This window comes from Hippopotamus amphibius, chromosome 11, assembly GCF_030028045.1.
Source record: "Hippopotamus amphibius kiboko isolate mHipAmp2 chromosome 11, mHipAmp2.hap2, whole genome shotgun sequence".
NCBI lineage: Eukaryota > Metazoa > Chordata > Mammalia > Artiodactyla > Hippopotamidae > Hippopotamus > Hippopotamus amphibius.
This window is the reverse complement of record NC_080196.1, coordinates 22035493-22164357: the sequence shown is the minus strand read 5'-3', so window position 1 is coordinate 22164357 and position 128865 is coordinate 22035493. Positions and strand designations below refer to the sequence as shown.

The following is a 128865-nucleotide window of genomic DNA, read 5'->3' as shown; positions in this document are numbered from 1 at the left end:
TCTTTCACCTCCTGGGTTAAATTTATTTCTAGGTATTTTATTGATTGGTTTTTAAAGATTGAGTAAGGGTGAAGGTCCAAAAATAATAACTTCAAATATTTTGCTTTAACTGAAACATCACCAATCTTTTGAAAAGGCGGAGTAGAAATTCTTTGTATGTTTCTTTCATTAGACATTTAAAATGTGTCTTGTACAGATTCCAGTTTCTATTTATTTCAAGGGAGTGGGAACTTCAAGATGTTTTGAAACTCAGCGGAGAATCCTCTTAGATTTTTACATTTCCTCCCTTCTTTGTTCATGATGATATTGTGTCTTATTAATAATTGCTGCCTTTTTATGCAATCTTTGAGGCTTTTAAAACTAAGATTAAGGTACTAATGGGGTTTGGGATATGCTACCTCAAAATATGGCACCTTGGTATATTGAAATTTAAGCTGAAGGTGTTTGAGAAAACAAGTTATAAAACCCTCACTCAGGTGGAGGTGCCTTCCCTAAACCTGGAGAGAAAGAGTGTCCTTACGTCACATCCCCTACAGATAGGACAGCAATTTCTCTGTTCTTTCTCTGTAATTCTGATCTTTCACCTGTTGGTCCATTTTACCTAAAGTCTCTTTCTTGTTCAAGGGCAGTTACATTTTTATTCTTCCAAATACATGTCTTTTCTATCATTTCTATGGTTCCTTAGAAGGGGGAGAGGTAATACCTAGCTGTCAATCTCCTTCCCCTAGCCCATGCCTTCCCTGATCTGTTTTACTTTTTCTCCATCCTTCTCATCCCCCAATTTTAATTTCTTCAAAAACTGAAGGCATTTTAAGGGGTTATTGTAATAGTTCTTTGGTTGATGAATTCACAAGCAACAATTGTTGGGTGGAGTATAGATTGTGAAAGGGTATGCCGGCATGGGACATTAACATGGCAGGGAGGGAGTGTCCTGTTTTCAGCACTCTACTTTCCCAGGATGGGATGGCAGCACAGGCTGGCTGATTTTTTACCCAAAATGATTCCAAGCAGGGAAATCATTTTAATTTAATCACTTTAAGCTCTGTCCAGCAGTTCTACATAAGATCATTGTTAGAGATTACCTGGGGGTGGAAGATGTGACTTCTGTTTCTCTGAGCTGGGTGCCCCTTGTTTCAGGGTGAAGGTGATTCCATGTGCTTTACCACATCTACAGTTACTCCCTCCAGTGAAGTCTTGAATTCCTCGAAGTCATCCGTGAGAGTTGAATCAACTTCTTCCAAACTCCTGTTAATGTTGATCTTTTAACCTCTTCCCATGAACCATGAATGTTCTTAATGGCATTTAGAATGGTCAGTCCTTTCCAGAAGGTTTTCAATTTGCTTTGCCCAGATCCATCAGAAAAATCACTATCTATGGAGTGGAATCTTAAACCATTCAATCTGGAATTACCTAGTCAGCAGTAGTGAGATAATCTGCCTGATAGAGCCCCCCTCCCCCCACTATCCTCCAAAGGAAGGTGACCTTGCCACAAACAATCCACTCTTTGCTAGTAACATCCTTGTCCTGCCCCCTTCTGTCTGTAAAAGTCTTTCTACCTGCTAGGTGGGATGCTGCCTGATTCATTAATTGTTGAATAAAACCAATCAGATCTTTTAAGTTTACTCAGTTGAATTTTGTTTTTTAACAATGCCTAAGTTCAGAAATTTTGTTTTTTTCTGAAAATCTTGTAAAGCACATGCATTTGTCTGCAGTCTGTCTTCTCATCCCCTGTCTGGGAATCCCAACCAAACATAAAAACAAGCAAGAAAGCAAAGACAGTATTTCCCACTGCTGTCCCAGCCACCCAGGTCTAAATAGACAGCATCCTTCCTCAACACTCAACTCTGCTCCCTGACAACCACACAGATTGACTTCCCTGCTGCACTTTGGAAAGACACCTATATATGGTTACATAACTTCCAACTGTATGGGGAGGAAAAATAACTTCCCCTCTACCTTCTAAGGTCTCAGCTGAGCCCTTTAATAAAAGACAGATTAAGGAGAGAAGAGCAAACACGTTTATTAACATGTATATCTCATATACATATGGGAGATGCCCAGGGAAATGAACAACTCTCAAAGAAGTGGCTTAGAATGTAGGTTTAACTATGATCTTCAGCAAAAAACAAACAAAAAAATGTGTAAGGAGTTGATCCTGAAAAGCACAGTAAAGGAGGGTACGGTTTGTGATGCTGATGTAAGTCAGGGCCTTCTCCATTAATGAGATTCTCTTATGATTTAGAGTCTACAGAGGTTGTGAATTTTGGCCCCAGGAACCATCAGCATAATCTGGAGACCTGTTAGAAATGCAAATTCTTGGGCCCCATCCCAGACCCACTGAATCAAATTCTGGGGATAATATCCTCAATTTAGATTTCAATGAGCCTTCCAGATGATTCTGAAGCACCTAAAGTTTGTGAATGACTGGACTAGTAGAACCAATGCCTTTCCGCTCCTTCATCTTAAAGCAAGGGGCCTTTTTTCTCTCCTACCTAGAGAAAGTGCAGGAGAGATAAGGATCCCGGACGTGTCTACTATTCTGTACATCCACATCCCCAGCGTCTTGAAGGAGCCGCTCTGCTGCATTCTTCCTCCCACCTTTCTACCTCCCACTCCCAGGTCCCCTCTCTTCCCTTCTGTCTTTCTCCTTCTCCTGTGTTAACTTTTCCAGGATCCTAGTTCATTACAGTTTCTGTCTCTAAATTTTCAGGCCCAGTGTTTCCCAAACCAGTCTATCAGATTCAATTGAGGGATATTTATTATTTTTTAAAATTTATTTTGTGGAGGTATAGTTGATTTACAATGTTGTGTTAATTTCTCCTGTACAGTAAAGTGATTCAGTTATACATACATATACATTCTTTTTTCATATTCTTTTACATTATGGTGTATTACAGAATATGGAATATGGTTCCCTGTGCTATACAGTAGGACCTTGTTGTTTATCCATTTTATATATAATAGTCTGTATCTGCAAATCCCAAAGTCCCAATCCTTCCCTCCCCGCCTCAAGTATGTTCTCTATGTCTGTGAGTCTGTTTCTGTTTCATTTGTGTCATATTTTAGATTCCACATATAAGTGATATCATATGGCATTTGTCTTTCTCTATCTGACTTACCTCACTTAGTATGCTAACCTCTATGTACACCCATGTTGCTGCAAATGGCATTATTTCTTTATTATTATTTTTTATGGCTGAGTAGTATTCCATTGTATTGGTATATATGTACCACATCTTCTTTATCCGTTTGTCTGTCGGTGGACATTTAGATTGCTTCCATGTCTTGGCTATTGTAAACAGTGCTGCAATGAACATAGGGGTGCAATTATCTTTTTCAATTACAATTTTGTCCGGATACATGCCCAGGAGTGGGATTGCTGGATAGTGTCGCAACTCTTATTTTTAGTTTTTTAAGGGACCAACATTGTTTTACATAGTGGCTGCAACAATTACATTCCCGCCAACAGTGTCTAGGAGGCTCCCTTTTCCAGTTGAGGAACTCTTAAATAACATAAGAATCCCAAGCAGTGTCGGAGATTCTGAGAGCGCTCAGTCTAGGGAGTGGGGCCATGGAGTCCATAGTTTTATTAAGCTCCTCCAGGTGATTTTCCATCTACAGGGACCCCTGCAGTGTTGTCTAAAAACACTATATGTCCCTTTAACCTCTGGGTCTGAGAGTCGCCTGTGGCCCATGCATTGTATACCCTATTTCCCCTTGTCTATCAGACACCCTCCCGCAGCGTACTAGTCCCCCTGGGTCTCTGCAGGGTCTGATCCGCTGGCATAGCCAGGTCCGGAGTTGGGGAGCAGCGGAAAAGGAGATGGTGATTTCAGGTCTCCAAGAGTCCCACAGCGGTAAGAGAGATTCAGAAGAAAACTGAGATGGAAAAGGACTTAGGATTTGCTCCCAATACTCTTTTCTGGATCGACCCTCTACGCAAAGTCAGAGAAAGGCGGGAAGCGCCTGATGGTTGCACCTCCGAGAGTAAGGGGTCTAAAGACTGTAGGCACACGGAGGGTTTACAATAGTTAACTCGTTTTGCAGATCACGCCTCTCCCTTAAAACACCTTTCTTCTACGTACTTCAGTCCGTGGAGGATTCTTCCCGAAAGGGGGCGCTCTAAGGCTTCTAAGGTTTCTTTCGCTCCTCTTCCCCGTGCGCGCGTCTCGGTGGTGCTGGCGATCCGAGGCTCAGAGCCCGGGAGACGCTGCCGCCGTGCGGGTTCCCGACTCGGAGGCTGAAAGCGGGAACTTATCTGAGGGGGGGGGCTGCGACCGACGCGAGCCTGTCTACAATTCGCCTCCAGTCCTTTTCTACCTGGACCTAAATCCCCATGGCACCGTCTAGGGCTTTCTTCTTTTTATCCTCCTGTATTATACTCTCGGTTTTCTGGCAACTTTTTTAAGCGGAGGCCTTATTCCAGGCCTCTCCCTGGGGGAGGCCAGTCAGAACTGCCCCCTTCTCCACTGGCGGGTGGCGGTCGAGCAGGCGTCCGAGAGGGTGACCCGTAGTGGGAGAGCTCAGGACCAGACGGGACTTTCGGTATAATATTTAGTTTTCCTTGTTACAGCTTAGCTACAAGACAGTATTCAGTATAGAAAAATTCGAAGATTGAATTTAATGTAAAATTTTTTGTCGAAAGTGTAGTAACGGGTCATATGAATATTTCGGAGTCGTCTTAGGCAGGAGGGGGTGTAGCTCAGTGGTAGAGCGCGTGCTTAGCATGCACGAGGCCCCGGGTTCAATCCCCGGCACCTCCAGTTTTTTTTTTCTTAAAAAAGCTATTTTTGATTCTAAATCTTCTCTGGACGTTTGCATCCTCGTGTGCTAAGAATGTCCACCGCCTGGCCGCTTTTCTGGTTACTTTGTTCTCTTTCAGATCTTTTTAAGTCCCACAAAAAACAAGGAAAATAAATTGACTCTGTTTTTAATATGGATGCATTTTTGCTCTAGGGCCTTGGCACCACGCTGAGTGGCTGAGTCAACTGGCAAAAGACGATTAAAGAGGCTGGGGGAGCACCAAACCGCTCAGGATTACAGAAACCGAAAAATGAGCGAGGTACCAAATTAACAAGCCCAATTATAATAGTTACATTTCTCAGTATCATCTAAGAGCAAAAAACACAGACAAGAACAAATGTGAAGTCTACAGGAAATTTTCTTTAGATCGCTTCGTTTTCTGAGCTGTTTCTGGTCAAAAATTGAACAGAGGGGAGGAAAGCTTTCCTATGGGTTTCCCTACTATTCTCTTCCCATTTACAACCTCTCCTTTTCCACATCCCTCCCTCTGTTATTTTTTTTTTTTAGAACTTTTATTGAGATACAGTTAACATTACAATAAACTGCATATATTTAGAGCGTACAACTTGGTATCCCAATCTCCCAATTACAACCTCCCCTTCTTCTCCACATCCCTCCCTCCGTTTTTATACTTTATATGCACTTATTTGACTCATTGTTCTTGACTTTAATTAGAGTAACTTTTTAAATTTAATTTATTCATTGGCTGCATTGGGTCTTTGTTGCTGCATGCGGGCTTTCTCTCTCTAGTTTCTGACAGCGGGGGGCTATTCTTCATTGTGGTGCGTAGGCTCCTCATTGTGGTGGCTTCTCTTGTTGGGGAGCACAGGCTCTAGGCATATGGGCTCCAGTAGTTGTGGCACACGGGCTCAATAGCTGTGGCTCATGGGCTCTAGAGCACAGGCTCAATAGTTGTGGTATATGGGCTTAGTTGCTCTGTGGCATGTGGGATCTTCCCAGAGCAGGCTCGAACCCGTGTTCCGTATATTCCCAGGCGGATTCTCAACCACCTAGGAAGTCCCTAGAGTAACTTTTAGAGTATAATGTAAGCTTCAGATCTAGATACAAGTTCTTTATTGTGTTAAATAAGTTCTGCCCTTTTCACCTGACTGACTTGAAGTAGCATGTGATTGGCTGATTTTAAAAAATTAGAGGAATCAATCAGAAAATAAACACTTCTACCCTCATTCTTACCATTTCTGTCTCCATCCCATAGTCTGAAGGGCCTCACACTTGCATGTGTGAACATCTCAACACACACTTCCAAGAATCACACATACCCTTGGCAATGAGTCACTCCAGGGCCACCTCCAAGCCCTAGGACCATGCACACTAATGTCATGGTCTGTCCCCAGAAGGATATATTCAGAAGGAGGTCTGTGCAGGGCCTTGAAGAAGGGAGGATCAGGGCTGTTTGAGGAGAGAATTCTGGGAGCCCTAGTATCATTGGGGAGAGGCCCCAGGGCATAAGCACTTTTTGCCCAGGCTAAACCTGATAGTGAGTGTTTGCTCCAGAGTTTAAGGGAATATTTGTGTTTAACAATACCTGAGGTACTTCCCTGGCGGTCCAGTGATTAAGACTCCTGGCCTCCACTGCCAGGGGCACTGGTTCCATCCTTGATTGGGGAAATTAAGATCCCACTTGCCGCAAGGCATGGCCAAAACAAACAAACAAACACAATACCTGAAACAATCCTTTCCTAATGTAGTTCTAAGATTGACCTTCCACGCTGTCTTTTCCAAAATACTCAGTTTCCTGACTCATGTATGTGTGGGTCTGGTAGTATCTCTTGCAACTGTACCTGCTGGACTGTATACTTGACATTTGATTTTGACAATACTTGCAAAATTGGAATGTAACGTAGGAAGGAAAACATTTTCCTTGACACTTTTAGGGTCCCTGACTATTGAAACGATAGAGAAAGTTGAACATTGAAACAATAAAGACAGATTAACAGGAGAAAAGCACACGGATTTGTTTAATATAAGTTTTATTATGACATGGGAACCCTCATAAGAAAATGAAGACCCAAAGAAATAGTTAGACTTCAGTATTTTACACTAGGTTTGAGGCATAGTGGATCGTCATGCAGGAATATGATTGATAGATGGTGAAATGAAATTCGTATTTTATGGCAAGATAAGAAAATTTTAAACATGAATTTTTTCTCTGTCCTTTTGGGTGTCCTCTCTCCCCTTTAGTGTGTATCATGCATCTGCATTAACCAGACATCCTTAGGAGATAACATTCCTCCTTAAACTTGTAAGGGGTCTGGATGACCCACTGCTCACTTTATACATGTAGATCTGGATTGTATAAATGTCAGTATGTCATTTGACATATTCATCAATGACATATTGTCTCAAAAACTTATATAACTATACTTTGACCTCTGATGGGTAGAAGAGTCCTCAGAGCTGTCTGAAAGACTGTCTTCCAAGTTATAATCCTCAGGTTGGCTCAAATGATATTTTCCATTTCTTTCTTAGATCAACTATATATTAATTTTTCATCGACACTGGTTAAGGACATTGTGGTAAATGGGGGAAATTTAGCAAGGCGCATGTCTTTAGGGGTCTTCTTTCTCCTTGGCATCCCTTTGTCTTTGGAGGTAAGGATGCTTTTTTCCTGCATATGGAGAATACCTGTCACAGGTACCTTTTATAACCTGTTTCAGGAAAGAAAGGTAATGGAGGAAGGTCAGAGTGACCTTTCTGCTTCTGCTATTTTCTCAAATTCCTTCAGCTTAAAATATCCAATATGCTAAAGTGCCATATGTAGGGGTAGTACGTCCTGCACTCTGTCAGTAACAAGATAGAATCTGCCAAAGGAAGAATTAGTCTAAACTTTATAGATTTCTCTAACAATGTTATATGTTAAAGGTTTTTTGTTTTTTTTTTTACATTTGTAATGTGCTTTATTGTCAATGACTGTAAAGTTGAAACTCAAATGATTAATTCAAAATTTTTGTTTTGATTCTAATGCAATTTCAATTACCTACTACTTTACTGAACAAAGTTATACACGAGGTAAGTTTTAGCTTAAAAAAAAAAAACCACACAGATAAAGTTAACCATTTTGAGAGTAAACAAAAATCATAATGCCCGCCTCAATTTCAGAGTTTATAAATTTATGTATTAACTACTATGTAGCCAAGGAAAGTTTACTATGTAATTTAAAAGCACATACTTTTTGCACTTTCAAATCAAATTATGTTGGAAAATAGGGCAAAAAAACCTTGGCAAAATTTGTTTTTGGTAACAGAAGATAATTCAGTAATGAATCCAGATGGTACCTAAGACTGGTGTTTAAAATTTCTAACTTCTAAACACACATACTTATATATCTAAAAAATATTTTGGTAACAAATTGGATTGATAGAGTAATTGTTTTGCTGTAAATAAAAAGTACAAGTTTCCAATTATAGCTTTATAGCTAGCTAAACAGTCTTTAAAAACATGCTAGCCAGCTAACAGTTCTCTGAAACATGTATAAGTTGCACTGATAGATCCCTGCTAAAAATCAACTGCATTTAAATGGATCTTACTGAAGTAGGACATTCATGATACTAGATATCCTTTAAAAAGTGAGTACAATAGGGCTACAACAATAACATTACTATTAATAAAGGTTACAGAAGAGATTATCGCTGTACTTTCCCCCACAAACACCATCAAACTTGGTTGCAGTTACAAAAAGTACAATCCCATGTTATTTTTTCTCTCACCGAATTTCACATTTCACATTTTTATTCAGCAGAGAATAATTCTTAAAAATCTTTTCTGTAAGAATTCAAAGTATTTAAATGTGTAGCTTCACATTATACTATCATGTTTTGCCCTTCTTGTTTCCCAAATACACAAAAACAATATACATTTTTTCTCAAAAAAGAAATAAGATGTCCACATTAAAAAAATAAAGCCTACAAAAAAGTTCCAGAGCTAAAAAAGATTATTTATATGGCACGAAGTGATCTCCTACTAGTCCAAAGTCCAAAACATTAAATGAAGTCCATTTATATATATCTTCCTTGTTTTTCAATGGAATACTACATTTATTGAGCTGAAATCACATTTTTGTTTGTTCTTGAGTCAACAGTGTACCCAAATGTCTTTTTATACAGTTATTAAAAACAGGAGACCAAGTTGAATGTGCCAAAGATATATCATTCAGTTGACGTTTTTAGAGTCATTAGAAACAAACTTATAGAATGGATTTCCTTGGTTAGTTTCCATAGCTTGATAGACCAAAAACAAAAAAATGGCCACAACAACAAAGAGGAAAATTATTATCCACATGGGAATGGAGCGCCCCTTTTTTGTCTTTTCTGATTTGACATCTGCCAAGGGAACATACTTAGGAATATATTTAGATGAAAAAGATTCCTCCATCCTGAAATCACTGAGTTCTAATGGCCGGCCAGCAGCGCCTTTGATTGGTCTGCAGCAACTAGCACTAATTCCCGTTGGTGTAGCTGCTTCGAAGGGAAACATTTCCTTAAGAATATCCCTTTCTACTCTTCTTTCCTTGTTTTTTCTCCCACTTCAGCTCTGGTCAGTGGTTTCTTTGGTGTTCTTCTGGATATGTCTGAGAATTCAGTGATTGGCAGAATAGGAGCTGCATGCTTGAAATTTCCAGTCACCCTATTGACAACTAAGGTTTTGTTGCTTGAAGCCATTATAGTTTCAGCCATGGGAGTACTCTCTGAAATTATTGCACCATCTATACGAAAATGTTCTGAAGTTTCCACCCTTCTCCTCGGAGTTCTTCTCGACCCTCTTGTAGATTCCCTAGTTAATGCCTGCAGAGGTCCGCCTTTTGAAGATCCACTTGTCCATTCAGTCTCAGTTACTCCAGCTTGAGAATAGCTCTGATTATGCTCAACTCTTCTTTGCTTGAGTGTTACCGGAGTCTTTGCTCTGCCCTTTAGTGGTTCTCTCTTCTCAAGCTTGAGATCTATTTTAGTCTTCTTCATTGTCACTGTATCTGTCAGAGTCGTTACTTCCATTCTGTCTTGTATTTTCCACTGAAGAAGAAATTGTTGGCAGAGGAGTAGAAGATCTAGATTCTGTTCCTTGTTCCCTCAGTTTCAACAGCTTTTTCTCATATAGCTTCCTGGTTGTTCCCACAATAGGACCAGGGTTTACTCCATATTTCACAAGCTGATCCAGAAGATCTTCATTAGAGAGTTCGGTTACATCTAGATCATCTTTATCTTCCAGTCTGGGTTTATCAGTTTTCTTTGTGGCTTTCCTGCCGACGGCGGCGCGGCTGCGGCCCACGGCGGCGGCCCCGGAACCGAGGACCGGGGTGGGCTCGCGCTCCTCGTCGCTGGAGAAGTCCGGGGGCCCCTTGCTGTTGGCGCCGGCGGCGAGCGGCGGCCGGTTGCGCGCCGTGAGGTGCTGCAGGTGGAGTTGCACGTACACGTCTTTGCGCTGCTCCCCAGCCGGGAGCGTCACGTTGTTGGCGACCAACTCACTCTTCAACTTCTCTTTCGTCAGGACCGAGGGGTCTTCCAGGAACTGCGGCATCTCGGCGGCGGCGAATCCCCTGCCCCGCAGCCCTCACACCCGCCGCTCACGCCGGCGCGCTTGCTCCTCGCCCGTGGCGCGGGGGGGGCCGCGCTGCCGCCCCCAAGCCTCACAGCTCCCGGCCGGGACTGGTGCCGCGGAGCACTGCCTATGTTAAAGGTTTATGGGGATTTTGTGGCATAGATCATATTATCTCAGTGAACCTGAAAACTGAGTTCACCTCTTGGTGAGTGTTGAGCTGAAAGATACAACCAAGCCAAAGAGTGGGAGAAGGAAGGATTTATTACTTACAGCAAGGAGAACACTGGGATATTTCTCAGAGCTGTGTGTCCCTGAACAGCAGAATTGGGGAAGTTTTAAGCTAAGGGTGCATGCATATTCATGCAGGGGCTTGAGCAGAAGAGAACTGGCATAGAATTGGGGCAAAGGTTAAGAGAGTCCAGGCTGTAGTTGACTGAAGTCATGAGGGTCAGCAAAGGTGAACATCATCATTCCTTAGTTTCCAGTTAGTCTTATGGTTGAGCGTTTGAGAAGGTTTGGACCGTGCACAAAAGCGCAAGAATGTGCTTCAGGCCAATCTTTACCTTTGAAACAGAACTGGGAGTCTTTATAACTGTTATATTGTCTCTGATATGGTTAAGTTATTTCCCTGGTCTGGTAATAGCTGTTTGTTCTTATATGTTTTGTTCCCTTAAAATCGTTAACTACTGAGACTTCTTCTGCAAGGGCAAGCATTGTGGCCAGGATCAGATCACAAAATGGCTTAGGCTTAAAATGGCTTCTCTTATGTCAAGAAAGCTGTGCCTGGTTCTCTTTCTCCATGGACCCCCTACCGAATCTGCCTACGTTAGGGCTGTTAAATTAATTGAACAAGGAGGCCAGTAGACTGAGGTGGCTCTAAATGCCCACATAAGCAAACTAAAACTAAGGCGGTAAATGCTTCAAGGTTACAAAACAGAAACAATAAGGACCAATCACAAACAGCCAACTAGGCTTTGAGTTATAGCCAATCAAATAATTTTCTTTCTTTGCTTCTGCACCTTCTTTATATAAGCTCTTGTCAGAACAGCTCTCCTAACCATTTCTGGCTTGGTCTGCCTGATTTGAATTGATTTTTGCTCAAGTAAACTGAAAGTTTTTAATATGCTTCAGTTTATCTTTTAATACGACTAAAGGTAGAATTGTAGGCTACAGAAAGCTCTTTTGAAGACTTGAAAATGTTGTTTTAAAGAAGACATGAATTTGTACTACTTTCTCAAAGTTTTGAGAATAAGGACAATGAAATGTATGTCTTAACGGGAGAACCTTAAGAATCTCACCTCTGAAGTGTATTTCTCTGTCAATTAAGAGTGCTGAAGGTATTTCCCAAGTAGAGAAATAAACTCTGTAAACTTTAAATGATACTATATTTTGGTAACAGAGCTGTTGCCCTAGTTCCACTTCAAGTGCTCAGTAGCCACCTGTGGCTAATAGCTACCATTTGGACAGTGCAGATATCCAATATTTCCATTGTTGTAAAAAATTCTATTGGGCAACACCAAGTTAAAGTGTTAGTCTTTTGGAAGAGAAAGCTTCACTCCAACCAAAAATTACACAATTTTACTTTTGAAGATATTATTGAAACACATTTAATTTTTAAAACATTTGGACAATTGAATCAAATCTATTTGTAAATATCCAAAAGGTCTTTGAGATAAAGGATTGAAGTCTTGCCATAACTTTAGTTTTTCTTTTCTTTTTTTGGGAGGGGAGGTATGATAAATACAGATAGAAAAGATTCAGCTACCCAGAGAGCTTCTTGGGTAAAGTTTTCCTGACAATGAATTTGGAAAGTTCAGAGGAATTAGTCTTCGCCATTATAGGTGCTTTCATGTAATTTAAGCATCAAAGTTCTGGAAAATGAATTAGGTGCCACCAGATGGTCATCTTGGGAACACCAAAGTCCTTTGCTACGTATGAGAGTTTTGAGATGGCCAATATCTTTCTGTAATGGTAGACTGTTGTTCTGGATTCTTAAAATCATATTGAGAAACTGTTTCTTACAATATCAATAGTAGTTGTCTAGGGCATTTTTCTTTAGCTTCAAAGTTCTGCCTCTAGAATAGGATTCAATATTCATAATTAAGCTATTTTTCAGATGCTATTTTTCCTCTAATAAATCATTAACATTTTCTTTTTTGTTTGTTTGTTTGTGTTGTTTTTTTCGCTGTGCCAGACGTCTTACAGATTTCAGTCCCCCAACCAGGGATTGAACCAGGGCCACAGCAGTGAAAGCCCAGAATCCTACTAGGTGACCAGGGAACTCCCAACATTTTCTAATTTTTTTTTTGAATTATTATTTTTTTATTTTTTTGGGTGTACACCAAGTTCAATCATCTGTTTTTATACACATATCCCCGTGTTCCCTCCCTTTCTTGACTCCCCCCTCCTCGAGTCCCCCCCACCCTCCCCGCCCCAGTCCTCTAAGGCATCTTCCATCCTCGAGTTGGACTCCCATTTTCTGATTTTTAATTGAGACTCCCAAACAGATAAAAATCTCCATGTTTCTATATTATAGCTTCCAAAATCACAAAACCCCCGAAGTTATGTGTACTTTCAGTATAGAGGTTAACTCTTAAATCTTTAGCAAAGATGCTCATATTAGAACAACTAGTCAAGTCATCGAGTAGATATTGGCAAAGGAGTAGCTTCCTTTACAGAGTGTTAAGAAGTTGCAGTGTCTCCAGCACAAAGTATACCCTGAATTTTTAAAGATATGAACCATTGACAAATCAGAGTTGTCTGGGGGAGTATCAGTCAGCACAGGGAAGTCAGGATATACTCCACCTTTCTCTATCTGACAAAGGGATCAAAGGAGGCTTGTTAATACAGTCATATCAAAAGATAATTCTGGTCACCTCAGTCTTCTTCACCAGCTTTTAAATACACTTATATCTGACCTCACCAGACCTCTTGCCTCTGAAAAGCTTGGCAGTCAGCACAGTCAACAGCCTCCTCTAGCCTGCATCTTAATAGGATTCTGTTTTAGAATTTCCACTTTTGTATATTCTTGCTCATGGGATGGATGTCTTTTCATAGCCTACAAAAACTGATGAATCAGAGGGAGCTTTTTTCTCTGCTTCAGAATTTCCCTTGTCCTTTCCCCTGGATGGTGTACAGGGTGGTTTTCCCGAAAGCTTAGGGAAAACCACCCTGTACACCATCCATGCCATGAAAGAGAAGTAGGTGCTGTCTACAGCACAGAGGGACCACTGCTGAGACTAACAAATGTGCTAACATGAGACAAAGAACTATCAGTTCTAAGTGAATATGACTGCTTGGTCTCTAGGACAATGAAGTGAGAGGGACCTAGTGTATTAAAGCAGTTCCCCACTTACTTTAAATCATGCTTCAGAGAAAAAAACCTAAAGAAGACCAGTTGGGATTTAATCAGAATCTCCTTTCAGTCCTTTAACCAGAAAATAAAAAGGCAACAGAAATCTTGCCACCAATGAATATTTTTTCTCTCATTTTTTGGTTGAAAATCGCTGCCTCGTACCAAGTACAGCACATGTAATCCATGATTTTTCTCTCTTCAACTAAATTTTTTTACCTTCTACTCTCATTCTTGATTTTCAGTACAGGCCCAGAGACATGGAGGCTCAGACTCAGAGCAATAGACCCTTGTATTTCTGGCTCCCCTATTATCTGCATCTCTCATCTGTTCCATATCATTATTTTGTTTCTGATAACTTGAGTCCCCTGAAGCCAACAGACTCAATGTAAAGTGGAATGAAAGGGGCTTATTTTTGAATACATGAGGATTCTGTTATAGCTGCTGCAGCTGATTAAGATAGAGATATTTTGATTTCCTTCTCATTTCCCTTTGTGTATATTCTATAGGTATTTTCTCTGTGGTTACCATTGCACTTACATATAACATCTTCAAGTTATAACAATCTCTGTCCTCCCCTACTTTGTTTTTGATGACACCAATTATCTTTTTATATGGTGTAGCCATTAACTTAGAGTTATAATTAATTTTAATGCTTTTGTTTTTTAAATTCTATGCCAGATTTAAAAGTGACTTGTACACCTGCGTTATAATTTTACAGGATTCTATATTTATCTATGTTTACCTTTACCAGGGAGTTGTATATTTTCTTTCGGCTTTGTGTTCTGTTTATCATCTTTTTGCTTCAATTTGAAGGATTTCCTTCAGCATTTCAGCTAGGGGCAGAGACAGTGGCATACTTCTTTCTGAGTGACACTCCTGTTATAGTAGCTTTTGGTGCTGGGCAAGAAGCAATAGCCTCAGGTCTTCTTGGCATCTCTCTCCTGGCCTAGAACCTCTGCCTCATGCTGGGCATAAAGGGGCCCCAGTATTTTCAGGACCACAGTAAAATAGAACCTCTTTTCCATGAGTGGGGAATGGGTGAAAGACCGGAGCCCTTACTTCTTGGCTGCGCTTGTCCAGAACATAGCCTCTGCAAGAAGGAGCTGAGGGCAGGATTAGAAATGGAGGGAAGATACTATAGCCCTCCAAGTGGAAACTGGGTGGGGGTTTGGGGAGTGGGGGGTAGGGGGGTTGGAGCCCTGTTTTCTTGTCTGTATGATTTGGAGTACAGTTTCCATCATGCTGGCCTGGGGAGAGAGTTGGTTGAGATTCAAATGCCACAGATTCTCATTGTTATTACTGAATTTTAGTATATTTTCCTGATTTAACATTTCTTGATATGATGCATGCCCTTAGAAGCATTTCCAGAGAATTTATAAAATTTCCACAGTTTCTCCGGTGAGCACATCCGTGAAGTTCTTCATGCTGCCATGTTTCTGAGTTTTTAATTAGCCAGATTTATCTTACATCTGTATCTCCTTTCAAATAATGAAAAAAATTAGTTTTTAATGACAGCAACATAATTACTTATTTGATTAACCACACAAGCACAAAGAGATCGTAATTACAGTACCAACATCACAATTAACAAATGATTACTTAAAATAGTATAGGATTTTTTTTCAGTTCTTTTTGTCCTTAAGTTATTACCTTTCTCTCCATATAAGTAAGGGTTTTTTTTTTTGTTTTTTTTTGTTTGTTTGTTTTTTTTAATTTTTTTTTATTATTATTTTATTTTATTTTTTTGGGGGTACACCAGGTTCAATCAACTGTTTTTATACACATATCCCCATACTCCCTCCCTTCCTTGACGCCCCCCCCCCCCTCGAGTCCCCCCCACCCTCCCTGCCCCAGTCCTCTAAGGCATCTTCCATCCTGTTTTTTGTTTTTTGAAAAACAAATTTTGGTTTATCCTTCTTATTTTTCCCCCCCATTTTCTCATTCATTTATTCATTCATTCAACAAGTTTAATTTGAGTGCTTACTATGTGCTAGGCACTGCTGTAGCCCTGGAAATACAGTGTCAAGCAAGACAGAGTCCTTGTGCCCTGAGATCATGTATTTTTATGGACTGATAATGTCTTCCTTTACTTCCCATCATATGGTATCAAATGTCCCGTTTATGTGGGGGGGGGGGGGCAGGGGGGGGATGGCAACTGAAATGTGGGAGGAATTTTGAAATGTGGCCAAAGAGGAGCAACTTCTCTTGTCCCAGATTTCCTGAGAATGTCCATTTTGGAGCAACAGAGGAGATAATTCCTGTCTTGTTCTGGCTTGTGCTGGGGTTGGGGGTTGAGTCAGAGCTACAATATGAAATCAATAAACTCACCTAAGAATCCACCAGCTGAGCCAGTTCTTTAAGTTTCTCCAGGGTCCCAAAGGGCTCCAGCTACCAAAAATGATTCCTGGCATTAGTACTGGCAAATGTGTTAAGAAGTTCACCAGTGGGGTGATTTTCTAAACCAAAATCACGTCACGAGGCCTGAGAAGTCCCTATTCCTATGGTGTCCACCAAAACTGAAAAGTTTTGAAATTAGAACTCTCCCCAAATACAGATTTGGAGCCTATGACATTATATCATACTAGCTAGGCCCATTGCCCTGAAATCCTTTTGCTGCTAGAAATTAATAAATCTAGCAGCTCATTGCAACACTATTCACAATAGTCAAGGTGTGGAAACAACCTAAATGTCCATTGACGATGAATGGATAAAGAAAATGGGGTAAAGGCATACATGGAATATTATGTATTAGAATCCTTAGAAAAGAAGGAAATTCTGCAATATGTGAAAACAAGCATGAACCTTGAAGATATGCTAAATGAAATAAGCCCATCACAGAAAGACAAGTACTGCATGATTCCACTTACATGAGGTTTCCAAAATAGTCAAACTCTTAGACTCAAAGAATGGAATAGTGATTGCCAAGGGCTGGAAGAAGAGAGAAGTGGAAAATTCCTAATCAACCAGCATAAAGTTTCAGTTAAGCAAGGTGAATAAATTCTAGGGATCTGCTGTACAACATCGTATTTTGGTTTATCCTTCTGTATTCCATTTTACAGTGGCATCGTATTTATGTACCATAGTTGTCTCAGTTTTTCCCTATGATGGATATTTGGATCATCTCTCATCTTTTGCTTTATAAATAGTGATGTGTTATAAACAGTGATGTGATAAGTAGTCCTATGCATCTACTTACCTTTTTATTTTTTATTTTTGCCGCTATATCTTTGGATAGCTTCCTAAAGAGGGACTTATGGGTCAAAGGATAAATAAATATGTAATTTTTCTGGATGCTGCAAATCTGCTTCCCTTAGGATTGTATTCCTACCAGCAATCCACTGATGGACTAATGTCTCTGCAGCCTTGAACAACAGAATATGCTATCCAACGTGTAGATTTTTGCCAATCTGATAGGTGAAAAAAATGGCATCGTAGTGTTAATTTAGTTGTATTTCCCTTATTGTGAGTGAAGTTGAGCATTTTTTTCGTATGGTTAAGAACCATTTGTATTTCCTCCTCTTAACTCTTTATTCATATCTCTAAACTACTTTTTCTGTGGATTTGTTGGCATTTTACTCTTTTTTAAAATTTTATTTATGTAGAAAGAATAGTATCCATTTATCATAATATAAATTGCTAATAATTTTTCAGCCTATTGTAATTTTTTTCTTTGATTATGGTGTTTTTGCAGTGGAAAAGTTTTTCCTTTAATGTTTATATAATCATATTTATAAATATTTAGATTTGGGGCCATATTAGGTAATTTTGCCACTCAGATTATAGAGGAGTTCACATATGTTTTCTTTTCATACTTGTATAGTTTCTTTTTTTAACATTAAAAATTTTAATACATATGGAATTTATCCTGGTATGCAAGGTGAGAAATGGATTCAATTTCAGCCTTTTTCATGTGACTATCCAATTATCTCAATGATACAAATATCTTTGTTGATATGAGTTATTGCCTTTATTGTAAGCTAATTTTCATTTGCAACTGGTTTTGTTACCGGATTTTCTATTCTCTGTGTCAATAACAAGCAATTCCAATTACAGAGGTTTTATGGTATGTGTTATGTCTGTTGGGCTTAACTCTCTCTCCTCGCTTTTGCCCTTATTATTTTAGGGGGTTCCTGTCTATAATTGATGGTTTGTTCTTCTAAATAAACTTTATAAAAACTACTCAGTTCCAGAAAAATTGATGGCATTTTTATCGGGATTGCATTAAATTAATAAATTATCTTAGGACTAAGTGACATTTATACGAAGTTGTGTCTTTATTAGAATATCATGTTTTTACAATGTTCAAGTGTATTTTTGTGACTTCCAGGAATGTATTAGAGTTTTCCTCATATAGATTTTTGGAAAATGTTAGTTTATACCCAGGATTTTTTTTCTTTTTCTTTAAAATTTTCTTTCCTTTTCCCTTTTCTCCCCTCCCCACCCTCCCTGCTTCCTTTCTCCCACCCCTTTTCCTTCTCTTTGCTATTGTTAATGGCTTCCCCTATTGTCTTTTATATTTTAATTTTTTTGGTATATGTGAAGGGTATTGATTTTTGTGTGCTATATTCCTAACCTACCGCTTCACTAGACTCTATTAGTTTCATAGTTTTTTTCTTTTTTTCTTTTTCAGATATATAATTTTAACTGAATCATAACATAGTTTTCCCTACTTCCTTCAATTCTTATGCCTTTAACTGTCTTGTTAATTGCTTTGACAACTGTCTCCAACCTAATATTTAATAGCAGTGAAAATACTGAGCATTATTATTTTGTTCCTGCCTTTAATAACAAAGCCTATAGTGTTGCCCAATGAACTAAAATGCTAGTTTTGGGCCTGAAGTATTTTATCATGTTGAGAAGGGTCCACGAATTCTTATTTTATTGAGTGCTTTTGGCACATTTGTATCAGTTTCTTAAGGCCATCATAACAAGTTACCACTAACTGGGTAGCTAAGAACAATAGGAATTTATTCTCTCATAGTTTTCTAGGCCAGAGGTCCAAAAGCAAGGTGTCAGCAGGGCCATGCTCCCTCTGAAGTCTCCAGCGAAGAATCCTTTTTTTCCTCATCTTAGTTTCTGGTGGTTCCTGGACAACCCTTGGGTTGGAGCTGCATCACTCTAATTTCTCCCTCCATCATCACATGGCCTTCTTCCCTCTGTGCATCTCTGTCTCTGCTTGTTCTCCTCTTATAAGGACATCAGTTGTTGGATTTAAGGCTCACCCTAATTCAACATGATGTCTTTTTAACTAATTACTTCTTCAAAGACCCTATTTCTAAATAAAGTCACATTTTCAGGTTCCAAGTGGACATGAATTTTTGGAGGACACTATTTAACCCACTACAATGTTAATATATGTTGGCTTTTGTCAGTGTCTATTGTGCAGCTCTTGGAGATGATCATGTATGGTTTTTCTCTTTCCTCTATCAATTTGATGGATTATATTAATGTTGTTAAAGATAAACCACAGCTGGACAGTAGCTGGAGTGGTAAAAGAGTTCATTCAGGAATATTGCAATGGGGAAAAGACCTCAGTATAGAACTAGGATCAGTTCCAAGTACAGCATAGGCAAGTGGGAATTTATAGCTAAGGAGCAGGGTGGGGTGAGGGTGAGGGTCAGTGGATAGAAAATTACTAATAAGAAACATCAGAGGTAAGGAAGAATTCTGGCTAAACCAACCAAACAGGATTCTTGCTGAAAGTAGGCCAAGGTGATCAGACATCACCCAGGGGATGGTAGAGGGTGAGGAACACAATTGGATATCAAGGGTGACCAGATATGGGGCATAGACGATTCTAGCCAAACCAACTTAACAGGATTCTTGCTAAAACTGGACAACACAGAGATGAAAACAGAAATCCAAAAGTCAAGGACTATTTGAAAAAGAGTTCAGGGAACCCTGAGTAGAGATTGGTAGAGGAGAGAATCTTTGTTAATATTTTCCTTAATAATGAGTGATCTTTGCATTTCTGGAATAAACCCCACTTGGACATTCTGTATTATGTGAAATTAGATTATAGCTTTTATTTTTGGTGCAAACTGAAAATGTTTGTAATGAACGTTATACTCACTTTATGAAATGAGTTGGAAGGGCTCCTTCTTTTTCTATGCTTTGAAAATTTAAGTAGCATCATGATTTTCTGATATTTAACAGTTTGGTAAAATTTATTTGTGAAAGTCTCTGTGCTTGCTGCCCTTTTTGGGGGGCATGCCTATTCAACTGTTTTTCTATTTTTCTCTAGTAATGGTCTGTTTAGACTTTCTGTCTCTACAAGAAGTAATTTGGTTATAATGCATTTATAAAATCGACTTCGTCTAACGTTTTCAAATCATCTGCTGAGCTGTGTCATGATTTTTGAAAAGTTTTTCGTTTTTGATAGTTATTTCCTCCTGTCAGTTCTGATTTTTTGTATTTGCATTTATTTTCTCTTTTCTTGATTTAGGATGGTTAGAGATGTGTCTATTTTGTTGACTTTTAAAATATCCAGCTTTTTTCTCTACTAGTTCTACTTTAAAAAAACTCATTTTCTGAGTTTGTCTTTATCAGCCCTTCCTTCTGCATTCTTTTTGGCTTATTTTGTTCATTTGCTAACATCTTGATCTGAGTAATTGATTCATTATTTGTTATTGTTATTAACATCCTTTTCATCTCTGGAGATGTATTATTTACCACATTGCCTTAGTGTGTCTTTTGCGCATATAAGCGACTTCCCCAATATTATCTGAGGCTCTGTCGGTTTCTGGGGCTGGACCCGAGAGGCTCAGAGCCTCAGAGGAGGATGCGGTTAGTGAAACAGTCACACCATTAAAGCCCATCACAGGCGTAGCCTTCTTCAATGGCCTTCTGCTCTACCCCTAAGGGGGCGCGACCATAGCCCATGCTCCCTCTCTCCTCGACGACCAAAACAAACAGCTCTCCATTTGTCCTACGGTCTTCTCTCCCCTCCTGGAGCTAATAGTGTCTCTATTTTTGCATCCTCCGCATTACACTTTGTGGCTTTCTGGCAGCGCTTTAAAGCAGCAAGGAGTGAAGAAAGAAGAGAAAATGTTTAATCCCGGTCTCTTCCAGCGGCCGCAGAGAAGTGACTTCAGACTGACAGGACAAAAAGGTCCCAGGACCACCAATAGGGGCTTTCCGTCTAGAATGCAATTTACTCTTCTTTTAGGAAAGCATGACATAGGACCTAGATTTAGGTCCCAAACTTAAGATTTAGGAAATAAGCGAAATTAGCTAGAGTGGACTTTAGACTGATATTAACTCTTGGTGAAACCTACCCCAAGTGGCTATGTCCTGTCTTGATTATATTCCCGAGGGGCCTGTGGCACTGAGGGGGTGTAGCTCAGTGGTAGAGCGCGTGCTTAGCATGCACGAGGCCCCGGGTTCAATCCCCGGCACCTCCAGGTTTTTGAAAGTGCTTTTCCCCTTTTACTTTTTCTCCTGCTCAAAAAGGAAGTAAACCTATTTCACAACTATTTGCTATTAGTATTAATGCTGCTCTGTTTCTGCTTCTCGGATTTGGCAACACCCAATGTGTCTGCGTAAGGAGGAAAAGATAGGACGAGAAGACAGTCTGGGCTCACTCGGCAGCTCGAGATTCCGGAAACAAAAGCACGTCACCAAATTGACGAGCCCTTCTGCCTTTGGTTTCACTTTGCAGTATTATTAATAGAGCAGGAAAGAAGAGATAAAGATGGAAACATTTAACAAAAGAAAAATACATGGTCGCAAGCCAATTTTTCTTAGTTTATTTTGTTTTCTGAGCCGTTTTAGTCATGATTAGACTTCAGGATGAGCAAGAAGAGAGCGTTCCGAAATGGGAAATCAAGAAATTTATTTTCATCAGTGAATGTAGGGAAGTCACACTTAGGCAGGAATAGCTCCATTGGGAATACATTGAGCAATACATTGGGCTGAAGATTTCAGAAGTCATGGATTAATTTCCAGTTTTGTTGTGTCTTTACTCTTACCAGAGAATAGGACTTAACTAGATAATTTAGATGAGATACGCAAGTAATTTTATCTAAGACTGTTGCGCCCTCTATGGGAAAGGAAGTTTCCAGATCCAGGGTCAGTGTGGTCCTTGGACCCAAGCCGTCGGTGGTACCTGAGAGCTTGTTAGAGATGCAAGATGTGAGTTCCATCCCAGACTTACTGAACTAGAACCAGCATTTCAACAGGATCCGCAAGTGTTTCCTTTGCACGTTAAAGTTTGAAAATCACTGGCTTGAGTGCTGTGACGTGGATTTAAAGGATATATATTGTAAATATATGGCTGTATTTTAATTTTTTCCAACTTCCTACTCTAATGTAGAAAAAACAATTGCAAAAAATGTATTTCTATCTTTGAACTATTTTTGTATTCTAATAATTGACAGTGTGTTCCCCTCATGGTAATATGATATTTATTAATATTTTTGAATCAATATACATAATTGAATTAGATGTGAAGTTTCTTTTTAATAAAATGTTTACAAGTTTTGCAATGAAGATGGTGTTAATTTCCAATATGAACTAGGAAGTTTGTATCTTTGTTTCTGCTTGGCAACATTTTAAATAGGATAAGATCTTTCTTAAGTTAAAATGCCTTCACTTTGGAATTTACCTCTTCAAAGAAAGAATAAGAGCTAGCACTCGGGAGCCAGACTTTCTTAAATAGGAGTAATAGGTCATTTTCTGTTCTATTGACATATTTTCTCTCTTGTTTTCAAAGTACAGTTTTACAGTGTCTTTTTGCCACTTGTATCTACTGTGTCAGGAGAAATGTATTCACATGTTCCAAAGATAGGAACTCATGAAGTTTCAAAAGGTAAATAGACTAAACACGAAAAAGAATATCATGAATTCTTACCATTGCTTTTATGTATTTTTTTAGGGCCCAGGTGCAAATGAAAATTTCTTACCCCTTCCAATGGTAGACTTCTCTAAGGAAATTCACCTCTGTAATTTAAGGGAGAAGAGGATAGAGTGGGAAAGCCAGGAACATAGTGTGAGAAAACCATAGGAAATATAGGGTGAAAAATTTCAGAAAATTATGTGCCAATAAAAGCAACATATGACGAATGGAGGTACTTTGAGGGCTAGCTGTGTCTAACTTTGGCCCAGGACAAAAAGAGCTCATTTAAAAAGTACATTGTAGATGAATTTTGGAACTTCAACTATGTTTTATTTGGGGGCTCTATCCTTCAACAAACTCATGTTTTGTTTAGCTTTCTTCAGGGAGGAATTAAAGATTAAGGAACTCTGAGAGGAAAGGGGAGATGACCATGTGTGTGAGACCCTCTGTGAATGTGTGAGAGGTAGCAGTTGGGCAGGAACCACTGGCTGTATAGGAATATGGAAGCAGACACTATCCACTAGGCCATGCAGTCCTCTGACTCAAAAGGTAGTGGTTTATTTTTTTCAAAGACATATTTAATAGGAAAAAATAGATTACTTAATTCTTTACTGCCTACTCTAGGAACAGTTTCTTCATATTCAATCAAAGTGGGAAACTTAGAGCAATATAACTAAACCTTTCTGTCCATGTCAACAAACTGAGATGTTATAAACACCAAAGAACATCATGAGTGTTAATTAAATTCCAGAGTATAACATAAAAGCTTTTTACATGAGTACTTTACCCATTTTGCTCTGTCAACTCTGTGTGTGTGTGTGTGTGCGCGTGCGCGTGCACACACCACATAATTATTTCTTTTAACAATTAAGATCTAGTCTCTTAGCAAGTTAAATGTTTACAATACAGTTTTGTGGTCTGTAATCCCTGTACTGTGTATTAGATCTCCAGGACTTATTTATCTACTAGTTGCGAGTGTGAACCCTTAAACAACAGCTCTCCAATTCCTCTCCCCTCAGGTTTTGGTAACCACCATTCTACTCCGGTCTACTCTTTTTTTTTTTTTTTTTGACATTCCACACATAAAGGCTATTATAAAGTATTTGTCTTTCTCTGTTTGACATCTCACTTAGCACAATGTATTCAAGGACCATCCATGTTTCCATTTAATATGTATATGTATCACATCTTCTTTATCCATTCATCCTAGTATGTCATTAAAAAATGGCACCCAACCAGTTACAATTTTCTCCCTGGTTTTAGATGCATTAGAAAAGCACTTCATAGTCTGCTGATTGTTGTCAAAGAAAATTGGTAAACAATTTTGGTGTTCAGTGTACATTGGAGCAAACAGAAAAAAACAAAATGAAGCCAAACTCTTTGTGAGGACCTTCTGGTAATCTAACTGGTAGCTAGGCTTCTCCAATTTCCATGAGTCTGGAAACTTTCATATTTGTGCTTTCACCATCAAACAGCCTGGATAATTTCTCACTCATCCTCCTGGACTCTCCCTCTCTCTCTCTCTTTCTCTCTCTCTCTCTCTCTCTCTCTCTCTCTCTCTCTCTCACACACACACACACACACACACATCCATATACCAAGGCTTGTGGGATTTTGTGGGTGCATCTTCTCTAGCATTCAATTTCAGGGAAACCTGCCACTTTTGTTTCCTCCTATCTATTCTACCAGCCCCGTGAGCCAACTGAGACAGAAGTTCTACCAAACCAGTAAGGTCCTCTCAATTTCAAAAGATACTCAATGATTATTTATTAATATAGGCAAAGACATAAGATGAATGAGGAAGAGAGAGCACCTACTAGGAGCCTGGTACCAGAAAATGAGTCTTTATGGGTCTTCTATGGAAGTCTCAAACCCATAGTGCTAACCAGTGTGACTGCTAGGGTTCAAGATCAGACTAAGAAGCAGGTTTTTGTTTGTTTGTTTTGTTTTTTCATTTTTTGTTTTTTTGTTTGTTTGCTTTTGTTTTTGTTTCTTTGCTTTGCACTATCAGTAAGAGTTCCTGATCTCTAAATCTCAAAGGACACTTTTCAGTTCTCATTCTGCTCACTCTCTGTATGCTTGTGCCTTCTGATCACTCCCATTCCCATGTATTCAGATCAGAGCACTGAGCTGAGTTCACTGTGCTACATTGACAGGCCGGAACCTATGGACGGATGTTAAATTCAGCATGTCCAAAACCTCTGCCATCTCCTCCTCATAACCTCTCTTCCATTCTGAAGAAGAAGCAGGAGGAAGAGGAGGGGGAGGAGAAGGAGTAGAGGGAAGGGGAGGGGAAGAAGGGAAGGGGAGGAGGAAGAGGAGGAGGAGGATTCTGTGCTTTCACTGCCAGGGCGCAAAAGAACAACAAATTTCTTTTTTGCTTTTCTTTGTCTTTCTTGAATGACTGCGTTCTCCTTTATGTGCCTCCCGCTTTGTTTCTTGCTCTGTAAACCCAGTAGGTCTCTCCAACCTGGGTCTAGCTACCTATTAACTTGCTTTTAAAATTCCACACTTCTTTCCATCCTGAATCTGCTGTTTAGTTCATGTCTTGAGCACTATTCTCCTAGACTATTCTATGAACCTTCTTAGTTGGCTTCAGGATGTAGTAAAGACGAACAGACTGTTAGGAATGGATTGCTGAACGAATTGCCCGTGGTTTTTATTTTCACCTGGGGTTTTCCCATTAAAACCTTGCCCTTAACATTGCTATGGAGCAAACAGCAAATAGCAAGAAGTGTTTTATCCAAGGAAAAGTCGGACAATTTTCTGACACGTTTTCAATATTTTTTGTCCCACTTCAAATTTTATTTGCTAAAGAATCAGTATCCCCCACAACTCCCTGGCCTCCTCTGTCTTAAAGCAGGCACAAATTCTGCTTCAACACACAATACTGCTAAAACAAACAATTGGGGAGACGGGCCCACGGAATATAGTGAGATATTTCTTGAAGGACCTGAAGGCCTAGTTTGTCAACGAGGGGGTGTAGCTCAGTGGTAGAGCGCGTGCTTCGCATGTACGAGGCCCCGGGTTCAATCCCCGGCACCTCCAGCAGTTAGTTACCCCATAGCAAGGTTTTTGAGGGCCCAGGTTGGCAATGTCTTTCCTTTGATTCCTTTACCCATTGCGTGCTGACAAGAAAAGTAAACACATGACCTACATTCATTTTAATGCTACACTATTTACACTTCATGAGCCTCAAACCCACTCAAGGCAGCTGACAGAGTGGAAGTCTATTAGGTTCCTACGGAGGCTGTAACAAATTAGCACAAACTTGGTGGCTTAAAACAACAGAAATTTATTCTTTTACCCTTCTGGATGCCAGAAGTCCAAAATTAACATCACTAGACCACATCAGGGTGTTGGCAGAGTGGTGCTACTTCCAGAGGCTCTAGGAGGAGAATCCGTTCTTGCCTCGCGCAGCTTCCGGTGGCTGCTGGCATTCCTTGGCTGTGGCAGCAATACCGCAATCTCTGTCTCAGTGGTCACACTGCCTTCTCTCTGTGTGTGAAATCTCCCTCTGCCTTTCTCTTTTAAGGACACTTGTGATTACATCAGGCCTACCCGGATAATCCAAAAATAATCTCTCCATTTCAAGATCCTTAACTTAACTGCACCTGCAAAGACCTTTTTTCTGTATAAGGTAACATTCACAGGTTCTGGGGATTGGGACCTGTTATCTTTGGGAGTGATTATTCAGTGTACTATTCATAGGATCCCCTAAACCCAAACCAAGTGTGCCATCACATGAACAAACTTGTCACCTTGGCTTCTATTTTCCACTGTTACTGAGAAAAGAGAAAAGGAGAAGAAAATAAGAGGCTTGAGGAAAAATTGCTTTAGTTTCCTTTGTTTTATGTGAGGTTTTAGAATGAGAAACAGAAAGTCTTCCCTCTGATTTGTCTACTCTCTCCATTGCCAAAAGTTTAGTCCAAAAACAAGCCAGAGAATACTAGGTGAATGAGCAGGTGATGCTATCCAAAAGGACAGCTGTCAAGAAGCTAAAGTCCTGCCAAACATGAAAAAAAAAAGAATCAACTTCACACAATTCAGATAGCTTATATGTGCCAAAGTGCTATTTTGTACTATCCAATTTCCTTTTATTTTATCACTCACCAATTGTTCCTTCTTTTCAAATCTCTAAATAAGATTATGCCTGGAAATATCAGTTAACAACAAGTATGCTACCATGAAGAAGTGACAAAAATTTTTTTCAGTATCTATGTCAAAATGGAAACTATTAACTGCCAAAACAAGAAGACAAATAGTTCACAGATGTCTACTGACATTTTCACTGTAGTGAAAGAATAGCCATTTCCTCTATTGTTTCCTGTACATACAATCACTTCTGCTTTGTATTTTCCAGGCACTCCTCAAAATTTCTAGTCCACTGATGACCCCATTAAAGGGCCGTTATGGTTTCAAATCCATCACTGTCTCTGCCCATCTTCACAGCTGAATAATAGAGAGGGACGGGAACTCTGTCTCCCAGCTTTACTCTTTCTTTCCTTACCCGGGCAGCCCCTCCTCACCTCCCAGTTCTGAGAAAGAGATTCAATCTTTTTCAAATGTCCTTAGTTGACTAACTCACAAGCAAGGAGTGTGAATGGAAAACAGAGCAAACACCTGCTAAATTCTAATATAAATTGCGAAATTTGGGTCTTTGTCTCTGCTTAGCAACAGTTTTAAATATGTTTAAATATGATGGGAACCACTTGAGAAGCATGTAGTGTCCAAATTTTGGGATCATTTCAGAATACTGGGTTGCCTCTCCCTCAATAACCAACAACCGTGAAATATATAAGTACTCAGACAAATAATATTTTTCTACACTATTTGAGAACAATTTGCAGATATTATACCTTTTTATCCACAAATCTTATTATACACTTCCATCATAACCTTTTTATTTTACACATCAGTATATATTTCTTAAGAGTAAGGACATTTCCTTACCATAGCCCAATGATCAAATTCAGGAAATTTAACACATAAGAAGTCTTTTCTAATTTACAGTGCATATTTAACTATTTTTACCAATAAAATACTTCATAGAAATTTCTCTCCCAGACTAGGGTCCATTCCAGATCACATATGAATTTAGTGACTCCTTAGTCTCCTTTAATCTGAAATGGTTTCTCAATCTTGCCTTTTGGGAGATTGACATGTTTTAGAAGAGCATATGCCAATGATTTTGTAGAATGTTCTTCAATTTATGTTTTGATTAGATTAAGTTCAGGTTATGAATATTTGGAAGGAATATCACGGAAATTGTTTCCCTCTATTTCACCAAGGGGCATGTGTTGTCAGTTTTTCCCATTATTCCTTATGTCAGCTTTGATTACTTGGTTAAAGTTATGTCTAATAGGTTTCTTTCCCCATAAACTCCTTCCCTCTTACAATTAATAATTAGCCAGTAAGGGATACTCTGAGCCAGTATAAATATTCTGATCCTCATCAAAACTTTACCTATGCTTTTAGCACTGACCTATGAATTTTGCCAGAGTCTATTATTACTCTGATGGTGGCTAAATGGTGATTTTATGACTTTGTTATTACCTCTGCATTTATTAGTTGGCATACCACTGTAAGGAAAAATTTCTCTTCTTTCATATTTACTCACTTAAGTATCCAAGGATTGTAATCATTTATTGTCATTATTCATCTCACAGTGTCCCAAATTTGACCAGTGAGAGGCCCTTCACGTTGGTTTCTGGATCCTTTCTAATTGTCCTCATGATTTTTGAGCACTTATATTCTAGCACAGAAAGGTGTGTTAGATTCATCTTGTACTTTCTCTAATCCAGTCCTAGAGTCTGAGAATCCTACAAGTAGCTCTGTTTCCTTTTAGTGGGTATTGGTATTCAAAAATCAAGATATGGGGCTAGCATTGCTTATTGCTACTGAGGTATCAGTTTTTGTAGGCCCTGTTAGCAGACAGATCTGGAGGGAAAGTCACAGATACACTCATACACATACACACACACAGACACAGATACACACACATATGTATTTCCCATCCAGAGCCAACAGGGCTATTCATTACTTACCTCCTCCTCCCACAGCGAGAGCCCTGAATTCCAACAGCAATATATGTATTCATTTTCCCAGTCACACAAAAGTAAATTCACACACACACACATAAAAATAAATAAAATTGACACAAAATATCAGAATTGACATACCCTTAACACTATGAAAAATAAGCCTGCTACATAGAGGTTACTATTTGTTTGCTTTTTTTTTTTTTCCTTTTCTTTACAACTGGGATAAAGTACCATGTAAAACATTTACTTGGATGTGTTCTTTTTTTTTTCTCTTGAATGAGCTTATGTTATCCTTTTGAAATGCAGTTAGATTTTTTTATATTCATATTCAATTTTCACACACAGTTGAGTCCATTTTACTTTTTTGACTATGTAAAACATTAAAGTATCCAAGGGTCAAAATAATACAGAGAGTAATATTCAGAAAAAATGCAGGAGAATGTTGTGTCCTGGGACTCACCCAAGTGATGGAATGGAAGGGCAATCCAGGCGATCTAATCTGACGGGAGCCCGACTTTGAGGTGGGTTGATCACAAGCTGACCATGAATCAGGAACAGTGCCTTTCTTCCTACCATTAAGGTTCTTTACTCCTAGAGTAGCCCGTGCCTGAGACAGCATAAAGTGTAAGGAATTTAGAAATAGCGGAACTGAACTTAAGATGGCTTTGTTTTGATCACTTGGTCTTCAAAGATGCAATGCTAGAAGGTCACAGAAAGTCTTCTGAGAACATAGCAGTACTGAGGGAGTATAGCTCAGTGGTAGGGCATGTGCTTAGCATGGACAAGGTCCTGGGTTCAATCCCCAGTACCTCCATCATTGTAATATCTTTCCATCCACATACCATAAGACCTCATGCTGCCTGAAATATCTTTGTCAAAGTCAGTCATCTTGGCTATGACAATTCTTTCTTAACCTTTTCCCGACACAGGGAAGAGTTGTGCTCCTTTACTAAAGCTAAGTTAGCTCTATTACTGCATGTCTCCAAGCACTCTCAGCAATCACTAGTACGTGGGCCACCATCAATATGTTATAAAAAGCAGGTAGCAGTTTTCCCAACCACCCAATTTCCAGTTGTATGGAAACTGGAAGCATCAGCAAACAAAGGTCTGTACTGGCCTAATGGGCAAGCCATCTGATTCCTTGTCAGAAAGTTAATCACTCGGTTTCTTTTGCGGTTCTTTTATTCTAGCTCCTTCCTAACCTAGTTTGCAGGAGGCTAAGATTTCACTAAAATATTTCACTAGATTTCACTGCCGGTGGTTGATGACTTGATGTGCTGGTGGTCACTTTTCCACTCAAAGACCCTCAAACTGTGGAGCTTATGTAAAAGTCATTTAATTACAAACGAATGACAAATGAGGAAAAGATAACATTCATCTCAGTGGAAATCTGTAAAGGGAAATAGTACTTCTCTGGGTGTACTAAGAAAGTTTCCAGTCTGAAATGGCAAACATTCTGAACTCCTGCGTCCAAGAGTAATCTAGGGAAAAGCTCATTTTTCCCCCCACAAATAGAGAATGAACTCTTATTCTTCCAATCCCAATAGATCCTTTTCAACCTCACTCTATTTACTATCCAGCGACACCCTCCTTCCAAACTACTGAACAACCCATATCTCCAGATCTGAGTTCTTTGCACAGTTTCAGATTCTGGTATCAGAATGCCTAAGCAGATATCCACAGGAGGATACACCACCTTGGTTTTGTTTGTTTGTTTTGTTTGTTTGCTTGTTTGTTTTTTTATTTATTATTATTTTCAGCCACCAAAGGGAAAACCAAGCAAGCAAGCTGCTAACATTCAGAAAGCAGAAAGGCAGTCTCTTTCTCCATCTACAGAAGCCAGGAAACCTGGAGGTCTTCCACAATGCATCCTCCCCTTCTCTTATTTTCAGGAAGCTGTAACTGTCCACCAGGCAGTCACAAATCACCTGTACAGCCAATTTTGAGGTCATGCATTTGACTTGTGAGGGATTCATCTGTATTTTCTCTGCAGCTGTACTAGGAGTGAGGAGACAGTGGCTTCATCTGTAGGTATCACTGACTGTTCAGTGACTGTGGCTTTCCAAGACCAGAGTCTTCAGACCCTGTTCCTATCTTCAGACTCCTTTTGAGCCAAGAGCATCATGTGAGGAGTAAAGGAGTCTGCTGCAAATGCCAAGAAGAGTTTCTTCAGGAGAAAATCATGTCTCAGTAAGCTTCTAAGAGTTAGAAATATGTGGAGCAAGCAAACGGGAACTTTCTCACCTTTTGCTTTTCAAGCAAAACCTTAAAAAAGTAAGACTCTTCCACGGTCTCGGTTATGTTCAATCTCAAAGCTGCCGCTTCTACTGTCGACTCTACCCCACCGCATCCACGCAAGAAAACCGGGGCATCCCTGCAGCTCCCAAGCTACCAATACCAGAGGTTCCTGAAATTCAAACGAAATCTCACCCTCACGTGCCTCCCCGAAAGCGCTCAGCCTGTCTATCCAGCGATGGAAAGAGCTTTGAGGAGCTCCCAAAGCCAGGACAAAAGGGAGCCAGATCCTCTTCTGGGACAAGCCTACCTCCCTTGAGAGAAAAAGATTTCATCTCTTCCCTTATACCCGGACGAAGCGACGGAGAGATGCGGAGCGTAGACCCGCCTCCCTCTCCATAGATTTCCCTTTGCCCACTTCCTCTCTGTCCCTTTTCTCCTTTTCTTCCTCCACTTCACCCATTCCACCTCTTCCCTCTTCGGTCAGCTGGCGCTTCTCTCCTCCCTCCTGTGTGCTCCTGGATGAAATTTGCACAGTAGCCTAGCTCACTACTAGTCGCATTTACGGACGTTTTAATCTCTGTATTGAGACGCTCATGTGTAGCTGATATTTTAATTTCCACACTGCTTTGTAATTCCTTTCCTTATGTTCCCGGCTCAGGCTTTCCCCAGCAAGGGCTGATGTTTGGTCTGGTGTCCCCCTCCCCCCCCCCCCCAGGAGCACAGCTGGGGGTAAAACCCCAGGTGGATAGAAAAATGCTGGGGGAGAAAGAATCAGTAAGAGAATCTAAAATATTTTTAGAGGATCCGAATTTGCACCCGAATTTACACTTGCACCAAATTTTGGCTAAAGGCAAAAAGCTCAACTCTTTCAGAATCAGATTGAGATCGGAGAACCTGTCCAGATATGCACAGGGGTTTATTAAAATTCACTTAGAAGGTGGTTCTTGGGTGCTGCCCTTTCCTCATTCCAGAGATTATTATTTTTTAAAATTATTTCTTTATTTTATTTTTGGCTGTGTTCCGTCTTCGTTACTGCCAATGGGCTTTCTCTAATTGTGGCCAACGGGGACTACTCTTCCTTGCGGTTTGCGGGTTTCTCATTGCAATGGCTTCTCTTGTTGTGGAGCACGGGCTCTAGGTGCGTGGGCTTCAGTAGCTGTGGCAGGAAGGGTCAGTAGTTGTGGCTCATGGGCTCTAGAGCGCAGGCTCAATAGTTGTGGCTCTTGGGCTTAGTTGCCCCGTGGCATGTGGGAATCTTCCTCTGCCCACCAGGAACCCGTGTCCCCTGCATTGGCAGGTGGATTCTTAACCACTGAGCAACCAAAGAAGCCCCAGAGATTATTATTTCTGAAATTGTGAAAGCCCCTGAAATTGTTTCCATTTTATTTAACAAAAGGAGTCCTATGTCCTGGCACTGTTCACTTTTTATAAAAAGTTCCTAATGCTCACAGATAGGTAAAAAACAATTAGCCAGGTACCAGTATGCAGGCCACAATCTGAAAAGCACTAATGAAGAGATAAGATGTACTGGAGGCCAGGAGGTATCCAAGGAGATCCTTTTTTCTTTTCTTCTTTTCTTGTTATTTAAATTGAGCCTTAATTAATATAAACAAAAATGCATGAAATTTAATGATTCAGCTTGATGGGTTATTACATATGCATACACCGTGTAACCAACAGCTCTGGCAAAGATACAGGAGTTTTCAAGCCGCCAGCTGTTTCCTTGTGCCTCATCCCAGTCAATGCCACTCTCTGACCTCTATCACCATAGATTAGTTTTTCTTGTGTTTTGAAATTATGTAAATAGAATCATACATATGTACTCATTTGAATATGGACACAATTTTTTAAAAGCTGGATACATCCATATTGTTGCTAGTAGCAGTAGTTCTTTCTCATTGCTTGTAGTATTCCATCGTATGAATACTGTGCATCACAACTTTTTAATTCATTTTACTGTCGATGTACATTTAGAGTGCTGCTAGTCTGGGGATGAAATGTCAAATGTGGTCACTAGCATTCCTGTATATGTTTTTCAAGGGAAATACTCATGCGTTCCTCTTGGATATAAATGCAGCTGTGGAGTTTTGGGGTGCATAGCTTATATGTGTATTGAGATTTAGTCAATATTTCCAAATGGTTTTGTAAATGTGTGTGCACCCAGTTTACAGGCTCATCTGCAGTGTGTGAGTGAGCATTCTAATTGCTCCACATGCTCAGCAGCACTTGTTATTGTCACTTCTCTCAAGGTAATTGATTCTGGTGAAAAGAAGTATTATTTCATTCGGTTTTTAAATTTGCATTTCCCTCATAGCAAATTATGTTGGGCACCTTTTAAATTGCTTACTGGCTATTTTGGGTATCCTCTTTTTGTGAAGTGCATGTTAATTTGTTCTTTCTTAATGAGATTGTAGTCTTTTTCTTAGTGTTTTGTAGAAATTCTTCACAGATAATGGTCTTTCATAAAACATAAGCATTGAAATATCTTCTATAAGACTGTAGTTCATCTCTTCATAAGAAAGAGAGGACTTGAAAAATTTTGTAATAATGGGAAAGAGAAAAAGAGAGAGAGATTGTCTTTATCCATTCATTTGTTGATAAAGAAGATGTGGCATATATATACAATGGAATATTACTCAGCTATAAAAAGGAATGAGATGGAGCTATATGTAATGAGGTGGATAGACCTAGAGTCTGTCATACAGAGTGAAGTAAGTCAGAAAGAGAAAGACAAATATTGTATGCTAACTCATATATACGGAATCTAAAAATGGTACTGATGAACTCAGTGACAAGACAAGAACACGGATGCAGATGCAGAGAATGGACTGGAGAACTCGAGGTTTGGGGGGGCGGGGGGTGAAGGGGAAGCTGAGACGAAGTGAGAGCTTAGCATAGACATATATATACTACCAACTGTAAAATAGATAGCCAGTGGGAAGTTGCTGTATAACAAAGGGAGTTCAACTGGAGGATGGATGATGCCTTAGAGGACTGGGACGGGGAGGGTGGGGGGGAGTCGAGGGAGGGAGGGAATACAGGAATATGTGTATAAATACAGATGATTGAACTTGGTGTACCTCAAAAACAAACAAACAACTTAAAAAAAAGAGAGAGAGAGAGAGATTGAAATCAGGGGGGGAAAAAAAGGTCCATCCGGAAATCTTTCCTGGCGGTTACACAAAGAATCCCTCCAGGCTGGCGCGGGAACCTTGGAAAGAGCTGATAGGATGAAATGTCTTAAGAGCAGAAACGGTGTTATTTGGTTTGTAACCCTTACATTTTTCCTAGTGTAGCAACTTAAGAGGATGTAGTTTAGAGGTTTAAGAAACAGTGGGATTTGAAGCAGTGGCTTTTCTAGCTGGCCAACTATCGTATCTTTGAAGACACCCCTCAGAAATACGGTTGCTATTTAAAAGAGGATCTTCATGACATTTCTGTCGTGAGAGGTGTAGTTCAGTGGTGGTTTATCCTTTCCTTACGAGAGGGTTGGAAACGATACATATGCATCTATTTTTCTCCGTTTAAAAACATGGTTTGTTGCAGCTGATTGACTTTGGTGTACCTCAAAAACTCGTACAAGAGTGTAAAGCAACTATATTCCAATAAAGAGCTAAAAATAAAAAATAAAAACTAAAAACACGGTTTGCTTGCTCACACGGAAATAGACACATTATCCAATGGATTGCGTTTAAATGCTTCCGGTTTCTACTCTCTGGGTCTCCGCACTAACAACCGCGTGTCAGTACAAGGAAGACGAGGAAAAGGAAGTGAATAGAAGAAAGAATTGGCTTCTTCCGGTTTCTTTCAAGCCGAAGCAAGAAGCACGTCTCCACATTTAACGTGCCCCAAAATCTTATTAGCCTTGTCATTGGAGAGCAAGACAGAAAAAGAACCGAAAGACAAGATTCGATGATTTCGTTTTGAATTCCCTTCGTTTTCTGAGCAGTCTTTGAGTAGTGGAGTAGCCGAATCTGTTTCTCCCCCTTTACTTCCCTTCTCCTCTACCAACCCATCCACTGTCTCCTAAAATTGGATCCTATTTTTATATGTGTATTTCAGGGGAACCCATATATTTTGGGGGCGAACAAAGGGGTGATGAACAAAATAAGATGACTGGCTCCCACAAATGAAAACTTTAATACTTTGGGAGAACAGCCAAAACAAGGTCTCTCAGGGGGCCGAAATAGCTCAGTTGGGAGAGCGTTAGACTGAAGATCTAAAGGTCCCTGGTTCGATCCCGGGTTTCGGCATCCCGTTTTACTTCTGTGTAATTATTAACCTGTTACATGACAGCAACGGGGTGTGTGTGTGTGAAGTTTCTTCCACGAAAGTTTCAAAACTTAGGAAATTATTTACCTAAGAGCTAGGAAATTCCAATATGCTACATGCTCTTGCAATTACAATTTATTTCTGCCTTGATGTTGTGTGTGTACATGTGATCTTTTTAATCCCAAGAGTTGTTGGGGGGCGGGGGTGTTTTGTAGAAAGCCTTACTTTCAGTTTCAAGGTTGCTAGGATTCGCTGGTAAAATAACCACTCTACACTCAGATAAACAAGAATTCAGAGAGAGTGTATTGAATTAACAAAGATTACAGTATACTAAGAAAGAAGAGTAAAGACAGGGGTTCATACATCACGAAATTGGCGAAGCACCTACATCCAGATCCAAGCAGCGCTGGGAAGTCCTGAGTGATAGCAGTCTGGAGTCCCAGTTGGGAAGGGTCCCAGGAAGTGCATCCACTCCGCGGGTGAGACTTCAGATTGGAGTTCTGGGAGCTTCTGTTTAAAATGCCAGGCTGCAAACTGATATTAGTTTGCATACATAAATGCAGCTCTGGATTTACTTTAACAATGCTGTTGGATTCATCATGTGAGTCACAAGATTTTCCAGACCCTGGGGGACTGGCCATGTTCCCAGGGCTCAAGAAATCCCAAGACCCCACTCCCTTTCTTATCGTTAGTGCCGCTTGACTTGCTAGCAGCAATTGTTAAGTGTGTAAGCAGGTGCGCAGTCCAGGCAGGGTCACAGGTAGGTCAGAGGCCTGCTTCTGTCTCTGAGGCCTGAACAAGACTATATTACTAACTTCTCCAACGCGGGGGGGGGGGGGGGGGGGGGAAGGGGAGGAAGGGGAGGAAGGGGAGGAAGGGGGGGGACCCTGCAGAAAAAAGAACTACTACATGGTGTAAGTGTATATATGTGGGTGTGGTATATATGCAAGGAAAATTTTCCAATCAGAAAATATGGGTTTGTATCTTGAGTCCACCCCGTTTTTAAACTGTGAGAATAAAGAACTTTACTGAAAATCATCGAACTTTTAAACAATTACAAGAATATCCTGAGTTTTCCTTTTTCACAAGATATTCCTTCAGCCTTCCACCCCTGTATAGAATTTCCATATCTTAAGTCATTTCTGTTTTGTTATCCAGGAAAGAATGAGAATAAGCACTTCTTTAAGAATTATTCTGTTGAATTTTCACAAGGGGACCTAGAATACTGAAAAATGAAAGCAAATGGACAGTAACGTCATCAAGACTCAGGTACAAATACCCCATTTTTTCCTTTTAATTTTGACTTTTTTTCTTAAAACTCTTTGTTAGGGATAATAGGTCATTCTTGTGTCATTTTGAACTGTTTTCTTCTTTTCAAATTTCAGTGTCTGTTTTCCACCGACAACTCCTGGACACTGTGGCAGAAGAAAATAATCGTCAGTATTTCAACATCAGAACTGCATCAAGTTGAAAATGGAAAATTGGTACAAACTAAGAAGCAACATCAAGGTAGGGACAGTCATTCTATGGGAACTTAACACTAGAAACTTATCCATTAGCCACCTATCCCTCCTCAATTCAGAAGCTTGTATTTTATTTCATTAAGAAATACTTGATTGAACAAACAGCATCATTGAGCATTGCCTAATACAGTAATGATTTCTTTACATTCTATTGAAGTGGGAGGTCTAGGGTAATTCACAAAACATAATTAGTCTTCCATTCAATATCTAAAAAATGAGGCTAATGATGTCTATGTAAAAAGGGATACTGTAAATATCACAGGAGATTATGCCAGTGAATGCTTTGTGGCATGTCCACACATAGTAGGAAACTGGTAGACCGTGCTCCATATTCCTTGGTTCTGGGGTTCTTCCAGAACAGAACCTAAACATGTAATTTATTCTGTAGCTAGGGCTGTCCAATAGCAATATAATAAAGCCATAACTGAGTCACTTTTGTAACTTTACATTTTCTAGTAGTCACATTAAAAAATAAAAATAAATGGTCTTTATTTAAGGAGAATATTTAAATAACTTGGTATATCCAAAACATCATTTAAATAAGTTGTTAATCAAAAAATTATTAGTAATATAGTTTACATTTTAAATATCATATTAAGTCTTAGAGGTCTGGTATATATTTTGCATTTACAGCACATCTCAATTTTTTAAATGTTCAATACTCAAAGTGGCTAGTGGCTACTATTTTGAACAGTGCAGTGTTGAACATATACGCCATAGATTTTCAGATTTTCTGAACTGAGTATATATGGCATGAGTGTGTTCTGTCTCTCAATTTAGAAGTTAATTCCTGATAAGAATTCTGTATTAAATGAATCCATAGTCTGAAGATGGCTATAGATTTTTTTAATTGAAGTATAGCTGGTTTATAATATTAGTTTCAAGTGTACAACATTCTCAACATTTTTATAGCTCTAAATGCTTAATTTAAAAAATCCCCACTTTGTTCATGGGGTAAAAAGAAAAAAAAAGGCATACCTTATTATTATGAATTCCTGAGACTGTAATAGACATGCAGTTTTCACCAGGTGCAACACAACGTTATGACCAAGCAGTGTTTCTGCAAACCTTCCATATATTGGAAAGCATCATAAACCTAATACAATATTTTACAACATCAAACAGTCAAGATAATCCTCCTCAGCACTTTATGAGCTAAAAATTTCATGAGCCAACTGAAAGAACAAGTCTGTCAGACAAATCATGTTCTTCCAGTTTCAAAAGGAACTCAGTGTTATTTTATGAATATTGGCAAAAGTTCGTAAATGAGCAAACCAGAAGGAGAAAGGGTTAGCCACTGGTAATCTGGTGCCAGGAAATGGGTTTTCTTGTAGTCTTTTTATGCAGTTCAAGGAACAGTCTTAACCACAATAAATCCCAGGGTTCAAGAAATGTCCAAGAGTAAATTTATTTTCCTACAAATATTCCTAATGAGCACACTTTTCTGTCTTTATCCACCCTCCACATACTTGTATCTACTGATTACTCACAAATCCAAGGCTGGAGACGGGGATAATTGCCTGCGTACACCATGTAACATTCTCACAAGCATGCATCACATAGATCTTGAATTTAACACAAGCAAACTTCCTCATCTTTTCTGTCTTCCAATCTTCCTTCCATTTCCAAAACAATTTTTAAAACCTCCCCCTTCTCTGCACTTCCTTCTGTTTGGTACTGATGTGGCTTTTTTCCCTTCCTGAATAAATGAATGATCAAATGAACAAACACATAAATACTTTTGCCCCTTTATCCCTAATATCTTGTGGCTATTTGTCTTTGGTCTTACTCTCATAATTTAATACTCCCCATCCCTGAAGTTGTTGTTTCATTCATGCCTTATGAATGCCTTATGAAGAAGAGATTTTGGGTTATTGGCAGGGCCTGCTGAATTCCCCGGGTGCCTAGATTAGAAGAGAAAAAAAAAAGCCCCTTCCGTTTCAATGCTGAATGCATCGCTCTAGGGTTTTTTTTACTGCCTGTGGCTTTCTTCCATCAAATCTTGTCCTTAATATTCTGATGAGTGAACAACAAATATCATGAAGCGTTTTAGTCAGGAAAGAACCTGAATTTCAGTGGCCTTGTGTCTCAGATTAAAACATATCTGGAGGGTATCAAAAGGTCCAAAAACTGGGACTTGGTTTGATCTCTTACCAAGCATAATAGAAGGAGATCCCAACTGTTTTAAAGCCATGGTGGAAACCTCTTGTGGTTATTTGGCACGTTTCCAACCTTTTGCCTTCCACTTCAAGTTCTATACTCTAAAGCACCTGTATCCTTTTTTGGTTCCTGAGGGTCTCCTGACTAAAGTCTCTTAGCATTAAACGCTGCTGCCAAGATGCCCAAGGAGCCAGAGTCTCAGGAAATTTGTTCCCAGAGAAGCATTAGTAGAATAGCCACAAGGGAGGGGGTGTAGCTCAGTGGGAGAGCGCATGCTTTGCATGTATGAGGCCCCGGGTTCGATCCCCGGCACCTCCAGCCTTTCTGTTTTTCTGATGGAATATTGCTCAAACCTTTTCCTCAAGGAATACAGATTTTGTTCTCCTAAACTTTGTTTCCGTTATAGTCCTGTACCTATAGAAAGAAAAATCATAACCCAGTGGATTCCGGTGAAATCCCTCATCTCTTGCTGTGAGCCTCGACCTCACCGAGATGACTCCAACAGCAGAAGAAAGACAAAAAGGGAAGTAGGAGAAAGAACCGGATTCCAACAGGAAACGGAGTCTCGAACTCCTGGCCCTGAGATTGAAGTCCTGACAACCTGCACACCGAACTATCTATAGAGTTCAGCCTCTGAAAACCATTTCAAATTAAAACTACTTCGTTACTGCCTTACCTTTCTTATTTTCCATGTCTTGCATTCCAAGTTCAGCATATTAAAAACAAAAACAAAGAAACAAAAACAAAAAACCCCCCACTCACTCTTACCTATCCCTCAAGTGATGAAGTCTAAAGACGCAGGCGGATCCTGTTTCTACCTTGAACGCTTCTCCTACCACTAGCACGTGGGGATCGGGACACTGGCCTCCCTGCCGCGTGGTCGGAAACCACCAATACCACCTGCATACACCGAAAACAGAAACTCAACCGCACACATTATCCCAAGTGCTCCAACGACGGAAAGAGCAGCGAGGCGCTCTGAAAACCGCGACCGTCAGGCAAAACGAAGGGGATCTTCCTGCGGGAAGGCGCCCTCAGCTCACTTCTTTTACCCGGAATGGGCCTGCTTGTTTCCCACGTACGCAGACGAAGCACAGCAGAGACGCGTAGCTAACCGCCTCTCAGCCCATCCCAAACTGATGTCAGCCTAAGCACTCGTCCGCTTTTTCCCTCCTCCAGCTTCCTGTGGCCGCTGGAGCCGCAGACTCCACATGTCTCAGACTGCCTTTTGTTATCATTCCCTTCATTCTGCTCTTGTTCTTTCCCCTTGACCAACTGGTCTTGACCCACTCGTCTTGGCGCTTGACCCATTGCCCTTCTGGTGTTGACTTTCCCAAGCATCTCAGCTCACTCGTCTTGGAGTCTCTAAGGCCGAGAACTGCCAAACCTGGCTGTTTCAGAATCATCGGGGGAAGCTTTTAAACCAGGTTTCGCCTTCAGAGAGAATTTAGGATTTCCTCCAAAGCTAGTACTTGAGTTGACTGTCGCAACAAATTTTGGCTGAAGGTGGGAAGCGTCTGCACTTTCCACGGGGACAGTGGGATCTCCAGAAATAATCTGGCAACCGGCGAGTTCATTTTGCACATCGAACCCAGCGGCTGAACTTCCTCCCTGGTGTTCTTTCATTCAGAAAAGGATTCCGTATATACTAAGAGGGGCAAGAATCGATGCAGCATCCTGCTGTCTGTTCTCGTTCCCAGCTTGTTCTTTGCGCATGTCAGAACCAGAGCTACAACAGCCTAATTTCCCGACCACTGTGCTGGCCCAGGCGTTGACAAGGGTATTGTTTTTATTAGTTTTTTTCCTTCTGCTTGCCTTAGGTTTCTTTTGCTCTTTTTTCCCCTTGGCTCTCTCAGTGAAAACTTAAATGACTAATTTGAGACTTTTTTCTTTTCTTATATGCATTGAGTGCTATCAATTTCCTTCTCAGTGCTGTTTTAATATGCATCAGAAATTTTTAGTGCTGTTTTAGTCTATCAGAACTTTTGATACATTGTGTTTTCATTTTTATTTCATTCTATTTATTTTTAAATCTCCATTGAGATTTCTCTTTGTTCCATGGGTTATTTAGAACTATGCTGTTTACTTTCCAAGTGTTTGAATATCTTTCTGTGACTAATTTCCACTGTGGTCAGAGGACACACTGTATCATTCAATTCTATTAGATTAGTTGAGGTTTATTTTATGACCCAGGATATGTTCTATCTTGGAATATGGTCTGATGGATTTGAAAAGAATCTGTACTCTGCTCATATAGGGTGAACTGTTCTCTGTTGATTGCATTCGGGTGGCTGATGGCATTTTTGAGTTTTTCTGTATCCTTGATCATTTTCTGCTTAGTTGTTCCATCAATTTTTCTGAGAGAGATGTTGAAGTCTCTATAATTGTGAATTTGCCTATTTTTCCTTTCAGTTCTATCAGGGGTTTTGTTGTTGTTGTTTGTTTGTTTGTTTCCCTTCACATATTTTGCAGCTCTGTTGTTTGGTGTATACGTATTTTGGAGTGCTGTACCCTTCTTGGTGGATGGGCACTTTTATCATTGTGTGATGTTCTTCTCTGTCTCTGTTAATTTTCTTCATTATGAAATGTACTTTATCTGATATTAATACAACTACTCCTGCTTTCTTTTGATTAATGTTTGCATGACATACCCTTTTTTTTAATCCTCTTAATTTCAAACTGCTGTATATTTACAAGGTTATATTTGAAGTGAATTTTTTGTAGACAGGCGGTATATAGTTTGGTCATATTTTCTAATCTACCCTATGGATTTAATTGGTGCCCTTAGACTATTTACATTTAATGTAATTATTAGTATGTAGGGCTTAAGTCTGTCTTTTTTTGAAGGGGGGGAGTCTGTTTTCTGCTTGCTCTCTGTTATTTTTATTTTTCTGTTCTCTTTTTCTTGTCTTTTTATGGACCACTTGTACATATTTTAGAATTCCATATTCATTTATTTATAATATTTTTATTGTATAGCTTTGTATAGTTTTGTTTATTTTTTAAAGGTTTATTTATGTATTTATTGGCTGCAATGGGTCTTCGTTGCTGAGAGAGGGCTTGCTCTAGTTGTGGCAAGAGGGGGCTACTCTTTGTTGCAGTGTGCAGGCTTCTCATTGCAGTGGCTTCTCTTGTGCAGAGCACAGGCTCTAGGCATGCGGGCTTCAGTAGCTGTGGTGCGTGGGCTCAGTAGTTGTGGCTCGCCAACTTAGTTGCTCTGTGGCATGTGGGATCTTCCTGGACCAGGGATCAAACTTGTGTTCCCTGTGTTGGCAGGCAGATTTTTAACCACTGCACCACAAGGAAGTCCCTAGGTGTTGTGTTTTTGTTTTGTTTTGTTTTGTTAGTGGTTACTCTAAGAATTCTATTATAGATATTTAATTTATCAGAGTGTACTGGTGTCACCATTTTACCAGTTAAAGTGAAATGTAGCAGACTTACCTCCCTTTTTGTCACTTTACTCTTCCTCATTTGTAATATAATTGTCATAACTATTTCTTTCACATACATTTAGAACCACATCAGACAGTGTTATATTTTTGCTTCAACTTTCAAACATAATTTAGAAAGCTCAAGACAAAGAAAGTTTATTGTAGTTACCATGTTTTTGTCTGTTGTTTTGTTTTGTTTGATTTGTTTTGTTTTTGTTTTTTGAGTGTTTTTCTAATATACCTTTTTTTTTTTACTTGCTTCCTGATATCCAAGATTCCTTCTTTCATCATTTCCTTTCTGTTCAGAGAACTTATTATTGTCATTCTTTTAAGGTCATTCACTGACAGCAAATTATCTTAGTTTTCCTTTTTCTGAGAATATCTTCATTTCCCCTTCATTCTTGAAGGATATTTTCTCTGGATATAGTATTCTGAATTGACAGCTCTGTTTTTTGTTGTCATTGTTGTTTGCTGTTGTTTTTTTTTTAAACATATTGCATGATTCCATTTATATAAAATGCCTGAAATAAGTAACAGTACAGAGACAGAAAGTATATTAGTGGTTGTCTAGGGCTGATAGGGATGGGGGGATTGGGATAAGATGGCTGAAAGGTACAGGGTTTCTTTTTTGGGGTGATGAAATAATACCCATATCATATAAGCCCTTTGATGGGGTAGGAATTGTATTTTTGCATCTCTGTTATGTAGCACCTAAGACAGTGCTCAATAAAGATCTAGTCAATAAATTAAAGCTTCTGAAAAGATCAATATTCAGTCTCCTAGACCCTAAGAGCTTCTTGGCAAGTACCACAAAGACCTCAGTCTCTTAGTAGTTGCTCTTTAGTAGATGAAATACTTCAAACACCCAGAGTATAGAGTCTTGTCCTTTCCAAGTGTAGCGCTTATTACTTGTAGGCTTTTTAAAAGGCTAAGTTCAATATAGCTTTAACTTAGAAAATCAATCCTGTACTTGTACACACAGACATCTTTTACCTACTTTTACGCATTGATTCTAATTCTTCAATGGCTTGTTTAGCCTCCTGGATTTCTTTGTAAATGACTGTGAGTGGTGCCAGCTCAGCATGCCCTCGATTCAAGGACCTTTGGCCCCCTTCACTCACAAAAACATGCTGCAAACAATGATCAAGTGTTTGGTACTCCTTACTCAGGTCCTCCATATATTTCTGTAGTGCTTTATGCTTCCAGAGTGTCCTGGTATCTTGATGACAACATCTCCTGGACCAATTCTTATTTAGCAGACGATAGAGACTGTGATTCCTGTTTTGTCTAAAAACCCACAGCCTTGTATCAAGATGTATCTGCATAAGTTGATGAGCATGGAGATGGACATGGCCCTGGCGGTGACCATTACAAGATGGATCTCTAAAAAACCAAACATACAGATGACGATTCATCTCAGCATTGAGGTTGGAACTTTCTCTAATCCACTACATTTCAGCCGGACAGGAACCGGCTCACTTTCATTTCCGGTTCACCCCTTCCGGGTTAGCGCTTGATCCCGCCTCCTCCGTCTCAACTCTAACCCAGAAGAGTAGTCCTTGGGTGTGCGTAACAATAAGCTGATTGTTTAATCAAATTCCTACATTAGGGAATGTGCACGTGGTTCCCTTTCGCTGGAAAGTGACTGTTCTGTTCTTTAAGCACTTGGAAAATGTTGTGTCACTCTTTCCGACCTCTCTGGTTTCTGATGAGATAGCCATTGTCATTTGAATTGCTTTTCTATAAGGGTAAGGTATCGTGTATCGCTGGTTTCAGGATTTTTTTCTTTGTTTTTAGAGTTCAGAAGTCTTGGTATTTTTTTTACGAGTTAACTGATGAAAGGGACTCTCTTAAAATGCACATCTTCAGGTCAGCAATCTCTATTCCAAACAACTTCCCAAGACCGTCCCTTAAGGTTGGTAAGTTTACCACGTGGTCATTTCACACCTGTAAAGCAATAGGCAAAGTTTCAATCAGTGTAAAGCAGGTTATTATTTACCTGAAATCTTCCTGTTATTTTCTCACAATAAAACAGAGAAACACACGCCTGAACAGGGACTTGAACCCTGGACCCTCAGATTAAAAGTCTGATGCTCTACCGACTGAGCTATCCAGGCCCACATTCCTGGGTTTTCCCTTAGAGTCTAATCTATCTTTGCACATTTGGCTAGTTTGTCTTTTTGCCTTTCATGTGTTAGTTTCCAAGTCAGATTTCTTAAAATTTCCTCTTTACTAATAAGATTCTGTTTGAGAGAGATATTATAATAGTTACAAGCATTTTCCTTCCTCTTCTCCTCTTTGACTACCTTCTCTAAGTTTTCAGAGCCAGAGATGCCATGTCTCCTAGGCAAAGCATTGCCAAGTTTCAGACTACTTTGCTAGACACTGAGGGTTTCATTTCTTTCCAAAGTGCCTCACCTAAATTTCTGCAGGCAACACACACAATTTCTGTTGGTATCCCTTTGCATTGTCTTGAACATCTTTCTTCCAACCTTTGTAGGCAGAGGGAAAGAGAGTTGAAGGAGGAGGAATTTGAAGATGCAAGAAAGTGTTCCATATGGGACCCTTTCTGTTGGTGGATGAAACTGCCCCCAAGCATTGCTTTGGCAAGGGGGTCTTGGAGCTTGCTGGAAGGAGGGTAAGAACCACGTGAAACAGCTCATGCTGGCCGGACATTCTGCCCAACGTGGCATGGATTTCTATTCTTCAGCTTCTATTGGAGCCAATAGCCTCCCCAAACAGGAAGACAACAAAGAACCATCATCCAGTCTAATGCTTCTCATTGAACTCATTTCGAGATGGAAAGGGATTTAAATAAAACATAGGTAACAGCAGAAGGCCTTTCCTTGGTCTCACCAGATTCATTTAGTCTAGGCCCTATGTCTTACCCTCCACTGCTCCTGTTTGAGCTTACAGATTTCTCTCCCTGGAGGATGTGCCATTATGTCTTTGAGACGCAACAGGTCAGAACATACCAAATTCTGAAGCTCCCTCTCCTTATGCTGTCATCACCCCTTCATTGAAGACTTGGCTCATATTTCTCCATTAAACTTGCATCATCGTTATCAGTGACTTAGGCAAAAGAGCCTTCAAAGGCTGCGTCATTTCTGATTGCCTCACCGTTTATTAAATGTTTATTAATTTTAAGTAGTTGTTGTGTGGAATTTGGTGCAATTTTATTCCCTTTGGGGAAAGAATATTATTAATGAAATCTTCCAGTTGAAGTTAGAAAGTTGAAAGCAGAAACCCATCACGTTTGAGCTTTCAGATTTGAAGATAAGTATTCATCAGTGGGCCGCGTGGCCTAATGGACAAGGCGTCTGATTCCGGATCAGAAGATTGAGGGTTCGAGTCCCTTCGTGGTCGCTCACTTCTTGCTAGGCAAGAAACGTATTCTCTTTTTATTTGACTTTCTAAAGGCTGACCTTGAAAAGAAAACCTGAAATTAGGCAAGAGTCTTAAAAAAGCAAAAGTAGTATACCCACTAGTTACCGATACCTTGCGTTTTGTCATTGGTATCTACTCACCAGATGATACCCAGTAGCGAAGTACTGTGTGTATAGTTATCAATACCATAATGTCCCTGGATTTTCTGGCTCAGAATTCTTCTCTAGAACTGGTAGACAGTGGCCCAGAAAAGAATAGGAAGGGGAAGAAAAGCTAACTGCAAACGTTTCTCTGGAGAAAACTGGGTTACAAAAATTTCTATCTAAGAGGAATAGGTGTTTGGAGGGCTGGAGAGATACTAAACCCTGAATATGGACTTGCAGTCTGCACCCTCCTAGTGAGAGTCTGATGCTTGTTAACTGAACTATCCAGCTCAGGAATTCAACTTTCCCTGAGAATTTATTTAAAGCTAATAAGTGGATTATTCTCTACCCTTTCTACTACTTGCCTTCATTATAAGTACAGGGCACCAATATTTGAGAAATTCAGGCCACTCCTGGTGGGGATCCTCCTTCTACATTCAGCATAGCTTCTGACTTAGAAAATCTGAACAAACTTGTAACAGGTAGAGATTGAATCAGTAACCAAAAAACTTCCAAAAAAGAGAAGTCCAGGAGCACAGGCACATTCAGCTAAATTAGAGGATATAAGACCAACACACAAAAATAAGTTGTTTTTCTCTACACTAGCAATTAACAATCTGAAAAGGAAATTTAAAAAACAATTCTGTTTACAATAACATCTGAAAAAAAAATACCTAGGAAAAATTTAACTAAAGGGATCAAAGGCTTAATACACGGAAAACAAAACATTGCTGAAAGAAATTAAAGAAGAGGGGTAGGGAATTTCAGTGGGAAACATCTCTGTTCCTCTATCTGCTTTCTATTTCATGACTCAAAAATTATGAGACTCAACAAAAATGTCTATCAGGTTTTTTTTTTTTAATTTTTCCTCTTCTTTCCATCTCTTCTCCCTGCTCTGCTTTTCAATGTTACTGACAAGTAGAACTGAAGGTGAACTTCCCCTTAATGTTGGGGTAGGCCTCTTTTTCTTAACTGCCCCCCCCCCTTTTTTTTTCTGTTTTGGCCACATGGTGAGGCTTGCAGGATCTTAGATTCCCCACCCAGGGATTGAACCTGCACCCTTGGTACTGAAAGCCCAGAGTCCTTTAACCACTGGACCGCCAGGGAATACCCTGAGCCTCTATTTCTGGATGGAGATTTAAGATGGACTCCCCCCCACCCCTTTTTCCTCTCCCATCCCATCTTCCTTTTGCCAAAACATCCACCCTATGTGGAACCAAGGTCTATGGAGTAAAACTGGAACAGCTGCCAAGGCAATGCACTGGATCATTGGTTTTCTTGTTATATGAGGAAATCAAGAGAAAATGAATGAAAAAGAGCAAGAAGGATTTGGTTGCAGAGTAAAGAACACACATGGAGATACAGGGGATTTTACTCAAGACCTTGTATGTGGAAGGTACACCTGCTTAACACTAAAAATCAGCTTACCCTAGAAATTCTCCATAAAATATCAGTGCCATTTTTGGATGGTTTTGAGAAACCTAAAAGTTGGCAAGGCAAAGTCCACTGAGATAAATTTCACCAATTTAAAAATCATTAAAATAGATCCTCTCTAGTATTTCTGGTTCAATATCCTGGAACAGAAAACTAAGGCAAAACTAAGGAAATCTGAATAGATTATGGATTCCATTTTTCAAAATGTATCAATTTTAGTTCATTAATTTGGCAAATGTATCATTCTACTGTAAGATGTTAGCAACAGGGGAAACTCAGTGCAGGGTATAGGAGAACTCTCTGTAATGTCCTCTCCATTTGTCCCTATATCTACAACTGTTCTAAAGTTAAACACTTTTTATAAAATAAAAATGATGTCTCTTGTAGACATACAGGAGAAGAGAGTGTTTAAAAGGATTTAGAGCAAAGGTTTTGCTGCAGAGAGGGACTGCATTTCTAACAGGGCTCTTGTACCGGTTAACGCCCACATTCAACAGGAGGATGGCTTATAGGACCTATGCCACTGTCTGACTTTTTATGAAGATTTTAAAATAACATTCAACAGAGGCTAAAACAAAAGAATAAGCATGTGACTCATAATGTGCTCCAAACAAAAGCTGGGTTCAGTAGCCTTTTGTGTATGTATGTATGTATACATATGAAGTTATGGGAAAAGTGAAGGAATCTACAGCAGAGCCGGATCGTGAATCCTGGGTCCTCAGACTAAGGGCCTGATGCAGGTCCAACTCAGCTACCCCACCCATAGTACCACGGTTTCAGTGGGAATCTATTCAAACAAAAAACATTTAGTCACTGCTTAACCTTTTCCTTCCCTTCTTTGCCTTGTATTTTAAAGCCAAACATGCTAAAAAGTCAGTTGATGCCAATTGAAATGCCCAAACACAAAACCGCGGTTGGAATTTGTTTGTACACTCAACGCTGCATCGGGCTACGTATAACGTCACCTTTCCAAAATCTCCAATACCGAGGGCTACTGCTCCAGGGATACGCAACAACAGGTGCGCCCTTGAAAATGCTCAGCCTGTCTGCTATGACAGAAAGTGGAGCAAGGAACTCTCAGAGTCACAAAATCTTGGGTAAAAAGGGACGTATCTTTTTGTGAGACACACATTTTCGAATCACTTACCTTAGGAAGGAGCCTTCTTCTCTTCCTGAGAACCTGCAGAAACTGTAGCAGAGATACCCAGCTTGATCACTCTCTACCTCCGCGCCTCTCCATTGAGACCCATCTCCAAACTATTCCTCTTCTGTCCTCTTCCTCTGCTGCCTCTTTTCTCCACCTTCATTGGCTTCATCCTTTTCCCCTCCAAGAACCAGGTCACTCTCCCTTCTCCAAGCCTTCCTCTGCTTATTCCACTTCCCAGCCTCTCGTCTTTCTAGTCTAGTGATAATATAATCCATCCGGGCACCTGTCCTCTCCTCCCCATTCCCTCCCATGCCAGAAGTTTAGAATTTGTCCAAAAATCTAACTAGCTTAACAGTCGCACCAATGTTTGCCTAAAGGTGGAAAGTGTCGACTTTCTGCGCCTTGGGGATTGATGAAGTTTGCAGACTTGTCCAGGCATAGGGAAGGTTTACAAAGACCGAATTTGTTTCGCAGGTTGCACGCAGCTTCCCTTGCTCTCTCCTCCTTGCACAAATAATTTGATCTGAAAGAGATGCTGTAACACCAGGAGCGCCCACATTTCTCCTCTTTCCTCTGTCCGCCACCACTTTTGTATTGTCTGCAAAACCAGAGCTGTAGCGTCGCGGTAACAAAGCCACTGCCATGTCCCAAACCCAGATGCTGAATGCGGTGGTTTGCAAAAGCGTGCAAGACTGCTTGAGACACATACTTGTTGCTCTTTGTTCTGGTCCATGTATTGTGAATTAATTCACCTCTTGTCTTAACTTCATACCTGGCTCTATTGGTACATTCCCTCGGCCACACTCACAGAAGGTGTCTTTGTATCCCCAGCACTACTTTTTGCATCTTTTTGGCAGCTTCGTGGGCAGAGGAGGACTTTCTAAAGAGGGGAGAATCTGAAGACCTAACAGAAGATTCAGTTCTGGGACTCTCCCTTATGGTGGACTGGAACTGACACAAGAGGCAGTTGGCCCAAAGCAGTCCTTTATGAGGAGGAGGATTGTGGGAAGATCTAAGGGTTTTTCAGTCTAGAATCCATTTCTCTTTTTCCCACCCTAGCTGTGAGACAGGAGTCAGCCCAGGGGTTTGAGAAACAGAGGAACTGAACATAATGGACTTTAGCTTGCCAACACCTTCATACAATGATAACAAAATAACATGGGACAATGTGTAACCAGGTACACATAGGGGGTGTAGCTCAGTGGTAGAGCACATGCTTAGCATGTATGAGGTCCTGGGTTCAATCCCTGGCACCTCCATCTGCTCTGTTGACTCCCTCACGGCTGAGATCCTTCATGGTTTCCTTTGTGTAGACCTTAACCTGTGTATTCTTTGATTAATCATTTAACTATGGGCCTTGACATTCCTTAGATCGCCCAACCTGACTACTTCAGTACAATAAAGCCAGGAACCAAGTGAAGTACAGAAACTGCTCGCTCAGAATCTCCTGAAAGCAGAGCACCAAGTATGCCATGTGTGGTCCATTCTCCTTTGCTGCATTTTTTCATTATTATTAAGAAGCAGGGAAGAAAAAGACAGATTGAAAGAGAAAGGGGGGAAGGGGACCTTTGGCAAAATTCTTTTAGATTACTCCCCCTCCCATTCCCCACCCCCTTTCCCCCTCAGCTGTGCTTTTGTCAATGGACAAACTGCAAGCTCCAGAGGAAATTTTCCTTCTCATTTTCCTTTCCCCACTTGCCCCTACACTTTCACCACACGCAGAACCTTGGCTGGGCAGCAAAAGTTTGGTCCAATCACCAGTCACGGAGCACTGTGTTCCCAGGGTTTTCTTGGTGAAGGAGTGCTTAAGATACTGTCCATGGGAAAGATGCTTCTCATGAAACTCACAGGCTTCCAAAATCCATAGTTGAAAGTTATTTCCATTGTTGGTAAGAGTAGCTAGTCTCTCTCAAAGCCAGTCTTGGGCAAAAAGGGTTGCGCCTTCCTGTGGCACAAACACTTTTAAGCCCACTTCCCTTCGGAGAAAGAGAACCTTCTGGTTTCCTGCATCCCTAGAGGGAACAGAGGAGACAAAGGCAACACGGTTGCAAATTACCTCCAGAGACAACCAAATAGTGGGCCTCGGAAAGACCTAGTCCCAAGCCTTCTTTCGCCCTTTCCTCTTTTAGTTCCTCCTCCCCAACCGCAGCCACCTACCTCTTCTTATTCCCCCTCCCCCTTTTTTCATGGCCTACTGAGTCACCTCTTCCTTCACTTTCCCTCCTCCTCTCCCCTCTCATTCGGTTTCACCGCTTCCTCCCGGCTGTTTCCCAGCACTCCACTTTCTTGCTTAGCAGTTCTCAAACCTGGATGATCAACAAAATCTGGGGAGGCATTTCCATTATATAGATCCCCACCCCCACCCCCTATCCTGTGATTCTGAGTGCACTCAGGAGCTATAAGGTAGAAATGGGAATACATATATTTATGAAGTTATCCGACGGTTCCCCAGGTTCGGGAACCATTGCATTCTAGTCTAAAACCTTTTATCTCTGTGTTAGTGGGTCGCTTCAGGCTGCCTATATTATTTCCCAGGTTACTTTTAAAAGTCGTCTCCCCTCTAAGCGCCCATTTTAGCGACTTTCCAGAGCCAACTGAGCCGTCCGTATTCGGGCTTTTTGGGGGGGGGGGGGGCGGGGAAGGGGAGAAGAGCAGGGGAGGAACGGGAGAGTTGGTATATAATTGATTCCGACATTCAGGAAAATACAGATTTCGCTCTCGTGAGAAAAAGTAAAAGAGAAGACACAATGATCTAAAACTCATATTGGTCGGAGGAGGAAAGCGTCTGTTCCTTGCACCTCTGTGATGGCTGAGGTTTGAGTATTTGTCCAAGAGCATCGGGTTGGGGTGGGAATGCTGTTATAAAATTTTAATTCGTTTCGCCGTTCTTGCTCAGCCTCCGAAATGCCTCCCTTATGCGTCTTTGTGCATCTCAGAAACAGAACTGTAGAGTTCCCAAAATAAAGCCACTGACCGGTTTCACTGGGCTCCAGAGTTTGCTAGAGTGACCTGTTTTCTCTTTCCATCTGGATCTAAATTCCCCAGGAACTTTTCAGGTTCTGCTCTTTTGCACCCTTCTTCTAGCATTTCCAGCTGCGATTGACAGCCAGAAGCATTGGAGGTGCAGGGACCCCGATGTGATGACGTGGAAATCTGCCTTCTGGAGGAGGCTACCGGGAGAAGGAGCGACACATTCGGAGTTCCAAACTGAAACCTGAATATTGAAGAGAATATTTTTTTAAATGGGAGTAGAGGAAACGCGACAAAATGTATGACAAAAATGAAAGGGGCGGTGGATGAGGTAAAATGCATACCTGGAGGAGCCGGGGGTTGAACCCGGGGCCTCGTACATGCGAAGCACGCGCTCTACCACTGAGCTACACCCCCTAACCTCTAAAGGGGCTTGAGGATCATTTATAAAATATTACTGTTGTTTTGAGATTGGCTTTTCTGACGGAGAATATCCACTGGGTTAAATTCCACCACTTGTGAAATTACTAAACTCGATATTGTCTATAGGCGTCACTAAAGTTATCGTCCGACTGACAGTTTCTGATTCTAGGACTTTCCCACTTCTGTTAGCCTGCTCCAAAGTCTACTCAGAAGAAACTACGTGAAAATTACTTTCTTTTACCAGGAAGCTTCACGAATTTCCAACACAAATCTTCAGCAGTACTGGCTCAGATGGCTTTTCAGTCCAGAGGCAGCCGAAATGAACTGCACAGCAGGTTGGGTCGGATGTCCTGGCAACATCTTTTTTCCAGCTGACTCTCATTGTTTGCTCACACCTCACCAAGTGTTCTAAGATTGTCTTCATTTCCGGTTCCACATCCCCCCACCTCTTGAAGGTTATGGCTACAAAGGATTTCGGGGCGGCGGGGCGTTGGAGGAAATCTTTAAAGGTCCATCAACTAAAAAAAAAAAAAAAAGCTGACCTGGGAATTCCCTTGGTTGCCCAGTGGTTAGGACTCCACGCTTTCGCTGTCGAGCGCGCGGGGTTCAGTCCTTGGTTGGGAAATTAGGAGCCGCAAGCCACTCAGCGCGGCCAAAAACAAAACAAAAACAAACAAACAACAACAACAAAACCGTGACATTTTTCAAACGCAGGGCGGCAAAACAAGAGAATGAAAGGACAAATGCAGGGCAGGGAAACAAGATTGGGGAACCTAGAAAACTAACAAACTGCTTTCCCTGAAAGAACCCATTATCACAATGGGAAAACCTGCTACAGACATAGAAACTTGAAAAAAGAGCCCTGGAAATCTTCAGAACATGAAAATTCGAGGAAGTCCTGCAGAACACAAAGCAGAATTGGTTGCGCGGGAAAGAGCAGAGGTAATAGTTCTTTTCTCACAGGGATGCTTTCAGCTTTGTGTAAGGCCGAAGACCTCCATAATGAGTCCAAAGCCTTATACTATACTTCTTTATCATGATCTGCTGTATGATATTGACAGAAGTAATCCAGGAAGCTTTTCATTTAATGGCTTGAAAATACTGGACATAAATGTTTATTGGTGAAGGCAGGGATGATTGAAGGCAGGCAATTCTGATTCTTCCTACCTTAGCCCTCTAAGCCCTTTTCTTGAGAAAGTGAATTCAGAAGCATTTGTATTAGGGTGACATGTTACAGGAAAGAGAATTTGTTTTGACACAAACTGTGGGCTTTTCAAATCATGGGGAGTGATTCCTGATTTTAGTCCAGACATTTAGAGCTCTTCCAATTGAGCTATGTTGACCAAATCTCTACTGTCACCAGCACTAATAATTTTCTCCACATTCAAGTTTGGAAAGCACAGCATCCTTGAGAGATATTGTTCCCGTGTTCCTTCACTTTAAGAAAGTTGGTTTTTGATATCCAGCCACATTTGGTAATCAGTTCCAACTACTAGCAATACTGGGTGTGGGAAGGAAGTGGGAGGAGAGAAAATCAATGGATAGGTTTTCTGTTCCTCAGTCTTCAGTCTTTTAATTGACACAGGCACAGCTGAGAACACAATGGAATCCATTAACAAAAAATGACTATGAACCTCTTTTCCTTTCCTTTGTATTTTTTTCTTTCCTGTTCCTTGGTAAACCATGATATGGAATAAAAGAGGGCATGGGCTCTCTCTTACTTCTTATCTTACTTGTGCTGATGCAGTTAGATTGGTAGATGCCAGAGTCATAGAGTTGAAATAAATCAGCTTAAAGGCAATCTTTTGCATAGTGGATTTACTTTGGATGTGAGCAGGAAGAGAAAATGACAATGGAAAGTTTTTAAATGGGGAAATTTGGATGTGTGCTTGAAATACAATATTGATGAGGAAAGGGAAAAGCAGTAACAGAGTCAAAGATTACCTGGTTTCTCCTGCATGCTTCGCTTATGCTCTACCAGTGAGCTACACAACCAGGTAGACCCTATAGTTCAGTAAATCTTCTATAACTGATGATTGCCCTGATTCTTATTGAGTCATTTTTCCTTTTCCCCTACATTGTTTCCAACTTTTATATGGAAGCCAGATGGAACTTGGCTTTCTTCTATAGATCATGTTAGGGTGTTCCTCCACCTCTCACATCCTGCTGTTGGCTTTCAACTGGCTTCTGAAAAGCAGGACATTGAGGGGGCAAATCCAGGGCTGCAATAGAATGAGAAAGTCATGTATGCAATCCAGTGATGCTTTGCTCTGTTGTAATCTAGACAGGGAGGCAATTTTGGAGATTCTTTCAAGGATGAGCTAGACAAATAAAACAGTGAATTGAACTATGAAAGACAAGGGAGAAATTTGATGCAACATGGTAGAATAACACAGGATTTGGACTCTTATTGGAGTCCAATACTTAGTACTTCGGAAGACCTGCAGGTAGATTGGGTTATGCAGATAGTGATGCCTTTCCCAAAGCTAATTAAAATAGGGGAAGTGGTGGGAATTCTGTTTGTTGTTGTTGGTATTGGTTTGTTGATTTATTTTTGTCAGGAACATAAGGTGGGGCAATAAAGGGGAAATGTTGAGTTTGGGTTTGGGTATGACATGTTTTAAATGCCTGCAAGATAGCCTCTTGAGGATGTCTGCCTACACACACTATAACCTGAATCTGGAATTCTATGGACATCTCTGAACCTCAAGTTTGGACATGTGTGTGGCTAGGAGTAGAAAGCCTTGGAAGAGTAGGTAGAGTGAGAACTTACAGTTATGCAGTAAGACATGTAGGTAACAGGACTTCCCTAGTTTCCCAATAAAGGTTTATTGAAAGGGAATGTGATAAAAGCTCATGAATAGTTGTGTGTCTAAGGCGTTTGGTTTGCAGTGCAAAGTGTTTTTCCAGGGATGGTTGGAATCCTGCTCACAGCACCCTAATTTTTCCCATGGCTGCTATCTTTAGGATTATGCTGGCTAAAGAAATTGCACATGGGTTTCTTTCTTTTTCTTTTTTTCCCATCTTACTTTGGATCTTCCTTCTCTTAAGTAGTATTGTAAAATGGTAGTCCAGGTGAAAAAGCTGGTTAAATTGGTGACATTCACGCATTTGCGAATGTGGAATAAGACTGTTAGCATTTTTTCCCTTCTTCTCGTTTCTTCCTTCTGCTGTCCCAGCAATCATGTTTACTTTCCATGTGAGCAGGGGAAAAAAAATAACGAAAGGTGGAAAAGTGGGAGAGCAGATTCCGCGGGATTGAAGGAATGTGTAAATATAAGGTATACTAGAGATCAGGAAACAGAACTGTTTATGGAGGTGCCGGGGATCGAACCCGGGGCTTCATACATGCAAAGCATGCGCTCTTCCACTGAGCTACACCCCCAAGCAACAGTCACCTTTTTTCCGATATATTAAGAAATATACCAATTTTCTGCATTCTTTGGCAAGCTATTTTCTTCTGTCAGAAAATTCATTAACTCCACAATTTCTACAATTTTCAAATTAGATTTTTTCTTGTTTTGGTGGATGGCTATTTTCAAGAACAGTAAATTCTAAACCCAAATTGTTACCATTCCTGCTCTTAGTTTCTTCTCAGCTGGGTCAGTCCTCTCCAAGACCTTCTTACCTGGGCCAAAAGACAGAGTAGATGAAAGAGCATAAAAGAAAGTAAACAGCTCACTCGAAATCATCACCAGGAAACAAAAAACTGATCCCACATTAATAAAAAATTAATCCATTTCTCAGCATCTTTGAAGATTATACAAGAACGAACGAAAAGAAGAAAAAATAAGGGACTCTAAGAAATTAAAATTTTTTTCCTGTAATTTTCTGAGCTGTTTCGGAGGAGCAGACTTTCCAATGATTCCCTATTACTTCTCTTCTCTCCCCTCCTCCTACCATCCCACACTGCCAGGAATTGGATGCAAGCACCATATATGGAAGACATTCCGAACTTTTTGTGTGGGTAAATATATAGGACAATTAGCAACGCTTGCGAAGTCTGAAACGTTCTAAAAACATGTTGAAAACAGTTTCAGTTTTGAAAAACAAATGTGAGGATAACATATTCTTAAGGAGCCGAAATAGCTCAGTTGGGAGAGCGTTAGACTGAAGATCTAAAGGTCCCTGGTTCAATCCCGGGTTTCGGCAGGACGAGCATTTTAGTCTACATTCGGGAGGAGGAGCAATTCTAGCAAACCCGTGATCTATCTTTGCATCCTTGAAACTCCTCCTACCTTTGAATCTGGGTCTCGTAATTGATGTCCAATGATCTTGGCACTTGAGCGAAGGAAATGTCTGGCAAAGCTTGCTTCTCCCATATGTGTGCAGCGATTGCACTGTGCTGTGAATTTTGACGTGGAAGGTAACATGAATAGTAAAATTGATTCTTACAATTTACAATGCTTTTTTTTCTTAATTATAATGACATCAAATAGCAAATTTTAAAATACCATAACAGGTCGAGAGAGGGAGGAGGAAAAAACGCTAACTTTATGTTTTATTTTCATTACTGGGTTACTAAAGAGGAAAGTTTACTAAAACCTTTCCCCTGTTTTCTGAGTTAGCTACATTTTCATTTAGCTCTGGGCCTGTACGTTATGCAGCCGGCCCTGACCAACATTAAATCCACGTGCATTTTATGCTTTCACAAATTTCTTATGCTAATAACATATACCTCCGCACCCAGTCTCAGTCTCCCCACACATCTATCATTGAATTATAATCTCGAGCACTGGCGAGTTTTGTATTAAAATCCACGCCCACGGTCTACAATCCCTCTCTGAATTTCAATTCGTTGTTCTTAATTCTTTACATGAAATTAGGATTGGAATACCTGAGACAACATTGTAAGGAAAATCCCGAAGGAAGATGTGGTTTATATTTCCAAAAGGGAACATCAAGAAAATAGGCAGTATACTAAAAGCACAGGCCTGCTCTTTGCTTTAACGTAGTCCTGCTTTGTGCTAATGTACCAAAATCAGTTCCATTTTGTTTCCAAAGCCTTTGGAAACTACCTATTTGGACATAAGTGGAGGGAGGCTGATGCTAGGAAAAAAAACCCTGCCAAAATCTAACTTTAGGAGAGCAAAACACGTGCCTTGAGAAACAGGCAAATCACACTGAGGTAGGCCCCGCTGGGATTCGAACCCAGGATCTCCTGTTTACTAGACAGGCGCTTTAACCAACTAAGCCACGGAGCCCACGCCACGCCCTTGTCTTGGTTTTCCTCTCTCAGAGAATGCTTTTGATTGATGTATTTCAGAATAGGGTCTGAGACGAGAACTATATATTCATCTCTTTCTAATGACAATGGTGATGACAATAATGATAATGTCATCTTTTCTTAGACTTTCATTCCCTTGACTTAGAGGCACCCAGACAGTGAATAACAGCTTTGATCCAAGCGTCATTCATCTGTCTTTTTTTTTCTTTCGCTCTGCATGACCTCATTGTATTTGGCGCCGAGCCTCGATACTGCCTCAGGGAAACTCAGGCAGAAAAATTCAAGCAAAATAGAAAGGCAGGGACTATGCGTAATTTCCTCAGAAAGCACTGGGACACTGACTTTAGTAAATTTCAAGGAAATCAGTATTGAGAGTGGACCATTTTCTGCAGGAGACGAAACTAGCAAAACCATAAAGGTCCCAAATCTACCTCCTTTACTTGTGGTCAGGGTTACCGCAACCTCTCTGTGCTCGCTCCTAAGAGACCCCACGCTTAGCTGCGGGCATCTGGGTGGGTTGCTCCTCTCTGGAAAAGGTCCTGCGCCCAGGCGTTTCCTGCATCTTTAGACCGGGATCCCTGCCCCTCCACTGCTCCTGACTGTCAGAGCCGCAGCTCACAGTGCTGGTCAGAAACTTCGAAGAAGAAAATAAAGTTGCCTCAGGAAATAAAGGTCCAGTTGGAGAGTGAACACAAAACTGCCAGGAGCTAAAAGAAGAGAAGCAAGACAGTCCCTGTTCGCTAAACTTTTGGCCCAGCAGGTGGTCGGGGACCCTGCGGCGGGATCCTAAAGACTTGGTTCTGAAAACCTCAGAGTAGACCCTCCCATCAAATTCCTCGACTGTGTTAAGCAGTCTTCTACCAAAAGAGAACAGAAGGAGGATGATACATGGCTTGCGGACACGACCTGAAAAGCAAATTAACTTTTTGTCACATCCTTCGTGCAACTGAACTGGTCCCCAAACCTCAAAATCAATGAGGCTCAAAGCAGACGCTATTGCCTTTAGCCAAATTTTGACCTGTCAGTCAACCGAGAATTTAAGATTTTTTTTTTTAATTTTAAGGTAATCCTAAATCATTTTTATCTACTGTCATACTCTGAAGTTTCATTCCAGCCTCTCTTACCGGTGCAAGGTCCCTATCTTCCTGAGGACAGAAATAACTAACTCTCCAGTTCCTCTTTACCACAGGTCAGTCCCCCTCTCAGCCCATTAACAAGACAGAAGCTCAGCTGGCTCTGGGGATGTCACTGGAAATATATGTAAAAATATATCGATATTACTTAATAAACACTTAATATATTAAATAAAAATTTAAATATATTAACATTAATGTTATGATAAATAGTAAAGTCAACCACAAGCAACCTTCCAAGGTAGAGAGAAAAATGTACATAAGTGCTGTAGACAAATGTCAGTAGTACCTAGACCTGGGGAATGGCTTGAGAACTTGGTGAAAGTATAGATTCCTGGGCCCACCACACAACTCCTAAATGAATTAAAAATTTAAAAAATTTAAAAAAAAATAAGGCAGGAATCTTTACAATTTAAAATCCTCTTCAGATTATACTGATGGCCAGCCAGATTAGAGAACCACCATTGGTATAGAAAGTTGAGTGAGTGAAAGTAAGACAACCTGGTGACAAACTTCACCTGGAAGTGGTGGTTAGGAACGGAGAGGAGTGGGTACAATGATTCCTGGCGTCTTGAAGAAAGGTAGGCAACAGAGGTTGAGGGATTTACCATAGTAACCAACTTTTTAAAATAGATGGGCTTGGGGGCTTCCTAGATGGCGCAGTGGTTAAGAGCCCGCCTGCCAGTACAGCGAACGTAGGTTCGATCCCTGCTCCAGGAAGATCCCCACATGCAGCGAAACAGCTAAGCTGTGTGCCAAAACTAATAATAATAAATAGATAAAAAAAAGAAAACAGATTTGGCTAAAAAACAATAGTACTGAGACAGTTTTTTTAAAAAAGAGAAATTTTGGGCAGAGGGGAAAATGATGATTACTTGCACATGATAAAAAAGAAAACTAAATAAAGAGCTTTGATTCCAAAAGTTTAGTGCTAACTTCCTTGGAAAGTAACCACCAATCTTCAAAGCTTGTTAATGGTTCCATAAAACTCTTTTTATCTTAGGTTTATTACCCAGATACCAGATTCTAATATTGTCAGCATGGTGTTGCAATTCATTCTGTTGGCATCTTCCTTATCTGGCCAAAAAATTATCAATGATAAAAAAAGCTAGCTGATTTGTTATCTTAAAATTTTGTAACAGAAAGGTAGTTTTCAACAGTTTAAGGAATGAATCCAACCTCACTGGGCAGCCTGGAGTGGAGCTCCACCTATGCTGAATCAGAAGTTCCGGCTGTTGTGCATGCTCTATCACAGTCTGAGATTGTTCTCAGTTTTTTTTTTTTATATATATAGCTCTTTATTGGAATATAATTATTTTACAGTCTTGTACCAGCTTATGAGGTACACCAAAGTCAATCAGCTGTATTTATACACATATCTCCATATCCCCTTCCTCCCGCGACTCCCCCCCACCCTCCCCGTCCTGGCCTTCTGAGGCATCACCCATCATCGTGTTGATCTCCTTTTGTTATACAGCAACTTCCCACTGGCTATTTTACAGTTGGTAGTATATATATGGCTATGCTGCTCTCTCACTTCGTCTCAGCTTCCCCTTCACCGCCCGCCCCCCCAACCCTGTGTCCTCCAGTCCATTCTCTGCATCTGCATCCTTATTCTTGCCCTGTCACTGGGTTCATCAGTACCATTTTTTTTTTTTGATTCCGTATATATGAGTTAGCATACTATATTTGTTTTTCTCTTTCTGGCTTACTTCACTCCGTATGACAGACTCAAGGTCTATCCACCTCATTACATATAGCTCCATTTCATTCCTTTTTACAGCTGAGTAATATTCCATTGTATATATATGCCACATCTTCTTTATCCATTCATTTGTTGATGGGCATTTAGGTTGCCTCCATGTCCTGAGTATTGTAAATAGTGCTGCGGTGAACATTACGGTATGTGTTTCTTTTTGGATTATGGTTTTCTCAGGGTATATGCCCAGTAGTGGGACTACTGGATCATATGGTAGTTCTATTTTTAGTTTTTGAAGGAACCTCCAAACTGTTTTCCATCGTGGCTGTACCAACTTACATTCCCACAACAGTGCAGGAGAGTTCCCTTTTCTCCACTCCCTCTCCAACACTGTTGTTTCTAGATGCTTTGGTGATGGCCATTCTGACCAGTGTGAGGTGATACCTCATTGTGGCTTTGACTTGCATTTCTCTAATGATTAATGATGTTGTGCATCTTATCATGTGTTTGTTGGCCATCTGTATGTCTTCTTTGGAGAAATGTCTATTTAGGTCTTCCACCCATTTGTGGATTGGGTTATTTGCTTTTTTGGTATTAAGCCGCATGAGCTGCTTGTATATTTTAGAGATTAATCCTTTGTCTGTTGCTTCGTTGGCAAGTATTTTCTCCCATTCTGAGGGTTGTCTTCGTGTCTTATTTATGGTTTCTTTCGCTGTGCAAAAGTTTGTTTCATGAGGTCCCATTTGTTTATTCTGGTTTTTATTTCCATGATTCTAGGAGGTGGGTCAAAAAGGATCTTGCTTTGATGGATGTCATAGAGTGTTCTGCCTATGTTTTCCTCTAGGAGTTTTATAGTGTCTGGCCTTACATGAAGGTCTTTAATCCATTTGAAGTTTATTTTTGTGTGTGGTGTTAGGAAGTGTTCTAATTTCATTCTTTGACATGTTGCTGTCCAATTTTCCCAGCACCACTTATTGAAGAGGCTGTCTTTTTTCCATTGTATATTCATGCCTCCTTTGTCAAAGATAAGGTGCCCATACGTGCTTGGGCTTACCTCTGAGTTCTCTATTCTGTTCCTTGATCTTCCTTTCTATTTTTGTGCCAGTACCATACTGTCTTGATCACTATGGCCTTGTAGTATAGTTTGAAGTCAGGAAGCCTAATTCCACCAACTCCGTCTTTCCTTCTCAAGATTGCTTTGGCTATTCAGGGTCTTTTGTGTTTCCATACACATTAAGATTTCTTGTTCTAGTTCTGTGAAAAATGCCATTGGTGATTTGATAGGGATTGCATTGAATCTGTAAATTGCTTTGGGTAGTACAGTCATTTTCACTATGTTGATTCTTCTAATCAAAGAACATGATATGTCCCTCCATCTGTTTGTGTCATCTTTGATTTCTTTCATCAGTGTCTTATAGTTTTCTGCATACAGGTCTTTTGCCTCCTTAGGCAGGTTTATTCCTAGGTATTTTATTCTTTTTGTTGCAATGGTAAATGGGAGAATTTCCTTAATTTCTCTTTCTGCTCTTTCGTTGTTAGTGTATAGGAATGCAAGAGATTTCTGCACATTAATTTTGTATCCTTCTACTTTACTAAATTCATCAGTTAGTGCTAGCAGTTTTCTGGTAGAGTCTTTAGGGTTTTCTATATATAATATCATGTCATCTGCAAAGAGTGACAATTTTACTTCTTTTCCAATTTGGATTCCTTTTATTTCATTTTCTTCTCTGATTGCTGTGGCTAAAACTTCCAAAACTATGTTGAATAATAATGGTGAGAGTGGACACCCTTGTCTTGTTCCTGTTCTTAGAGGGAATTCTTCCAGTTTTTCCCCATTTAGAAAGATATTGGCTTTTGGTTTCTCATATATGGCTTTGATTATGTTGAGGTAATTTCCTTCTCTGCCCATTTTCTGGAGAGTTTTTATCATAAATGCATGCTGAATTTTGTCAAAAGCTTTCTCTGCATCTATTGAGGTTATATGGTTTTTATCCTTCAGTTTGTTAATATGATGTATCGCGTTGATTGATTTGCATATATTGAAGAAGCTTTGCATCCCAGGGATAAACCCCACTTGATCATGGTGTATGATTTTTTTAATGTGCTGTTGGATTCTGTTAGCTAGTATTTTGTTGAGGATTTTTGCATCTATATTCATCAGTGATATTGGCCTATAATGTTCTTTTTTTGTGACATCTTTGCCTGGTTTTGGTATCAGGGTGATGGTGGCCTCGTAGAATGAGTTTGGGAGTGTTCCTCCTTCTGCTATCTTTTGGAAGAGTTTGAGAAGGATAGGTGTTAGCTCTTCTCTAAATGTTTGATAGAATTCGCCCGTGAATCCATCTGGCCCTGGGCTTTTGTTTGTTGGGAGATTTTTAATAACAGTCTCAATTTCCATACTTGTGACTGGTCTGTTCATAGTTTCTATTTCTTCCTGGTTCAGTCTTGGAAGATTGTATTTTTCTAAGAATTTATCCATTTCTTCCAGGTTATCCAATTTATTGGCATATAGTTGCTTATAGTAGTCTCTCATGATCTTTTGTATTTCTGTGTTGTCAGTTGTTACTTCTCCTTTTTCATTTCTCATTCTGTTGATTTGCGTGTTCTCAGTTCTTGCTACACAGTTCATCTTGTAAATTTTGTTCCAAATAGTATCAGAACTGCACCTACTCTTCGTTTTTGTTTGAAGGAGGGAAAATTTTAAGAACAGACATGGGGCAGGGGAGTAAGGGTAGCAGAGAGAACAAAGCCATCACGTTTCTTTCCCTCCAAGAATGAAATGACTGACAGGAAAGATTGGCACAGAAATTTGAAAGAATAAAATTAAATAGCTGAAACCTCTGAGATGGGATCACTTTTGTCTGTGCAGCTAATGATGGCCATTCCCCCCAAGACTTGTGACTTTAGCTGCTGGCTTCTCCAGTGTTTTCTGTGTGATTTTCTGACATATGCCAGGCAGAGTTTCCTTAATATATTTATATATGATAACAAAACATGGAATTCTGATCCCCCCCATTTCAGCCCTCTAGACAATTCACTTCAAGGATGAAGGAGGGTGTCTGTGGTCAGGAAGCTTCTACATGTGAATTGGGAAAGAACTATTGACTAAGCCTGACCAATGCCACCAAAGTATGGGAACAGATCTGGGTACTCTTAGGCTAAAGGATCTCTCAATCTAGCTGTTTCAGTCAAACTAGAAAACTCTACATTCACTGACTCAAATACTCATTTTAATGAACTGAGGTTTGGATAACAACAGCATTCTTATGAGAAGTGGATTTATTGTGCAGCGTCTATCCACATAGATAGAACTGAGATCTATAGACTTCAATGTGCAGTGCCTGCACTGAGTTGCCCTCAGTGGAGCCTGGAAGATAAGGAGGGAGTGGAAGAAAATTAGTGGGCAGGCTTTCTGCTTCTCAGCCTGCAACCTGTTTCTTGAGAAAGATACAGTTGAGAAAATAGGGGTATTGTGCATGGTCCTCTTATTTTTTTCTCTTTCCATTCTCCCCCCCCCCCCAACCCCCGCTCTTCAATTATTTTTGCATATGAATCATTGACTGGCTTGTGAATGTGCATTTCGTATGCTTGCTGCCCTGGGTGAACAGTATTTTCCTTTGTTGTCCACCCAGCCTTCCTTGTTCTGACACAATCAGGTTCAGTAATGGACTCCATAGCCATTGGAGTAGAAATGCTTGAGTGCTTAAAGCAACCAACTAAATTAGATAACTAGTTTCCCTTGAATGTGAGCAGGAAAAGATGAGTAGAAAAATGCAAAAGCAAAAGTAAGGAAAAACAAAAGAGAGAGAGAGAGAGAGAAAAAAAAGAGAAGGAGTTCTGATATGGTCGGGAAACTACAGCTGTGAAGTGCAAGCATGGAGGTATGGAAGATTAAACCTAGGACTTCTTCCATGCTCCCTAGTCTCGCCACAGCTCAGCTCATCCACCCAGACAAGTGGCTGCTGAGAAAAAGGTTTTGACTAATTACCTTCCTTTTCTGGATGTCTTTGAGGACCTAATAGTTGGCAGAAAAGAGTTTCGTCTGTTTAGCTCCTTTATTTCTGAAGCTCCTACTCTGAATCTGGTCTTGTGGCTACATCAAGAGAAGGGGCACTGCAGCCCAGATGAAAAGACTCATGGTCTTCCCAAAGTTAGCCAGCTCTGAGGTCTGCTTGCCAAGGGACTACCTGAGTAGCAGTGCCATCCACCAAAATAGAGAAGCCCATTATAGAACCTACCCTTGCGTCTTCAAATGCTCACTCCTTCCATTTTCTTCCCCTCTGCTTACACAGACAGCAAGAAAAATGAAAAACATAATGCAGAGGGATGTGAGGAAGAGTAGCTTCCTTGTAGTATGCTTCCTTGAGAATTTAACTGCATGTGGGGAAATTAGAGACAAAGGTCATCCTTTGTCGCAATTTCAGCCATCCTTTGTCACACATTCATTTCACAATACTTAAGATGAAATGAAACACCTCCATTCCAGCCACATGGTCTGCAAACCTTGCAGTGACATTTTCTAGTGGATGCTACAACTATGGTTCTTAAAGACACGGAAGACAGAAAGAAAGGAGGAGGAAAACAAAGTATTCCTGAGTGCTAGCTATTATAGAGTTTTGTTGTTGTTTGGTTTTTTGTTTGTTTGTTTTGTTTTTTTCGAATGGAGTTTCTCTGCAATGAAGAGAATGCAGAGGAGATTTGCAGCAAGGACAAGATCTACCAAATGAATTAGTTGATTATATGTGCAATACCTAGATCTATAGGTTTGGGTAGTTCATTAGTGAAGCTTTCAAATTTTTAGTTGGGGAAACAACGTTCGAATCCCTAGCGGTTGAGTATTGCAGTGTTTGCACTTATTCTCCACTTATTGGGGGACGAGGGAGGCCGGGATATGACTCCACTTATTTTTTAACTGGCAGAAAGCAACTGAAGTCTTGCCTGCTCTTAAAGGTCTGAGTATTTGCAATGGGATCCTTTACCCTAGTGGTTGGTAAACTATTGCCTGCGAGCTAAGAATGGTTTCGGAACGTTTCACGAATTTGCATGTCATCTGTGCGCAATGCGCCAAGCTCACCTTCTCCGTATCTTTCCAACTTTAGTATATGTGCTGCCGAAATGAGCACCGGTTTTTATTTTAAAACGTTGGAAAATAAAAAGAATAGTATTTTCTGACACGTGAAGTTTATATGAAATTCAAATTTCGGTGTCCATGTATAGTTTTATTCGAACACAACAACCTCACTCATTTACACATCATCTGTGGCTGATTTCGGGCTACAACAGAGTAGCTGCGACAGAGGTGGTACGTGGCAACTTTTCCCCTTTCCACTGCTGCTGTGTGCACCTAACGTCGCAATGACTCAGTGATAGTTCCTCGTTTTTCAGTCACACACATATTTTATTATTATTATTTTTAAATTAGCAATGCTTACACATTATTTAAAAACAGTAAACTTGGGCCCCAGCTGCCAGCATGCCTCAACTTTGGAACAGCATTGTGTTTACTTGTGCAAGTAGGGCTATTAACATACTGAAGGAGTATGACGTATCGCGAGCATTACTCGGTGTTCTCTAAAACGCTGAGTTTGCCGAAACCCGGGATTGAACCAGGGACCTTTAGATCTTCAGTCTAACGCTCTCCCAACTGAGCTATTTCGGCTGCCCGCATGCTCAATTTCTTCACTTTCCTCTTTAATATATAGATTGTTTTCAACTTTGGTCTTTGGAAGGTTTCAGGTTTCTTAAGTGTGGCTATCTAGTTGGCCAATATATATTTGCCAGCCCAGAAAGACTTGGAATATATTGTTTTCCATGTATACCAGCTGGATCCAATTCCCAGTAGCGCAGGATGGACAGGTTAAAAAAAAAAAAAAAAAAAAAAGGAGATTTTAAAGAGAGGTGATAGTGAGGGATTCAATGCAAAGCCTTTCTGCTCTTCTGCATCCTGTCATTTGACGCAGACACTGTTGAGAAGGTAAGGAACGTAAAGGCAATATTTTGGGGGGTCCCTTATTTTTCTCTTCTTTTTGATCCTTCCTCTCTCACAATCTCCAAAAATTCTGAGAAATGGAATCCAATAACGCTATAAATTTGCTAAAAGAATACAATATACAGGAACATTACCAGACTACTAAATGCTCATCACAGTATTCCAAGTGACAGGATGGCACCTGTCACAAAAATTAGAAACTTTGAAATGGCATATCTCATTGCAACAGAATTTCTTCACACACACAAAAATGTTTTTAATGAAGACGAGTTTGCAACCAAGTCAGTCTCTAATTGGCTCCTCTGTAAGTCGTGCAAGGAAACCGTTTATCGTGTTGAAGTAATTAAAGAGTGTTTACTTGTAGTAGCCAAAGAAATATGTCCAGGGAGTTCCTTGGTGGTCTAACGGTTAGGATTCCAGGCTTTCACTACTGTAGCCTGGGGTTCAATACCTGGTTGGGGAATTGAGATCCCACAAGCTGCAGGGCGTGGCCCCCCAACAAAATGTCTAGAGAAAAATCTAAGATCACTAGTTTTTTTTTCACAATAAACTGCATATATTTAAAGTGTACAATTTGATATTTTTTTCTTATTAGTAATGTATATATGGCAATCCCAGTCTCCCAATTCATTCCCTCCCAACCCCTCCTCCTTCCCCACTTGGTGTCCATATATTTGTTCTCTACATCTGTGTCTCTATTTCTGCCCTGCAAACGGGTTGATTTGTCCCAATTTTTGTATATTCTGCATATATGTGTTAATATAAGATATTTGTTTTTCTCTTTCTGACTCACTTCACTCTGTATGACAGCCTCTAGGTCCATCCACGTCTCTACAAATGTCCCAGTTTCATTGCTTTTTTACAGCTGAGTAATATTCCATTGTATATATGTACCACATCTTTATCCATTCATCTGTTGATGGACATTTAGGTTACTTCTATGTCCTGGCTATTGTAAACAGTACTGCAATGAACACTGGAGTGCATGTGTCTTTTTGAATTATAAGACAATTAACTTTTTGGCAAGAATAGTTGATTGAGCCTTGAGGACGTCAGGAGCAACATCGAATTGATTTTAAAAATAAGACAAATGATTTGATGTCATTTTCTTTGACTCGTGTTGTCAGTCCACAGATGTTACTGACATTATTCAGTTGTTTATTCAAGGAGTCAATGTTAGTATGAAGTGACTAAAGAAGTAACCTACATGAATAGTCTACATGGAAAATCTCCAGGTGAGACTATTTTATGAGAAGTTGAACAAAGAGCAATTCATTACAATCTGCTACAATATGTTACAACTGGTGGTGGTAAAATTATGAAGGGAACAGAAGAAGGTTTAGTTGAACAAATTTTAAAACTTGTGAGAAAGGTAAGCCTAGTGAGCCTCTTTGAATTTTGGAGGCAGTATAGAGTCTTTGGGACCTAATAATGTGATGGTCTTACCAAGTAGCCTGGAAAGCTACCAGTTTTATTTAAAGCCCAGAACAAGAGAAAGTTCTGCAACAGGTCCAAGCTGTACAAAAATTACACTGTCATTTCACCTGTATGACCCAGCAGAGTTCTCAAATGTCTATGTACAACAGAGGTGGTATTTGGAGTTTTTGGCATTCTTCTATTAGTGAATCACAGGTCGAACTTTTGGGATTTGGTGCAAACCTATGACATCCTCCTCAAATTATTATTCTCTTGTTAAGAAATAGTTTTTGGTCTGTATTATGGGAGAGAATGAATCCTTGGGCATGAGTCACTGTGAGACTTGAGCTTCCAATGTCGACCTACTTGTTCCCTAATCCATCCAGCCATAAAGTTGTGCACGCATAGCATCATTTAATTATCAAGTAGAAACAGAACATGTGAGCAGGGCTAACACACATGAGTAATTTGCATGGAAAAGTGGCTTATATTCCTGTGGCTCCTACACCTGGTACAGTTCCTCTATTTCTTCAACCCACACCAACAGCCTCACAGTGAGTTCCCTATAACTGAGGAAGGAAAAAAAACAAAAAACAAAAAACAAAAACAGAACTGGTTTATTGGTGATTCTGCACCATATTCTGGCACCACACAAATATGAGCAGCTTCCATAGCACCTGGAGGCCAGTGGTGAAGGTAAATCCCCACAGTAGGCATGACCTCACGCAGGGCATGTGATTGTTCGTTTTACTTGGAAGGACAGATGGAGCATAGGGATCCAAACTAACTCATGACAAGTGACTAAGTTTGGCTGGATGATTAGCACTTGGAAGGAAAATTGTTGAAAAGTGATGACAAGAGAGGTCTGGGAAAGAGACAGAGAGATAGATTTTACTAAATGTGCAGAGTCTAAGGATATTTATTTTCCATGTAAATGCTCTCCATAGAGCAACCTCCTAAGAGAGGGATCTTTATAGGCAGTTGGATAAGATGACCCATTCTGTTGATGTCTAGAAACTTCTCCTTAGCTATCACTGTCCCTGTCCAATGGGATTATGAAAAGAGTGGCCACGGTGACAGAAATAGAAGTCATATAGATCAGTAACACAGACTTATGTACACCAAAATAGGTCAGATTGAAGCCACTGTGAAATGACTAAACTACCAACACACTTAAAACATAAGTAACATTAACATCATGACATGAAATAAATTCAAAACAAAAAGGGTGACAGTTGGTTTGTATAATGTGTTTCAGTTTTAGTTTGACTGCCGTTTCCTCCTGATTAGATTCAGATGATGCAGTTTGGTCAGAATGCAATAGGAGCATTGCTGTGTCCTACTCAGTTTATCTCATCAGAGGTACATGATGTCAGTGTCCTCATTATGATGAAGTTACTCTGATCATTTGGGGTAGGGTTTTCTGTGCTGAGTTTCTTCATGGTCAAGTTACCATTTTCATAAGAAATATGTGAGGATACACTTTGAGACTAAATACATCTTTCCTTAGCAAACATTCACCCATAGCTTGGGCACTGACTGATGAATTTTGCCTGAATCAATCATCACAGGACAGTGGAAAATGATGACTCTATCATTTCTTCCATACTCAATAATTCACACACTACTGTAGAGTAAACTGACATTCTTTCTTTCTCTCTTTCTTTCTTTCTTTCTCTTTCTTTCTCATTTTCTTTCTTTCTCATTTTCTTTTTTCTTTCTCTTTCTCTTTTACTTTACTTCTCTCCTATACCCATCATCATGGCCAGCCTCGTGTCTGCAGTGCATTACAGAGGGCCTTGTGGCCAGCAAATTATGTAGCCAGTCTGTCCTGTGCCAGAGAATCCTTTGCTCTTTATGTCAGAGGAGAAACTTTGTTTCCCAAAGTACTAGAGCAGGTTGACTTCATATTTTCTAGCCTCTTAATTTTAAACTTTCTCCAAATCCAGAGAAAACACCGTTGAACTGATTACTGATGGTAGTTTGATGAAAGATGAGGTGGGGACATGGTCAAAGTGATTTTCCTGCTAATTTTCCCCAGTAGTTAAATTATAGACTTTAGCCGACATAGGTGTGACCGCTCAGTGACTAGAATGCATGGCTTTAAAAGGTGGACAAATAAGTTGGAGCAAATTAGCATTATGAGTGACAAAGCAGTTTCAACACGTAAGGAAACCAAGGACCAAAGAAATGCAGAAAGAGACGCAGTTTTACATGGAGGTGCCAGGAATTGAACCCACAGCCTCGCGCATGCTAAGCGTGCGCTCTACCACTGAGCTACACCCCCTCATACTGTTGATATGTTTGTAGAAGCTAATTTAATAGCAATATCTGAATTGCTTTTTGAGACCTTGACATTGTTAGCACAAAGATCCGTTATGTACAACTCCAGTTTCTCTGAAACGCCTTTATGTCATTCAACTGTCACATACTCTTTAAAAAATGTCAATGAATGAAAATGTCATGAAAGACAAAAGTTGAGAAATGCTCCCAAATTAAAGAAGACTAAAAATACAATAACATAAATGAAATGTGTCACCCTGGAGAGATCCTGGATTTGGGGGAAGAAATGGAGTAAAGGATAGTATTGGGACAATTAGCAAAATCTGAGTATGAGTGGTATAGTTTTATATCAATATTAAATTTTCTACATCTGACAATTTTACTGTGCTTACATGAGGGAGTGCCCTTAAAGCATACAGTGAAGTATGCTGGGGTAAAGTGATATGTTTGCCAACACTGTCAAATGGTTTAGGAAAACCTTTATATGTGGAGAGAGACAGGAAGAGAGAGAGAGAGAGAGAGAGAACTAATGAATGTGGCAAAATGTTACAATAGATGAACCAGGGTATGTAAGATAGTTTTTGCAACTGTATTTTTTTTTTACAAGTACCTTATAACAATGTTTATTTTGCTTTTTTTAAGCTCTTTACTGGAGTGTAATTGCTTTACACGGTTGTGCCAGTTTCTGCTGTACAGCAAAGTGAATCAGCTGTATTTATACATATATCCCTATATCCCCTGCCTTCCACAACTCCTTCCCACCCTCCCTATCCCACCCCTCTAAGTCATCACCAATCATTGAGTTGATCTCCCTGTGTTATTCAGCAGCTTCCCACTAGCTACCTATTTTACATTTGGTAGTGTATATATGTAAATACTACTCTCTCACTTCCTCCCGGCTTCCGCTTCACCCCCCACCCCGACCCCGTGTCCTGAAACCCGTTCTCTACATCTGCATCTTTATTCTTGCCCAGTCACTGGGTTCATCAATACCATTTTTTTAGATTCCACATATATGAGTTAGCATATGGTATTTGTTTTTCTCTTTCTGGCTTACTTCACTCTGTATGACAGACGCTAGGTCCATCCACCTCACTACAAATATCTCAATTTCATTCCTTTTTATGGCTGAGTAATAGTCCATTGTATATATGTGCCACCTCTTCTTTATCCATTCATCTGTCAATGGGCATTTAGGTTGCTTCCATGTCCTGGCTATTGTAAATTATGCTGCAATGAACATTGTGGTACATGTATCTTTTTGGATTATGGTTTTCTCAGGGTATATGCCCCGTAGTGGGATTGCTGAGTCATATGGTAGTTCTACTTTTAGTTTTTTAAGGAACTTCCATACTGTTTTCCATAGTGGCTGTACCATTTTAGACTCCCAAGAACAGTGCAGGAGGGTTCCCTTTTCTCTGCACCCACTCCAGCATTTATTGTTTCTACATTTTTTGATGATGGCCATGCAACTGTATCTTATGTTTGAAATTATCTGCAAAAATTTAAAAAGGTATTCCTCCTTTTTGCAATTTTTTTCCTCATTGTGCCAAAATGCTTCCAGAAAGATATAAAACGTAATGCATAGTGATTTAAACCATAATATTGTGCATGCTCCCTCTGGGAGTTTAGACCTTGATGGGGAGAGGGAAATGAATTTAAAATATCTGACCCAAAATGCAGAGGAGGGAAGATGAAGAATGCATAGTCTTGGTATAGGATTTTGGTGGGTGCATTCTCCTTGACTCTTCCTTTAGGTAAACAGGAAACAAGAATGTCCCTTTACCTTAAGTGAAGTGGCCTGAAAGTGTTTGTTCCACGTAAGACTTGGCTTGTTTTCTTCTAAGCATGTCAGGGCTTGGAGACTCTCTCACTGCTCTTTCTTTCAAAGAAAAGACAAAGTGAGCACGTTGGAGGGCATGAGTATAGTTGAGTTTTTGGTTTTGGCAGAGTCACTGGTTTTGGTGGCTCTAAAGAGAGCAGTAGGAAACCACATTTTCTTGACCTCATTGTAGCTGTGAGGAGAACCTGTTGTTTGAGAAATGGAATCTGATGGCAGTTTTGAGCTTCTGTACCTAAGATTTGTCTGGAGTGACTCTTTGTTAGCACATTGGATTTATAAAGCAAAGAAAAGGATAAAAAATACAGGTTGGCAGAAACCTAAATTTTTTGAATTGCAGAGATTTTCATAACAAAACGTCTTTTAATCCTGGATAGTTTGTTAGAACATTAAACTTTCAATTTGATGGTTCAGGATTTAGGTCTCATCTGAGATCCTGGTAGTTTGTTTGTTTGCTTGTTTTCCTTACATAGTTATGGGCCAAGCCTAGTACAACCCAGCTTTGTTCTGGAGAATCTTGTCCATGCATTTTCCCTCTTCACATGGACCTCTTGGCTCAACAGGAGTATGAAGAACTAGAAACCAGAATAACATCTATTGATTTGCAGTGGTTTATTCTGTTCTACTGTAGGGATATAGTTGATTTAAGGAAGGTTCCTTACAACATTAATGAAGAAGCTAAGTATTGCTTTTAAGATTACAAATTTAGAGCAACGTAGAAAGTTACTAGGGAGGAAAAGATATGGCCTGTAAACTAGAAAATGCCAGTAAGATTTTTGTTCTGCAAATCATTGATAAATTACAAATTTGAACAACTTTTTCCTAGACAAGATGATTGATTGAATTACTGGGTATAAGTAAGGAGGTGGCCAGCATCAAAGGATCCCCAACTTTTTCTCTGAGGATGGTAGGAATGGTTATGGTGTCTGTCAAAGAACTTGGGGACTTCCAGAACTTGAGTCTGGATTGAGAGACCAGTGCACAAACAGATTAATCAAACACTTGTTGAATATAAGTTCTAAAATCTCACTTTTTGGCTAGTGAGACTCCATACATTCATTATGAGTTCACTCATAGAAAACTCTAGAGCTATTTTGTGATCATCAATGTTGCCTAAAAGACTGGTGAGCTAGGAGACACAGTAAACCACAAAAGCTTAAAATAGAGCAATTATCTCTTGATTTCTGTCATGGCTCCATTATTCCAGGACGCTCTGGAAACAGTAACTTTTTTTTCCCCAGAGCACACCAGAAACTATTAGTTCTCTGCCTTTTAGAATATGGTGGGGGAAAAGTTGAGGGAACAAAAATGTGGCCCATGTTTTTAGTAGGATGATGTTTCCTTTAGTTGAAATTACCTCAAAATCCCACGTTCTTTGTGATAGAGAACACACATTGCTTTACCCCTCAAACTAGAGGAATCGGGGTGGGTATTTCTACTTTTTTCTTGTTTAATGCCCTTTAATTTATTGGTTTCAAACTTCCCAAATCTAGGAATAAGTGCACTTGAACTGAGTCAAGATGCCTTTTCCCACTGAGTGATAAATGATGAGCAACACTTACTGCCAGGTGTAGGAAAGTTTGAGTTTTGAGACATTGAAAGTTGGTGGGTTTCCCAAGGGCAAGTTGAAATCCTGCTCACAGTACCCTAGGTTGAAATCGGACTGTGGTCAATACGACACATTTATTTATTTTTCCAAACTTTCCAAAAAAATGATGCTTGTTTAATGTAGCTAGGGGTAAGAGGTGGGTAATAGTAATAACAAGGGGTTACATTAAATGATTATATTATCTCCTTGATAAACAGACTCCCTAAGAGCTGAAGTACTTACTTGGCTCCCAGTTCACAGCCATCATGTAGCAGGGCAAGTTTCAAAGCCAAGTGGATTTCCTTTAGAGCACCTACTCCAGATCTTTTCTTTAGAGATGGGAATCCTAAGTCAAAAGACAACTTGAGATTAGCAGATTTTGGATTTATTCCTCTTTGAGAATGTCATTATCACTCATAGGGAAAGAAGAGGTCCTCCATAATCATATAATGTTGAGCAGTTTTCAATTTTCTGGGGATATTGGGAAGAGAGAAGGGAACGAACTCATAATACTCATCATGAAATAAAATACATTAAGTCCAGCAATATTGTCTGCAAACCCTGCTGTGACATTTTGTAGGAGATGGTATAGCTCTGGTTTTAGATACCTAAAGGAATGGAAGACCAAAAAGAGAGGAAAACAAAGTATTCCTGAGAGCTGTTGATTACAGCCTCTCTTTCAAATGGAATTTCCTTTGCAATAAAGAGAATGCAAAGGAGATTTGCAGCTAGGACAATATCACCAAATGAATTAGTTGAATGTATGTCCAGTAACTCTATCTATAGGTTCGAGTAGCTCACTAGGTAAACTTTCAGAATTTTTAGTAGGGGAAAACATAGTTCAAATCCCTAGGGGCTCAGGACCTTCTGTTCGAATTTATTCTCCAGTTATTTCTAACTGGCAAAAGGCTACTGAAATCTTGCCTGTTCTTCGAGTTCTGAGTGTTTGCAATGATATCCTATACTTTGTGGTTGGTAAACTATTGTCTACAAGCTAAGAATGGTTTGGGAACATTTCACAAGTTTACGTGTTATTCTTGTGCAATGGGCTATGCTCACCGATTCTGTATCTTTCCAATTTTAGTATACTTGCTAAAGCAAAGCAAGCACCATTTTTTATTTTAAAAGGTTGAATAAATAAAATGAAAAATAGTATTTCCTGACATGTGAAGTTTATATGAAATTCCAATGTCGGTGTCCATATATAAAGTTTTATTTCAACACAGCCACTTCATTTATTTACACATTGTCTATGGCTGCTTTGGGGCTACAACAGAGAGTAGTCACAACAGAGATGGTACATGGCACCCTTTTCCCTTCCCACTGCTGCTGTGTGAACTACACATTGCAGTGAGTCAGTGATTGTTCCCCAAGTTTTTCAGTGTCATGCACATAATTTTTTAAAAATTTTATTGGAGTATAGTTGATTTACAATGTTGTGTTAGTTTCAGGTATACAGCAAAGTGATTCAGCCATAAATATACATATATCTATTCTTTTTCAGATTCTTTTCCCATGTAGGTTATTACAGAATATTAGGTAGAGTTCCCTGTGCTATACAGTAGGTTCTTGTTGGTTATCTATTTTATATACAGTGCTGTGTGTATGTAAATCCCAAACTCCTAATTTATCCCTCCGCCTCCATGTTTCCCCTTTGGTGACCATAAGTTTGATTTCAAAATCTGTGAGTCTGTTTCTGTTTTGTAAATAAGTTCATTCATATCATTTTAAATTAGATTCCACATTTGAGTGATATCATATAATACTTGCCTTTGTCTGATTTACTTCACTTAGTATGTTAATCTCTAAATCCATCCATGTTGCTGCAAATGGCATTATTTCATTCTTTTTTATTGCTTAGTAATATTCCATTGTAGCACATAATATTTTATTATTTTTAAATACTAGCAGTGCTTACTGCTCACAGGGTATTAATATATTGGAGCACTATGTAAACTTAAAAGAATCATGAAACACATTTATTACCTTGGTTAAAAAAAAATTGAAAACAATAAAAGTGGGCTTCAGCTGTGAACTCCTTCGTGGCTGAACTATGGCACAGCATTTAACACGCTAATAGTATACAATGTATGTGAACGTCGTCAGAGTGATGGCATTAACTAAAAACCTGCAACTTGCCAAAACCTGGGATTGAACCAAGGACCTTTAGATCTTCAGTCTAATGCTCTCCCAACTGAGCTATTTCAGCTGCCTGAAAAGAAGGGAGAGGTTCCTGACTTTTTTTTTTTTTTTTTTAAATATATAGATTGTTTTCAACATCTGTTGTTAGGTTTCAGGTTCCTTAAACATGGTGATCTAGTTGTCCAATATACTTGCCAGCCCAGAAAGACCTGGAATTTGTCTTCCACATGTGGTACTTGGATCCAGTTCCTGGCTATGTGGGAGAAGGAGGTGGAGGAGGGAGACAGAAGAGAGAGAGTGATTCATTGGAAAGTCATTCTGCTCCTCCACATCCTGTCAGTTGACCCAGACACAGCTCAGAAATGAAAAGAACCTAAAGGCAATATTTTGGGGGGGTCTCTTATTTTTCTCTTCTTCTTGATCCTTCCTCTCTCACAATCTCCAAAATTGGTGAGAAATGGAACCCAATAATACTATAAATTTGCAAAAACAAGAATATATATATACTTACTGTATATATATATACACAGTAACTCCCCTACATACAAAGCTTTAAGTTGTGAACTTTCAAAGACGCAAACATGCGTTCCGTCAACGCTAGGAGAGAGTGAAATTGCAGTTTGCCCTCCATCTTCTATTGCTGACAACCTTTCAGCTCCACCATCTCCCACCTCCTCTCTCTCCTCCAGTCAGTAATTTATTTTGCCTGTTCACTCGATGCCTGCCCCTGTATGCCAGCTGTTGTACTGTACTACTGTACTATAAGATTAAAAATGTTTTATTTTTTGTGTTTGTTTTTTATATATTATTTGTATGAAAAATATTATAAACCTATTATAGTATGGTACTATATAGCCAATTTTGTTAATTGGGTACCTAGTCTAACTTTGTTGGACTTACGAACAAATTGGACTTACAAACGTTCTTGGAATGGAACTTATTCATATACATGAATGTACTAAACACATCACAATATTCTCAACTGACAGGAAAGCAACTGCCACAAGAATTAGAAAATTAAAAATGGCATATCTCATTACAGCAGACTTTCTTCACAAAAAATCCATAGTTAAAATTTTTAATTTTAATTTATTTTTGATTTTTAAAAATTTTACACAATTTAAAGGTTACTTTCCATTTACAGTTATTACAAAATGTTGGTTTTATTCCCCTTGACCCTATCTTACACCCAAGTTTGTACCTCCCACTCCCCAACTCCTCTATTGCCCTTCCCCCTCCCCACTGGAAACCACTAGTTAGTTCTTTATACCTGTGAGGCAACATCAAGAGTTGAATTTTAAAATAAGGCAAATGATTTGGCATCGTTTCCTTTGACTCCTGATGAATCCACAGGTGTAACCAATATTATTCAGTTGTTTATTCAAGGAGTCAGTGCCAGTTTGAAGTGACTGAAGAAAATAACCTGCATGAATAGTCTACATGGAAAAACTCCAGGTGAGAATATTTTGTGAGAAGTTGAACAAACAACAATTCATTACAAGCTGAAGTGAAATCTGCTACAATATGTTTGAAGTGGTAGTGTTAAAAAAAAAAGGCTTAGTTGAACAAGCTTTAAAGCTTGAGAAAATGTGGGTTTTTGCAGATACTGGTGGTAAACATTTGATGAGATATCAGTGGAATCAACCACTGCCATTTTTTTTTTTTTTTTTTTTTTTTTGCAAATTTATCAGGAATATAAGATAGACCTCTGACTTGTCCTGCTAAGTCGCTTGGCAACACTAAATTGTGAGCCTTGGTTTAGGGCTGAGATTAAAGGCCTGGAGGTTCTGGGAGCTGAACCCAGGGCCTCCTGCATGCTAAGCACATGCTCTACCACTGAGCTACACCCCCTTGCCGAGGGCATTTAAGATATTTTACATAGCAGGTTGCCACTATTACCTTCATGTATTCCAAGATTTAAGCTACCCTGCTGTTTCTGAAACCCTCAAGAGAAGAGACATTCCATTCTGAACTGAAAGGTGTCTCAATACAAGTAGGATCTTTCATAAGTATGGGACCCTCCAAGGATTGCTCCTAGCTGACCTTCTGAGTTGGCAGTTCCTGTCCACCATCAAGGGGAGTGCCGGATGGAATATTCTTTTGTGTCTTCCACTGCTTTCTTTTCTGTCTACAGCACTCTCAGAAAAATATAAAAAATAGTGCAGGGGAATACAAAGACTGGTGCCATGAGAACTGCTCAGGAAATTTAGGTCCACTTAGGGAGATAAGAGAGAAGTGTAATTAACTCACAATATGGGCGTGAAATGAAAAGCGAAGTCAGTCACTGCTTAACTAAACCACTGCGCCCAGGATCTTTGTCTGGAAACGCGGAAGCAGCATTCTGTCCAGCACGCTGCATCTCTATCTCTGAGATCCCTAAGGACAGAAGACAGGAAAGAGGATTAGAAAAGACGCTCCCGTAGATAATGCGCCTTTTTCAGAGGAATGTTTTCCACAATAAGGCTAACATGAAGGAAACAAAAGAAATTATTTATAAGACCTCCCCACACCTGGTCAGGTCTTCAAAACCTATCTGTCCCTGGGGCACAAAAAAGTAGACGTTTCCTGCCTTTATTCAAATGTGTACCGCTGTCAACCCAGAAGCGTGTTTTTTGTTTGTGTTTGTTTGTTTGTTTTAAGGAAATCCTGTGATAGATGGAGGAAGGAGAGGGCAGGAAATTATGTAATTTTAAAACTCCCCCAAATGACTCTGAAAATCAGCAAGATTCCTAGGCTAATGTCTGAGAACGGGAGAGTTGAGGGGGTTCGGAGAGGAGAGAGAGGGTGGAGAGCGGAGAGTATCTTGGCGGGAGAGTGGGGAGGCAGGTGCGGGGAGAGAAGAAGCAGCCGAGGAGGAGCAGGAGAACGAGGACTCAGGAAGTTTGGGAATGAGGGTTAAACACCAGCAATATTTGGATAAGGGAGAACATAGATGTATCCAAGGTTTTTATCCCTTCTGCGTTTCAACAGGTCCGCCCCAAGGGAAGACTCCTTTATTCTAAGCGAAGTAGGTGAAAACGTATGTCCCACAAGAACCCGGTTTGTTTTGTTCCAGTCATCGTAGTTTGAGAGCTACAGTTTCTCTTTTCCTCGCTGGATAAAAAGGGTGGGCACTTTGTAGGGCTCTCGTGTGGTTGAATTTTTGTTTGCGGTGCAGTACTGCTGGAATTGATAGCTTTATACAGAGCAGCTGAAAAGCCACGTCTGGATTCCCGTGAGACTGTAGTGGGAGCAAGGTTGAGCGTATAAGCAGGGTCCGCCGGTGGCTTTGGTGGTGGCTTACGTATCTGAGGCAGCAACTGGCTTTTAACGCATTGGGCTTGGAATATGAGGGATAAATGAGAAAGAAATGTAAGCCGGACAACAAACGGATACTTTTGAATAGATGTCCAAGAATACAAGTGTCAGCACCTCGGATAGCGCATCAAACTTTTGACCTGAGGGTCGAGCGTTTAAGTCTCTGAGAGCAGATTCTTCAGTTCTTCCACTCTTGTTTCTTAGTCATACGCAGAAGTCCTCTGAAACCCAGTTTTCTTCTAGAGATCTTTTAGGACATTTTCAGTGTTCTCCTTTACAGCTTACATTCTACACTTCTCCCAGCGGGAGTCTGAAGAGCAATAGTTTAAACAGAGAAAGTCTGTTCAAACTATTATAGTCTATCCTCTCCTGTGGATCTTTGTTTTAAGCTCAATGCTATTTCCACCAAAGACACACGAGGATCAGAAGCACCTGGCTTCACTTTGGCTATTTCAGAAGTCATCACACAATACTATCACCTAAGAATAGTAGGGGTGGGGGCAGGTATCCCTTTCCCTGTGTATACTCCCACAACATAGAAGTGATTGTTCAAAATTGCTAGGAACCGGGTTGCTAATAAAAGTGTGAGCAAATGCTTTGCGTAAACCAGCACTAATTACATACATTGTAGTCCAAAGTGACAAAGACGACTGTGCCACCAGGAGAAGGCAGGAACTTAGATACTCTAATCACTCACACAGCCAAAGAGCCTGTGAATGAAACTGCCTATGGAGGTGCCGGGGATTGAACCCGGGGCCTCGTGCATGCTAAGCACGCGCTCTACCACTGAGCTACACCCCCCACGGCAATTATACTGCCTCATTCATATTACAAACTGTTCTGTGAATTAACTTGCGCTCTAGGGAGCTCACTCCACCCAAAGTAAATTTCTCTTGCGAGAAGCGCTCCACCGTGCCACTGTGCTGAACATAGCATTGAGGTCAAGGTCTCCCAAGAAGACGCCCCTTCCACTCAGAGATTTGAGACCCACTATGTCTATCCATCCTTAATATCTGGTGATTCAGCCAAACATACATTCCAGGATCACGTTCTTGAAATCTACAGTTTAAGTGAATTGTGTTAAAGACTTTTTTTCCCTTCTGGTACAGATGACAGTTGCTGCTTAGAGGTCTTTCCTGGAGGTTCTTTCCTCTGACAGGCAAACCTTCCTAATACACTATCCTCTGGCGCTCTATTTTCCCCTGGTCCTCTCACCTCTCATAATCATTTCCTTCCCCTTCACTGCAGAATTTAGCCTCCAGCTCAGGCTCCTCCAGTCCAGATGCCATCATTATTATCAATGACTTAGGCATTTTTGCTGTTGTTCTGTTTTGAACACACACACACACACCCCACATGTAATCGTGGGAGTAACATCAAAATTAACTGGCCTCCCAGATTTTTTAATATATCCCATTTTCTTACAGGAGTTTTATATCAAAACTTTGATATCTAAACAGAATTATCATAATCCATCATTTGTGCTTTGTTAACTGACCTATTTGGTTGTGATTTCATTTACAGATTTAAAATAAAAATATAAATTTAGTTGGAAAAATCTAGGAAAATTTCAGGATAAGAAATTCCAATATGCTTGCTACTCAGCATCACACTTTTAATTTCATCTTACTTTGAGGTTTTATAGGAGTGTGTGCATTGGGGGAGTATTAGGAGATTCAGTCACTGTGAAATGACCCATAAAAGAACAGTCTCTTTTTGTGTGTTTGCATGTCAGTGTTATATGTATGATGCACATGTGTGAGAATTTGTTTGACATTTTGGATCTTGATTTCACTGCCTTATTAAATTGGTGACATGAGGAAAATAGTTGAACATCACTGGACATTTTAACAATTACTCGAGCCTTCTCATTTTCTTTACTGAAAAAACACCCCTGCAGTTGACATGTCTTCACTGTAGAGTTTTGCCCTTTCTCTGGAATGTCCAAATTTGTCTGGAATGTCCAGGAGATAGTATTAAGCATTCTTAAATGAAGGATAAGTTCACCACTGAGATTAGACTACTGAAAGCTGAGAGCAGATGAAAAAATAAGGTCGTAAAGATTCGGGTCTGACAATCCAATTCTTCTCTAACAACAACTTCTTTCTTGATATTCCTTGATATGGATACTAAATCATTTCACTTAACTTAATTTTGCCATATATTCATCCAAAATTTCCAAGCCAGCATCTTTGATGCAACCTTTCATTTCTAGCACCTCCACTGCTGTCCTACACCACTCTCTTAAACCATGCTTGCACAAAGTTTTCCCACTTTCCTCTCTACATTACCTTACTTACACTTTTTCCTGCTCAATAACAAAGTTAAATTCATAATCCTTTACTCCACTCCAAGGGCCTCATCATCATTAAGTCTGTCTTCCCAAGGAACATTTAATTGAAAGAAACAAAAAGGAAAAGTCTGGCTCATGCAGGATCTCTTGAACCTGAGGCAACAAACACAACAGATTCACATCATCAAGCTTGAGGATGGAGTGCCATTGGCAGTATCATTGAGGAGCACGAAGGAAAAAGAACAGAAAGAGAAAAGAAGTAAGACATTCTCTGTCAATTATCTCTTGGAAGGCTTTATTCTTTCAACTGTGCCTTGGTCAATGAAATAGCTGTGGGTTAAGGAGAAGCAAACCTGCCCAGTGATGATCCCTTCTCTGAGCTTCTCTACTCTTCTACCTCCAACCATGATTATCTTATACAGTCACCAGAAGTAGTGGGCAATGGATCATCATTCTGAGCAAGTAAACCGGTGTTGAGACATTTACTTGGGGTGGAGTGCGCCCCCTAGAGCTCGTGTAAATTAATTCACAGAACATTTGGTGCTTTTGCGTGACTCATCAAATTCTCACTAATTTCCAATATGAATGAAATAAGTCAGACACGGAGGGGGTGTAGCTCAGTGGTAGAGCGCGTGCTTAGCATGCACGAGGCCCCGGATTCAATCCCCGGCACCTCCACTTAGGAGTCCCTCTTTACTGGGAACCAGTACAGAAGAGAGTTAATTATTCTTTTACAGGGGCTCAGCAGCTTCCAAGGTTGAGAAAAGTTCTGAACGGTGGCAGGAGGTTAGTGAATACACAGGTGTTCTGATTTACCCAAAATAGTGTCACCCATCCTTATTGGGGTTATGAAAGGTGAGATTTTTGTCATGAGGAATTATTCCCCTCTCAGTAATTTACAGAAAATAGCTGACCACACATTCCTCCCTTCAGTTTCTAAGTACTCTGAATTCTTCAGAGTACTGATTTAGAGAAATTAGGGATTTTAGGCTGTCAAGCTTTCCTTGACATCACTCAATAAACCTCTTTATGCAGTTTTTTAAATCTCTTTAAATAAAATCATGCCTTTTATTCATAAGTTCCAATCACAAGGAAACACCAGAAAAATCACCTAAAGACTTTGGAGTCCAAATGAAAGTTATCAGTGGAATAGAGAGGAAGCAAAATGTTCCTGTGTCGGTTGGCCATAACAGTGAAAAGTCCCACTCCCACCTCCTCTCTCTGATTTGTGCATCCATGAGTCCTGATGAGAAAGATGCATTCCCGTTATTAGTCACTGATTGAGTATTCACCATATTCTGAATATCATTACACAAGCCCCTCCAAAAGTATTGTCTCTCAGCTCATACCATAACCAAGTATTCGAAAGGTCATTCCACCATCCTATCAGGCCAGCTGCTTCAGGGTTAGGGGCTTATGATGAGGCCAGTGAATTCCAGGACATTAGCCCACTGCCACATTTTATTTCTATAAACTGGCTTCTCATCTCGGAAACAATGCTATGGATGCTGTTGAATATGACATTCAGTAAATCCATGGTTGGTGGTTTTGGCAGAAGCATTGTGGGAGGTGAAGGAAAATCTATGTGCAGAATAAATGTCTATTGCGGTGAGATATACACTGTCTCCCTAAGGCAGAAGTGGTCAAATGTAATGAACCTGACACTGGAGGGGTAGCTGGTTCCCCCACGGAATGATAGCATGTGAGGGCTCAAAGTTTGTCTGTGTTATTGGTAGTTTAGTCACTTAGCAGTGGTTTGAACTATGTCATTTTGGTGCATACAAGTCCGTGTTGTTGAGCCTATGTATGACCTCTGTTCCTGTCATCATGGCCACTTTGTCCATAAGCCCACTGCGCAAGTAGAGTGGTGGCTAAGGAGAAGCTTCTAGACATAAACAGAATGGGGCATCATGTCCAACTGCGTATTAGATCCCTTCTGAGGAGGTTGCTCTCTGGAGGGCATTTACGTGGAAACAAACATCCTTAGACTCTGCACATTTGGGGAATTCTATCTACCTGTCTCTTTCCCAGACCTCTTTGTCACCACTTTTTCAATAATTTTCTTTCCAAACCCCTAATCATGAGCCAGACCATTAGCCACATCTCATGAATTAGAGTAGATCCCTACCCTACAAGCAAAACGAACAGTCATGTGTCCTGCTTGAAGTAACACCCACTGAGAGGGTTTACCTTCACCACCAGCATTCAGGTACTATGGAAGCTGCTTACATTTGTGTGGTCCCAGTATATGAGCAGAACCACCTGTAAACCAGGTCTGATTCTTTTTCTTCTTTAGTTGCAGGAAATCCCTATGAAGCTATGGATGTAAATTGAAGAATAGAGGATTGTACCAAGAATAGGAGCCATAGGAATATAAGCTACTTTCTCATGGAAATTACTCATGTGTGTAGACCCTGCTTATATATTCTATTTCTACTTGAATATGAAATGATGCTCTGTGCTATTCATTACCTCACAATGCTAAATGATTTCCTTGCCTGGCTAACAAAGGGGCCAATCAAAAGCTGATTTTGTTGTAGTCTCCTTTTCATTTTTGAAGGAATTTTTGTGACGAAATTCTGTTGTGATGAGATATGCCATTTCAAGTTTTCTAAATTTTGTGACAGTTGCTTTCCTGTCAGTTGGGAATATTGTCTGGAGTGTTTAGTCTGGTAATGTTTATGTATATGGTATTCTTTTAGCAAATTCACAGCATCATTGGATTCCATTTCTCAGCATTTTTTGAGATTGTAAGAGATAAAAGAATGAAAAGAAGAGAAAAACAAGGGACCCCCAATAATATTTCCTTTAGTTTCCTTTAGTTTCTGAGCTGTGTGTGGGTCAACCGACAGGATACAAAGCAGCAGATAGGCTTTCCATTGAAACCTCACTATCACCTCTCTTCAGATTCTCCCACCTTTACGTGTTCATCCCATACTGCCAGGCATTGGATGCAACTGGCATACGTGGAAGGCAATGGATTCCAGGTCTTTCCGGATAGACAAATATATTGGACAACAGGGCAGACATGCTCAAAGAATATGAAAACTTCTAAAAACGGAAGTTGAAAACAATCTAAATATAAAAAAAGAAATGTCAGGCACATAGATCGTCGAGTGGCCGAAATAGTTCAGTTAGGAGAGCGTTAGACTGAAGATCTAAAGGTCCCTGGTTCGAACTCGGGTTTTGGCATGCGAGGTTTTTTTAGTCGCGACGGTGAATTTCCTTCCTGCGCATTAGTAAGGAATGTTGTAATGGATAGTTCACTCGGATGACGCCCACGAATATTGAATTCCTTTAGCATGCAAGAGCGTAATTGCACAGTGAAAACAATGATGTGCCGCAGTTCAGTTATAAAGGAGATCACGCTTTTTGTTTTGTTTTGTTTTCACATGATGCACAAGCACTACTAATAAAAATAATAATAAAATATTATGGTTCAGAGATGCACGGGACGCTGAAAAACTTGAGGAACGATCACTGAGTCACTGCAATATGTAGTGCGCACAGCAGCAGTGGGAAGGGAAAAGGGTGCCACGTGAGGTCTCTGTTGCAACTACTCTCCGTTGTAGCCCCAAAGTAGCCATAGACGATGTGTAAATGAATGAAGTGACTGTGTTAGAATAAAACCTGATGGACACCGAAATTTGAATTTCACATAAACTTCAGGTGTCACCCAATACTATTTTTCATTTTATTTTTCAACCTTTAAAAATAAATAACGGTACTCCTTTCGGCTGCACTTATACTAAAATTGGAAAGATACAGAGAAGATTCCCATGGCCTCTGCGCAAGGATGACAAACATCCATGAAACTTTCCAAAACCATTCTTAGTTAGAATGCAATAGTTTACCAGCCACTAGGGTAGAAGAGTCCATTGTAAATATTCAGAGCATTAAGCAAGCAAGATTTCAGTAGCCTTTTGCCAGTTAGAAATAACTGGAGAATAAATGACAACACACAGAACCTGAACCCGTAGGGATTCAAACTTTGTTTCCCCAGATTAAAAATTCTGAGGTTTACCTAGTGAGCTACCCGAATCTATAGGTCTGACTAGTGGACAGGTATTCAACTAATTTATTTGGTGAATATTGTCCTAGTTGCAGACTCCTTGGCATTCTCTTTATTGCAGAGGAAATTCCATTTGAAAGAGATGCTATAATCTCTCACTCTCAAGAATATTTGTTTTCCTCTCTCCCGTCATTCTGTCTTCTATTCCTTGAGGCATCAAGAACCAGACCTGTAGTGTCCCCTACGAAATGTCACAACAGGGTTTGCAGACCATATTGCTGGATTTAAGGTGTTTCATTTCGTGGTACATATTATGAATTCATTATTCTTTTTTTTTTTTTTTTCTAATTTCCCCACAGCATTGAGAGCTGCTCAACATCAAGACATTATGTAGGGCCACCTCTTTCCCTGTGAGTGATAATGACATTTTCAAAGGGAAATGAATCCAAAAGTCAGTCTAGCTGCCTTTTGACTTCAGAATTCCTGTCTGTAAAGAAAGATCTGAAGCAGGTGCTCTAGGAAACCTGCTTGGCTTTGAAACTTGCCCTGTTACATGTTGGCTGTGAACTAATGGCCAAGTCATTACTTCACCTCTTAGGGAGTCTGTTTATCAAGGAGGTGATATAATCATTTACTGTAACCACTTGTTATTGCTATTATCGACTTGTTACCTCTGATACACTAAACAAGCACTTTTTTTTTGAAAGTTTGAAACAACAAATGTGTCATATTGACCATGGTTAGAACACAACCTAGAGTTCTATGAGCAGGATTTCAACTTGTCCTTGGGAAACCCATGAAGTTTCAATGCCTCAAAACTCAAACTTTCCTATACCTGGCAGTAAGTGATCCTCATCATCTATCACTCACTGGGAAAAGGCTTCCTGATTTAGTTCAAGTGCACTTATTCCTAGATTTGGGAAAAGTTTGAAATCAATAAATTAAAGGGCATAAATCAGAAAAAAAAATGGAAAGACCGATCCCTAATTCCTCTAGTTTGGTGAGAGTGGGGGAAATGATGTACATTTTCTGTGGGGAAGAACATGGGACTTACAGGTAATTTCAGTTAAAGGAAACATCATCCTACTAAAAACATGAGCCACATATTCATTTCCTCAGCTTTTCTTCCACCATATTCTAGAAGGTGACAAGCCAGTGATCAGTGCTTGGTGTGTGCTGGGAAAGAAATTGCTGCTCCCACAGCATCCTGCCTTTTCAAGTAATGGAGCCATGACAAAAATCTAGAGAGTCACCTATAATTGCCTTATTTCAAGGGTTTTAGGGTTTCTTATGTCTTCTAGCCCACTAATCCTTTAGGCAATACTGATGATCAAAAAATGGTCTAGATTTTTCTATGAATGAACTCACAATGAACTTATGGAATCTTACTCTATGGGATTTTAGAACTTTAATTCAATAAATGTCTGAGTAATCTGTTTGAGCCACTGGCCTCTCAATTCAAACTGAAGTTTAGAAGCCCCCAAATTCTGTAACAGGCAACAGAGCCATTCTTACCATCCTTACAGCAAAAGCTGGGGACCCTTTGGCACTAGCTATCTCCTCACTCAGACCTAGTATTTCAGTCAATTCTCTGGTCTAGTAGTTTTATTTTATCCATTAGTTTGTATTCTTTCATTGTACCTTATTCATTTTAATGCTCAGTGTTTCCAAGATTGTCTTGAAGATACTGTGATCTTTTGAGCATACGATCATGTTTGAGCACTTTCTTACATTTTGACACAGAGTGATATTTTAGGTGACAGCAAATTCTTCCATTGGCTTTGGTTCCTTCTAGTGGGAATCTGTATGAAGAAATTAAGATGTGGGGCTAGTTCTCCTTGAGTATCACTGATTCTAGACTCTTCTTTTTCTTCTATTCACCTTTTGTAGGTTGACAAGAGTGAATAGATCCTAGGAACCATACCTCTCTGCCTAGCATGAAGTTGCTTTTCTCTCCACGTTACCTGGGAAGAGAATTCAGTAAACAAATTTCAGAAATAATGGAATTGTACCTAAGGGATCTTTGTACTAACAATTTCAAGTTCTGGAAACACAAGATAGATAGATATTGCCATTAAATTTTATTCCACTGGGAGGTGAGTGAGGGGGTGTAGCTCAGTGGTAGAGCAGGTACTTGGCATGCATGAGGCCCTGTGTTCAATCCCCAACACCTCCAACTGCAGGTGGGTGTCTCTTGTCCTGAGTGACAAGGCCAGACCTTTGTATATGACTGCATCTCTGCCTAAAACACTCACTTTTGAAATTATTTCTATCCTCATCATATTGAGCTACTTCCTCATATTGAGCTACCTTCTCATTTGGGGGGAATAAAATGAAATATAGGGATTCCTTGGCCGTCCAGTGGTTAGGACTCAGCACTTTCATTGCTGAGAGCGCAGGTTCAGTCTCTGGTTGGGGAATTAAGATCCTCCAAGCTGCGTGGCACGGCCAAAAAGTTAAAAAATAAGATAAAGATAGTGAAATACATCTAGTTTAGCATTCAGTAAGTTAGGTTTGAGTAGAAATAATTTTAAATAGCTTTTTAAATTAATAACATCAAATTGTAAATTGAAAAAGCAACTTAATTTAAAGGGTTTAAATATGAGGTATAGAAAGACATATTCATAATTTCTCAGATCTTCATGCACCTTTGAGTTGGAATTGACAAATTAGCTCTAATATATCACATGCTATAACATGGTCCCTCTGCACATGACTATGTACGAAACCAGAATATGTTATCCAAAATATGCCTCTTTGACATAAAAATTATTTTGAGCTGAAATCAATTAAGATGCAAAAAACAAAAAAAAGCTCTCTCTACCCTTCCATATCTGCCCAAAGGCAGGATATAAATTCTCCTTTTACTAAAGACAAACTCTCATCAGCCCAAAGACGCACCAGAGGATTCTGGAAACAAACTTTACTCCACTCGTTTCCTCCTATATATTTAATTTCCCACACCTTGATGCCGTCGGACGATGAAAACTGCTTTCCTCTATCCTGTCATTTGTCTACAAATTTGTTTTTGTTGAATATACTTCATTAGCCACGGTTCTTTTTTCTTTTTTCTTTTTTTCAAAATTTTATTTATTTATTATTTTTTGGGGGGTACACCAATAGCCACGGTTCTTTGCTGCCACTTTGAGTTACTTTCTGTTTAGGTTTCTCCTGCGTGACGCCTGTTGCACACTTTAATAAGCTCTGTTTTTCTCTTGTTAACCTGCCTTTATGTGTAAGAGTGCCAGCTGAAAAGTTGAGTAAAGTGTTGAGTAAAGTGTTGTCTGTCCCATTGAGTAAAGTGTTGAGTAAAGTGTTCTCTGTCCCATTCTGGTATGCTGCCCTCTCCACAGTCCTCTCACAGAGTTGGATAGCACCCCATTAGATCTACACACTATTAAAATGAGTCAAGTCCTCTGATCCTGCACTTGGGAATTAAAGCAATTACAAGATCCTCTAAAATTTCTAAATCCTTACTTTTCATTTCTAGACTTATTCTTGGAGAACCAGTAGCAAATAACAGAAATCAGTGGGGACAGGTATTTTCCCAAATTTCTTGGATTATTTGGGAGTAGAATGCATGAAATGAAGTACTGGGTTCAACTTCTAGCACCTTTATTCTTGCCCTTCTCTTTCACTCTCTTAAACCATGTTTGCATAAATATGTCCCACTTTCCTCTTTATATTCCCTACTCACTTTTTCTTGCTCATAGGAAAGTTAACTTCATATCCTTTTGCTCCTGACCCTTTTCCACTCCGAGGGCCTCGTCATCATTGGTGATGTCTGTCTTCCCAAGGAATATTTGATTGAAGGAAACAAAAAAGAAAGATCTGGCTCATTCAGGATTTCCTGAGCCCAAAACAGCAAACATGGCAGATTCATATCACCAAGCTTGAGCAATCAATTCCATTGGCAGTATTATTCAGGAGCAGGAAGGGGAAAGAACAGAAAGAGAGAGGGAAAAAAAGTAAGACATTCTCAGTTAATTTTCTTTTAGAAAACATTATTTCAGCGGTTCCTGGGTTAAATAAATAACTGCAGACCAGGGAGAAGCTACTAGACTGTATCCAGTTTAGTAATTTCAGAAATAGTGAAATTTAACCTCGTAGACTTTCTCCAGCCAACCCTTAAAAAAAAAAAAGGAGAAATAATATTTTATGAAACAGCAGGGAGAAAATAGAGGGGGGTGTAGCTCAGTGGTAGAGCGCGTGCTTCGCATGTACGAGGTCCCTGGTTCAATCCCTGGCACCTCCACTTTCTTTTCCCTACCTCCTTTTCTCATATTCTCTGCAAAAGAAAAGGCAGTGGATTGCTTTTATAGTTCTCGCATTTTTACTCCCTCCGGCTTACCAACTCCCAGGACAGGGCATCAGCAAAAGGAAGACAATTAGAAGGAGAAAGAGAAAAGGAGGGAAGGAGGGAGGGAGGGAGGAAGAGAGAGGAAGGGAGGAAGGGAGGAGAGGAAGGAAGGAAGGAAGGAAGGAAGGAAGGAAGGAAAGAAAGAAAAAGAAAGAAAGAAAGAAAGAAAGAAAGAAAGAAAGAAAGAAAGAAAGAAAGAAAGAAAGAAAGAAAGAAAGAATAACATCCCCATCAGACACCTCACTTCCAAAGCAAGAAGTCTGCCGCCACAACTGCCATATGCAAATAAGGGTAGGACAGGAAAAGGACAGAATAAAGGGGGAAAAAACACGGCTCTATTCTTTAGTTCTTTTAGTTATCTGAGCAGTCAGATCTGCATCATCTAACAGACAAGAGAAAAGCTGACTCCCCTGCCCCCATCTTCTACCCCACCTTCTCCTCCCCACCTCCTTTCCCTCCACCCGTCCATCCAGTTTGGTTAATTACTGGACGCAAGCAGTTCAAGTGGGAAAAGTGGATCCCAAATCTTTCTGAGTGAGTGATTGAGAGAACATCAAACAACCCAAACAGCAGCGCTAAAGAATACGGAGACTGTCAACGCGAACGTTGGAAACATAATTGGAAGTTTCAGGGCTGGAAGCTATTAGCTGGCAGGAATAGTTTGATTTGGGTGGAAATTAGGCTTAAAGCATTAAAAATTTTTTTTTGTTAGATGTTGGATTTTGGCAGATGATAAATTGGGTCTCATTGGAGATTTTCACAGGTCATGTAGAAAACACCCAACTGGGTACACACATTCCTGGTTGGAATAAAACCTCAAGGATATCGGCGAGTATTGAATTAAATTTTCTTCCCTTCTATATTTCCTATATTTGCACGCTGAATTCCAGTTTCTTGTTTTTAGAATTTTAAACAAAGTCATGAGGTGGAATACATGATTTAACACTACAGCAAAGATTTCTGAGATGCAACCAAAGGGATAGTGTGTGCAGGGTGCAGGGAAATGAAGAGGGAAGGGTTAAAAACAAATGGATGCATAAATTTCTTGTGTTTCCTAAAATAAACGCTATTGATATAAACAAGGAGCTAATAAAAATTATAGAACAACTTTGTTTCTATACATGATTCTACACTGGGTGAATATATATCAAAATCAGTTCCATTTTCTTTCTTCTTCTTTTTTTTTTTTTTGGTTGCTAGTTTGTGTATAAAAGGGGTAGAATAACTGTAAAAGCTGAATTTTGCAAGAGGCAGGGAAGCTTGTTCATGTGTACAAACAAACAAGATTTCCATTTAGCCCCTCAAAGCCTAGGAGGGTTAAGAGGGTAGGATTAGCAACTTACAGGGGAAAATGAAAAAGATAGGACTCCACAGACTCTAGAACTTAGGATGCCCAGCTTACCCAGCAGGTGCTATAAACACCTAAAGCACAGACATCAAAGGGTGTCATTTCTGGACCCTCCCAGTTGAGAAATGCTTTTACAAGCAGTATCTACTTTAGGGAAGATGCCAAGTAAAGAACGCTTTTAAATTCCTTTGAGTGAATTATCTGTTGCCCTCTTTTTTTTCTTCCAGTGATTCCTAGCAGCTCCTGGCAGAGAACAAAAGCTTGCACTTGGTGTTTTCTGTGTGATGAACACTGATGCATCTTTTCCTTCTTCCTCTTCATACTCACTGGATTAAACATGGAGCCTCCATACAGCCTCAGATAAACGAAGGCAGTGGGCAGAATCGTGAAAGGTAGAGTCTCTGAAGAGTACTGGGACTCTAGACACTGTAGCCCCCAAGGGAATCCATATTCTGGGCACTTTTTCCAGGGAAAGGAAACAGCTAATACCTGGGACCTCTAAGGTTCACCTTTGGCTCCTTCATGGTCAGTGTGCCTTAAGTGGCTACAGCTTGGACTTTGGGATTTGTTACTCTTTCTCTGGTCATCTCCATGGTACCTCTGGTTTCCCACATTATCACAGCAGAGGCCTGTACCTCCACTGCTCCTGACTGCCAGAGACCTAGCGAAAAATTCAGTGGAGTGAGTACAAAGAGAACTCAAGAAGTTGCCTCTGGAAATTTAGGTCTGGATGGAAAGAGAAGCCAGAAAACCTTCAGGTACTGAAGGAAAAGGGATAAGTGCCTGCCACAGACAGTCACTCATTCTGGCACTGTTTGAATATGAGATGAATTTGAAAGGTCTAGGAAGCAACTTCATGATGATAAATATGTCTGGTAAGCAAGGCCATATCTGAGTCTATAACTCAGCAGAGAGCTTGCATCTAGAGACCTGGATTTTCACGTGGCTATGGAAGAGAAGGCCCTTGAGAGTAGCACAAGGACTGAAAAAGACCATTGGAACTGGAAAATTAGGAGTTATTGGCATATATTTCTGGAAAACAAAATAATGGCTGGCTTTAGACTGATTTTGGACCCTGTGTTTCATTGTTCCTTCTTTGGGTATCTTCCTACTTCCCTCAGCTTGCTCCAAGGTCTGCTCCACAGCTAGCCCTCAGGAAGGTACTTCCATTCTACCACCAGGGAAAGTCCCAGGAATAAGGCATTTTCTTGAGTCTTCAAATTCCTCCTTTCCCCGATATTCCTCCTCCTCTGCCTCCAAAGCTGCCTAAAATACCACAAGGTAATGCAGAAGAATACAAAGAAGTAAAGTATTGGCGGATGAGGGGTGGGGGGTGGAGGTTGGGGCAGGTAGAGGGGGATTTAGGTCCTTTTGGAAAGAAAGAGATGACAGAGCAGAAAGAATTCATAAAACCTGCCAAGAAATGCAGAATGGCAGTGTGTGTCTAGCAAACCTAGGGCAGCAACAGGATCGGGACCCGCAAGTGCTTTCCTTATTGAAGTTCTGTTTTGGAAGGCAGAAGGAGGAGGGAAGAGGGAGGAGAAAAAAGAATACACAACCTCTTTCGGATGGAATTCTCTCCGGGCTGAGGAGAAAGCAGGGGAAATTGTGGGCTGCGGCACCATCTGTGAAAGTAACCAGCACTTTGTATGTCTAGAAAGCATCTCACACCTCAGGCACGGAGGCACGAAAACACTTTCCGCTTATTTTGTGTGACAGGTAACCCAGATATGAATTTTGGATGAAGTCCGAAAGCATATTGTAGGTGAGACCAGACAGTAATTTATACTATTAGAAAGCTCCGCAGACTCAACATCTGGCAAGTTTGGGAAACCTTGACCTGGAGTGTCAAAAATCCTGAACTTGGATGGATTGGACTGAGTCATTGGGAAAATCTCACGCAGGAGGCGGCAGAGTGGACCAGAGTGGAAAGGTGACGCAGTGCGTGAATGGGAAGAGGGAGGAGGCAAGGTTGGAGTCAGCAAAACAGGGAGAAAAGGGCTTGAATATGGATCTCTAAACATGGATAGGATTTGGGTAGGTGAGTAGGAAGGACGTGTCCAAGCCCCATCTCTCTTCTTTTCATCCTATAGGTACAAGAAAATGTTGGAGTTCCGTGTATTTTAGGGAAATGAGCAGCAAACTTTTGTCCCACAGGAAGATACCATTCATTTTAACCCAGACTGTTGACTTTCGAGAGCATCGTGGGGTTCTTTCCATAGCTGAGCTCTTCAAAGCGTTGGATTTTTGAAGGAAGTCAAGTTGTTTCAAACCTGATGCCTGTCGTGGTGGCAGTAGGTTAGCGGATATAGAAGTGGGATCCGCCGGCTGCTCTTGGCTTGAGTATGTGAGATACGTGTGCAAGAGACTGATTTTTAATCCTTTGAAAACTCAAAATTGAAACTAATCTAATGAACTCATCTTTACTAGGCTGTCAGCAAACCCGTGTCCTGTGAGTCCTGATAGTTCAGTCGGTAGAACATCAGACCTCTAATCTGAGGTTCCAGGGTTCAAGTCCCTGTCCGGGAGAAAACGGAGGTATTACTTCCTACGTACTTTATATCCCCCGAAAGAAGCTAGCAGAGTGTTATGGCCTCAGCCTTCCTAACGTAGGTGATCCGGCGCTTGGAAAGAAGGAGTCTTTGGTTGTGGAATGTGTGCGGGAAGAGAGTTCTCTCCTGCTCTTAGTCTCTTGTGTTTCGCTTTGGGGGCGTTAGATCGAGCCAGGAAGGAGGAGGAGCTTGGATCTGAACATGATTAAGATGCCTGCAAATTTAACATGCAGTCTTGTGAAGGTATTTGGCAACCACAGTGCTCCTTAAGACTGCAGCTCTGCAGGAATCTGTGATGGGGAGGGATTTTGTTATTATGGAAAAGAGAGACAGTGTGTAGAATACGAATGTAAAAGGGCTTATTGTGATTTGAAGATTGGGAAATCAATAACGACATTCCTGGAAAAATATGTATTAAGCTAGAGTATTCTTGGACTCTAATAGTATAATGTTCTTTGAACTTCCTTATAAATCCCAGGAAATGCTTAGAATCCAGGTGAGGTGTTTGGTATCTCAACTTTGCCCTCCTCTGACCATATGAGAGTTTTGTTCACGTTCATAGAAATCCCATGGAGTAGATTTTGAGCTTGGAAGGACCACATTCGTCTGGAAGAAATTGCCGCTCAGTTGGTCCAAAAGATCCATCTGACTTTTAGAATAAATAGGAAACAGAAAAGTGACAGGTCTCAATGAGGAAGAGAAATGTGTGGGGTGCGGAAATGGGGCTGGTTTTAATTTACCTCTGTGTCTTCGTGTAAAGCACAACTAGGATCATGTCCAGAGTCCCTGGTAAATTATTACCTTACATTGTGACAAAAGCAAACTGGATTCCAAGCTGGGTCTTGTACATTCCTGAAATAAGCAAAAGCACAGTAAATTGGGAAGCACTGCCCAATATAATGTGCGCCACAAATACCAACCACATGTACACTTTTAAATTTTCTAGTAGCCACATTGATAAAAGTAAAAATAAGCAAGTGAAAATAATGTTTTATTTAATTCACTATCTAAAATATTATCATTTCAATAAACATATTACCTACATAATTTACATTCTTTTTTTGATTCTAAGTCTTTGAAATCTGCTGTGTATTTTATACTTAAGTTGGACTTATACTTATACTTATACTTATACTTATACTTAAGTTGCACATCTTAAGTTGGACTGGTCATATTTCAATTACTCAAGAATCACTTGTGCTAGTTGCTACCATACTGGACAGCAAGTTCGAAGAATAATGGATTTGAGTAAACAGAAAATATATAGATGTGCAAAGTGCTTACAAATTAAAGCAGTTCTGTAACTCACACTCAAAATCTACATGCAAAATTTCACTCATATTTGTGAGGTGTGCCCACTAAAAATTGGCACTTGCCGTCTACCTCTACAAGGATGAAGACACTAGCCACTGCAGCCACTGACCTTCAATATACCCTGAAAGGAGTTCAGAGTGGAGATCAGGAATGAGGCACTCTGTGCTCTGGGAAAAACTGGCAGAACAGGTCTTCAAATAGTTAGATATTTTCAGGAGATTTTATGAGCCCAAATTCTTACATCTTCTCATGTCTAGAAAAGCATTAAAATCATTAACAGTGATATCTGCTCCTGACTAGCAACAATCCTCTGCCAAAATGTGTGCTTGACTGCATGTACCCCCTTCACTAAAATCATATATAATACTGACCTCCCCCACTACATCGTCAGAGCAGTTCCTCAGAGTTATCTGAGATACTGTCTCCCAGGCTATAGTCCTCATTTTGCCCCAAATAAAACTTAACTCACAACTATTACATCATGCTTTTTTTTTTTTTTTTCCAGTTGACAGGTGTGGGAACACAATGTGGGAGCCGTGAGTTTCAGCTTTACCTGGGTACTTATTGAGGACTGCAGTCTGGGAGAGGCTATCTGCAAATACTGGTAAATTTCCGCTATGTAAGGTTGCCTGAATTCTTTCTGATAAAGAGCAATTATTTAATATGCTTCTACCATACTTTGTCTTTCCAATACCTAAAGACAAATGTATGTTTTTCTGTGAATGACTGGGATTGTCTTCTATTCAAATCATTTACTCATAAAAATGTATGTGTTAAGACTTGAGAGGAAAAAGTCTTTGGATATTTCTGCCAGTGGATATTCCCCTCACTCCTTTCTGTATGCAGAAAGCCATATTGAAATTTTCTGTCAGTTGTCACATTTCCACAAGACTCTGAATCCCTCAATTTTCAAGAAATTACTTTGGGAGCCACTGGGGAGAGAGATCCTTCTGTTTACAAGAAAATCTGCTTCAAAAGGTTGATATATACTTTAAAAAAGCTATTCAAGTATGCATGTGAAAATACTTTGAAAACTGTGTCACACTAAAAAGATAAAATATATGTTTAAAAAGAGATTCAGATATACATCTTTTTCAACAAAGGACTTTATCATAAACAAAGTAAAATTTATATCTGAAAGGAAATTCAGATACACATTTGAAAAGAAAGAGTCACAACATCTTTCAAGGGGGGAAAAAGGAGGGAGGGGAGTAAAACAAAGAATTTTTAGTTGGGCTTTAGATTCTTCTAATTGGTATAATGTTATTTTGATAATGAAGGAACTCTGTTCTCATCAGAAGTTCTACATGTGTCTGCTAGATAAATTGTACACTTCAAATATTCTGTATCCATACTTGATTTCTGACTGCTAGATCTGTAATTACTGAGCACAATGGGTTATAATCTCCCATTATGGGTAAAAATGGACTATTTAATAATTGCTGGGGCAAAATCTGGGTAGTTACCTGGTAAAAAAGTTTGATTCCATATCTCACAACTTGTAGCACGATGAATTCTAAATGGTGTTTGAGATTTATGAAAACAAAACTTAGAAGTACTTCAAAAACACAAGTAAAAATTTTAAAAACTTTGGAGTGGAGACGGCTATTCCAATTGTGATTAAAAAATCCAAAATTATTTAAAGGAAAATTTTTACAAATTTGATTTCAAGAGAGCTTCTGAAAGAGTGGTAAGAGTATAGACAGATCTTCTTTAGTATATTCTTTTCTTACTTTCCAAAATTTCTGTAATAAATATGTATTATTTGAATAATAGTAGAGTAAAACAAAACAAAGCCTCCCATATAACAAAGTAAAAATCCACAAGTCAATGATAAATTTCAGACTGGGAAAATAGAATTGCTATTCATATAACAAAAGGGATAATTTCTCTGTGTCACTCAGTATAGGCTCAACTATGACATAAAGGAAAACATCCACAAAATCTCAGTGACTTAAACAATAAAAGCTTATATTAGTACATTATATGTTTTCCCTCATTGGTTGGCTGCTGGCTATTTAATATTCTCAGTCTGGGGTTTACAATGATAAAGTAGTGTGTTGAGGGCGTGGGGTGGGGACACATCTTTTTCCTTTACCCATCTTAGGTTCATTGATTGGAGCTGTGCAAATTAAACTGATAAAAACAGATTAACAAAAGAGAAACAGAAATTTTTTAATGCATGTGTCATGCATACACATGGGGGGATTCAAAGATAAATGACTCAAAGTGGTAGTTAGCCCTAAAAAGCTTATATAGCATCTTAGGAAAGAAAAATAAATTTGTAGAGAAGTGATGAGATAAAGGAAAAGGGTTTTAAAGGCTTTTGAGGGCAGCAAACTGTGGGAAGGTAAATATCTGAGGAGTAGGGTAACAGAGTAGTGTTTGTACAACTCTCTAGTATTTGATGCTGTCAGTGTTCTGAATTTTGGCTATTTCAATAGGTGTGTAGTACTATCTCATTGTTGCTTTAATTTACAATTCCCTGATGACATATGATGTGGAGCATCATTTTATATGCTTATTTGCCACCCTTGTTTCTTCTTTGATAAAGTGTCTGTTCATATATGTTGCCTGACTTATAATCAGCTTTTCATTTTCTTGTTGAGTTTTAAGAGTTCTTTGCATATTTTAGGTACCATCCCTTTATCAGATATGTGTTTTGCAAATATTTTCTCCTGGCCATGGTTTAAGAGTGTCTTTCGCAGAGCAGTACTAATTTTTAATTTTAATTAACTCCAACTTATCATCATGAATGGTGCCTTTGGTGTTGCCATTTTCACTTTTGAAGAGTCTCTATTCTCTGCTGTATGACTTCTGAAGTGAGAGACAAAAATCATGTGTCTGGGGCCACCGCAGCTGGGTCTGGGGTCAGAAAACCCTTTCAGTGGATTTCAGTGGTGCCGCGGGGCTGCGAGTGTCAAGCGCTCCGGACCTGCCCGGGTCCAGGTTCATTCTTCCACAGAGTAAAGTAGCCTGTGGAACGAGAAGTTGGTCACTGGGTAAAGGAAAGGGGGAAACAAGGGAATGCTGGATTCTTAAATCTCAGATTCTACATGAAGCCAAAGTTCACAGATAACCACTCTGGTGTCAGGTGGGTTAGAAGTTCTCTGTGGGATAAGCCTTTGCCTCTGGGGACAAAGATTAGGATAGGATTTTCACAATTTCATCTATCTGGACAATTTTTGTTTTGGGGTTTTTGTTTGTTTTTTGTTGTTTGTTTGTTTGTTTTCCTCCAAGCACAATCAAGTTGGAAGACGCAGCTCCAAAGATTCATTTGACCATTCAACTTACTGTGCAAAAAGTAAAAATAAAAATTACAGTGGCATTTTCCATGAGCCTTTGGCTCATAGGCCATTTTTCAAAGGGTCCTGAAAAATCCCTCAGTTCTTCCCACCTAGGGTTCGATTTGGCCAACGGGAGAAAAAACAATTGTGCTGAAGCAACTAAAATAAGAATAATTGTGCTGAAGCTACTAAAATTGGGCTCTGCTCTCAGGAACAATACGAGTTGGATGTTGTCGGTGCGTCTCGGAAGAGGGCTACTTGAATATAATCCGAAAGAGGCTTTAGGTGTAGTTCATCCTCAATGACGGCTACTCTTCTGGCTGGAAACAACCCAAAATTGTGCAAAACGCTTTGAGCTTTTAAAGGGACAGGAATCCTGTCTCGCAGCTGGTTTTCATCGGGGGATGTAGCTCAGTGGTAGAGCGCATGCTTCGCATGTATGAGGCCCCGGGTTCGATCCCCGGCATCTCCATGTGATTGGTAAATTTTCATTCTTGTCCAATTCAGCCTTTGGCCTTGCATTATTAAATAAAATATTTTAGTTCTTTCCCATATTTTTGCCATTATCATTCCCTTTAAATCGAGCTGCTTTCCATCTATGTGTTTCTCTTCTGTTTGGTTAACTAACCACCGCCATGTCTCCTGCTTCCTGGAAACTTCCTTGTGGTGTCTAATTATGCAGTGAGCCGTACAAAGCCAGAGGGACAATTCAGAAGTAAATTCATCTTTTGAATGCTCCCGGGAAGAGGGAATACAGCTACATAGCAAAGAATTATTTAGCTCAATTAAAGGATGTCCTAGCCATTCCCACTTTCCGCTGGAAAATAATCAGTAAAAATAAAATATCTCTTAGTGATTTGATTTAACGGGAAGAGAAAGTAGCATGATTTTTAGTACTGATGTGGTAGTTGCACATCAGCATTCAAGGATCCACCCTATGACCATAAGAGGAATTTCTTTATGCATAGTTACTAGCCTAGTCATCATTTTATCTCTCACTGCATCTTTGGCATTATTCAACGTTTCTATGCAGAAGAGCTGGTCACAGTCCAGTACAGATGGTCTAGGAATGTTAAGGTTAGGAAAAGCCTGTGGAAATAGAAGGCAGAGTTGGTTAGACACCCTTAATAGCATGACTGTTCTCCTAGCAACCAGACCCTAACTCTAGTCCAGGCCAAAGCTCACCTCATTAACATAACAAAAATACCTTTGTCCCTCTTATCCCTTAGGAAATTCTAAAGATTTTAGGAGCTCTGTGCCAGCAGCAAGGATGAAGACCAAATATACATTTCTTATTATAAATCACAATATTAATATGTATACCCAGATGTGAAATTGCTGCATCATATGGTTCCATTTTTTAATTTTTGAGGAATCCCAAAAACCTTTTTTCCCCTCCTTTCTTAGCCTATCAGTTATAATTCTTTAACTTTTTTTAGTGGTCTCTTTAGATTTTGTCATATACATTTATAATTAATCCAGGTCTCTTTCCAATAACCCTATGCTTCTTCACAGGTAGTGTAAATACCTTATAATTAAAAAAAAAATTCCTAATTTTCCTCCCTTCTAGCCATTGTATGGTAGCTATCATTTATTTCAGTTATATATAAGCATACATAAGTATATATACAATATATACATTAGCATATAATCAAATACACTGTTGATATTATAATTTTGAACCAGCTATTATCTGTGAGATCAATTAAACTAAGAAAAATAAAAGTTTTTATTTACCTTCACTTATTTCTTCTTTGATATTCTTCCTTTCCTTATGAAGATTTGAATTTCTGACCTATATTATTTACCTAGTCTCTAAAGAACTTCCTTTAACACTTCTTGCAAGACTAGTCTAAAGGGAACAAATTCCCTCCATTTTTTTATTTGTCTGAGAAAGTTTTTATTTCTCTTTAACTTTTTAAATTTTGCAGGGTACAGAATTCTAGATTGTGGCATTTTTCTCTCATCACTTTAAATATTTCACTCCAATCTATTCTTGTTTGTATGGTTTCCTAAAAGAAGTCAAATTAATTTTTCCTTCATTCTTCTATGGGACAGATGTTTTGTTTCGGTTTTTTTTTCCCCTCTGACTTCTTCCAGGATTATTTTCTTTATATTTGATCTTCTGTAGTTTGAAAATGATGTGCTTGTATGTAGTTTTTTGTTTCTTTTTTCATTTATCCTTCTTGGTGCTCTCTGAACTTCCTAGATCTGTGGTTTGTTGTCTGACATTGATTTGAAGAAACTCTCAGTCATTACTGTTTGAGATAGTCTGTTCCTTTGTTCCTTTCTTTTCTTTTTGGTATTTTCATTACATATATGTTTGTAGTTGTTCTAGAGTCCTTGGATATTCTATTCTTTTTTTTCCCCCATGCCTTTGTTATCTTTGTTTTTCAGTTTTGAAGGTTTTTATTGATGTATCCTCAAGTTCAGAGTCTTTCCTTAGTTATGTCCACTCCACTAACAAGCCCATCAAAGGCATTCTTCCTGTGTGTTACTATGTTTTTAATCTTGCACACTTCTTTTTGTTCTGTTGTTGTTGTTTTGTTTTGTTTTGTCTTAGGATTTTCATCTTTCTACTTACATTACCTATCTGTTTTTGCATATTATCGTCTATATTCATTAGATCCCGTAGCATATTAATCTTAGTTGTTTTAAATTCCTGGTCTGATAATTGTAACATCTCTGCCATGTCTGGTCCTCCTCTTGCTCTGTCTCTTCAAATTGTTTTTTGCTTTTTGACGTGCTTCGTAATTTTTTCTGGATATCCTGACATGGTATACTTGATAAAAGGATAAATAGGACTTGAGTGATGTGGTGGTGAGGTGTTGGGGGAGGAGAAGCTTTCTATAGTTCTATGATTAGGTCTCAGTCTTTTGATAACCTTATACCTCTGGGTTGTGAACTTCTCAACTATTTCTCAATTGTAACCCTCCACTGCCCCAGCTTAGGTGGGACAATACAGCTAGTGTATGCTGGAGTTGGGTTTTTCTCTCTCTCATGTGAAAGTCTAGAGCCAGCTGGAATTGAGTATTTCCCTTCCTCCAGGCCAGGCTCTGATAGAACCCCAGCAGGTTAGGGTCTGGTTAAATAGATTCTTCAGAAGGCAGGCCTTGTTTAAAAATAAGAGGACTCTGGCATGTTTCAACGTGGTTCCTCTTCTCCCCGCTCTGCTGGAAGCATGAAGGAATTCCCCCCCAATATTCACATATTTAAAGTGAGGATCTGGTCAAATTCCTAGGGGTAAAACTTGCAAAAGTGTGGGGACCCCACCCCCAATCTGCCTGGGCCATGATTCAGTGTCCCTGGAGTTTTTAACTATCAGACTTGTCTACGGGATGGTGGGATGAATTGGGAGATTGAGGTTGACATATACACACCCATATGTATAAAATAAATAACTAATAAAAAAATCTTCACACACACACATGTGCACACACACATGCGCGCGCACACACACACACGACTTGCCTACATGGATTCTCAAGCAATTCATCAATAACAATTCAGGTTTTGGTTCTTCCTGTGGTTTCCACTTGTGAGTCACTGCTCAGGTAAGTCATCACTCCCTTTATTCATACGTCTATCTCGCCAATCTTGGGGACAGCCATTTGCCCTGCGTCTGCACCTCTCTTATAGATTCAAGAAGGTGTTGACTTTTCAGTCTGTTCTGCTTTTTCCTTCTTGATAGAATGAAGTGGTGACTTTCAAGCACCTTATACACGGAACCAGAAACTGGAAGTCAGTTTGCTAGTTTTTTAATACATTTTTACCTCTGTAGTGAAATGGTCCTATAATTTTTCCTTCTTGTATTTTCTCCACTGGGTTTTGGTATGAATATTATACTAATCTCCTAAAATATTTATAGTTTCCCTGTGTTTTGGAATATTTTGTATGACACAGAGGTTACTGTTTCCTTTAAAATTTCATAAAACATGCCAGTAAATTTGTCTCAGACTGGAAATTAAATTTTATGGGAATTGTTTAAATTCCCCATTCAGTTTTTAAAATGACTATATATTGAATCAGATTTTCTATAACTTTTTATGTTAGTTTTGATAATTTATGCATTTTTATACATTTTTCTTTTCTTTGAATGGAACTGAAAGGATTAAAGCCAAATTTCATGATTTCTCACTTTTAAAAACTCCTAAGTAGTCACTGATAATACTCCTGTTTATTCATTTATGCAAGCATCTATCTCTCAATCCATCCACTCATTTACTTTTTTAAAAATGATTCAAATATGTACTTACACTAGGTATTGTAATAAGTACTAATATACAATTAAGGATAACACAGTGTCTTGGCTAACCTTCAAGAAGGCCCCCTATAATCCTTACATCCTTTTAATTACAACCTTGTGCAGTCTTCTCTCACTTGAGTCAGTCACCGTTACATATGAGGGTAGCTGAGGCTTCCTATTTCCGTGTGAATGAGCCATCTTGCAAGCAGATCCCCCAGACACAGCTCAGTCTCCAGAGCACTGCATGCACAGCAGACAATCAGAGTTCAACTTCAAGAGACACCTGGGGCCAAAATTACCCAGGCAAACCACACCGGAGTTCCTGACCACAGAAGCTGAGATAATAAACATTAATTTTTTTTACCCTGTGAATTTTGAGGTATTATTCAGTAATAGATAACTAATATTCACAGCAAGACTTTTTTACATTTCTCTTAAGGGAGTAATCATTATTTCCAAAAATATACAATTTTCATCTCTTTCTCTCAAGCTTGCAGACTGTTACAGAAACCATATTCCTTGAAAATCAAATTGCAATGCTAAACTAAGACGTGTGGCTCTCCTCTCCTGTTTCTCTTTTTATCCTGAAAAAAATCCAAAGATTTTAGGCTGACTGGTTAGTGTATCTCATGCACCAGAGGGTCACGGATCTACCTTTAAAACAATCCCTAGCAAAAGGAAGTGGAAATACCATAATTATTTTAGATAACTCATGGTTTATGCAAACTGTATGGGACCATCATCTCTGCTACGTGAGTAAAATTTTGGTTCTCTTAGCAAGGTGAAAGGATGAGAAATGCTTGTGCCATCTTGTCAAGCTGATTTCTCTGCCTTCATCTCCACCTTGCTCTTCCCACTCCAACTGTTTTGAACTACATACACTTCGACGCCTGTATGCATGTTGTATCCTCAGCTTTCCTTTCATTTCTATTTGACATTCTTATTCATTCTTTTAGATTTGCTCACAGGCTTACCGTATCCGGGGACTTCTGAGAACTAGGCAAGGGATAAAACCTTCTTGATCTGCATGCCTTATTGAGAGAGTGGTCTGAATTCTAAAGAACCACTCCCTCTACAGAAAATAAAGCACCACGGAAGAAGTTTTGCCTCAATCTTAGAAGTAACACGTTTCTTACGTCCTGGCTTTTCTTTCCAAGGAATCAGAGCAAGATCCGAGGATTCGTATTCCTTGGATTTGATTTGTATTCTTTGGATAAAATGAGGATCCGAAGGCCTCAGGAAGCAATCCAACAACTTTACCCTTTAGCGCCCCCCCCCCCCCCCCCCCGCCCATGATAAGAGTGGAAGGAATTTATTTTTCTAACAGAAATACCTTCATTGGCTCTTTGTTTTCTAAGAATAGTTGCATAGCGGCTACTGGAGTCCGAGAATAGGGTGCAGAATTGGGGAGGGAAATTGGGGATAGTTTGGTAGGTTTCATAATTATAAACAGTCATTGGCAAAGTATTTTTTTTTTAATCTTTCCTGTAAGGAATTTTCCTTTGTCCCACATATCTTTTGACAAAAGAGAAAAGCACTCAGAAAAGGAGGGTCTGGGAGACTGTTTCCTACTCAGATTTCCGAGCTCAGTGTATTCTGATTCAGTCACCGAATGCCTGCAAGATACAGGTTAATCAGAATTCCTTGGTAATAGGGTTCTATAAAATAGAAGTGAGACTTGTATCGTTTAGAAAAGAACAAAATAATTTTGTTTCAAAATGTAAATTTGTTCTATTTCATGAAGATAGTTTAGAAAACCCTTTTTGTATGTAGTGGGGATGTAGCTCAGTGGTAGAGCGCATGCTTAGCGTGCATGAGGTCCCGGGTTCGATCCCCAGCATCTCCAACCTTTTGTTTTTGTTTTCTTTCTCTTTTTTCCAGCTCGGGAAAAGTCTCTCTTCAGCGTTTCCGTCACAGCCCATTCCTGTAGACTCTGAAGATTAACCATCTTGCCTCCAGGTACTATTTGCCCCAATTATGCTAGTAACCTTTCCATTTTAAAATTCTATTGCTTTCCATCCTCAGCAGGGATTAGAGATGGTCTTCCACAAAGTGAAATCAAGAGTGACTTTAGTCCTTGTTCCATGAAAAAAAGAAAAGAAAGAAAAAAAAAGACAGTTATTCATGTAAACTCTAAATTAGAAGATTTGCGAACGAATTAGTATTTTCACTTAATTTTGTTGCTGGGGTTTTGGATGGGGGATGGGACGGTACGCTGAGCTCCTGTCTCAGGTTTCATACTTTGAGGCTCAATAAGAAAGATGGATTTCCCCGGAAGCTCTCTAGAAAGAAAATACACTCTTCCCAGGCCGGAGGCTGCGAAAGTATTGAGTAAATTTCGTTTCTCAAAACGTAGCAGTTCTCTCAGAAATCGGAATACAAAGGAGTGAAATAGAAGCATTTTGACGCAGACGTGTTTCCCCTCTGTGAGTTTTGCCAGTAAGCTCGCAGCGTTCACATCGCTGTGGATTTGATTCCTTCTGTACTGATGATCTCTTTTGTAATCTCTAAATTTGCCTCACTGATTCTAAAGGTACTGACTTTAATTCTCTCAAAAAATCCACTTCTCTTTCTAAATCTAGCCCTTTTACACCATTCATGTGGGTAAGAACTTTCTTTGGCTAGCTCCTTTGTGTTTTGTTGAAGGGCTATTCCCCTTTGGAATGCAGCATTTCTTGTATCTGGGTGTTTTTGTCTCAACTTCCAATTTGTGACACCTTGTCACATTAGCAAGTGAAGGAAATTTAGAAAACAGTTTTCTGTGGTTTTGTTTGTTTCTCAGCAAGGCCTCCAACAGCTCCAGGCATCTTTGCCTGGCTGTGGTTAAGGACTCCTGCACCTTAGGGGATGGAATGAACCAAATTGTTAGAGGTACAAGAGCACAGTGTTAAAAAAAAAAATAATTATGACTACCATCCTTTATGTCAGACTCTTAATGATTTGGTCTGTCATGCATGGGTGGATCTAGTGCTTGTGCCTCTTGACTATTTAAGAAAAACCACAAAATTAAAGTATGGGTCTTAAAATGAGCCTTTGAAAGTGTGGTGCCCTGAAGCTTGCATTCTATTAGCTAAACCATCCTGTGCTGTCATGTATTGAACAAATGCTCTTGTCTATATTTATTACAGACCTACATACAATACTTTAACTTGTAGCTCTAAAGATATTACAACACTTTGAACAAACTTAAAATAGTAGCCATAGCATCTACCAGCTGAGCAGTCAATAAGGAAATAGTTCACAGACTTTATCCTTTTTTGTTCCTCCCATTTTCAATGTGCCATATTACCCACAGTCAAGGCTAGCAGTTGTGAGGTACCAACAGTCCTACCTAGGAATCACTTTTGAGTTGTAATTATTACTTACCACCTGCTTTTGTTGTTACTTCAGGTCACCAGACTATGATCAACTAGGTCAAAGATTGTTTTTAAGATTTCTCTATCCCAAACCACATGAAAGGACCCTTCTTCATTTAACCAAATAAAAAAGTTTTAGGTGCAGTTCAAGAAGAGTGTCCTAACTAAAGTATTTTATCAGGTACGTGAAGTGTGTACTAGGTGATGAGAGGGATAAGGAAAGATAAAAATTGATACAATTTCCCTGAGCCCACAAATTTCTTTAAAGCTGAAGCAGTGGTTCTCCAACTTGGCTGCACATTGGAATCACCTGGAGAGCTCTAAAATTTTCTGATGCCTGGATCCCACTCTGAGAAATTCTAGTTTGTCTGGAGCGAGGCATGGACACCAGCATTTTAATAAGCTCCCTAGGTGATTTGAATATGCAGTTAATGTTGAGAACAACTCGTCTCTATTTAAATTATCTCCAAATATCCACAAAGGTAGGAGGAGGCATAAGAGAAGTATACCTGCAAGCTTATCCCTTTCTCAGTCTAAGCTTATCTAGAGACACCACTGGTGACTGAGGTAGTCATAGATACAGGAGCAGTCCCCAGACTGGCCAAGTCTGGGGCAGATGGGGTGATCGATATAACAATTTCACACTCTGTTCTGCTAAGTAGAGAGAAGCACCTCTCTTCCTTCCTTCCTTTCTTCCTTCATTGATCCCTTCCTTTCTCTCTCCCTCCCTCCCCCCCCCCACCCACAGTTGTTCAAGGATTATGAAATAAGAACGGCTACTTCCTGAGATCCCTGTGTTTTCAAAGCTGGGAAGAAAGTGCACCATAATAATTCAGGGCCTTCCAGGACAAAACAAATATACTCTAAACTTTCCTCCCCCAAATTTAAATTTGGCAGTATCTATCAGTGGTTTGAGATGGCTCTGATGTAGACGTAAAGCAAGGGAAGACCTATGCTTTCTGAAATAAAATTACCACATGAAAAAGGGGAGTTGATATTGATAACTTGGGGCTAAGACTTCATAAGGGAAGGCGTATTTTAATTTATCATATGACTCTGGGTGTCTAAGAGGAAAGTAATAATGTTTTTAACAATATTTCAAGAGATAGCTATTTAAAACTAGATCTCATATTTTGTATACTCCCCCCCCCCAAAAAAAAAAAATTTAAAAAAATACTAAGAGGAGCAAACATAGAAAGAAAAGGAGTTATTTTCTAAGACTATAGAGAGCAGAGGGCTGGGGGAAAGTCTTCTGTTTTATGATCTTTATACATTATCATTGAAGAAAAAGGCTAAAAACACTTCTATTTACCAGCAGTGAAATTCCTCTGAGCCTACCCTGAGTTGTACTCCATTTAGTAGTTTCTACAAAGTCTTGTGGCTAGAGAAAAGTAGATGTGAACCAAGGTCATTTAGTGAAGAATACACCTTATTCTTTTCATTTCAAGGAGAAATGAGATCCAGCAGACCTACATTGTAGTAGAGGGCAATCCTTGCACGGTTTAATCTTAAATTGTGACTAATGATCTCTGAGTAATTTGAAATAAAACATGTCCTGGTTTGTAAGTAGTAAAGAAAGCTAATCTCTTTTCTTTCTTGTCTATATTCGCCCTTCAGATCCAAAGAGAGAACAAACCAGATCAGGGGAAAGAAGCCAATTAAAGCACTTCTCCTCACAAAGATATTTATAACCAGAGTGTATTCTAGACAACAGGACCTCAGGAAAATGTGGCAAATCTGGGAGACTTCAAACATTCAGTGAAGGCGATCTGATGATCATTTTTCAATTCATATAGTGTGAGGTAATCAAAGGAGAGGAGGGTTGGATAAGGGGGTTGGAATAACCAGTTCACAGTTGCTACCAAATAGCAACAAAAGAATTAACTTTCTAGTAATGAACAAAGTAACAAATGTGCTAGATGTATAAGCATGCAATATTCACATTTTTTTTTTGGTATTCTAAATAAATTATTCACTAATAAAAGTTAAAAATTAAAATAAACTGAAGAGACAGAAAAAAATTATACTGGGGAGAGCTAATATGCTCACATAGAACTTCCTGTGCTTAATCCTTAAAGGGTCCTATTTTTTTCCACCAAAGTTTTCTTTTAAAGTGAATCCAAACTTATTTTGAATGGTTGGTTCACAAAAATGAGGAAAATTTAGATTGCTATTCCAAGTCATTGCTTTTATTTTTTCCCCTTGTACTATCTTTTTGGTATGTTTGACATAAAATGTTGGAAGGCTTGCCTTTACTTATGTCACTATGTTGCAGGGAAAGTCTACTTCCCTGTGTTCTAGGTAAAGCTACAGTATCATTACCCATAGATACATTTTGTTTTGTCGACTGACATTTTAGCTACTTAATGACAAAGACTATGTCTCTGCCCTTTGTTATTTTCTAGAAAGTATAGAAATTCCAGCAATATCTGATTAAGGGAAGAGGCTCTACTACATGTAAAGCAAATATGTGAATACTTGAGGCTTTTCAAGTGCACTAATCTTTACTTTTCCTTTTCTGTTATTTTTCTAATATGATAATGTGAAAGTTTATGCAAATATATTTTCTTTTATTGAACTTGAAACTAATTATGAAATATTAAAGCATAAATACAGAGAGTGTTATAACCGATGTCATGTACCCTTTATCCATGTTCCCCTCTCCCAAGGAAATAATTTAGAAGTATGGTTGAAGCATCATCCCTCACTTTCCATTCCCCTTCTTCTCTCCATAAAAGTAACCACCATCCTGAGGTCCATTAGCATCCTTCCAATCTGCATTTTTAATCTTTTACTGCATGTATGTATATCTATAAAAAAATTATAGTAATTTTTGTTCAGCTTTCTAGTTAGGGTACATGAGCCTCTCACACCTCCCATCACCCCTTATTTATTACTTCCCTTTTGATGTTGTTTTTTATTGAAGTATGGTTGATTTACAATGTTTTGTTAATTACTGCTGTATAGCAAAGTGATTCAGATATCTATATAGATATAGATATAGATATATACACATTCTTTTTATATATGTTCTTTTCCATTATGGTTTACCATAGGAAATTGACTATAGTTCTCTTCCCTTTTTAAATAAATTGTTTTCAGTTAAGTTTGGGCAAAATTTAGAAAAAAAGTTAGCTCATTCTCAGAGGATGATGCCTTGGACATCTGTAACAAAATAATGCAAACTACATGGCTTAAACCATACAAATTTATGATCTCATGATTTTGGAGGCTAAAAATCCAAAATCAATGTGTTGGCAGGGTTGTTCCTTCTGAGGATTATGGGGGAGAATCTGTTTATGCCGCTCCCCTAGCTGGCTATATTTGATATTCCTTGGTTTATAGGTGTATCCTCCCAATCTCTGCTTTCATGTTCACACGTGTGTGTCTGTCTCCAAATTTCTCCCATTTACAAGAACACCAGTCATATTGTAACAGAGAGGCCTGCCCTTCTCCAGGATGACTTTGTCTTAACTAATTACATTACTAATGACCCTTTTTCTTGATACAGTCACATTCTGAAGTAGTGGGGATTAAGACTTCAACACATGAATTTTTAGGGGGACAAAATTCAACTGATAGCATCTACTAGCTAGTATTATGTTGAATCATCCTATTCTCAACCTGGGAAGCCTTCACTGAGGGTAATGAGAAATCATTGCAATTATGAAAAATCCCCTGTTCCAGTATCCATATTAATATCCCTCATCTAGTTATTTTGGGTCTAATATTAATCAAACACTTCTGCATCAAGTTGGCCTGGGGTCTCATATGTTATTTGCTCTTTCAATTCTCACGCATATTGCTTGCCTGAGTGCAAGGCTATTTCCGGGAGGACCTCATTGGAATAGGTTCCACTGATTCTGCCTCATTCTACTCTCATGATAATTTTATTCCAAGTACCTTGCAGACCTTCCTACTATTGGACCTTGGTCAGATTTATTTTATTCCAGCTTGGCAGAGATTCCTATCTTGTTTAAATACCTGGGATTAACTTGAAAGTTTTAAAGATGTTTCCAAGTACTACAAGTACAGCTATGCACTATATATATATATATATAGTATATATATATACACTATATATATAATATAATATTATACTTTTTCTACCAAAAAATCAAATATATTAAAGAGAAATCATCAAAAATATATTAAACTGGGCAGTGATCATAGTACAGAATATTACTAGCCCTTGTTAGGTGCTCATCTATGACCCTGTTTCTTTTATTATCATATTCAATTTTTATTAAAATTTCTTGTTTTATTTTCTATCATCTGTGACCATTTTGTACCTAGTTGTATCCATAGAATTCATTTCATCACCTGATACATAGTACGTACTCAGTAATATCACTCTTATTAGACAATACTTAAACAATACTTTGCCAAAAATGCTGTCACCCAACTTGTAACTGAAATTTATACAGTCCCGATCATAAACAATTTAGCTAAATAGAATTCAGAAACACCACAATTCCTTGCCCATTATTATTTTGAGGGAGTTGTTTTCCAAACTCAGTAAATATACAACTGTAAATGGAGTAGTACTGTAATCCTTATCATAGAAGTTTGTTAGTATAGATTAAGTTAAAAAGTGACTATCCTGGTTAGCAAGAAAATAAGTTTATATTCACTATAAAAACATCCTGAATGGGATAGAAAAATGGCAGTGCCAGATCATTTGACTCAAGAAAGGAATTAAAAAAGACTTTGGCATTCAAAGGTCTTATCAGGCCCAGAGCTCCTTTCAGCCTTCACTTGGTTAAATAAAGAATTTTGGAGTCTTCCCGTTTCATATTTTAACCAGGCGGCAGAAGATGGGTCGATGTGCGGTGGCATCTGCTAATCTGATGAACTCACTCCCTTTCAGCACCAGCCTTATTCCAATTAAAGGCAGAAAACCAGGATGCAAGTTTTAACAGTTTAGGAATGGATCCTTAATTTCGTAATTGTACAATCAGTTAATGTTTGTTTAGCTTCTACAAGTTGAGGGTCAATGAGGAAAAGACTAAAGAACATCCTTTTGGAGAACCAACATGCAGAAGGCAGTATAGAGAAGGAGCGATTTCTCGATCTGCGACGCCTCCCAGAGCCAAGAGAGTTGTGGTTTCCATCTCTGCACCTTCCTAAGAGCTGCAGGTACAGAGATCATTTCCCAGCATCGGGTAGGCAAAGGCTCCTGGGATTTGAATCATAAAACCGTTAAGTGAACTCTGACAGAGTCGCCTCCTTGTTGACCGTCTCCTCAAGCTGACAGCTGTTAGCAGAGTCTGAATGTGTTTGGAGTTTTGGGTTGTTTGTTTCAGTCTTGCTTGTTTTTCAGTACACAAGTGTGCTGTCTTCTAACAACCAGGAATGCCATTAATTTGTCTGAAGTTCTAGCTGACTTATTTTGCTAGAAAATCCTTTCAGTCTACTTTTAGAATATCCACTTACTTGAGGATTCTAAATTACTACAATCTGATGGAATATAAGAACTTCTCTGTCCTCATTCAGAGAAGCCCCTTCCTCCACAATGAACACTCGGTTCGTATCCACTCTTTCCCATTCCATGGTTGTTGTAAGTACATTTTCTCTGTTATGGTGTGAGTGCGTGTACGCGTTTTGTTACGCTTGATGGGAGTCTCAAGTTCCAGGAGTCTCCATCACGGGTCTGTCTGTTCTGCAAGGTCTACTTATTGAAAAAGGAAGTGAGCAGCACTTAATTAACACAGCTTTTCACCTAATTGAGTACGATTTCATCAGAAAGGAAGCCGCAGACATCACGTAGCTGGCTCTGTGGCTTAGTTGGCTAAAGCGCCTGTCTCGTAAACAGGAGATCCTGGGTTCGAATCCCAGCGGGGCCTATGAAATCTTCTTTTTCTAAACTTGAGTCCTTAGATTTAGCAACAGTATTCAAAATTTTAGTCTGATACCTTCTTTAATCACACTATCAAATCCACTGATTGGAGCTTTTTATCTCTACAACCTCTTCTTATTACACCTGCATCCTCGATGACCCTCAAGCTCGCTACTGATGGTCTTATCATATGGTTATACTGTGCTGGAAATTAACTACTTAGGTATTCAAGATCAAGTATGAATTTCCAGGATAAAAGTGGAAATTTTTCAATTCAAAGCATTTAAAAATACATTCTGTTGGTTTCTCAAACTCCAAGCAATCTTATCTAAGTTACACATAGATGAAAAATGGCTGCAATTTATCAAATACCTACTATGTTGCATTTCTGTGTATTTTCTCATATACCAAGTCCCTAAAAACAATCATGAAAGTAAGCATTATTATGTATATTTTACAGATGAGAAAACTGAGAATTGGAGAGAAATGAAGTAACTTGCTCAAATCACAGCTCGTAAATAAATGATCACACTAGGGTCTAAACCTAATATTTTCTAGTTCAAAGTCATGGTTTAAAATGTCAAATACTCTTATTTATAAAATCAAACAGTATCCAATATGGTTTAGAATAATAGTTCTTAAAACTGCATGGCACATAAACTCATTAGATTCTCTGATGAAAACTTGCCAATGACCACGACCAAAAAATGCTCTAACAGATGTATGAATAAATTTTGTATATTCTTTGAAGGCATTCACTGACCCCCTTAAGCACTTAGGTGTCCATGAACCACTGAAAAAAATCCTTGACTTTCATAAACCAACAGAGTAAAGCATAAATGGGCTTTGAGGAAACATAAACTCTTATAGGGGCATATTTTACTTCTTGATGTTGATTTTTATGGGACTATTATTCCCCCTCCTAGGCTGACTAAAATTGGGCCATTAGAGGCAAACATCTGGTCATCAGCGTCATGACTCTGGACGAGCATATGAGTTTCAAGAAGTTATATTTCTGGATGTGAGATCACTGCAGTGAGTTCTGAAAGAAAATCTATGTAGACAAACAAGTCTTACAGTTGGCCCCAAGCAGCAGAAGATCTACCTTTATCTATTTTAGCTGATAGCTATGAAACATTCATCCATCTCCTCATACCTAAAAAATTAGGTATTGTATGCCTACTCATTCAGCATGTGGAAGGGTGAGCTGAACAATTCTGGTCTCCACCTCCAAGGAGATAAGAGCTTAGTGGGAAGGGAGGAGGAGACAGAAATCAATTACACAATCACAAAGAGAAATATAATATCATGACAATGATAAATACTACAAAAAAAAGAATGACTGAAACTTAGGAGAACATATAGGAGAAATTTTGTTTCATCAGGGGGGTCAGAGAGGGAGAGACTTGAACTGCAAAAAAGGGGGAAGAATTATGTAGGAAAGAGAGGCAGAGCATATGGTTTTCTTTTTGGAAAATAGATTTAAAATGAAAAAGAGTAGATTTTAAGCAACTTAACCAGAGGGGCAGAAAGCGTAAATGTGAAAAATAATAAAGGAGAACTGGCATCGAGTTTTAGGGAGAAAATCCCCTCAAATGAGAAAGAGCCTATTTCTTCAACTCCAAGGGAGGCATGGCTCACAAGTGACTTTTTTTTCCCAAGACATTGGTAGAGTAAAACTTGGGCAGAAATAAAGTAAATGCATCCATTCCTCTTCTTTAATTTTAGATCAATAGGACATAAGCCTATCCTTTTCCTCTCTGCACCCAATGATGATGAATTCACAAGTGCTTCAGTGAGAAGGTATTTGTGCTAACTGGGAGTCCTCTTTGGAAAATTTAACTCTCCATTCTGTTTCTTATTGGAAGTTCCTAACTACCAAAGTAAGAGAAATTGGAAGTCAAGTCTTCTAAGATTTTTTTTAACCCCAAGAGGAGTTACCTAAGGAGGCTTAATGGAATTTTGCAATCTCCTCATAGTTAGCAAAGAATTGAATTGGTCTCCTTACAGTGTAAACTCGACAGAAAACTTCTATGTTTCTGCACTTGGGCATAGATTAAAAAGTGAAGTGGCTCTCATTTCAATTCAGAGATGCTTTCTTCCCTCTAAAGAAAGCACTGCTCATTCAATGGACCAAATTGTTAGTGTAAAACCCCAAATCTGTGTATATATAAATGCAGAGAAAAGGCTGGCAATAAAGTGACTGACCATGCACAGAAGGGAAAGGAGCATGGAGTTTTAGGTGACAAAATATCTATCCATGTCCTGGATCTGCCATTAAACAAATGTGGGTCAGAATGGCCATCATCACAAAATCTAGAAACAACAAATGTTGGAGAGGGTGTGGAGAAAAGGGAACTCTCCTGCACTGTTGGTGGGAATGTAAGTTGGTACAGCCACTATGGAAAACAGTTTGGAGGTTCCTTCAAAAACTAAAAATAGAACTACCATATGATCCAGTAATCCCACTACTGGGCATATACCCAGAGAAAACCATCATCCAAAAAGAAACATGTACCACAATGTTCATTGCAGCACTATTTACAATAGCCAGGACATGGAAGCAGCCTAAATGCCCATCAACAAATGAATGGATAAAGAAGATGTGGCATATATATACAATGGAATATTACTCAGCTGTAAAAAGGAATGAGATGGAGCTATATGTAATGAGGTGGATAGACCTAGAGTCTGTCAGAGTGAGGTAAGCCAGAAAGAGAAAAACAAATACTGTATGCTAACTCATATATACAAAATCTAAAATAAAAAAAAAAAAGAGGTACTGATGAACTCAGTGACGAGACAAGAATAAGGATGCAGATGCAGAGAATGGACTGGAGAACTCGAGGTTTGGAGGGGCGGGGGTGAAGGGGAAGCTGAAACGAAGTGAGAGAGTAGCATAGACATATATATACCACCAACCGTAAAATAGATAGCCAGTGGGAAGTTGCTGTATAACAAAGGGAGATCAACTCGATGATGGATGATGCCTTAGAGGGCCGGGACGGGGAGGGTGGGGGGGAGTCGAGGGAGGGAGGGAATATGGGGATATGTGTATAAATACAGATGATTGACCTTGGTGTACCTCAAAAGCTGGTACAAGAGTGTAAAGCAATTATATTCCAATAAAAAAAAACAAAAACAAAAAAACAAACATGGGCTTCTGTTGAGAGATTTGACTATCCTAACTTATTTTTTATTCTTATCTTTTCCTTTTAACTATTTCTTTTTTTTTTTTTTTTTTGTTTGCAACAATAGGTATCATTTATTAGCAGGCCTGACAGTGAGCATTGGTGCCAACACACCAAGAAAAGAGGTAACATCCCATTTTTCTCATTTCCAGACAATAACCCGTTAGTGACGTTCTGATATGGTAAGAAGCAAGCGAACTCGACACAGCAGAAATGTGTGCCACTTCATTTGCGAGGCTCCTTACAGACCCAGCTTGATTCTTCTCCAATGTATTCTCTTGGAGTTGTACCTGATTTTATTGCCAGTTTTCATTCGAATCCATTGGGGAATGGGACGATTTTGCTTTTGTTTTTTGGCCAGGAATTGCTTGATCCTGAAAGTCTTGTGAGAAAACATGCTGAGGAGCTAACTCAACCTTGCCTTAACTATTACTTTTAAAATAATTTTATTTTTACAGAAAAGTTGCAAGAACAGGACAAAGAATTCCTATTTATCATCACTCAAATTTCCCAAATATGAATATTTTATCTCGTTTATTATATATGTATATATACACACACATATATATAATCATTGAGAGTAAATTGCAGACGTGAGGATCCTTTACCTCTACATATTTCAGTGTATGTTTCCTAATAATAGTATTATATATTCACAGTACCAAAATCATAAGTTAACATTGATATCATACTGTAATATACAGGCCTTATTCAGACTTTACTAATTTTCCCTATAATGTCTTTTAAACTTTTTAAAATTTTATTTTGGCAAACACACAACATGAAATTTCTTCCTTCCTTCTTTCCCTCCTTCCTTCCTTCCTTCTTTCCATTCTTTCTTTCTAACTTGAAGTATAAAGCTATAATGCTACTGTAATTTATCAGACTGAATTCAAAGCGAGTGCCCATTGGCTAAGGGGAGAATTTCAGACAAGACATTAAATTCTCTTGTTCAAAATATCTTAAGCCAAAATAAATGGCACTCACAGTTCATTTTAAATTGAAACACAGATACCACACACACCCAATTACGTATTTAATTGTGCGTTAATATATATTCAATAATCAAGGTTGCCTTACATAAGTTCCACCTTCATCCAAATTATTGGTTAGATAAGAAAGAATAAAGTATTTTATTTATTTTTAATTGGTTTCCTTTGGAAATTAATGTGTAGAAGCTTCTTATTTATTTTTAATAAATAATTTTCCTCATATGTAGCTCATATAAACAGTTGATCCTGGTTTATCAGTTTGTCAAAAAATCATGTTAAATTTGACCTAGGCAAGTGAACCAATATTTTTATCTATGTAGTATTTTCTTTGTGTGTCTTAAGTAGACCTTCCCTATGCTAAGTTCAAGAACTTTAATTGTAATTTTATTTTATTGAAAGACCAGCTTCTGTTTCCTAATTTTGTAACCTCACAATATCTACTTTTAGCTTCTATATTCAAATGTTAAATAAATCACAATTGTTCAATCTTAACATGTAAAAGGCTAATTTAATCCTTGCTCAAGCAAGAGAGAATTGCAAATAGAAGTACAGGCTTTCACCAAACAAAGCAAGAGATAGAGTTATTATAGAATTTGGTGGGTGGGGTGGAGTTTAGTTTAATTTAATTTAACTTAAATGAAGCAGCATTTTAGAGAATCAAAGCAATGCAGGACTGTGTATAAAGTGGCTGCATCAGGTATTGCTTGAGAATTGGAATCATATCCTGCTTTCTTAAAACTACAGTGTTAAGATAAATATTAAAAGATGTTTCTGAAAACCCTTACTGAAACTCTGGAAATTGCTGGAAATCAAATCTGAGTTTCTATGTCAAAGTCATAGTCAAAGTTTTTGTCAAGGCCAAAGTATTTTGAGCCATATGGCTCAGGTAATAGTGGGATGTTCCACTGTTACTGATACGATTTCCGAGACCAAATTTTCTCAGCCTATGTTTTTAGAGAACATTGTTTCTTAGCCTATATCCTTGAAGACAATTGATAGCAGCAGCTTTTTCTCCTTTACAAAAAGAACGAAGGAAAAGCTAGTAGAAATTCTTCCCCCTCTTTGTATACATTTCTAACCAAGTCTTTCCTCTTACCTGAAGACTGTTCTTTGCCTTTCATTTCTCGTAGTCATATTCTTAGCTTCTGGCAGCCAATTTGTTAGAAATTAGTCATAATTTTACCCGTTTATACCAGTAGTGTACTTTCTATTCAGCAGTTGACTTCAAATGTGATCACTTCTAAAATAGAAGGAATGAGAAATAAAATATTTGTTTATGACCTAGTAAAAGATAGAAGCACTTGTGACAAAGGTCCAAGAGTTGTTGGGGGGGAGGAAAAAGGGCAGGAGTAGAAACCAACCTATCCGTTGTCTCAGCTTAATCTCCTCTATCACCCCTCCCATTTCTCACCTCTTTTAGAGGAGGGTTAGAGGATCAGAGTCTGATAGGGCCTTGGCAATAGAAGCAAGGTAAATTTTTTTCAGCAGCGTGTTGTTTAAACTTTATTGCTCAGAAATACTCATATGTGCTCAAAGCCAGCTGTATCTGCTTATCACATTCCAACATTTAAAAACGCCGCTGGATGGGGCAATTAAGAAACTGGAGACGCTGGGGATCGAACCCAGGACCTCATGCATGCAAAGCACGCGCTCTACCACTGAGCTACATCCCCAACCCTACACAGTATCTCTGGCCCCAAATACTTTTCTTTATGAATATATGGTCAATTTTCCCCTAAAATGTATTTTATTTTGTTGTGCAAGAACTGTATAAATTTAAGAGGCTTTGAATGTCAGAAAGAAGATGTGTTATGTAAATCAATGTCACTAAAGCCTTCAGATCCTCTTGAACCTGACCAGGCCCAGTTCAGAACAAGCAGTTGTAAAACTGGCTTTTATTCCAATACGACCACGAAAAAAACTCATTCAGATCAAGAGCCTTTTGGAATAGCTGGCATCAATCAATCAATCAAACAAGCAAACAAACAAAAGAACCACCACCACCAACAATAACAACAAAAAACCATACACGACTACAGCAAACCACTGGGAAATTTATGATGTAGTACAAGGCCAAACTGTAAACAGAACCCAGTCCAGCTGGGGAAAGAACTGGGAGAGAGCCATCCTGCTAGGTGCATCCAGTCTCAGGTTCCAGGCTTGGAATTATTCACAGTCAGTATGTGTGTAAATAAGCCTGGTCCAAGAAGGATAATCCCACACAGTAGACTGGGTGAGGAAACCTATATCCTGTTGAATAAAAAGTGTAAGAGAGATGCTGAAGATTCAAATATAAATTCAGATTATAACACTTTAGAAACAGGTTTTAGTGTGAAGCAGTGTTTCTCGAAGTGTGGTCTTTGGACCAGCACCAAAGTATCTCCTGGGATCTTGCTAAGAATATAAATTCTAGGGCTCCACCACAGACCCATGAGTCAGAAACTCTGGGGGTATGGGCCCAACTCCAGGGCTGTATTAATAAGCTCTGGAGGTGATTTTGATGCATGCTAAAGTTCAAGACCCACCAGTGTAAGGTATTGATGAATATGACATTACTTTAACAGTACTAAGATGTTTTCAACATTTAAAGATAAAATAGACCCACCAAGGTCATGTGACTTTTCTGTACTGTTAAACTTCATTGTAATAAAATGAGAGAAAAATTTTTTTAATTTAAATATAAAATAATTTAACATATTAGGCATGAATTTTTTATAGCTGGATGTTAAAATAAATATTTAAATGTGTAAGGGGTATCTAAGTTTTTTACTTAGTTTTTTATATATTGTGAAAATGGTATGTGAATATCCTGAAGTATTAATTTTTAAAAATGAATGAGCTGTACACTAAACTACAAACAGCAGCAAATTTCTCTTGATGTTTGAAAGCCCTTGAACATTAGCGAATATAGCCACAAAGAGAAGGAAAGAGAAAGAGAAAGATGAATAAGAACAGGTTAAGAAAAGCAAAAAGCTGAAATAAAGCCAATCTACAGGTAAAGGCTGTCTTGCATTGGGACACAGCTGGACACACCAAGGATCGAACCCAATTCTTCACGCGTGACAACAAGCTCTACCACCAAACCAAGTCAGATACGGTGAGGAAAGGAGGAAGGAAGGAACTGCCCACGTCAACACTTCACTTAATCATCCAATGGCTACTAGGTCGGGCATAAGGACAAGGTCTAAATCACTCAGTTTATGACAGAAATTACAAAGAATTCCTCATTCATGGGGAGTAATTGGAATCCCTGCTACCCGTCACGAACCGGATTCAAAGGTGCAAAGGTTAGCACTTCCTGAGCTGGTCAATGCAGTCCGCGGGGCTGAACACCTAAAGGCATTTAGACCCAACAGTGATCAAACTCAGGAGGATGGTACTCTAAGAATTTGGGAGCGTCGACCGTTAGGGGATGGTAAAATAGTTATCACATCCGAGGCTCGTTCGTTATTGCAATTCGCCAGAAAAATCACTCCACCACTAAAAAATGGCCTGGCACCACTATCCACGGATTGGAGAAAGAGTCACCAACATGTCCATTCTTTCTACATTGGGGCCCTGGCAGGGTTCCTGAGTTACACAATCTCCTCACCACCTGTCCCAGTGGGAAGTAGATCATCTGCATGCCTGCCGCCTCTTTTGGATGTGGCAGCCCCTGTATCAGGCTCCTTTTCTGGAATGGAAACCTGATTAGGGTAAAAGCTCACTGACGCAAATTTTGCAAATGTACAAGGTGAACACATTGCTTGGGGCCTTCCCAAGACCTTGGAAAGTACAGCTTTTCCTATGCTCCCTTTTCCTTTCCAACACAGCTGGGCCCAAAGGAATTTGAGGAAGAGGTAAGGCACCATCTCTGCACTGGGCATTTTCCAGATTTCCATTGCTCCAGAGACCCCCGGGGAACACATCCACTGGTGACAGAACGAGGCTTGTTCCAACGGTTAAGAAGTGGCCTCCAAGAGGAGGTAAACCAGATGAAGCCAAAGAATCTGTAACAAGAGGAAAGGGCGGGGTGGGAGGTGAGGGATTGTGCCCTTGCCCACCACAGTAGCCAAGGCAGGAAAGAACAGGGGCGAGAGGCAGGGTGGGGCACAGCTTGGAGATGTGACCTAGCTCCAAATGCTAGGAGCTACACCCGAAGGTCAACGGGGCATCCCAAGCTGACTCTTCAAGCAGAGACAAGGCCTGGCGAGGAATGTTCGTCTGCCTAAAATGAGTTCTGAATGCTGAAAGTAAACCACCGAAAGGGGAGACCAAGAACTATGCTTTTGCTGCTGAAGAACAGGAGGACAGATGTTGGCAGCTGGGACTGTGAACAGTTCTGAAAAATACTCAACGGTTTGCTCAAACAAGCACAGTGATTGTCTGCAGCAGAGAGAGGCAGTTCTGGAGCTCGGAAGTCACAGTGGAACATTGGTAGCCTTAACCCATCCTGTCTCCAGCAGAGTTATCAAATACACCATGCCAGACCCGTGTCCATTGTCTGTAACAGTATCACCAGGAGGCTGGGCCTGTCCCACCCATTGACGAACTGGATCTCATTTTTCTGTGAATCTTTGCCAAGGGTAAATTCACTAAAAGCAAATAATGCATCTCAGACCTGCAGCTCCTGTCTTAGGCCTACTGGCCAACAAGGTGTTGTTACGAGCCTGAGCAAATCACTGCAAGGTACTTATTTTGGCTTCCATACTCCACCAGCGTCCAGAACTTTGGTGGAAATGTGAGAACAGCCACTCATACTGCAAGCCCAAATTGGTCTTTAAGCGCAACTCTTGACCGTTATTCACTTGGCCAACTCTTGTCTTTCAAGACTCCTGGAGTCGTCAATTTCTGGTCAAGAAAATGGTATGCTTTCTGTCTGCTGCTGTAGTTATATACACTTATCTTTGACAGAGGACTTACACTGTACTGAAATTATCTGTTTATATATTTGTGAATCCTCCTCTCCCACACACACTTCATTGCAAGATTCTCTGTTCTGTAACATATATCCTGAACAGAACATACCTGTAATTTATTTCTCACCGCTCTTTATTGCATGGCCGCTATGTGCAACACTCTATGCTAAGGGCTTGGCACAGAGTTATGAAAAAAATCAATCACAGTCTCTGCCCTCCTGAAGCTATCTTACCAGAGAAGGAAACATACTTAATCAAATAAATCTACATTTGTAAACCATGCTGAATGACATTAAGGGGAAGTGTAGGAAGTATAGGGAATCTATGAATGGTATTGTTTAATAAGCGTTTATTAAGTCGACATGATTATGTTTCTATGAATGCAGATTGAAGGAACCCACAGAATTTGTAGCCACCAGCCATCCTATTTAGTGAGAACTATTGGTCAACAAAGGAGAAAATCTTGTTCCTGCTTGTGGGGATGTAACTCAGTGGTAGAGTGCTTGCTTTGCATGTATGAGGTCCTGGATTCAATCCCCAGCATCTCCACTTCACCTAAAGTACAGAAGTGGTGTTTCAACAGTTAGTATTAAAACATAAATAATAGGATCTTCTAAAATTAGGTATATTGACTTTTTAGGAATGCATTGCTCAAGTCCCCCACTTAATTAAGAATTATAACTAATGTAACAAGACCAACTGCTTTTAAATAATACATACCATAGAATATACATTAGCTCAGGTAGAATGAATTCTCAAGAGAGGTTGTAACAGTTTTTCAAACACGGGAGCTGGTTCTGAAGGAAAAAAGCTTCTCATACAAAAGGTAGCTGCATCCATAAGCTAGCTGTCCACATCTACTGCACTCTCATTGTCCTATCAGTAGGCAATAAAGTCATTATTATGTTTTATGGCTGATATTTTGATTTCACTCCTTCATAGTGATTACTGACGTGACCCAATTTTAATAAGAAATAATAACAATCCAAAACTTCTCTTTCCTATTAAGAACACAGTAAATTAATTTTCATCACCACTATAATTTTGATTACCATTATATGCATTGGGACATAAGACTCTAACAAGCACCAGCTGTAAGGTTAAAAGAGTGATAGATCTGAATAAATCAAAATTAAATATTTCTTTAATTTCATTCTTTAGTTTTAAAGAAACTGAAGATTGTTAAAGATTAGGATACCTTAAAACTAAGGATGCCTTAAAACTAAGAATTCCTTAGCAAAAATTAACATATTGATGACTATAGTGATTAATTTTATGTGTCAACCTGACTGGGCCATGGGATGCTTAGATATCTGATTAAACATTATTTCTGGGTGTGCCTGATTATTTTCAGAAGAGATGAGCATTTGAATTGGAAGATAGAGTGAAGCAGGTAGCCTTCATTGATGTTGGTGGGCATCATCCAATATGTTGAAGGTCAGAATAGAACAAAAAGGCAGAGAGGAAAGTTGCCTGATGGTTCGAGCTGGGACATCAATCTTCTCCTGCCCTTAGACCTCTTAGTGTCATGCGTTCAGACTCAGGCTGGAGTCTACATCACCCTTTCTCTCTTAAACTTTCAAACTAATATATGTATATATTAGTTTGGTTTTGTTTCTCTGGAGAACCCTGACTAATACAATGACAGATTGGGAGAAGTTGAGTAATTATTTGCAAAATTTAAAATCAACAATGACATAACTTCTAGAATATTCAAAGAACAACTGCAAATCAATAATAAACCTGCCATCTTTAGACATTACTCAAATTTCTCTTTTCAACGCTTTTATTGAGATATAACTGACATACACATATTTAATGTGTACCATTTGATGAGTTTGGACATAAGCAAACATCTGTTATACCGTCACCACAAACCAAGGAACAGACATATCCACCACCTCCCAAAGTTTCCTTGTGGCCCTTTGTTTTCTTGTTGTTGTTGTTGTTGTTGTATGAGAGAGTGACATCTACTCTCTTAAATTTTGAAGTGCACAATACCTTATTGTTAACTATAAGCACTGTGTTGCACAGCAGATCTCTAGAATATTCATCTAGCACAACTGAAACTTTATACCCACTGAACAACAACTCCCCATTTCCTCCACCCCCCAGTCCCTGTAAATCACTATTGTATTCTCTGCTTCTATGAATTTGACTATCACAGACTATTGGCTCTTGACTATTCATTCTTTTGCATAAAGACCCAGAAGTGGGACTGCAGGGTCATTTGCAAGTTCTAGTTTTACTTTTTTGAAGAACTTCAATGCTGCTTTCTATAGCTGTTGCACCATTTTACATTCTCACCAACAGTGTACATGTGTTCCAGTTTCTCCACATCCTCATCAAAACTTTTTTTTTAGTAATAACCATCCAAACAGGTGTGAGGTGATATCTCATTGTAGTTTTGATTTACATTGTATATATTTCATCATGTTTTACACTTTAAATATATTTTACAACTTTATGATTTATAATTATATAATCAGTTTTGTCATTTATACCTCAATAAAGCTGAAAGAAAACTGTATACATTGCAATGATCTTCAAGAAACATGTACAACTAAAACTATCATGTTTTATGTTAAGTATATCTCAATTAAAAATCTTTTTAAAAAAGAAATAGAAACCATTCTTTGATGAAGATTAAAATTAAAATATATTTAATATACAATATAAAGCATATTATATATATAAAGTATCAAATTTTTAGCTTTTTCATTTTGGACATTTTAAAACAAAGTAGAAATCATACTATAATGAATACCCATGTACCTATCACCCAACTTCAGCATTTATCATAATTTTGTTGTTCCTGTTTTTTTCTATTTTGTGCTTTTTTTTTCCTCCTGGAATAAAAATCAAATCCCAGATATTAATTTCAACTATAAATATTTTACCATGTATAAGTAATAGTTATACACTTTCTTTTTAACACTGTCACAGTAGCATCACAACCAGCAAACATAATAAAACTTCTTAATATAATCAAATCCTCAGTCCGTGTTCAATTGTTTCATTTTCCAATTACTTTGAGTCAGGATCCAAATGCTTTGCATTTGTCTATTATTCTTCTTATGTGTCGTTTAATCTGTATCAGTTCCACTGTCATTTATTTCTTGAGAGTCAGTTTGTCCAGCAGAATTTCTCACATCCTGGATTTGACTGATTGCATTTTTTTTGCTGTTATTAAACATATTTCTATATTCCCAATATTTACTGTAAACAGATGGTTCCACCTATTAGACTAGATAAAGCACTAGTTCTTTAACACAAGTATTTCATTGGTGGTCCCAGGCGTGTTCTATTTCACTGTGTCAAGAGGCACATGATGTGTATCAGTCTCACTTTTAGTGATGAGAGATTGATCATTGATTTCATGTATGTCAGCATGTTCCATCCATTCTAGAGCTCCCCCACCCAATTTCACCTCATGGTTGTAGCAACCATTGATGATTGTGACCTGGATGCATTATAGCAATATCAGTTGCAAAATGTTGACTCTATTATTTGATCATTCCTAGTGCATGTATTAGCTGTTATTCTTCTATAGAGAAAAATTTTCCCCTCATCAACTGTATATTTATCCTGACACACATTCCATATAAGAGAGGCAGTATAAGTACTTGATTCTTTTCCTTCATTTGTTAGCTTTCAAAATAATGAATCAATAACCAAAAACCTCCAAAGAGTGGATATAGGAAGACGTGTGTGTGTGTGTCTTAATTTTGCAGTCAGGTTCTTTACTAAATTGTCCATTTGTAGTAGCTTTTCTGTTTTGAGAAGTGGTTTCTAGATATATAACCCTACGAAGATATAGAGAGTGAGCTTCATCCCTTCCTATCCACTACTTACTCCTTTAATTACTTTCTTGTGCTAAATGCCTTGATTAGTACCTCCATTACAACATTAAAATAGTAAAGATAGTGGATATCCTTGTCATGAAAAAGTTAAATCTATGAGACCACAGATATACTTAAAGTGACTTAAATAGGTGGTACAGATCATAAAAACTTACTAAAAATACATATTGTACAGAATTATTTTCCAGAATAAAAACTAATTCCTAGAAATCAATATGTTTAAAAGTGACAATTGATTTTTTTCCCCTCTCATATTATGTATTCAACCAATATTTCAGACTAGGTTTGACCTAAGCAAATCAGCCTTGATTTTTAGATTGGCTAAGGCATAATGGTATTGTGGGATACTTGTCTATGCTGGGGAAGTGGACGTGGTCGTTCACGCAAATTTATTTCTGGAATGAGCCCATGTCATTTATTTTGATTGACACTTTCTTGAACAGGAGATATTTAAATGCTTAATCTCTCACACTCCCAATAAGTTATCTTAGCAAAGGGGCAGTGGTCTGGATTCATTGAAGCAGACCTGTATCATTTAATCTGTATCATTCAGTTTAGGCTTGGAAGGCACCTCATGCAATGACAGTGCTTTTTTGTTTCTCTGTGCATAGAACTGCATGGTTATAACTGGGGCCTACTGCGTCCATATCTGGTGATTCAAGGAAACAAAGTATGGGGTGGTCCGATGCTCATAAGGAAGAGATCAATAAGATAGTTTTCTGCTATTCCACCTCCAGTGTGTTTTTTGCTCTAAGAACTCTTCAGAATTCAGAAGAAAGTGAATGAAACTGAGAGTCTGTGTTGTCTTGTTTTGTCTTCTTTCTGTTTTCTTCTTTTCTGTTTTTAACTTGGAATCCAAAGAAATCAGGCCAATTATATTTCAAAAACGCTTGTCACGTAGGATCTAGGATATTTCTGGTGGTGGCAGCGCTCTCAGGGCAGAAACTGGGTACCACAACGGTAGAACAGATGGGCAGAAAATTGAATGAAAGAAGACACCAGGTTTAAAGGGAGAGATGAAAGGAAAAGCAGTTAGACCACAAATACAGCCTCTCAAAACTTGTGGAGGTGCCGGGGATTGAACCCGGGACCTCGTACATGCTAAGCACGCGCTCTACCACTGAGCTACACCCCCAACTGCCAACGGTTTTCTTCGGATTCCTTTCGTGATTTATAATCATTATTTCTTTACTTCTCAAAGATTTAGTAAATTGCGGAGGAAACGTGAATGCAAAATTCTCCATCTGCGAAACAGACTGAACAGCGGCCTCATAAGAAAGCAACAGAATGAGACTCCAAAAGAAGGAGGCTGAAAAGAGACAATCCGTTGTCTCTACAATCTGTTGTCTCTCACTCTCTCCAGCCCTCATTCCTGCCCTTTGCACCTGTAAGGCTTCAGGAGGCCGAAGCAGGTAGCTGGGCAGCCGGGGTACCCGCTGAGGAGGTGGCGTTGGGCAGGGAGCAGAGGTGGACTCAAAGCGGATTCGCGCCTGCAGAGCACCAGTTCCCGCGGCCAGCACCACCTCCCTTGGAACAAAGACCCTCAAATCATCTCCATTTCCGGAAGCCAAAAAAAAAAAAAAAAAAATCCACTGAGTGTTTCTTGGTGATGGCAGGGAGCATCCCAGCGAGCTCACAATGTCCTGGACCGATCACTTAGGACAAATTGGAAGCATGAGCCTGGGTGACAGGAATCACGTAGGCTCCCAGATCGTCCAACTGAGCAGCACTTACCTCCGGCAAAACCCTGGCTTCCCCTTGCTTTGCGGAGCTGGTCGAGGGTGGGCTGGGCTAGGCTGGGATGTTACTTAGATAAACGGTGAGCAGGCAAGGCAGGACTGGCTTCTGTTTCTCCGTGACCAATCCTTTGGGAACCAGGGAGCTATGAGGAATTATTAGTACCTCGGATGGCTTGAGAAGGGGGGAAGCTTCCTATATTTTAAAGAGCCGGCCCGGCCCCAGTTCACAGCCATTGATTCCTCAGGCAAGTCCAGCGCAGTCTCTCTTTTTTTCCCTCTGAAATAATTTCAAACATTAAACTTTTGAAAAAATAAAAATAGTACCCAAAATAACCGTATACCTTAGTTATTGTTAATATTTTACCCCATTTCCTTCCTTTCTCTCCCATGTGAGAGTAAGCTGCAATACATCAAGTTTGCTTACCCTTAAATACTTTACTATGTAAGCACTGTACTATCATGAACTTTAGTGAATTTAACATTAAATAAATAGCTGTATTTAATCTACAGTCTGCATTCCAGTTTGGCCAATTTCCCCCTAGAGTACAGGATCTAGTCTAGTGTCAGGTATTACATTTAGATGCCATGTCTTTTTAGTTTTCTTTAATCTGGAATATTTCCTCAGCCTTTCTTTTTCTTTCATGACATTAATGTGCCATTTCAATAATAGTGCATTTTTCTTTCTTTCTTTTTTTAAATAGAATGTCTTTCACTTTGGTTTTGATTGATGTTTTCTCCTGATTAGATTCACATTCCCCAGTGCAATATTGCATAGATAATGCTGTGTGCTTCTCAAAGTATCATACCTGGAGACAGGTAAGGACTATCTGTCACTCATTGGTGAGGTTAATTTTGATAACCTGCTCTGTAAGGCAGTGATTTAAGGCTGAAAATATCCTGCTCTTTATCAAAATCTCCCCAAAGATTTAACATGCACTGTCTGAACACATCTTTATTATGACAGTTATAAAATAATGATTTTCCAATTCCAGTCTTCACCACATTTACAGTCAGTGCTTGGTATGCTACTAAACAATCATTTGTATGGATTTCTATTTGTTCAATGGTTTATAATTGATTGCAATATTGAACTACTGTGGTGCACAAATAGTCCTGGATTTGGCCACTGGGAGTCCCTTCAAACTGGCTTCCTATGTCTGTTTGCAATATCTCCATCATTTTTTGAGTGGTTTTTACTTTCCAAGCCACTCTCTTATTCATACTCTCCTAGACTCAGTCTGTCCTCATGTCCAGTAAATAAATACCCAACCCCGGAATCCTGCCCAACAAAAGTGGGTGAGGAACCTGATGATCGGGATGAGAATTTGGACTGGGGAGTTTGTTTTAACTGATTCCCACCTCCTCTGATATTCCCAAAGGAAATAGGGATAAGGAGGGAAAAATCACAAACATAAACTTGCTTCGTGAAAGAAACCAACAGAGTGTATAATTCCATTTGTATGAAATTTAAAAACTGCCCAAAATAATGGATGGTATAAGAAGTTAGTTCCCCTCTTGTGGGTGGTGGCTAAAAGAGGACAGGAGAAGTGCTTCTGGCATACTGGGAATGTTCTGTTTCTTCATCTGGGTGTTGGTTACACAAATGGGTTCACTGTCTGAAAAATCACCAAGCATAATTTGTGTACTTTTCCTGTATGTTTGTTGTACTTCAGTATGAAGTTTTCAAACACAAGAACAGTGTTCAGACATATGTTATTTCAGTCATTTGCGGGGGCGGGGGGGAGTCCTCTTCCTGTTTCTGCCTCAGGTTTATCTCCACAAGACATTTCCCTTCCAAGGTAAAGTGTTTACCAAGGATATCATGATTAACCTTGAAATAAAGGAAGAGAGTAATTCATTATTGTTTCCTGCGCTAAGATGTGATGTATAGTGGCTAATACAGAACATCAAGATGCATGATCAGAGTTCAACAAGAATCTTTATGTGGGATAATTAAATGAACTAGTTTTTGGTAAGCTTTTATCTTCAGAGTACTAGAGAATCGTATGTGACCTGAACCCCTGATTTAGTGCTTCTACACTTAGTTGAGTGTTCTCTTTTTCTCTTTCTGTTTTTCCCTCCATTCTGTTCTTAGGCAGACAAGGCAATGAGAAGTGATATCTGGATCATTTTATTGGCATCTCCCCGCTTAAAATACTCTCAAATCCAATGGTGGAGTCTTGCCTCTGTCCTTCCAACTTGCAGCTCCCTCTGGGGATGCTCAAACATCAAGATTGATACTGACAGGGCCCAATTTCAGTTCAATACTCTGCAGAGAGTAATGCTCTATAGCACATATTTCTTCTTCTTTAATTTATATTCATTTTAAACTCTGCTCAGTCAGTTTTTACAAGGTTTTAAGAACCCACAAAAGAGACCTAAGGAGCAAATTAGCAAGATCCGTTTAGCTACCCCCACCCCCACCCCCTTCCTGGCCAAGGGTTATGCTGGGCAGTTCTACTTTCTGCGCGAAGAAGTCTAGTGAAACCTAATGTGAGAAAGATATTTTTTCAGGAACAAACACCATTTGGATTTTGCAATACAGAACACTGGCCTGGAGAGAAAAGGGAAAAAGTATATCTAGTTGTTTACAGAATCTTGCAACCAGCCAGATTTCGAGGTTGAAATGGCCTTGTTGACTTCTCAGGTACCTGGGTTGGATATATTATTTAATCTCTCTAAATCTCAGTTTCTTCGCACATAAACTGAAAGTGATAATATCTATATTTCACAATTGTTACGAGGTTTAAGGAAGACATGTACAAAACTTATCCACTGGGGCCTAGAACAGTGTACTTTTATTATTTGGTGGCCATTCTTGTTGCTGTTGGTATTAAACTGGAACTTCTCAGCCTGGAGGAATCTAGTTATATCCCTTTGATAACTGCCATCTTCCCCAACTCAGGAATTCCCCATGTCTTTGGGACTGTATATTATTCATTGATCATAAGGATCTCTAAACATACAAGGGGAACAACAGGGAAATAAATGACCCCTCTGTGAAATTAATTATATTACAGAAAAATATTCTTTAAATACTTTTTCTGGAAAAACATGATATGGATAACAGGCTCACTGCACTTAGAGAAAATAAGGATCCAGGTAATTACTGTGATGGGAAAAAAACAAAAAAGGTTTTCTGTTACCTATGAAAGTAGAAATTTCCAAAACCTACTTTAGGTTAAATTGTTCTTTGTGGATTTTTGGCAGGAGACGGTAAGGGGGGAAAAGCTATGAGAATG

General features: G+C 39.4%; 2 protein-coding genes and 30 non-coding genes across 32 annotated transcripts; 18 read left to right on the top strand and 14 right to left on the bottom strand.

Moving 5' to 3' along the window:
• The first annotated feature begins 4691 nt into the window (after positions 1-4691).
• On the top strand, positions 4692-4763 carry TRNAA-AGC (transfer RNA alanine (anticodon AGC)). Its single transcript has one exon. It is a non-coding gene; the product is annotated as a tRNA-Ala (tRNA).
• Positions 4764-8884: 4121 nt separating this feature from the next.
• LOC130831663 (lamina-associated polypeptide 2, isoforms beta/gamma-like) lies at positions 8885-10335 on the bottom strand. Its single transcript, XM_057699990.1, is given in 3 exon segments — positions 8885-9332; positions 9335-9768; positions 9770-10335. Coding segments are annotated over 3 exon segments (1359 nt in total). The 3' UTR covers positions 8885-8973.
• Positions 10336-21042: 10707 nt separating this feature from the next.
• TRNAA-AGC (transfer RNA alanine (anticodon AGC)) lies at positions 21043-21114 on the top strand. The gene has a single exon. It is a non-coding gene; the product is annotated as a tRNA-Ala (tRNA).
• A 4409-nt stretch (positions 21115-25523) lies between these two features.
• TRNAA-CGC (transfer RNA alanine (anticodon CGC)) lies at positions 25524-25595 on the top strand. Its single transcript has one exon. It is a non-coding gene; the product is annotated as a tRNA-Ala (tRNA).
• Positions 25596-29333: 3738 nt separating this feature from the next.
• TRNAA-AGC (transfer RNA alanine (anticodon AGC)) lies at positions 29334-29405 on the top strand. Its single transcript has one exon. It is a non-coding gene; the product is annotated as a tRNA-Ala (tRNA).
• Positions 29406-35009: 5604 nt separating this feature from the next.
• TRNAF-GAA (transfer RNA phenylalanine (anticodon GAA)) lies at positions 35010-35082 on the top strand. The gene has a single exon. It is a non-coding gene; the product is annotated as a tRNA-Phe (tRNA).
• A 3948-nt stretch (positions 35083-39030) lies between these two features.
• On the top strand, positions 39031-39102 carry TRNAA-UGC (transfer RNA alanine (anticodon UGC)). Its single transcript has one exon. It is a non-coding gene; the product is annotated as a tRNA-Ala (tRNA).
• Positions 39103-44259: 5157 nt separating this feature from the next.
• TRNAK-UUU (transfer RNA lysine (anticodon UUU)) lies at positions 44260-44332 on the bottom strand. The gene has a single exon. It is a non-coding gene; the product is annotated as a tRNA-Lys (tRNA).
• A 1176-nt stretch (positions 44333-45508) lies between these two features.
• On the top strand, positions 45509-45581 carry TRNAR-CCG (transfer RNA arginine (anticodon CCG)). The gene has a single exon. It is a non-coding gene; the product is annotated as a tRNA-Arg (tRNA).
• A 3932-nt stretch (positions 45582-49513) lies between these two features.
• TRNAA-AGC (transfer RNA alanine (anticodon AGC)) lies at positions 49514-49585 on the top strand. The gene has a single exon. It is a non-coding gene; the product is annotated as a tRNA-Ala (tRNA).
• Positions 49586-51641: 2056 nt separating this feature from the next.
• Positions 51642-51713, bottom strand: TRNAA-CGC (transfer RNA alanine (anticodon CGC)). Its single transcript has one exon. It is a non-coding gene; the product is annotated as a tRNA-Ala (tRNA).
• A 3319-nt stretch (positions 51714-55032) lies between these two features.
• Positions 55033-55104, bottom strand: TRNAA-UGC (transfer RNA alanine (anticodon UGC)). Its single transcript has one exon. It is a non-coding gene; the product is annotated as a tRNA-Ala (tRNA).
• A 694-nt stretch (positions 55105-55798) lies between these two features.
• TRNAF-GAA (transfer RNA phenylalanine (anticodon GAA)) lies at positions 55799-55871 on the top strand. The gene has a single exon. It is a non-coding gene; the product is annotated as a tRNA-Phe (tRNA).
• A 978-nt stretch (positions 55872-56849) lies between these two features.
• On the bottom strand, positions 56850-56923 carry TRNAT-AGU (transfer RNA threonine (anticodon AGU)). Its single transcript has one exon. It is a non-coding gene; the product is annotated as a tRNA-Thr (tRNA).
• Positions 56924-64793: 7870 nt separating this feature from the next.
• Positions 64794-64901, bottom strand: LOC130832130 (U6 spliceosomal RNA). The gene has a single exon (XR_009048211.1). It is a non-coding gene; the product is annotated as a U6 spliceosomal RNA (small nuclear RNA).
• A 463-nt stretch (positions 64902-65364) lies between these two features.
• On the bottom strand, positions 65365-65437 carry TRNAF-GAA (transfer RNA phenylalanine (anticodon GAA)). The gene has a single exon. It is a non-coding gene; the product is annotated as a tRNA-Phe (tRNA).
• Positions 65438-69398: 3961 nt separating this feature from the next.
• TRNAA-AGC (transfer RNA alanine (anticodon AGC)) lies at positions 69399-69470 on the bottom strand. The gene has a single exon. It is a non-coding gene; the product is annotated as a tRNA-Ala (tRNA).
• A 4424-nt stretch (positions 69471-73894) lies between these two features.
• On the bottom strand, positions 73895-74000 carry LOC130832131 (U6 spliceosomal RNA). The gene has a single exon (XR_009048212.1). It is a non-coding gene; the product is annotated as a U6 spliceosomal RNA (small nuclear RNA).
• A 1030-nt stretch (positions 74001-75030) lies between these two features.
• Positions 75031-75103, bottom strand: TRNAF-GAA (transfer RNA phenylalanine (anticodon GAA)). Its single transcript has one exon. It is a non-coding gene; the product is annotated as a tRNA-Phe (tRNA).
• A 3959-nt stretch (positions 75104-79062) lies between these two features.
• On the bottom strand, positions 79063-79134 carry TRNAA-AGC (transfer RNA alanine (anticodon AGC)). The gene has a single exon. It is a non-coding gene; the product is annotated as a tRNA-Ala (tRNA).
• Positions 79135-81232: 2098 nt separating this feature from the next.
• TRNAA-AGC (transfer RNA alanine (anticodon AGC)) lies at positions 81233-81304 on the top strand. The gene has a single exon. It is a non-coding gene; the product is annotated as a tRNA-Ala (tRNA).
• Positions 81305-83745: 2441 nt separating this feature from the next.
• On the top strand, positions 83746-83818 carry TRNAF-GAA (transfer RNA phenylalanine (anticodon GAA)). The gene has a single exon. It is a non-coding gene; the product is annotated as a tRNA-Phe (tRNA).
• Positions 83819-84350: 532 nt separating this feature from the next.
• On the top strand, positions 84351-84455 carry LOC130832204 (U6 spliceosomal RNA). Its single transcript, XR_009048276.1, has one exon. It is a non-coding gene; the product is annotated as a U6 spliceosomal RNA (small nuclear RNA).
• Positions 84456-88821: 4366 nt separating this feature from the next.
• On the top strand, positions 88822-88893 carry TRNAA-CGC (transfer RNA alanine (anticodon CGC)). Its single transcript has one exon. It is a non-coding gene; the product is annotated as a tRNA-Ala (tRNA).
• A 3909-nt stretch (positions 88894-92802) lies between these two features.
• Positions 92803-92876, top strand: TRNAR-UCU (transfer RNA arginine (anticodon UCU)). The gene has a single exon. It is a non-coding gene; the product is annotated as a tRNA-Arg (tRNA).
• A 5023-nt stretch (positions 92877-97899) lies between these two features.
• Positions 97900-97971, top strand: TRNAA-CGC (transfer RNA alanine (anticodon CGC)). The gene has a single exon. It is a non-coding gene; the product is annotated as a tRNA-Ala (tRNA).
• A 5548-nt stretch (positions 97972-103519) lies between these two features.
• Positions 103520-103591, top strand: TRNAA-AGC (transfer RNA alanine (anticodon AGC)). Its single transcript has one exon. It is a non-coding gene; the product is annotated as a tRNA-Ala (tRNA).
• Positions 103592-110873: 7282 nt separating this feature from the next.
• On the top strand, positions 110874-110947 carry TRNAT-CGU (transfer RNA threonine (anticodon CGU)). Its single transcript has one exon. It is a non-coding gene; the product is annotated as a tRNA-Thr (tRNA).
• Positions 110948-114372: 3425 nt separating this feature from the next.
• Positions 114373-114528, bottom strand: LOC130831746 (60S ribosomal protein L39-like). Its single transcript, XM_057700103.1, has one exon. It carries the CDS (start codon positions 114526-114528, stop codon positions 114373-114375), a length of 156 nt encoding a protein of 51 aa, XP_057556086.1.
• Positions 114529-116724: 2196 nt separating this feature from the next.
• On the bottom strand, positions 116725-116796 carry TRNAA-UGC (transfer RNA alanine (anticodon UGC)). The gene has a single exon. It is a non-coding gene; the product is annotated as a tRNA-Ala (tRNA).
• Positions 116797-120498: 3702 nt separating this feature from the next.
• On the top strand, positions 120499-120570 carry TRNAA-UGC (transfer RNA alanine (anticodon UGC)). Its single transcript has one exon. It is a non-coding gene; the product is annotated as a tRNA-Ala (tRNA).
• A 4377-nt stretch (positions 120571-124947) lies between these two features.
• TRNAA-AGC (transfer RNA alanine (anticodon AGC)) lies at positions 124948-125019 on the bottom strand. Its single transcript has one exon. It is a non-coding gene; the product is annotated as a tRNA-Ala (tRNA).
• Positions 125020-128865: the final 3846 nt, after the last annotated feature.

What these genes read in the sequence shown, in the direction of transcription:
- LOC130831746 (XM_057700103.1), bottom strand. Translation starts at nt 114,528, where the DNA reads ATGTTTTCTCACAAGACTTTCAGGATCAAGCAATTCCTGGCCAAAAAA.